General features: G+C 48.1%; 3 protein-coding genes and 1 long non-coding RNA gene across 4 annotated transcripts; 3 read left to right on the forward strand and 1 right to left on the reverse strand.

Annotated features, from left to right (window-relative positions):
* Positions 1-10,515: 10,515 nt before the first annotated feature.
* LOC142250358 (lymphocyte antigen 6E-like) lies at positions 10,516-19,501 on the forward strand. The gene is made up of 3 exons (XM_075322512.1): positions 10,516-10,588; positions 16,504-16,608; positions 19,235-19,501. The coding sequence occupies exons 1-3, from the start codon at positions 10,537-10,539 to the stop codon at positions 19,435-19,437; spliced, it is 360 nt and encodes a 119-aa protein (XP_075178627.1). The 5' UTR covers positions 10,516-10,536; the 3' UTR covers positions 19,438-19,501.
* A 27,414-nt stretch (positions 19,502-46,915) lies between these two features.
* Positions 46,916-52,484, forward strand: LOC142250359 (uncharacterized). The gene is made up of 3 exons (XR_012725177.1): positions 46,916-47,075; positions 49,658-49,765; positions 52,096-52,484. It is a non-coding gene; the product is annotated as an uncharacterized LOC142250359 (long non-coding RNA).
* Positions 52,485-71,642: 19,158 nt separating this feature from the next.
* Positions 71,643-95,734, forward strand: LOC142250994 (uncharacterized). The gene is made up of 3 exons (XM_075323462.1): positions 71,643-71,768; positions 74,171-74,278; positions 86,899-95,734. The coding sequence occupies exon 3, from the start codon at positions 90,912-90,914 to the stop codon at positions 92,490-92,492; it is 1,581 nt and encodes a 526-aa protein (XP_075179577.1). The 5' UTR covers positions 71,643-71,768; positions 74,171-74,278; positions 86,899-90,911; the 3' UTR covers positions 92,493-95,734.
* Positions 95,735-113,676: 17,942 nt separating this feature from the next.
* Positions 113,677-121,564, reverse strand: LY6G6C (lymphocyte antigen 6 family member G6C). Its single transcript, XM_075323463.1, has 4 exons — positions 121,459-121,564; positions 121,100-121,173; positions 115,822-115,944; positions 113,677-114,295 (listed from the first exon to the last, which is right to left on the reverse strand). Exons 2-4 carry the CDS (start codon positions 121,146-121,148, stop codon positions 114,099-114,101), a joined length of 369 nt encoding a protein of 122 aa, XP_075179578.1. The 5' UTR covers positions 121,149-121,173; positions 121,459-121,564; the 3' UTR covers positions 113,677-114,098.
* Between the last annotated feature and the right edge of the window lie 10,598 nt (positions 121,565-132,162).

Genomic DNA, 132,162 nt, shown 5'->3' on the forward strand with positions numbered 1-132,162 from the left:
TAAAGCTATAGTTGGCATAGGGAGACAGGCTCCTCCATCTTAAAAAGACAGGGAGTGACTGTGATAGGTCTCCCACAATTTGTGATCCAAGAGGTCACCAGTAGGCTAGCAGAAGTTAACTCCTGCAAACCCGATCACTAATGAGAACCCAGCTGGTCGACCCTCGAGCCTGTCTGTGTAACTAAGAAACACCAAAGGAGGCATAGTGAGGAGTGTCATTCCGCAGTGTGATTAGCGCCAGATACCACCATGACACTCGGCGAGTTTAGAGCCAAACACCATGTGACACAAATACACCTTAACTTATATGACTTATGGCTGTTCCCGTAAGAAGGCTAGTTTACTGGATTTCAATCTTAACCTCCACAGTTTCCAAACTTGTAAATGAATTTTGAATACGTGAACTGTTCAACAAATATAGGTTTTATTACTATGTGTAAAGTAAAAAAGCCAATTTAAAAAATAAAACTAAAAACCCCATTTATATATATATGTCACGTAGACCAATCGACGGGCACCACAGTTATAACCATAAACCATTTTGTATGTTTTATGGTTACAAGAAACAATACATCACCATATATGATTATATAGAACAAAGGCTCAAAGAAGGCCGCTCCGAGGTGATGGGGAATATGCAGCTTCGCACTCCAATGCACTGCAGGGACATTAAAGCGGTGGTTCACCCCTTTTCATTACTGGCCACATCGATATTATGTTGAGAAACAAGGTTTCTCTCAAATACCTTGTGTTGCCAAGAGTGCCTGTGAGTGGCGCTCACCCCCTTCCCATGACCCCCGGCTCCGTGACCTCTGATGTCCAGTTACCTCTGGTGACCTCTAATCTCTAATAGTTATGCAGTTTGCACAAACTATGCTGACTGTCATGGTGGCGTCAGACTCTGTTCGCATTGCAGATTCTGACACTCCGCCTGATGGTTTCTCTAGTGTCTAGGATCAATGTAGGCAGACTCTGGCATTAATCTGCTGTGTGCTGAATCATAGGCAGGCTAGCAAGAGTTAATCTCTGCTGCTCTGCTTGTTCCTTTGATCACATGTGCTCCCCTCCTATTTATGCTGGTTGAATCCTTCCACTAATGCCAGCTATAGTTTATTCTATGTTGGTCTGTGAGGTGTGGTGTCCCAGACTCTCTGGTGAAAGTTGTGCCTATTGCTTAGTGCGGTTGTGGCGTTTACCCCTGTTGTTTGTACCTTCCTTCCTGCTCTTGATTTTCCTCCTGAATTTCTTATTGTCTTAACCTTTTGTGTGCGCATGCGGTGTGACAGAGTTTTGGTTTTCTCTTGTCTTATCTGTGGGTTTCATCTCACTTCTGTCCCATCCCTCCCTGAGAGAGGGGGAGAGGAATCAGATCAGAACTGGTCCGGAGCAGGGCCAGGAAGGAGACTCGAGCCTCACCACCATCAGGAATATTCCTGAGGTTCGATAGCATAGGGCCTCCTAGGTTGAAGGACAGGGGGTGGTGGTAGTTTACGATGGCGCTGCAGCGCTGGGTAACGGAGCCGGTAAAGGAGAAACAGAGACAGGGGCTGCGGGTCCATGTCTTGTACTTACTGGTAGTTCAGGCGCTGCCCCTGAGTACTGTCCTCCGCCACGATGGGCTCCAGCCGATCCCGAATAGTTGGCGGTCACCGCCGGTGCCCGTGAAAATCTTTCTAGTGGAGTGTCCCCTGTTTGCTATCTGGAACCCGGGCCGGGCCTCCAGCTCCAAGCCACGGGTCCCACGACGAAAGAGAAACACTCGACTCCTGCTGTCCATCTCAGATGTTATTCCAAGCTGTGCTCAGGAAGGTCTGCTCTAGTGAGATGAGTCAGTTGATGACGCTGGCTGAAAAGAGAGCATGTCTGTGTTTTTTGTCTTATATACATTGATATGTATTGGCACTGATATACAGCTAATACGGCACCGTCTCTGGATATCCCAAATGAAGACTCCATTAGCAGTCTTCAACCCAAATTCCTCCCTTGACATGCCTACTTCTACCCCATGTGGTGCCGCCCCCAGTGGTTGTCTTAGCGACTGGGGAAATCCCATGCTTCGTGATGGCTCACTACCCTGTCTGCGTAGTCCACCCCCCGTGGGAAAGTACCTTATTGTTGTGTGTGACTGTGGTTTTGTGAAGGCACCGGCAGTTAACCCCCCTCCTGACCCGGGATGGATATTACCCCTCAAAAGTGGTGTAATACCCTGTGGCACCTGAAGCCTCAGGGGCGCCACAGTACAATCCAATAAAGGTTGTGTCCTGATTCAGTCACTTTGGGTGGTTGGAAAAGCTGAATTTCCATTCACACTATATGGTTTTCTAAATGTAAATCCCGGCTATTTAACACTCTATGGTCTTGGTTTGGAATACCAGTTTAGTGGAATATTCTAAACATTTGACACAAGCTTCCAATTTGCCATTTTGTCTTTGACCTTCAGAGAGCGGGGCTGCACCGCCCCCGTGCCAGCAGCCGAGCCGCTCGGATCCGGAGCCGCGGTGGCTCGAGGGGTCTCCGGACCCGGGGGTTCGCGAGGACACTCAAATTCAAAAAGAGAGGGGGAGATATGTACAAGGGATGTATAAGTTCGTGACGCCACCCACGGTGCGTGGTAATGTGGCAGACCAGCGCTGCTGTTGAGGAGCCCGGTGGCGATGGTGAAGCAGCAGGAGGTTTAACCCCTCCGTGGTTTGTGCCGCGGGGCCCGTTGGATTGTTGGTGCTTGGGGGTGCCGTTGGGGATATGAAAAGGGGCTTTTCAGTGTACTCACTCAGTCCAGGAATAACAACACCGACAGCTTGTAAACCAGAATTCTGAGCACCACTGCAGCTTGGAGGAAGCACGCTTAGGTCCGTGCCCTTGGTGTTGCTGTTAGCCTGTGGCCCTTTCCTTGGCACCTGTTTTCCTCTAGTTGGACCCTCAAGCATAAAACTTTTTGGGTCCTGCTCACCCGTAGGCTAACGGAGTGAGCTTGCTCTCAGGTTTCACGAGTAGGATTTCTTTGGACTGTATTGGGAAAGTCCTATCCCATTGGTGCGCTAGTACCCTGATTTTTGGAGCGGGCTGGGGATGAATCTTGAAGTCTTCACCCCCGTCGGGTAAATTACCGGGACGCGTGAAGCTACTTCCCGGCCTAGGGTCCACGTACCCTGTCGTGCCTTGGCCCCTGGCCGATGATGGCTCAAGGCTGCCCTCCTTGGCAGTCCGTGCCCCTTGACACGATCCCCTGCGACTGGGGTTCCAGCTCCTACCAGGCCCAGACCAACGTCTGCCACCTAGTACTACAGGAGCCCTGCTCCAGGCCGGTGACCTCTCCCTCTCAGAGAGTCACCTTCACCTCTTTTTCCTTCCACTCCTTTTTCACTTCTCACTGTGTGTCACTTTTCCTACCAACCCCCCATGTGGGCGGCCCTATTCCCTTCAGGCCCCCCAATGGTGTGTCTGGTGGGTATGTTGCAAAGTTTTCCAAGGATTTTTATTGGCTAAGCTGTTAGCCACACCAAAGAACCAGGATCCGTAACCAAGGAGGAGTGGATACTGTGAAGAAGGGCTGATTGTACAATATCCTGTGATGACCTGATAGGCCAGGGCGTCACAGGGCATCGTACAAACTTGCACTTATAGTAACACGTTGATTGAGCAAGGCCAACCAAAAAGCGAGCTCATAGGTCAGTTGCTGAAACAGTGGCGAAGGGCGCCATGCTCAGACATGTGCCAAATGTTAAAGGAATATGCAAGAGGCTGTGAAAAAGTTACCAACCACCTTAATGTGATCCCAATGAAAAGAAGGAACATTCTGGTCAAAAGATAAACCCTGTGGTATTACACCATAAAGGGACCTGGAACAATTGACTGCACCAGCCGGCATGACCTGTGATGGGAGAACATCATCTGAGACATTGAGTGATTGTGGCCTATGGCGGGAGATGAGTCCAAAAACAAGAATTACTCCGGATCAATGAGAAAGTGCGTGGTGAGCTCAGATATTGGTTCAGATTGAGATTTCTGAGTTCTACCTGCTCCTCCTATAATGCTTTTTTTCATTTTGCCATAAAAGATATACATTGACAATAAAACTGTTTGCTCAACTTTTTGCATTTGTAAACTAACCTAAACAGCGTCCTGGTGTTATTTTTATTTCCTTATTGTATCTTTTCCCCAAAGTCACGTGTGCACATCCAAACCGTGTGCAATGACCCTGTGTGGTGGCGTGTGGAGTCTTTGCTGATACTTATTAGAGAGCTTGTGCTTCTAAGGTATAAAGCGTCTGCCATATGGAATGTGATCATTCAAACAGGAAAAGAGAAGGGGTTAATGCCACGCATCAGCCAAATGAAGATGTAGAGTTGTTGATGAATTAATATCTTTTTTATTTCATAAGTCTACACGTTTCGAGGTTGAAACCTCTTCCTCAGGACCAGAACATCAACAAAGTTTAGAAAAAGAAGCCATCACAATTTCTAAACTTTACTTGTTAATAAATGGAGATTTTTGGCAAAAAATTGCACTCTTTTGAGCTACCCCGCCACGTCACAGCAAATCTCATGGGGCAGTCCTACTCTGAAATATTTTATTCTATATGAAGGGTGCCACGCGGCCTCACACATTCAAGAGCAGAACTGTCTATCCACAAGAAACCTATCTTGGTTGTTCTGTCTGATTTTTGGCAAGTGGTGACTGTTCACACTCAGCCATCATTCCTATCCACAGGCTATTTTAATTCAAACAGCACTTGCCTGGGCCTGTCCCGCCCACAGCCATGACTAAAGGGGGCTTTACACGCAGTGAGGGGACCCACCAAACAAAGACAGGTGCAGGGAAAAGAAGCCACCAGGTCACTAAACCGGCAATGGGACTAAGGGGACCTGCGGGTAAGACCAGCCGACCTCGGGTGACCAGTTTCCAGCTTACTGTGAGTAAAGGAACCAGTTACACTTCAACCCCTTGTGTGGCCTACCTTCTTTCAACACCCATCTACATCACCTATGCTCTGGGGCCTGGCTCTGCTTGTGGAGGGCCCAACATCCAGGCTGCCACTAACACCAGCCCCAGTAGCAAGAACTGTGCAGTGGTGGCTCCAGCCACATAGCCGCAAACCGCAAGTGGCATCACATATACAGTGCCTACAAGTAGTATTCAACCCCCTGCAGATTTAGCAGGTTTGATAAGATGCAAATAAGTTAGAGCCTGCAAACTTCAAACAAGAGCAGGATTTATTAACAGATGCATAAATCTTACAAAACAACAAGTTATGTTGCTCAGTTAATTTTTAATAAATTTTCAACATAAAAGTGTGGGTCAATTATTATTCAACCCCTAGGTTTAATATTTTGTGGAATAACCCTTGTTTGCAATTACAGCTAATAATTGTCTTTTATAAGACCTGATCATGCCGGCACAGGTCTCTGGAGTTATCTTGGCCCACTCCTCCATGCAGATCTTCTCCAAGTTATCTAGGTTCTTTGGGTGTCTCATGTGGACTTTAATCTTGAGCTCCTTCCACAAGTTTTCAATTGGGTTAAGGTCAGGAGACTGACTAGGCCACTGAAACACCTTGATTTTTTCCCTCTTCAACCAGGCCTTGGTTTTCTTGGCTGTGTGCTTTGGGTCGTTGTCTTGTTGGAAGATGAAATGACGACCCATCTTAAGATCCTTGATGGAGGAGCGGAGGTTCTTGGCCAAAATCTCCAGGTAGGCCGTGCTATCCATCTTCCCATGGATGCGGACCAGATGGCCAGGCCCCTTGGCTGAGAAACAGCCCCACAGCATGATGCTGCCACCACCATGCTTGACTGTAGGGATGGTATTCTTGGGGTTGTATGCAGTGCCATCCAGTCTCCAAACGTCATGTGTGTGGTTGGCACCAAAGATCTCGATCTTGGTCTCATCAGACCAGAGAACCTTGAACCAGTCTGTCTCAGAGTCCTCCAAGTGATCATGAGCAAACTGTAGACGAGCCTTGACATGACGCTTTGAAAGTAAAGGTACCTTACGGGCTCGTCTGGAACGGAGACCATTGCGGTGGAGTACGTTACTTATGGTATTGACTGAAACCAATGTCCCCACTGCCATGAGATCTTCCCGGAGCTCCTTCCTTGTTGTCCTTGGGTTAGCCTTGACTCTTTGGACAAGCCTGGCCTCGGCACGGGAGGAAACTTTCAAAGGCTGTCCAGGCCGTGGAAGGCTAACAGTAGTTCCATAAGCCTTCCACTTCCGGATGATGCTCCCAACAGTGGAGACAGGTAGGCCCAACTCCTTGGAAAGGGTTTTGTACCCCTTGCCAGCCTTGTGACCCTCCACAATCTTGTCTCTGATGGCCTTGGAATGCTCCTTTGTCTTTCCCATGTTGACCATGTATGAGTGCTGTTCACAAGTTTGGGGAGGGTCTTAATTAGTCAGAAAAGGCTGGAAAAAGAGATAATTAATCCAAACATGTGAAGCTCATTGTTCTTTGTGCCTTAAATACTTCTTAATACTTTAGGGGAACCAAACAGAATTCTGGTGGTTTGAGGGGTTGAATAATAAATGACCCTCTGAATAAACTTTTCTCAATTTAAAAAAAATAAATAAAAAAGAAATAACATTCTTTTTTGCTGCATTTCACACTTCCAGGCTGATCTACAGTCCAAATGTCACAATGCCAAGTTACTTCCGAATGTGTAAACCTGCTAAATCTGCAGGGGGTTGAATACTACTTGTAGGCAGTGTAAACTTTTATTTAAACTCCCATGTAAATATAACCCCTTTTAAAAAGCACCCAGGGCACGGAACCAGGCAATGGCCACCAAAGTGACATTCTAAAGTTATACACTGCCCGGAACCGAGTACCCCATAACCCTGGGTGAAACACTGTCATGCAACAAGCGTGACAGTGTGAAAACACACCTCAATAACACCACAGACAAGGGGGACACCGGGGAAACAATAATAATGGTGGGCCCTGACACTAGTGAGAGGGTAGATAGAAACCACCTATCCTCACCTGTAGATGTTCCTACTCTCCTAGCCACTCCCTATACAGTCTCTGCAACTGTTACTGAGCAGCACCCTAAGACCCTCGGAAACCTTATAGATGCCCTGACTAGGGAGAGGTGGGTGAGGTTCACTAGACCCACTGCTGCACTAAGACAAGAGGGTAGGAGAGACAAACAGGGGATACACAACCAAAATGGAGAGGATATGACTTCAGGAGAAATCACAGCAGCTCCTTCCACCAAGGCAGCTAGTATACATCAGTATCTTCAGCAAAGCTTGTTGGCAAACATAGCCATTTAAATACAAGGGTGTGTGGCTACAGAGCTGGTGCAGCTGACCTTAGCAGCTCTCAAAGTGACCTGTCGGCGGCTCAAGTGTTTCATGGAGATCACTATTCAGTGAACCGCTATGGGAATCTCGTTCTGGCCTCGTTCTAGCTCTCATAGGGATGCACTGAGCGCAGGTGACGTAACTTCTGACTTCCGGCCAGTCAGAAGCTTCCGCAAGATGGTGCAGCGGGATCGGAGTGGGCTGGTAAAGTACGAAAACACAGGAAGATGAGTATAAGACAGGGGGTCTTACATTTAAAGCATCACTACATCAGTGAAAAAACAAAATGCTGTAGTGGTGCTTTAAACTTTTTGGAATCTGGACGTAGTGAGCTCCTCCAGTGGTTCCAGGTTACCAAAATTTTATCCTCACGGCCTTAATCAGACGTCTTTGATTTTTCCCAAAAATTTAGACACCGACCATTGTTTATTGGTGTTTTGGATCTGAGTTTCATCAGGTTTTAGTTAGAGGGTCAATTTTTACCATCAGTGTTTCCCCAGTGATTTTTTGGAAAAAAACCCTGCAAAGCTCCTCCTAAACATTACAATGTAATCTTTTAGATTACATGGACTGCACATCAGGTATCTAGGTGCTGTCAGTGATTTTCATTGACCCATGCTAGCAGCATTCAGGCTATGTGATGGCTCATACTGTATATAGGTGGCTATGTGGGGGCTCATACTGTATATAGGTGCTAATTGGGGGCTCACACTGTATATAGGGACTATGTGGGGGCTCATACTGTATATAGGGGGCTCACACTTTATCTAGGGGCTCTTTGGAGCTCATATTGTATATAGGGGCTATGTGAGGGCTCATAATGAATATAGAGGGCTATATGGGAGCTCATACTTTCTATAGGGGCTATGTGGGTGCTCATACTGTATATAGGAGACTGTGTGGGGCTTTTACTGTATATAGGGTGACTGTGTGGGGGCTCATACTGTATATAGGTGGACTGTGTGGGGGCTATACTATATATAGGGGGACTGTGTGGGGGCTCATACTGTATATAGAGGGACTGTGTGGGGGATCATACTGTATTTAGGGGTTCTTCAACTGTAGGGGAACTGTGCAGGCTCATACTGTAAATTGAGGGACTGTATGTGGGCTCATACTGAATATAGGGGGACTGTGTGTGGACTCATACTGAATATAGGGGGACTATGCAGGTTCATACTGTAAATAGGGGGACTGTGTGGGCTCATACTGTATATAATGGTTCTCATACTGTAGGGGGACTCTGGGGGCTCATACTGTATATAGGGGGACTGTGTGGTGGCTCATACTGTATATAGGGAGACTGTGTGGGGGCTCATACTGTATATAATGGTTCTCATACTGTAGGGGGACTCTGGGGGCTCATACTGTATATAGGGGGACTGTGTGGAGGCTCATACTGTATATAGGGGGACTATGCAGGTTCCTACTGTAAATAGGGGGACTGTGTGGGCTCATGCTGTATATAGGGGGACTGTATGGGGGCTCATACTGTACATAGGGGGACTGTGTGGGGGCTCATACTGTATATAATGGTTCTCATACTGTAGGGGGACTCTGGGGGCTCATACTGTATATAGGGGGACTGTGTGGGGGCTCATACTGTATATAGGGGGACTGTGTGGGGGCTCATACTGTATATAATGTATATAATGGTTCTCATACTGTAGGGGGACTCTGGGGGCTCATACTGTATATAGGGGGACTGTGTGTGGACTCATACTGAATATAGGGGGACTATGCAGGTTCATACTGTAAATAGGGGGACTGTGTGGGCTCATACTGTATATAATGGTTCTCATACTGTAGGGGGACTCTGGGGGCTCATACTGTATATAGGGGGACTGTGTGGTGGCTCATACTGTATATAGGGAGACTGTGTGGGGGCTCATACTGTATATAATGGTTCTCATACTGTAGGGGGACTCTGGGGGCTCATACTGTATATAGGGGGACTGTGTGGAGGCTCATACTGTATATAGGGGGACTATGCAGGTTACTACTGTAAATAGGGGGACTGTGTGGGCTCATGCTGTATATAGGGGGACTGTATGGGGGCTCATACTGTACATAGGGGGACTGTGTGGGGGCTCATACTGTATATAATGGTTCTCATACTGTAGGGGGACTCTGGGGGCTCATACTGTATATAGGGGGACTGTGTGGGGGCTCATACTGTATATAGGGGGACTGTGTGGGGGCTCATACTGTATATAATGTATATAATGGTTCTCATACTGTAGGGGGACTCTGGGGGCTCATACTGTATATAGGGGGACTGTGTGGGGGCTCATACTGTATATAGGGGGACTGTGTGGGGGCTCATACTGTATATAATGTATATAATGGTTCTCATACTGTAGGGGGACTCTGGGGGCTCATACTGTATATAGGGGGACTGTGTGGGGGCTCATACTGTATATAGGGGGACTGTGTGGGGGCTCATACTGTATATAGGGGGACTGTGTGGGGGCTCATACTGTATATAATGGTTCTCATACTGTAGGGGCACTGTGGGTGCTCATACTGCATGTAGGGGCCTTTGTAGGGGCTCAGTTTATATAGGGGGATGTCAGCATACTTAATACTGCTCAATATTATGAAATAATATAATATGTTAATATTAATATTGAGCAGAATTCATTTCAGCCTACTGGTTCCGGCCTCAAACAGTCACAGTCTCATGTGGCCCCTCTGAAAAATGTATTGCCCACCCCTGCTCTATCCTGTTACATCCCGATAGACCTCCTGGTGTCAGCCTTCATTTCTGTTCCGGAGCCTACAGCTCTATCAGCCCTGCCGGCTGTCATCTCTGATTATTCTGGGGTCTGTGACCAGGTAACGCACTCACATCTTTTTATGGTTTAAGGGAAAATTTTAGACCTTTTCTACAACCCAATCTATCCAGCGGAAAAAGGACTGCAGCTCAGGGTATCCCCATTCTGGTACGTGACCGTCTATGTTCGCACGTTGCGTACAGTTCACTGCAGAACACCGGTCAATGGGTTTATATTTCCTCTTAGCTTATAGATGAATGAAGCCTACAATAGTCTACACCTTCCTTAATTTTACCATAGATTTTTTTAAATTCCGCATACTTCAGATTTTTCTTAGGAGTAAGATAATTAAAATGTCAATAAACTTACATTTTATAGAGTAACTGTCTGCCTTATATAAAGACACAAGAGGTGATAACATAATTTAGGAATAGAAGAGAAAGCAAAGGAGGCGATGAATACGGTCATATCACTCGTGCTTACCCTTCTTTTGGGTAGCCAGCTGGGTAAGTCATAACTTAGTGGTAGTGTGAGGAGGAGGTGACACTGCTGTGTGCACTGTGCTGTGTATACAGGTCATGGTGTAGTAGTGTGAGGAGGAGATGACACTGCTGTGTGCACTGTGCTGTGTATACAGGTCATGGTGTAGTAGTGTGAGGAGATGACACTGCTGTGTGCACTGTGCTGCGTATACAGGTCATGGTGTAGTAGTGTGAGGAGGAGGTGACACTGCTATGGGCACTGTGCTGTGTATACAGGTCATGGTGTAGTGTAAGGAGGAGGTGACACTGCTGTGTGCACTGTGCTGTGTATACATGTCATGGTGTAATAGTGTGAGGAGGAGATAACACTGCTGTGTGCACTGTGCTGCGTATACATGTCATGGTGTAGTGTGAGGAGGAGATGACACTGCTGTGTGCACTGTGCTGTGTATACATGTCATGGTGTAATAGTGTGAGGAGGAGATAACACTGCTGTGTGCACTGTGCTGCGTATACATGTCATGGTGTAGTAGTGTGAGGAGGAGGTGACACTGCTGTGTGCACTGTGCTGTGTATACAGGTCATGGTGTAGTAGTGTGAGGAGGAGATAACACTGCTGTGTGCACTGTGCTGTGTATACAGGTCATGGTGTAGTAGTGTGAGGAGGAGATGACACTGCTGTGTGCACTGTGCTGTGTATACAGGTCATGGTGTAATAGTGTGAGGAGGAGGTGACACTGCTGTGTGCACTGTGCTGTGTATACAGGTCATGGTGTAGTAGTGTGAGGAGGAGATGACACTGCTGTGTGCACTGTGCTGTGTATACAAGTCATGGTGTAGTAGTGTGAGGAGGAGGTGACACTGCTGTGTGCACTGTGCTGTGTATACAGGTCATGGTGTAGTAGTGTGAGGAGGAGATGACACTGCTGTGTGCACTGTGCTGTGTATACAAGTCATGGTGTAGTAGTGTGAGGAGGAGATGACACTGCTGTGTGCACTGTGCTGTGTATACAGGTCATGGTGTAGTAGTGTGAGGAGGAGATGACACTGCTGTGTGCACTGTGCTGTGTATACAGGTCATGGTGTAGTAGTGTGAGGAGGAGATGACACTGCTGTGTGCACTGTGCTGTGTATACAGGTCATGGTGTAATAGTGTGAGGAGGAGATGACACTGCTGTGTGCACTGTGCTGTGTATACAAGTCATGGTGTAGTAGTGTGAGGAGGAGGTGACACTGCTGTGTGCACTGTGCTGTGTATACAGGTCATGGTGTAGTAGTGTGAGGAGGAGATAACACTGCTGTGTGCACTGTGCTGTGTATACAGGTCATGGTGTAGTAGTGTGAGGAGGAGATGACACTGCTGTGTGCACTGTGCTGTGTATACAAGTCATGGTGTAGTAGTGTGAGGAGGAGGTGACACTGCTGTGTGCACTGTGCTGTGTATACAGGTCATGGTGTAGTAGTGTGAGGAGGAGATGACACTGCTGTGTGCACTGTGCTGTGTATACAAGTCATGGTGTAGTAGTGTGAGGAGGAGATGACACTGCTGTGTGCACTGTGCTGTGTATACAGGTCATGGTGTAGTAGTGTGAGGAGGAGATGACACTGCTGTGTGCACTGTGCTGTGTATACAGGTCATGGTGTAGTAGTGTGAGGAGGAGATGACACTGCTGTGTGCACTGTGCTGTGTATACAAGTCATGGTGTAGTAGTGTGAGGAGGAGGTGACACTGCTGTGTGCACTGTGCTGTGTATACAAGTCATGGTGTAGTAGTGTAGTAGAGAACCGAGTATAATGGAAGCCTATGGTAAATAAAGATTTTTTTCAGCAGACTCCCCTGAGGGGGGGAGGCTGGCAAATTGCTGAAATTGATGGAAACAGCGTTTACGGTAAATGGAATGTGAACAACATGGGGAAGACGCCTGCACACACCTCTGACTCCCAGGTCGCTGTTGAGAATGAAAAAAATTAAGTACTTTTAAAAAGCATGAGGTCCCCTATTGTCGATAACCAGCGAAGGCAGAGCAGACCTGTCTGGATATCAAAAATTGTGACCGCAGGCTGGTTTTGTTTTTAATTATTAATTTACATATGTGCCACAGCCTAAACTGATGGATAAGAGCCTGGTACTGAGGGAACTCGTCACCTCAGCGTCCCCTCACACCCCTGTACCGGCCACACATCTAATGTCAATTTTTCTAGTCATTTGGTTTCTATGACAACATAATTAATGTTCTCGGCAGCACATTGTCCGGCGTGTTCAGGTGATGTGCTGCTGATAACCTCAGCCTGTATGGGGACAGAAGAATCATATGAGCAGTAACTCTGTCACCACCATTTGTCAGCTTGTGTAAATTTCTTTTATTCCTCTTTCATGTCCCTGTCACCAGTCCTTGTGGTGTCTGTGTTCATACATACGGAGAAAGAATCACACACATACTCATAAAAATAACTTCATGTGTGTCTATGTGTGTATGTACCCACAACCCTATCTATCTATCCCTCTATCTATCTATCTATCCCTCTATCTATCCCTCTATCTATCTATCTATCCCTCTATCTATCTATCTATCCCTCTATCTATCTATCTATCTATCCCTCTATCTATCTATCCCTCTATCTATCTATCTATCCCTCTATCTATCTATCTATCTATCTATCCCTCTATCTATCTATCCCTCTATCTATCCCTCTATCTATCTATCTATCCCTCTATCTATCTATCCCTCTATCTATCTATCTATCTATCTATCTATCCCTCTATCTACCTACCTACCTATCTATCTATCCCTCTATCTACCTACCTATCTATCTATCCCTCTATCTATCTATCTATCCCTCTATCTATCTATCCATCCCTCTACCTATCTATCTATCCCTCTATCTATCTATCTATCTATCTATCCCTCTATCTATCTATCCCTCTATCTATCTATCCCTCTATCTATCTATCCCTCTATCTATCCCTCTATCTATCTATCCCTCTATCTATCTATCTATCCCTCTATCTATCTATCTATCCCTCTATCTATCCCTCTATCTATCCCTCTACCTATCTATCTATCCCTCTATCTATCTATCTATCCCTCTATCTATCTATCCCTCTATCTATCTATCCCTCTATCTATCTATCTTTCCAATTTCCCTCTATTTATCTATCTATCCCTCTATCTATCTATCTATCCCTCTATCTATCCATCCATCTATCCATTCCTCTATCTATCTATCTATCTATCTATCTATCTATCTATCCCTCTATCTATCTATCTATTTATCTATCTATCTATCCATTCCTCTATCTATCTATCTATTATCTATCTATCTATCTCTCTATATTCTATCTTTCATTCTATCTATCCATCCTTTTATCTATCTTTGCGCATCTTTTACATATAATAAACCATTCATTTCAGTATCATGCCTTTTATTCCAGGACGTGTCATACAGAAGGACAAAACGGACCATGTGAAATATGTGTTTTTTCAAGGGACACGTGAAGGGGTTTTACACAGATGCTTGTTGCAGGCCTGGAATCAGCCATTACTCTATTAAGCATGATGAAGTGTGACAACATGGAGATGATACCTGCCATCTTGTTACCCCAACATTACAAATAATGTTGTAATGTCACCTGTAGCCTCTTGTTAGGTTCCCTGGATAGTTTTTTTTTTTGTACTCAGTCACTGTGAAATACATACAGCTGCACTCTAGAATGCTAAAAATGAATAAGTGAACTCTGGTATTGCATTAGTGCTGTACGAATATTCGAAAAAAGAGATATTTAGCTTAGGTATTGGCCAATGCATGTGAGTCCGATAACCAATGACAAGGTGATCTGAATATATCGGGAGTCGAGACGCAAACTTAAATGCTTCTATTTGGGTTAAAAACTTCCATGTCTGGGCACAAAGGATCCAGCTCTATAAAGGAGGATGGACACTGCCTGGTTATAGCGCGAAGTGCTCAGTGAGACAAAAATGCTCTACAAATATATCTGTCTTGCTCCAATCTTCTTCTGGACGGCTTGCCAGATATTTAGCTTTGCCGACTCAAACCATCCAGGTAGAGTGCTGCTTTCCCAGCCCAAGCCAATGAGGCTCAGAACAAGGTTCCATAGACTTACACTGGAAAAAATGACAGCTTACATAAAAATGTACCTGGGAGGATATACTACTGGTACCTTGTGTCAAATATATATCCTGCCTATACATACACTATATGGAGAAAAGTATGTGCCCCTCCAGGAGTTTCTCTGACCCCATCCTACACCCATATACATTAATATGGAGTCGACCCCTCTACAGATATAACAGACTCCGCTCTTCTGGGAAGGATTTCTATAAGATTTTGGAAGCGTCTGTGGAAAATGTTACCCCTTCTACCAGAAGAGCATTTGTGAGGTGACACTGATGTTGTGGGGAAGACCAAGCTCACAGTCTCCATTATTGGTGTTGAATGGCGCTGAGGTCCGGGCTCAGAATCTCCATTATTGGTGTTGAATGGCGCTGAGGTCCGGGCTCAGAATCTCCATTATTGGTGTTGGATGGCGCTGAGGTCCGGGCTCAGAATCTCCATTATTGGTGTTGACTAGCGCTGAGGTCCGGGCTCAGAATCTCCATTATTGGTGTTGAATAGCGCTGAGGTCCGGGCTCAGAATCTCCATTATTGGTGTTGGATGGCGCTGAGGTCCGGGCTCAGAATCTCCATTATTGGTGTTGGACGGCGCTGAGGTCTGGGCTCAGAATCTCCATTATTGGTGTTGGATGGCGCTGAGGTCCGGGCTCAGAATCTCCATTATTGGTGTTGGACGGCGCTGAGGTCCGGGCTCAGAATCTCCATTATTGGTGTTGGATGGCGCTGAGGTCCGGGCTCAGAATCTCCATTATTGGTGTTGGATGGTGCTGAGGTCCAGGCTCTGTGCGGCCGGTCATGTTCTTCCACCAATTCCCCCTCCATATCTGTATGGACCTTGTGCACTGGGCGCAGTCATGGGGAACAGAAAAGGGTCTTCCCCAAACTGTTCCCACAAACATGGAAGCTACAACACAACTGTCCACAATGTCTTGTGCTGAAGAATTAAGATTGCTGAGACCCCAACAAACCCATAACTGATTGTCCCATGTAATGAAGAATCAGACGCAGGTATATAAATCAGAACTCTCTTTATTTGGAGACTTAAAAACAAATCTCATGTTTTAGTGGATGGTGGTCGGTCACAGCCCAAAATTACCAAACTAAAAACCACTGAAATAAATCACAGTAAACCAGTACAAAGCGTTGTGTCGCAGCCGGACTCCCGGCGTGGGTAGCTTTTGTACTAAAAAACCACCAACGTTGTTGAATTGACCGCTGCTGTGACTTAATGCAATATTATGAAAAGCAAAACCAGTAAAACTCATTGTGTTGCAGCCGGACTCCCGGCGCAGGAAAGCCGAAGCAGTTAAGATCATTGTCTCAAAGCCGGACTCCCGGCACATGTAGCATCAACAGTACAAATCATTGTCTCATAGCCGGACTCCCGGCACAGGTAAGCTTTCACACCAAAACCATAAACGCTGAAAAAAGGGAGGGAGGGTGGGACAGCTGCCTCCGGGTCCCACAAAGTGGGGAGAGACCGGAAGAGACAGGGAATGGGATTAAATAGGGGCAGCCAGGAGGAGGAGAGCAGAATCATTGGCTGCATCAAACAGGGAGGAGACAGAAAAAATTACATGGGACGACCGGATTAACCCCTTATTACGGGGCACAGCAGTCAAGGGGCACCCAGTCAAATACTGGAATGCCCAACAGATTTGTTTTCATTAGAACAATGGGGCTGAGGACGACCCCCGATAATGGCCCAGAGCATCCTCCTCCTCCTCCACCAAACTGAGCCTCGGTTTTGCTCATGATAAATTTTATGAATTTGATATTTCATATAGACTATTTTCTCTTTGCAGCTACTTCCCTGAGGTGCTTTCAATGTTCGGATCCTACATGTAGCGAGCTGTGTACAAAGACCTGTTCTGACGGAAATGTCTGCATGTCATTGTCTTATACGGTCGGTGAGTGCATGTAACACGAGCCCCATATCATATTTCACACCACACATGTAAAGGGATGAACCTGTCTATGTGCCCCTTATGAAATCATATGAGGGGTCTCCTTCTCTAGATCCCCAATCTCTATGAGCCATCGCAGATGTAGGTAAAGGGAACCAGTCACTACATTTTTACATAAGGCAGAAGTAGTATGTTTTTGTAGATGATTGTCCCCCAATGAAAAAGGACATTTTTCTCTAGAGCCCCCATGTGCCAGTCACGAGAAATTAGTGTAGAAGCCATGTGTAAAAAAGGCTGAAAATGCACTGGGTCATCTCAGTGCTCTTGGACGGCTTCTTCCTAGTGCACTGACAACCTCCCAAGTGCACTTCCAGCCCGATTTACATATGGCTTTCACATGACTGGTCCATCTGAGCTCTAGAGAAAAAGTCCTTTTTATTGGGGGACAATCATCAACACAGACATGTCACTACTTTAGGGCCCGGTTGCCTTTTATTTCATTATGGTGGACTCCAAGAAAGATGGAATTTCGGGCACTTCAATTTTTTTTTCTTTGTATTTACAGTTTGGGTGAAATACTTTTATATTTGACTAGATTGAACTTTATATCCCCTGCAAACACTGAACATGGATATAAATTTTCATCTTGATATTTTTGTTTTGGGAAGAAAGGGTGAGCTTAAATTTTTTTAAACGTTTTAATTATTTTTCATGGGTTTTTTTGGTTTTAGTTCTCCTGGGAGACTTGAACCTGTGATACATTGATCACCTGTATTATATACATCAATACTTTGTTATTTCACTATATAGAGCAATACTAATCTAATATGTTGGGATTCATAGGAGCAGCAAGATGGCGGTGGCAGGGTCCTTCAGTAAGGGGTACTTTACACTTTGCGACATCGCTATTGAAATATCGTCAGGGTCATGGTTGTTGTGACGCATATCTGGCTCCAGTAGCGACATTGCAATGTGTAACTCCTAGGAGCAACGATAAACGAGCGTGAAACAGTTAAAAATCGTTGATCTGTGTCACGTCGTTCATTTCCATAATGTCGCTCCTGTTGCTGATTCGATGTTGTTTCTCGCTCCTGCGGTGCCACACATCGCTGTGTGTGAAGCCGCAGGACCGACAAACGTCTCCTTACCTGCGTCCCGCCGCCAATGCGGAAGGAAGGAGGTGGGCGGGATGTTATGTCCCGCTCATCTCCGCCCCTCCGCTTCTATTGGCCGGCCGCTTGGTGATGTCGCGGTGACGCCGAACGCACCCCCCCTTGAAATAGGGATTGTTCGTCAGTCACCGCGACGTTGCCGAATAGGTAAGTGCGTGTGAAGCTGCCGTAGCGATAGTGTTCGCTACGGCAGCAATCACCACATATCGCATGTGCGACGAGGGCGGGTGCTATCGCGCCGCACATCGCTAGCATCGGCTAGCGATGTCGCAGCGTGCAAAGTACCCCTTAGTCCCCAGCTGCCATGTTAACCCAATGGTATTTGACGGCTGCTCTAATGAACACCCACACTAGCTGACAGAGGTGTCTAAATGATTAAAGGGAACCGGTCACCAGATTTGGGGCCTATAATCTGCGGCCACCACCAGTGGGCTCTTATATACAGCGTTCTAACATGCTGTATATAAGAGCGCAGGCCGCTCTGTAGAACGTAAAAAACACTTTTATAACACTCACCTAGGGGGGCGGTCCGGTCCGATGGGTGTCACTGCTCTTTGGTCTGGTGCCTCCTCTCTGCTGCGATCTCCGTCCTTCTTCTACCCAGTGTGGATGGCGCTTCTACATCATCCACACAAGCCAACATTGCAGTCCTGCGCAGGCGCACTTCTCTCTGCCCTGCTGAGGACAGATCAAAGTATTGTAATGCTCAGGCACAAGGAAATGTTAAAGATCATCTGCGCAGGCGCACTACAATACTTTGATTTGCCCTGAGCAAAACAGATCAAAATGTGCCTGCGCAGGACCTCAATGCCAGCCTGTGTGCATGATGTAGGATGCGTAATCCACACAGGCCTCAGAAGAAGGAAGACGGGGATCACCGCAGAGAGGAGGCACCGGACTGGAGAGAGGAGGCGCCGGACCAGACCACCCCCGTAGGTGAGTATTATAAAGCTGTTTTTTACATTATACAGAGTGGCCTGGGCTTTTATATACAGTATTCTGGAATGCTGTATATAAGAACCCACTGGTGGTGGCCTCAGCTTATAGACGCCAAATCTGGTGACAGGTTCCCTTTAAACAGCAGCAATCAGAGCAACTTGGCTTGTCTCATCCTTGCTGATTATTGGGGGTCTGAACACAGGGTCCACCATAAGTCTCGAGAACGGGGCTCTGAAATATTGTGTTAAACTGGCGCAGAGGCGGGGCAGACAGGTCAGCACTCCATTCATCGTCTATGGGAGCCACATTTCAGGATCAGTGGTGGTCCCAGTGGATGGCCCCCAACAATGAGCAACAGAGTTGGGAGTCGCACAACCTCTTTACTTTTGCATCTCTGCAGGAGATTTGTAGCTCTGTATCAGAAAAACATGGCACAACCACGATGCTGATAGAACAGGATGAAACATCTCCTATAAATCCCGTAATCAGCGTCCTACAATGTCTGTTCTCTCTTGCAGGTAAATTTGAATCTGTAGAGAAAGGTTGTATTCGTTCAAAAGATTGCGATGCGCAACCTTCTAAAGTACCGGATGGCGTTTCATATGAGTTAAGCTGCTGTGATTGGGAAATGTGCAATTCTGCCATTACCAACAAGATGTCCCTCATCACTGCCGGCCTCCTGGTGCTGCTGTCTCTCTACGCTTCCAGTCGGATGACCTGACCTACCATCTTGTATAAAGCACAATGCCTTCTGAGGGCACATTTGCCATTTATATTTGTATCACCTATGCTTATCCAATAAAGCAAATTCTCTTTGGTATTTTTGTCTTATTGCTTATGTAGCGATGACTGAGGGACCACCGCGGTGCAGAGTAAGGGGTACTTTGCACGTTGCGACATCGCTATTGCGATATCGTTGGGGTCAAATCGAAAGTGACGCACATCCGGCGCCGGTAACGACGTTGCAACGTGTAAAACCTAGATGCGCCGATAAACGATCGCAAAAGCGTCGTAAATCGGTGATCTGTGTAGCGTCGGACATTTTCATAATGTCGCACCAATAGGAGATACGCTGTTGTTCCTCGCTCCTGCAGCAGAACACATCGCTGTGTATGAAGCCGCAGGAGCGAGGAACATCTCCTTACCTGCGTCCACCGGCTATGCAGAAGGAAGGAGGTGGGCGGGATGTTTACGTCCCGCTCATCTCCGCCCCTCCGCTTCTATTGGCCACCTGCCGTGTGACGTCGCTGTGACGCCGCACGACCCGCCCCCTTAGGAAGGAGGCGGGTTGCCGGCCAGAGCGACGTCGCAGGACAGGTAAGTGCGTGTGAAGCTGCCGTAGCGATAATGTTCACTACAGCAGCTATCACAAGATATCGCAGCTGCGATGGGGGCGGGGACTATCGCGCTCGGCATCACTACAATCGGCTAGCGATGTCGCAGCGTGCAAAGTACCCCTACGTTTCGGTACCAGACGAGTTCACAGACCAAACAGATTATTTTATTACAGGGAGATGACACATAAAAGCTGTGCGGCAACAGGGAGAGGAGTATTTTAGAACAGCAGAAAATACGCAATTTGAGCTATTTAGCTGGAGCGAACTACAAATGAATAACAGTACAAATAACTGCAGATAATATATACTTATACTTCGCTACTCTGTATTGTAACCTAATTGGCCCCCACTAATGGGACCATACGGACACTGCACTAACTATGGAAGCCTGCACTAAACCTTAGCCAGAGCGCACAACTCACGGTACCATTCGGGGAACCGGTCCTCTCTCGGAGTACGAAGTCCGTTGGTGCGCACTTCTCTGGGACCAAACGAAAGCAGCTTTCCTTTTCTTGGATCACAGGGCAGCTGGGCTCATCCGGGTGATGTCTTCTCCTGGGTCGGGAACCAACTGAGCAATACTCTGACTTTTCTTCTCAGGCAATGTCCCTCTTTTCTCCCCACAGCTGTGGCACAAGCACTACTCTCACTCCTTCCTGTCAACCCCTGCCTCTCAGTCCTGTTTTTCCTCCACACTTTCCTCTGCAGGGCTAAACCACCACAATCACAGAAGAGGAGACGTCGGCCAGTTATTATAAGTTTGGACACACCTTCTCATTCAAAGAGTTTTCTTTATTTTCATGACTCTAAAAATTGTAGATTCACATTGAAGGCATCAAAACTATGAATGAAAACATGTGGAATGAAATACTTAAAAAAGTGTGAAACAACTGAAAATATGTCTTATATTCTAGATTCTTCACAGTAGCCACCTTTTGCCTTCATTACTACTTTGCACACTCTTGGCATTTTCTTGATGAGCTTCAAGAGGTAGTCACCGGAAATGGTTTTCCAATAGTCTTGCAGGAGTTCCCAGAGATGCTTAGCACTTGTTGGCCCTTTTGCCTTCACTCTGCGGTCCAGCTCACCCCAAACCATCTCGATTGGGTTCAGGTCTGGTGACTGTGGAGGCCAGGTCATCTGGCGTAGCACCCCATCACTCTCCTTCTTAGTCACATAGCCCTTACACAGCCTGGAGGTGTGTTTGGGGTCATTGTCCTGTTGAAAAATAAATGATGGTCCAACTAAGCGCAAACCAGATGGAATAGCACACCGCTGCAAGATGCTGTGGTAGCCATGCTGGTTCTGTATGCCTTCAATTTTGAATAAATCCCCAACAGTGTCCCCAGCAAAGCCCCCCCCCACACCATCACACCTCCTCCTCCATGCTTCACGGTGGGAACCAGCCATGTAGAGTCCATCCGTTCACCTTTTCTACAAAGACACGGTGGTTGGATCCAAAGATCTCAAATTTGGACTCATCAGACCAAAGCACAGATTTCCACTGGTCTAATGTCCATTCTTTGTGTTCTTTAGCCCAAACAAGTCTCTTCTGCTTGTTCCAGTCCTTAGCAGGGGTTTCCTAGCAGCTATTTTACCATGAAGGCTGCTGCACAAAGTCTCCTCTTAACAGCTGTTCTAGAGATGAGAAGGTGTGTCCAAACATTTGGTCTGTACTGTACATAGTTCCAAAATCTTCTGACAGCACATTCATTTAATCATTATCAAGAGCTGTGAGGCTCACATAGAGTTGCAGGTCATTTATTTTTGCCCGTTTCTTCCAGTAAGCCATAGTGCTGGTGACCCCTGCCAATGTCCGACTCCTCTCAGCTCGGCAGATACAATCTGGGAAGTCATCAATGTCCAGGCCCTTAGTGAGATGACAAAAAAAATGCTCCCATTATAACAGCTGACAACATAGGGGCAGGGGGGCGAAAAATTAAAACAAAGATCATTTAAAAATTCACAAGTAGTTGAAGGAAAAAGAAAGCACAATGGAAATTGAATACAGGACTAGATCGTCCATATCTTAATCAATGGAATATTGAATAATCACAGTTCTCTCTTTTGGCCACTAGATGTCAGCACAATGGAATATTAAATCATTGCAGTTCTCTCTTTTGGCCACTAGATGTCAGCACAATGGAATATTGAATTCTTGCAGTTCTCTCTTTTGTCCACTAGATGTCAGCACATATTACACAAAAACATAAGGCAGTGATTTCAAATTTTCTATAGAAAGTAGAGGGCCGGAGAGGATTAGAAAACATGAAACTTAATAGAGCAAATAAAGTTTTGGAATTTTCTTTATGTTATATGTCTATTTTCTGTTGATTTCAAAACTCAAGCACCGAGAAATGCATGTGAATTGGAGATTAAAAGTCCTAAAAATGCATTTTTTTGGGGGGGGGAATGTTGCTGTAAATGAACAGTAGCTGCAGGACCTCATGCATTTACATTTGTTTAGTCTTTTTTTTATTGATTTGTGGAAGGGATTAAGCATTCTGCGCCATCAGTGCACTAATTGCTATATCTGTATGCCTCAGATGTGCTGCAGAGTACAGTACCAGTATCCTGGATGAGATTGTATAGAGGTTGGGTGGGTGCTATATTAGATTTTTCTTTTTTATAAACTAAATCAGTGATTAATGTAATATCAATTGCTACCACTAGATGGCACCAAAGCTCACACAACAGATATGTTACATTAATGGTAACTGAAGCCAGAGCTCCTCCTAAATATACAAGGACTTGATATCACTTTCTTCCCTCTGAATTGCTGGGTCTAAGTATCAAGATCAAACTGGAAAATAGCCCAAAAGTATCTCAATGTAGGTGTGCCGCCCCCGTGTCAGCAGCCGGGCTGCTCGGATCCGGACCCGCGGTGGCTTGAGGAGCGTCCGGACCCGGGGGTCGTTCGGCCACTCAAATGAAGGGGGTATTTACAGGGGGTTGTGTTTAGAGTTCGTGACGCCACCCGTGGTGTGTGGTAATGTGGAGTACCACCGCTGCAGTTGGGAGTACCCGGGGGCGATGGAGTGGGCAGCCAGGTGTTAGAGCCCTCCACGGGTAGGGGGGATGCCCCGGGACTCGGTGATGGTGTTCGGGGAATGCCGTTGGGGGCGAAGGGGGTCACTTTCGCACTCACTCATTCCAAAAAACTGACACCGACAACTAGATAAACCAAAGTTCTGGATACCGCTGCCGCTGAGAGGAGCTAGCTCGTGTCCCGTCCGCCATGGCGCTGCCTGGTGATCCGTGACCTTCCTCCTGGCACTAAGTTTACTTCTCTGTTAGTATGCAACTAGTCGGGTCCTGCTCCCGAGTGTGGCTAACTGTGGGAGCTTGCTCTCAGGGTTCACACTTGGGATTTTCTGGACCGTTTTTGTGGAAAGTCCTATCCCCCTCGTTGCGCTAGTACCCCGATTTTGGAGCGGGTGGAGAGCGGATCTTGAAGGCTCCGTCCTCGTCGGGTAAATTGTCAGGTTGCCTGAAGCTACGTGTTCTGGCACCCTCACTCTGTGCTTTAGAAGAACGAGTTGACAGACAGGTAAACTCTTTCCCATCGATGCATTGACTCGGACGCTGGGGGTCCTTTACAACTTTTATTAATGAGATCAGTGTAAAACTACAAGAAATAAATGAAAATACTAAGTACAACATACAACATATCTGAGTTACATAGCATTCCATTTGATATAAGACATGGTGTAATGCACTACATTGCTAATACACAATATCTATAATGACAGGATTAATACTTGCAGAACAGAGCAACTACATTATAATTTGGTGAGCCCTAGACAGGGGATCATAACTCACCGATTGTGCTATAAGGAGGCAAACAAAAGGAGCAGAGATCTGGAGAGATGATCAGCATGCAGAATGTCTGTGTCCATGTAACTATAATGGCTGCAGAAGAACAAGAAGAAATGGCAGAGCCAATGCAAGGTCTGATGGGAAACTACATAAGCCTTGGTGGGACAATTTTCATTGCACAGTAACCAGTGAAACATTAGATAAACAAGCTGCAGTAAGAAAACATTGTCAACAGATGGCGCTGTTGGTTATCACTTGACAGTATCAATGTCAATTACACTAAACTTTATCTTATTACATGGCATAATAAAAATAATTATATGCATTTCTATGAAGGCATGACACTACTCCCTGACCCAAGGTCCATGTACCCCGTCATGCCCTGGTCCCAGACCGGTGATGGTACAAGGCTGCCGGCTGTCCTCCTCGACAGTTCCGTGCCCCTTGTCACGATCCCCTGTGACCGGGGCCCAGCTCCTCTAGCCCCACACCACCATCTGCTACCTAGATAACTTCCTAGGAGCCCGACTCCTGACCTCCTCTCTCCTTCACTTCCTACACTTCACTGACCTACTCCTGACACTCCTGACCTCGCCTTAACCAACCCCCCAAGTGGGCGACCCTATTCCACTAAGGCCGTCACCAGATACACTCTGGTGGGTGTGGTGCAGAGTGTTCCTAGGATTTTATTAGCTGTTGTAGACAACACCATATAATTGGGGACCCACAACCAAGGAGGAGGTGGATATTGCACTGGAGGGCAGAGTGTACAATACCCTGTGACCACCTGATAGTCCAGGGGCGTCACATAAGCAAGCACCTAATAAACTATAGATAGGTAAAAGTACCATTGTTTGTACTCCACACTTTAATAGTGCTTTAATAGTCCCTTTAGGCCCCTCAGTGGCACAGCGCCTTTTCTGCTCCCCACAGCCAGGGGGTCACAGATAGGCCCCTGCATTACACCTTTCCCCTAAAAAGGTACAATCAGTCACCCAAAAACCCCGAGTCACCCCCATCTGTACCAGACGTCCACACCCGGGGGCGGAGTCAGGCGGTTGGCCACGCCCACTGAGGAGGATTGATGGTCAGGGGCGGGGAAAACCAGACAACAGTAGTAAAGTAGTACAGTAGTAGAGCAGTAGTGAAGTAGGAGTTGAGTAGAGAACAGTGAGAGAAGAGTAGTGAAGTGAGGAGTAGAGGAGAGCAGAAGTCTGTCAGGGCCTAGGTTGGAGCCTAGGGACCCTGTGGCCAGGAGTCAGGCGGTGGTGGCCGTCTGCAGGAGGCCGGGAGTAGAACCAGTGGAACCGTCATGGTACCGGGGCAGGGTAGTGGCCCGCCGGTACCGAATCGAGGAGTCAAACCGAAACCGGAGCACCAGGAAAGGGTACTCAGACCCCGTACAAGGCCCAGAAGCGACTGGACCAAGTCGAATTAACTGATTGTGGTCTGGACTCTAGGTCCATTCCCACCCAAAGTCCCGAAAGAAGGCAACAGCCCACGAGGTTGATAGGAAGCCACCGCCCAGGCACGGGCCAGCGCCTGCTGGCAAAGGGGCTCCTCCGGCATCTGCAAGTTGGAGAGCGGACTACCGTTGCTCAGGCATAGTAGTCACACAGCTTACAGAGGTGCAGGAGAAAGACGGACACCATCAACCCGAAAAGGGGGAACAACGCAGCCGGCTGCGGGCACCGACCACCATCCAGTTTTTGGTTTACCAGTGACTCCAGTGTGTTTCCTCATAATGAGTACACCAGTGCCCTCAGGCACCGCGTCGCGCTACGCCCCCTGCCCTGCACCCATCGGGCAACACCTCAGCTGCCCCCAGTGGGCCCCGGGACCCACGCGCCCCTACCCACGGAGGGAGCCAACACCTAGCTGCACCACGACACCTCACCCTGGAGCCCCCACCATCACCAGCAGCGGTGGTGCCAATAATCACCATGACCCGTGGGTGGCGTCACAAACAATCTCCATAGCGGCCCCGGCCGCGCACCCACCCGATCACCAAAACAACCACCCCTTTTCAGAGCGACGTGACCCCCGGTCCGGAGGCGCTCGAGCCACCGACATACACCCGAGCCCGGATCCGAGCCCCTCAGCAGCAGCAGCCGAGCGCGGGGCGGTACAATTGTTTTCTTGCCTGCAAATTCTACACAGATTTATAAAAACATGGCTGCCTTCCTGCAAAAAAAAAAAACAGTGCCTCATCCTTTGCATACCAAGAAACAGATAGAAAAAAAACAAAAACAACCCTAATCCTGGACAACAGCTTTAAAGAGAACCTGTCATGTAAATGTAGCACCCCTGAGCCACTCAGAGCACAAGGAACTGCATCCTCTTGGGGATGCAGGACCTACCCCCTGGGACCTGGAGCACCAGTGCCGATACCACCAAAGCACAACCAAAATCCTAGTTCTCCACTCCACACCGGGACTAAAGGGTTAATCAAATAAGGGGATGGTTGCCTAGAGATAGGAACGAGTCCTGGGATTAGCCAGCCTGGTGGGAGGGGACAAAAGTGAACAGTGGCACACACCGAGGTGTGCGGATGTGCTCGAGCTGGGTCCGTGCAACGGTGACCTCGGGGGCACAGGAGAGAGGTCGCCAGGTTGAGTACCGGAGATACCGCTGGGACAGGAGCACGCACGGGGCACAGGGCCCTAGATCAGGCGCCAGTAATACACGGCTTAATAATCACCTGCCCGGTGAGGACACCTTCATGGACTTCACTGAACCAAATAATCCGGGGGCATCAGCAGTAAACTACGATCGGGGTTCGGACACTTACTTCCCCACAGAGTCCGCACTGCCTGCCGTACGGAGGAGACTGGTACCCCAAAAGGGACAGTTGGGACCCAAACACTCCACGCTACGGGGACCCAACCAACAGAGAGTGTCGGGGACAAAGCAACCTGGGTCACTACATTGGCACTGATACTCCTGGGACCTGAACCAGTAATCCACGGTTCGGAGTGAGCAGAGACTGTTCATTACAACCCGGTGTGGTCTCCGTTATTACCCCGTTACATCTCCCGGGCACAGCCCTACCTGCGGAGGGCCTAACACCATTGCTGCAACCACCACCAGCTCTGGGAGTACCAACATTCAGCAGCGGCGGTTCTACACCCTTAACTGCAACCCGCAGGCGTCGTCACGTACACTAACTTTCATCCCTACTGTAAATAATACCCCTTTTACAAGAGAAGGCCCAGGGCACGGGACCGGGCAACGGCCACCAGAGTGACATTCCCATATGCAATTGCCTGGGACCAAGTACCCCCTTCTCTGGACGAGACATAAGAATATGCCATTAACCTGAAAGTATGGGGTTAATCTGCAGGTTAATAGCATTCTGGGAGCCCCGCTGCCGGGAGGAAATTAACTTTATTCCTCCCAGCAGCATTCTGCTTCCAATCTTAGGGCCGGCGCCAGGGCAGCTTCAGTCACCTTGGTGTAAAGTAAGCGGTGGCTGTAACCGTGTTATACGGGCAAACGGCGGCCATTGTAGTCGCAGCAGAGGCTTCTTGGCCGCAGCGCAGCCCGATATTAACACCTCGCGCCCCGGTCACCTATCCAGTGAAATAAAACAACAAGAGTCCATTTACTTGCTGACACGTTAATTTGGACACTTGCAGGTTTCTTTTTGTCACCGGAACTTTACTTTTCAGCATCAAACATATATCTTCAACACACAGTATGCGGGCACAGCTTTGAGCCTCGAAGGGGTTTCCAATAGTAATGGTTACTATATGCAATTTGCATGACAACCGTTTCCCTGGTACTTGAGCTTCCTTGAATGCCTCTAAGCCCCTCATCTCCTCTAAGGACGCCATAGTTCACTGGCAGATTCAAAAAGTCCTTTCAGCCCACTTTGTCCCACCCAAAGGGACTTTTACAACAGCACTCGTCTGCCCGGGTTTCTGATCAGGACCTACGCTTCTCCTTTAAGAGCCCATTGACCTTCTGAGGAGATTGTTCGGGTATATTTTAAGGGAAACGGATGCTACTCCGACCGCACGGACTTCACCCACTCGTAGGTTAGGACCCTGCGTAACCGGAGTCAAGAGCTGGCCCGAAGGTCCAACATAATTATGGTTAATGGGCTCCTAGCCGCTGCGTCTCTTGCTGCAGCAGCTACTCATTCCTTTCTCATCATTGGGGACTCTCCTAACCACTTCCTAGTTACTTGCCTTTTTATTAACTACACTCCTCCCTGCAATTAACCCCTTTCTACCCAAAAGGTACCAGGGACGTGATCACTACATCATGGCCCTCTAGTGGCCATACAAAACATCACACAGTTCTTTGTTAAACATAACACAGTACTTTTCTTTGGGAGTGGCTGAGCCATAGACCCCTCTTACAACCTCATTCCTGGTATTGACTGACATCCGCTTCTCACATGCCAAGAGAGTGGGCCACTGAGTAGAAGGAATTATGTTTTAAAGGGTTTTTTCCCCACAGACAAAGCACATTTTAATCAATAGATCTTGGAATTATAATAAGTTTCACAAATGGATGTGATTAAAAAAATATCCCTGTGCTGAGATAATATGTTACCGCTATGTGCTGTGTAACAGTTGAATGTTTAAGTGATGGATGTGTAACAGGGTGAAAATGTACATAAGATAAAGTTGCATGTTTGTTAATGTATTATATATATTTATGCTATAACTTAAATGGCCACTAGGTGTCTCTAGAGGGTAGGCACACTGTTAGACAGTAAGGGGTTACATTAGGTTTCCCTGGTATCGTAGACTGACAGAGACGGTTGAAAATTTCAGTCAAGTTCTGAGGGACTGCGCAAGAGAAAGACGGCTGTTGTTTTCCCGTGTTTGGATTCATAGGATTGCCTGTTTTGTTGTTTTTTTTTCCTTTTGTGGACTGCTTACTCGTTTGTTTTTTTCCTTGGAGCTCCAACTGCCCCTGACGAGGGGAATTCATCTGAGTGAATTTTTCTCCAGAAACTGTTTAGATAAAATCAACTGAGAGTGAATCAGAAGCAGTCTGAGGGGAGGGACGCCATCTTGGGTGAAAGACTTCAGTGAGTAACAATTGACCTGAGACCAAACGGTGTATAATAGTCAGTCAGGGACAGATAGATAGGATAAAGAAAAAGGAAGATTATTCTTCGACACATTATTCACTGAGAATGAGCTGTTTCTTGTTTATCCTGAGGTGTTTGCTCTGAACTGGAAGTTATTAGAGGTTAAGCTGTGTTGTGCTGATAATAACAGACTATTCTGCCTTTGCTTCATCACACTGTCTGGGGGCAGTGAGGTAAAGAATATTAAATAGAGGTACATGTAGAGGTAGAGGTACAAAGGTACATGTACATATATTTGCTTGTTGCTGACTGTATATGGGAAGGTGGCCGGGTACCCTGATTGAATTGTAAACATAAGGGGAGATGGTTGTAAGATTATATCCTTGGAGGGATCATGTGCCATTATCTGTAGTAGTGTACCCGGGTAAGCCCCATCAATAGATAAGGGAGGGAGCGGTATAGTGGGGGAAATATAGTCCAGTTCATCCCTACAGACCGACACTTGAAGTCCTCCGAGTTGCTTAAAATGTTATTATTTATTCCGGGCTGTTGTGGCCCATAAGTTGTAAGAGAACTGTTTTTTTTTTTATAAAGAAAAAAAACTGTTATTCACCATCTTTGTGTCCCTGGGTTTTCCATAGTGCCATCGTATCTTAATAATCATCTACAAATTACGGGTTCTCACTGCGATCCAGAGGGTAGATATGTGATTCTGGAGGGCCAACTGGGGGGATCCCCGCACATACTGGCCAACATTTATGCACCTAATGAAGGGCAGATACGCTTTCTTAAGAAAATACTCGATCTGATAGGCGGACTGGCACCGGCCTCTACGGTGTTGGGGGGAGACTTTAACATCCCTTTTTCGGAGGTGGCCGACAGACTCTCTGTGGGTGGACACCCTCCATCGGGTGCTTTGAAAAATTTGTCCCGGGACTTTCGTAGGCTCATTAGATCAGGGGCTTTATACGACGCTTGGAGGGTGGACCACCCGGGAGAGAAGGCCTTTTCCTTCTACTCGCATCCGCATCAGACGCACACCAGAATAGACTATTTTTTCATTGACTCACAGCTGCTGGGGCGTCTTGAGAGGGTGGAAATGGGATCCATTACGTGGTCAGACCATTCCCCACTCATAATGGACTTCAAGAAAGATGGTCCTCGACCTAGGCCTCAGCATTGGCGCCTTAATGAATCTCTGATCAAAAATCCCGACACTAGGGCCTTTTTAAATAAGCAACTGGTCGAATTCTTTCAGTTGAACACGGGCACGGTCACGTCGCCGGCAACACTCTGGGAAGCTCACAAGGCAGTGATGAGGGGACTATGCATTAGAGAGGGCGCCAGGGCTAAAATGAATGCCACAAGCCAGCGGGACTCTATAACGGCCCATCTTAAGCTACAGGAGGGGAGACTGGCGGCTGCCCCATCACTGACTATTCTTAGGAGAGTCATCAGCCTTAGGGAAAAGTTGAGAGACTTGGCAATTGGCAGAGCAGAAAAATTGCTAACCTTTTCCAAACAAAGATACTATGAAAGGAGTAATAAGGCTCATACCTTACTCGCCAGGCAGCTTAAGGAGCGCGCTACATCCTCATGCCCTCAGGCTCTGCGCGACGAAAAGGGCACTATCCACTATCACCCCGCTTCAATAGCTGACATTTTTTTCAATTACTACAACAAGCTTTATAACCTTCCGGTTCCCCCGGGCATGGCTTCGCGCGGGGCTGGGGCACTTGGGGACTATTTTTCGGCCCTTGAGCTCCCTTCACTGCCTTGCGGAGCAGCCGCGGCTTTGAATGAAGAGATTACTACAGAGGAACTGGAGCAAGTTCTGGAAGCCCTGCCTGGCGGGAAGTCACCGGGCCCGGACGGCTTTACTTATTTTTATTACAAGGTGTTTGCGGCGGAGCTCCTCCCACACATGGCCGCCTTGTTTAACTCTTTCCTTCAGGGTGACCCTATCCCTCCATCCATGCTACACTCCCTTTTAATCCTCCTGCCCAAGCCACCCAGGGACCCATTGGACTGTGCTAATTATAGACCAATAGCCCTTTTGAACTCCGATTTGAAGATGTTCACCAAGCTCTTGGCGGCCAGGCTTAATCGATGGTTGCCCCAACTCGTGCATAAAGACCAGGTGGGTTTTGTCCCTTGCCGTCAGGGGGGGGGACAACACCAGGAAGGTCATAGACCTGGTGGATGTGGCAAATCGGACGAAGCAACAGGCGTTGGTGTTGAGTCTAGATGCAGAGAAGGCTTTTGACCGCCTTGCGTGGCCTTTTCTCTTCAAGACAATGGAGGTCTTTGGGATCTCGGGTGGCTTTATGCGGGCCTTGAAGTCCCTGTATAGCGCTCCTACGGCCTCTATCAAACTCCCCCTCCACATCTCTAAGCCTTTTCTCATCTCCAATGGCACCAGGCAGGGGTGCCCCCTGTCCCCCCTCCTTTTTGCGCTATGCATAGAGCCCCTCGCGGCCTCGGTCAGGAGCAACCCAGACATCTCGGGGGTCCTGGTCAGGAATAAACCGTTTAAAATCTCACTTTTTGCCGACGATGTGCTCATTACACTTACTAACATCCATGTGTCTCTTCCAATTTTAATGTGCACCTTGGGTAGGTACGGGAGCCTTTCGGGGTATAAGATCAACTCTAGCAAAACGGAGGCAATGCCCTTGAATCTCGACCCGGTGGCCCTGGATTACCTGCGTTTGAATTTTAAGTTTCGTTGGAAGACAGATGCGGTCAAGTACCTGGGGGTTAACCTCACATCTACTTATGATTCCCTCTATAACCTTAACTTCCCCCCCCTTTTCCGAGAGCTGAGAACTCTTTTGAGCAAGTGGTTGCCCCTCCCTCTTTCGTGGATGGGGCGCATTGCGGCGGTTAAAATGAGCTTGCTCCCAAAATTATTATATTTCTTTGAAACCCTCCCAGTTAAGGTACCAATAAAGGAGCTGAAGTCCCTTCAGGCGGCTATCCTTAGATTTATTTGGTGTAACAAACGTCATAGGGTGGCCAGGGAGGTGTTGATGGCTCGGAGAAACAGGGGGGGGGCTTTCTGTCCCGGACATCCTAAAATACTATTGGGCGGCCCATCTTAGGAGGATCCTCTGTTGGGTGTCCCTTTGGGCATACAACAGGTGGACTGAGATTGAAAAACTTTGGCTGGCGCCTATACATCCAAACGCGCTCCTGTGGCCCCCGGCCCGGTGTGATTCGCCCCCCCCTCTTCTTGGACCGATGCAGTTCACTAGGGACCTCTGGGCATTTTGCATTAGAAGATTTCCTTTGGCATCCCCCTGCTCCCCTCTGGTGTCCTTCATATACCAACCCTTGCTCCCAAGCAGTCTGGAGTCGGACATGGTGCACCCCTGGCTCAAGGCAGGTCTATTCAGATTTGCAGACATTATAGATGGAAGTACAATGCAGATCCATTCCTTTGAGTACCTTAGAGATAAATTCTCTCTCTCTAATCGAGAGTTTTTCCAATATCTGCAGATCAGAGACTTGGCTGGCTCCTTGTTTGGCAGGGCAGGGGCCTCGATTCCCACAGATTTTGAGAAAATTTGCAGAAGGGGCACTGATACTAAGGGGCTGATTTCGGAAATTTACATTTTGCTTTCTGATTCACGGGAGGGGCCCGAGGGGTCTTTTCCATACATGCGGAAATGGGAGTCTCTATTGGGAAGGCGGATACTTCCTCAGGAATGGGCAGCAATCTGGGGAAACGCCGCCAAGACGTCAATATGCACACTATATAAGGAAAATATCTATAAAATTTTGCTATTTTGGTACCACACTCCAGATTTCCTTCATGGCATAGACCCCTCCATACCGGCTTGTTGCTGGAGATGCGGGGGAGGCAGGGGCACCATTCTGCACATATTCTGGTCCTGTCCAGGGATAGTCCCCTTCTGGGAGCGGGTTAGAGGGTTGATCCATAAAGTACTATATATAGAGGTTGATCTTGATCCCCTGATCTATGTTCTGGGTCTTGGGAATGGGGGATTGGGAAAAACGGCCTCTAAGCTTTTGTCCCACATCCTTACGGCGGCCAGATGCTTAATTGCAAAGAATTGGAGGCAGCCAGGGACACCCTCACTCCAGAGCCTCAAGTATAGATTACTGGACGTTAGACGCATGGAACATCTCACGGCACTATTGCATGACACAGTTGACCGCTTCCAGGCCGTGTGGGCACCATGGGACTACTTTGCGGGACAGGAGGATCTGTGAGACTGAGGCCTATGGGTCCTATGGAAAGAGCATGGACTCTTGAAACCCTTCCCTCTTCCCTCCTATTTCTCCTCTCCCCTCCTAACCCTCCTCACCTGTCCTGTCATTGTTTGTCTAGGTTCGATAAGAATTGTGAATTTTATGTTTTATTTTATGTATGAAAAACGTAAATTGAAAATCTCAATAAAAATTCAAAGTTTAAAAAAAAAAAAAAAAATAATCATAGCGACCGGCATTCAGTCGTTACAGATGCATAAAGAGTTAACACACTGAGCTGCTGTGTGAAATGCTGAGTCCTGGGGAGTGTGGAGTTAGCGATGGGTTCCAACATTCCTGGGATGTGAATGATTGAGCTCATTTGTGCTGTAAAAGCTGAAAAGGATTTGCAGACAGACAGTCCACAAGCAGAAGCAAAGAAGATGCCCAGATAAAAAGCTAAGAAGGGGTGTAAATTTAACAGTTTCTTGGGATCCCCCCAATCGGCATATCCTTCAGAGTATTTTCCAGCTCAGCATTGCTCCCATTCACTTCACTGGAGATCTGATGCTATAATTGTTGCTGTGCAGATAAGCAGATGTAATGTTACAGGGACCTGGCCCAGCAGGAGAGTCCTGGAGGTCGGATCCAGATCTATGTTCATGTTAAAGCCTTTTTTCCGCAATGCTCCGCACCATACAGCACCGGGAATCCCCCTGTATTCTCTACTCGGAGATCTTTTCCTTCTTCCTGATCCTATATGTCATCTTATAATACAAGCGATAATATAGATTCACATCAATGCTTTTGCAGAAAAAAAAAGTCAGGTGTTGATAACCGTCATATTATCTTACCTTTCTATAAAACTAGAAAACATTGAAACAATTTACATTTCCTTATAGACAATCGCCAAAGTCGCGAACAAAAAAATATCACTGTATATGGTCATACAATGTAATATAACGCTATATATATATATATATGATTATACCTGAAGTTCTGTCCAAGGAGGAAAGACGAGGGCTGCACCGTGAGGAGGAACAGATTTCAGGGTTAACTCATGGAAATACGGCTTTGGAGACTTTGGATGATGTGAAGGTTCGGGTCGGACCCTCTTGTGTTGAGGTGGATCTGAATTTCCCCAGCTATCGGTAAAAAGGTGCAGCAAAGGGGACTTCACCAGACTCCATAAATGTCCTAGAGCTGTATCTGGCCCCTTTTGACGATAACCTTTTACTGGCTTTTTTAATTTCCTCCTCCAATTGACATTGTTCCACTGATTCTGGAGCAGTTTTTCTCATTCTTTTATGCCTCTCCGTTCCAATGTTATGCCCCATGTAGTGCCAAAATTCCCTTCAACCATGTGGGTTTGTACCACAGAACTTCTCCCTTTTTTGGGGAGTAGCAACCAGTTTGGTGCTTGTAAAGTGAAGAACACATGCTTTCTTTTAGTTGTCAAAAAATTATCCCTTTTTTGAGATCAGCAATAGCTTTAGTTTTGGGGAAGGGAAGTAGCAATGGCTGCTGGGTGCAGGTCTGTGTGTTATATTAACCCTGTGTAGGATAGAGCTCCCATCAGCAGTAGTACAGTATGGACCATGATAAAGAGGCAGTAGATGTCCAGCTGTGTAGTGGTATTGGCAGCAGCAGTGCAGTATTGAACACAATAGACAGGCTGGAGGCGTCTGGCTGTGTAGTGGTAGTGGCAGCAGTGCAGTATTGAACACAATGGACAGGCTGGAGGTATCTGGCTGTGTAGTGGTATTGGCAGCAGCAGTGCAGTATTGAACACAATGAACAGGCAGGAGGCGTCTGGCTGTGTAGTGGTAGTAGCAGCAGCAGTGCAGTATTGAACACAATGAACAGGTAGGAGGTGTCTGGCTGTGTAGAGGTAGAGGCAGCAGCAGTGTAGTATTGAACACAATGGACAGGCTGGAGGCATCTGGCTGTGTAGAGGTAGAGGCAGCAGCAGTGCAGTATTGAACACAATGGACAGGCTGGAGGTATCTGGCTGTGTAGTGGTATTGGCAGTGTGATGCCCTGGGCAAGCCAGGGGTCACAGGTAACTACATCACCACACCCTACACCCCGGTTAGGTACACCAAAGCTAGACCAGAAACCCTTGTTGCCTTCCTCCAGGGGCTGATGTTCACACCAGGGGGTGGAGCCAGGCGGTTGGTCTCCACCCACCGAGGAGTTCACAGCCCTGGAGGCGGGAAAAGAGTTTAGTTTAGAGGAGAGTTGAGAGTTGAGTAGGAGAGTGAAGGAGTGAAGTGGTAGGAGAGCAAGCAAAAACTGACTGAGAGCGTCCTGGTGTGTGCCCCGGACGGAGACAGCAAGGTTAGCAGGGAGCGGTACCGGAGCGGTACACAAAGTGAGGCCAGCACCATTGGCAGGGGCCTTTCGGATCCCGGCAAGGCTTGGAGTCGCCGTAATTTGCCAAATCCGTCAGTGAAGGGGACCTCCGGGTCTCCAAACAACCAAGTCCCGATTGAAGGCAAAAGTCCAACCGTGTGGGAGAGACACCGCCATCGCCAAGGCACCAGTTTCTCAGGGCCAGCGCCTGCGGGCAAAGACAGGCTCCTCCGGCCCATATCCAAGCCGGGGAGCGGGATACCGGTGGGAACCCATCGCTACCAACCGAAGTACTAGGTGCAGGGAAAGAGACAGTCACCGTTAACTACCGGGGAAAAGCAACAGCAGCCGTCCATGGGAACCGTCTTTCCAGCCGTGTGTTTTACCGTGAACTGTGTCAACGTCTCAGGCTGAGTGAGTACCACAGTGCCGTACGGCACAGCGCTGCCCCCGCGTCCCTGCACCTCATCGGGCCCCATAACCCGCCTGCCATCCTGTCCAACCCCATCACCGGGCCCCGGGACCATCAACCCCCTACCCACGGAGGGGAGGACTAACAACCTAGCTGCTCCAGTCACCGCTCCCGGGATCCCCGTTCAGAGCAGCGGTGGTGTCACTAAAATCACCACAACCGTGGGTGGCGTCACGGACAATCACCAAATTCTCCACCACCAAAACAACCAACCCCTCTTTTCACTCACGGGCGAGGAGCGCCGCTCGAGTCCCCGGGATCCGGCCCATCGCTCGAGCCACCGAGCAGCAGCCGCAGAGCAGCGGCGGCCGGACCCGAGCAGTGGGAGAGCGCAGCGTTGCCATCCTCCTCCCCACCCGCGACAGCAGCAGCAGTGCAGTATTGAACACAATGGACAGGCAGGAGGCGTCTGGCTGTGTAGTGGTAGTAGCAGCAGCAGTGCAGTATTGAACACAATGGACAGGCTGGAGGCATCTGGCTGTGTAGAGGTAGAGGTAGCAGCAGTGCAGTATTGAACACAATGGACAGGCTGGAGGCATCTGGCTGTGTAGTGGTAGTAGCAGCAGCAGTGCAGTATTGAACACAATGGACAGGCTGGAGGCATCTGGCTGTGTAGTGGTAGTAGCAGCAGCAGTGCAGTATTGAACACAATGGACAGGCTGGAGGCATCTGGCTGTGTAGAGGTAGAGGTAGCAGCAGTGCAGTATTGAACACAATGGACACGCAGGAGGCGTCTGGCTGTGTAGTGGTAGTAGCAGCAGCAGCAGTGCAGTATTGAACACAATGGACAGGCTGGAGGCATCTGGCTGTGTAGAGGTAGAGGTAGCAGCAGTGTAGTATTGAACACAATGGACAGGCTGGATGCGTCTGGCTGTGTAGAGGTAGAGGTAGCAGCAGTGCAGTATTGAACACAATGGACAGGCTGGAAGCATCTGGCTGTGTAGTGGTAGAGGCAGCAGCAGTGCAGTATTGAACACAATGAACAGGTAGGAGGCATCTGGCTGTGTAGTGGTAGAGGTAGCAGCAGTGCAGTATTGAACACAATGGACAGGCTGGAGGCATTTCGCTGTGTAGTGGTAGAGGCAGCAGCAGTGCAGTATTGAATACAGTGGACAGGCCAGAGGTGTGTAGAGGCCGCAGCACTGACAGCAATAGTAAAGTATAGAACAAGAAGGAAACACGGTGACCCAGAGGAAGCCATGAGGAGCCTCCCAGTAACACACCTGCGGCTCATGAATAATCTCAGTTTATGGTGTTTTTTCAGAACGATCTGCATATTATTGCCACAATAAAAATATGTTAACAATAAAAACATTTGGATTTACCATACATTTGGGCATCGTGGCTGTAGACTGGGTGTATAAAACATTTCTTTAAATATCCGAGCAAGTGAATGTAGAAAGCCGCTTCTCCACTTACAGTGGCCATGAGACGGTTTCCTTCTTGAGAGGTGTTGGACAAACACCTGAGTGTCTGGGGGCAGCGAGCTTTTGAGCTTTTCCTGTTGGTGACAGCAGGCAACCAAAATTAAATCACTTAACTCCGAAAGTAAAGGGGGCTTTACACGCAATGACATATCTAACGAGATGTCTTCGGGGTCACGGAATTCGTGACGCACATCCAGCGTCGTTAGCGACATTGTTGCATGTAACAGCTACGAGCGAGTGTTAACGATCAAAAATACTCACCTAATCGTTGATCGTTGACACGTCGTTCATTTTCAAAATATCGTTGCTCGTTCTGGACGCAGGTTGTTCGTCGTTCCTGAGGCAGCACATATCGCTATGTGTGACACCCTGGGAACAACGAACAACAGCGAACCTGCGTCCTCCGGCAACGAGGTCGGCGGGTCGTTAATGCGGCTGGTCTCTGCCCCTCCGCTTCTATTGGTCGGCCGCTGTGTGACGTTGCTGTGATGGCGCACGATTCTCCCACTTAACAACGAGGTTGTTCGCCACCCACAGCGACGTCACTAGGAAGGTAAGTATGTGTGACGGGTGTTAGCGATATTGCGCGCCATTGGGCAGCGATTTGCCCATGATACAAAAAAACGACGGGGGCGGGTACGCTCACTAGCGATATCATAGCGTGTAAAGCCCCCTTAAGATTCATGATGCGTATAATATCTCTGTTCCGCCCCCACTTCTTCCCCTAAAAAAGTCAAACTTTGCTAGGCTTGTGTATGATCAGAAAAACATGGCTGCTTAAAGAGCGCCACCTCCGTCCACAGGTTGTTTGCGATATTGCAGCTCATCCTCATTTAGGTTAATGGTACTAAGCTGGAATGTCAAGCACGGCCTGCTGACGGGTGCAGTACTGTCCACCTTAAAAAGTACCAGTTTAGCTAATTAATCAAGGAGCATGTGTTACAGTATGTGCAGGCTCTAAAGCTCCCTGGATCGCTGAATCCAACTATTTTCTGTTTTCCTACGCTTTTCCCATGTTGCAGAGGCAAAGTTGCCTGAACTAGCAGCCAAGGGAAAAGCAATGCAAGTATGCCACTGCTCTGAGCCTTCAGGAGCGCACCGCTGCCAGCAAGCAGGAAGCCAGGAGGAAGGGAAGCGGTGCACTACGGAAGATACAACTTGAGAAAACCCAATTAATAGCTGATAGATGGCAATTCCAAACCTTAGGGCAGCGTTACACGAGGCGATTTATCGTGCGATTGCATGAGCGATCGCACCCGCCCACGTCGTTTGTGCGTCATGGGCAATTTGTTGCCCATGTCACACAAAGTCGTTAAACCCCCATCACACGTACTTACCTCCTGAACGATGTCGCTGTGGGCGGCGAACATCCTCTTCCTGAAAGGGGAGCGACGTTCGGCGTCACAGCGACGTCACACAGCGGCCGGCCAATAGGAGCGGAGGGGCGGAGATGAGCGGGACGTAACATCCCGCCCACCTCCTTCCTTGTGTCGCGGGCGGAGGAGGGGACGCTGCGGTCTCCCACTGCTCGGGTCCGGCTGCTGCTGCTGCTGCTCGGTGGCTCGAGCGATGGGCCGGATCCCGGGGACTCCAGCGGCGCTCCTCGACCGTGAGTGAAAAGGGGTGGTTTTGGTTTTGGGGATATTGTCCGTGACGCCACCCACGGTTGTGGTGATTGTGTGGACATCACTGCTGCTCTGGACGGGGATCCCGGGAGCGGTGACAGGGAGCAGCTTTGGTTGTTAATCCTCCCCTCCGTGGGTAGGGGGTTGGTTGTCCCGGGGCCCGGTGATGGCGTAGGGATGGATGACAGGTGGGTTGTGGGGCCTGATGAGGTGCAGGGTCGCGGGGGCAGCGCTGTGTCGCACGGCAGGGAGGTACTCACTCAGCCCAATGATGATGACACAGTTCACGGTAAAACAAGCGGCTGGATGGACGGGTCCCTCGGACGGCTGCGGTGTTGTTGCTCCCGGCAGGTTAGCGGTGACTGTCTTTTCCCTGCACCTAGTCTGTCTGTACGGTTTCGATGGGTTCCCACCGGTAACCCGCTCCCCGGCTTGGATATGGGCCGGAGGAGCCCCTTTTGCCCGCAGGCGCTGGCCCTGAGAAACGGTTGCCTTGGCGGTGGCGGTGTCTCTCCCACTAGGTTGGACTGTTGCCTTCTGTCGGGACTTGACTGTTTGGAAACCCAGGAGGTCCCCTTCACTAATGGATTCGGCAAATTCACGGCGACTCTTAGCCTTGCCGGGTTCCGAAAGGCCCCTGCCACTGGTGCTGGCTTCTCTTTGTGTACCGGTCCGGTACCGCCGGGCCACCACCCGTCCACGGTCCTTACGGTAGACTCCAATCGGCCACTCCTGCAGACGGTCACCACCGTCTGCCAACCTTGCTGATCCGTCTGGGCCACACACCCGGACCAACTTCAGGCTGTTTTGCTGTCACTGTTCTCTTTCCTTTCCAAACTCTATCTCTCTACTTCACCTCCTTCCACTTCCTCCTCCAAAACTAGACTGACTGTTTTCCCTCCTCCAGGACTGTGAACTCCTTGGTGGGCGGAGACCAACCGCCTGGCTCCACCCCCTGGTGTGGACATCAGCCCCTGGAGGAAGGCAACAAGGGTTTTGTGTTCTGGCTTTGATGTGCCTGCTGGGAGTGTGGGGTGTTGTGGTGTTGTGCTCTGTGGCCCCTGGCTTGTCCAGGGCGACACACTTGCGCATTGCCAGCGGGATGCAGGTAGGCTGTGTTCGTCGTTCCTGAAGTGTCACACGGAGAGATGTGTGGTGCCTCGAGAATGACGAACAACCGGCGTGCAGAAGGGGGAACGACTTAATGAAAATGAACGAGCAACGATAAGGTGAGTATTTTTGCTCGTTCACAGTTGTTCGTAGCTGTCACACGCTATGATATATCAAACGATGCTGGATGTGCGTCACGGAATCCGTGACCCTGACGACATATCACCCGATATATAGTAGCGTGTGGCGCCGGCCTTACACTGAAAATTTGCATATATCCACTTTGTTAAGAGTAAAAAAAAACATTATCCGTAATAAAACTTCAGCAATATGTAAGATTGTAAGTGTCTGTGTTATATAAGAGACTCAGGAAATAAAGAGTGAGAACAAGACAACACAACCATGAACATCATCATGCCACTGCTCATCATTCTGCTCAGCAGCCAGATAGGTAAGTGTGGTAATGTTCTGTGTATACAGGTCATGGTGTAGTAGTGTGAGGAGGAGATGACACTGCTGTGTGCACTGTGCTGTGTATACAGGTCATGGTGTAGTAGTGTGAGGAGGAGGTGACACTGCTGTGTGCACTGTGCTGTGTATACAGGTCATGGTGTAGTAGTGTGAGGAGGAGATGACACTGCTGTGTGCACTGTGCTGTGTATACAGGTCATGGTGTAGTAATGTGAGGAGGAGATGACACTGCTGTGTGCACTGTACTGTGTATACAGGTCATGGTGTAGTAGTGTGAGGAGGAGATGACACTGCTGTGTACACTGTGCTGTGTATATGTGGCGCCCTGGCCTAGCCAGGTCGTCACAGATAACATACAAACACCACCCACCCCCATTAGACAGGGACACCAGCCAAACAAAAATCCTTGTTGCCTCCCTCCAGTGTCTGATGTCCACACCAGGTGGGGCGGAGTCAAGCGGTTGGCCCCACCCACCGAGGAGTTCACAGGCCTGGAGACGGGAAAAGTGACAGAAGTTGAGTGGAGGAGTTTGAAGTGAGAGGAGCAAACACTTGGGTGTCTGGGTTTGTGGCCCAGGCACTGACAGCAAGGTTGTCAGACGGTGGTGGAGCAACGCGGAACCGTAGGACCGGGGACGGGCGACAGCCCGCCGGTACCGACCAGGGAGCGAAGTGAAGCCAGCACACACAGGCAGGGCCATCGGACCCCGACCAGGCTTGGAGCCGCCGACAATAGTCAGATCCGAATGTGACTGGAACCCCAGGGGTTTCACAACAGCAAAAGTCCCGATTGAAGGCAACAGCCCACACCGTGAGGGTATACAGCTTAAGGCTAGAGACCCAAGGGCCAGCGTCTGCGGCCCTGCTCCTATTTTACCTGATGAAAGCAATTCTGCTGAAACGCGTTGTAATAATAGGAGTGCCTAATTAATAAAGTTTAAATAACTATCACCAGCAAATATCCTTATTGCGCTATATATAGACCGAAAGAATTATCCATATACCCCCTCCCTATTGGGAATCGGTAATAGCTGCAAAGGACCTGCTGACATATCAAAAAAACCAGCTGGTAAGCTGGAGGATTGAGGAACAAAAACCTGAATTCCATGGTGCCGGTGGAAATCAGTAGCCGACATTGATACCCTAAATCTGGATTCCTGAAGCCTGGACACAGGATCTGTTCGGAGGAACTCCAGTCTGATAAGCTGACACTGAAGTTGTGCGGGGGCGCACAACCAACAAAGGTGAGCAATTCTAATATTATAAACGTTAAAAAGGATTCCACGGGTGCTTCGCATAGTGCGCTTGTTTTATTATCTATTTACATACAGACACACACACAGCTCTGCTGCCTACAGACAGACACACACAGCTCTGCTGCCTACAGACAGACACACACAGCTCTGCTGCCTACAGACAGACACACACAGCTCTGCTGCCTACAGACAGACACACACAGCTCTGCTGCATGCAGACAGACACACACAGCTCTGCTGCATACAGACACACACACACAGCTCTGCTGCATACAGACACACACACACAGCTCTGCTGCATACATACAGACAGAGACACAGCTCTGCTGCATACAGACACACACAGCTCTGCTGCATACAGACAGACACACACAGCTCTGCTGCATACAGACAGACACACACAGCTCTGCTGCATACAGACACACACAGCTCTGCTGCATACAGACACACACAGCTCTGCTGCATACAGACAGATACACACACAGCTCTGCTGCACATGCGGCTCCTGGGGGGGGGAGCCCATACAGCTCATTGGGGCCCAGAAACCGGGTGGCTGGGAGGGAGTATACAGGTCGAGGGGGGTAGCACTTACCACCCGGTCACGGAGGAGAGGGGGCCCACACAGCGCCAGAGGTCGCTGGCTGGCACTGCGCCTCCTTCATCTGTGGGACTGAGCAGGCCGCGCGGTAGCTCCGCCCACAGATGAAGCTCAAACTAGGAGGACGCTGTGGTCTGCGCGCCTTAATGGGACGGCAGCCGCAGTTTCCTGCCGAGGACTGCGGTCCCCGGAACTCGGCCCCGAGGGCAGGAGAACTGAAGGCGATTGCCCAAAATGCCGCCCGCCTGACACGTGCCGCCCGGGGTGGACCGCCCCCTCCGCCCCCCCTTTGCTACGCCACTGCCCTCTTGTAACTATTTATGAGATAAATTCTTAATAAAGATTTTTGCACTTTTTTCACCAAGAGGATGTCTTTGTACTATCTTAATTACATCATCTGGGTCATTATTCTCCTTTTTTCTCCTATCTTTATACTTTATGTTGTACAGACTTGAATAGTGAGACTGGACTGTGTGGAAGACAGGGTGGTGCTGGGAAACATAGTGGAAGCATTATCGATCATCTAGTACACCACTTGTTCACACTGTTCTGGCTTCAAGAATGGCATCCTGCGCCCCCCATCAAAGTGGGACAGGAAGCAAGGTATTGCACATGAGCCTGTTTGTTGTGCTCCCGCAGAAGGCACAGTTTCACCTGGAACACTGCCTTTTCCTCTGCGTGAACCATCAGCAGCACGTCCATTTTCCATTCCCCTACCGCACACCCTGTGCATTTTAAATGAGGTAGTTGCGATAAATGCCTGGAAACCTTCTGGTATTAACCATTGTAAGCGATTGCCTGCCCACGTGATGGGGGACACTCACTTGGCTGCCTTTCCGAGGTAACACAGGAACACAGTCTTAAAAATCCAAACGGTTTATTAAAAAAAACACCATAAACCGCTTCTCCAAACAAAATCACAAATACAGACGGATTTCAAATCCGTTAAACTCACGGTACTCCCGCTCAGTTCAGATGCCCTTGATCTGAGTGGAGCTCTCTCAGCATCCACTCACTCACGTGTGAAGCCAACCCTCTGCTCCTTCAGACGGGTTCCTGCCAGAGGATTCAGACCTCTCTGAGGTAAACAGCCTCTCTTCCCTCAGAAGCTGTTCCTCATGCAGTGCTTCTCATACACTGCTCCACACACTCTCACTCCATGTGCCAAACAAGCTAATTAACACCTGTCAGACACACCCATAGGCAGGGGTATGTGGATGGCGAGTCCCACCCATCCATAATCCTGGCCCATTTAAAACTATAGAAAATGCCTGTGGCACTACAAGTACCAGCATGGAGTTCCAGAATCACACCACTTCTGTGGTACATACCGACCATTCACAATCAGGCCGGTCACCTTGTCACACCATGAAAATAATATATGTAACCCTGAAAAGGACTTTTGGTTTTAAGTTGCACTAGTAGTATAAATATAGAACTGTTTTACAGTAAACCCTGCCTATATGCCTGCTCTAATCGCAAACTATCCCTCCTAAAGCAGCTATCCCTACAGTGACTGCAGGTAACAGCGGTGTTACTACAAGAGAGAACAGTATTTAGTCCTGAAAGTGACTTTTAGTTTTAGGTTTCAGCAGCTGTATAAGTATAGAAGGACTTATTTGCCCTGCCTATATGCCTGCTCTAATCCCACACTGTCCCTCCTTCAGCACAGCTATATCTACCTACTGTGATAGCAGGTAACAGCCGTGTTACTACGAGAAAGAACAGTATTTAGCGCTGAAAAGGACGTTTTGTTTTAGTTTTCCACAGCAGAATAAGTATAGAAGGACTCTACTCTATGCTCTCCCTCCTGGATCAACTCTTCCTGAAGTGAAGTATGCCGAGCATCATGCCCCCAGGTTTTATATAAGACTCAATGATGAAGTGCGGTCGGCCAATCACAGAAATGCTAGTAGCGAACATGGCTACAGCATTACGGTGTCTGGCAACCAGTCCCCGCATGCTAATTGGCAGTCTAACAGCTGTGAAACATGTGGGGCGGGTAGTCGAGAATGGCGCTTGAATATCAGCGATCTTTGATGAAGCACCAAACATGCCCGATAACCTTAATACTCGACTGAGTATCGAGCTGTGGTGAGCACGCTCGTACATCACTAATCGTAATCACTGGGTCTCACATAATGTCATGATGCTGAGGCTCCTTATCGGCTTAAGATGGCGTTGAAGAGACCATAATGGTGACTGGACAGAAGAAGGTGACCATACAGTAAAGAGGCTGATAGACAATATTGGTAACCGGATAGATGATGACCAGACAGTAGTGAAGCTGAAGGACAATATTGGTGACTAGATAGAAGAAGGTGACCATACAGTAGTGAGGCTGAAGGACAATATTGGTAACTGGAAAGAAGGTGACAATACAGTAGCATGGCTGAAGGACAATATTGGTAACTGGACAGAAGAAGGTGAACATACAGTAGTGAGGCTGAAGGACAATATTGGTGACCGGACAGAAGGTGACCATACAGTAGCATGGCTGCAGGACAATATTGGTGACCAGACAGAAGAAGGTGACCATACAGACGTGAGGCTGAAGGACAATATTGGTAACTGGAAAGAAGAAGGTGACAATACAGTAGCGAGGCTAAAGGATAATATTGGAGACCGGCGCAAAGAAGGTGACCATACAGTAGCGAAGCTGAAGGACAATATTAGTGACCAGACTGAAGAAGGTGACCATACAGTAGTGAGCCTGAAGGGCAATATTGGTGACCGGAAAGAAGAAGGTGACCATACAGTAGGAAGGTTGAAGGACAAGTGACGGCCTTGTGAGTATAATTTATTTTTCATTTTGTTTAACCTGCATTTACGTCTGGAGAAAACTCATATAGAGTATAAGAAGGCACATTTGGTTTTTAAAGGATGCAACCGGCAATGTGGCAGATGGCCGGTATGTGTCACAGAGGTGGAAATCCTCTGCGATCTGAACCTGGAATGTTTCTCTGGAACTTGTAGTTCCATGAGGATTGTTGTACACATTCAGGGCTGGATTCATGGGATGGTCAGAAGTGATGGGCGGGACAACCATCCACATACCTCCCATACGTAGGTGTGTCTCAGGGGATTTAATGGAGTTGTCGTTTGTCACATGATCTCCGTGTGCTGGTGGGAGCCATCTTGGTTGGAGCACATGAGCAGGAGATCCTGTGCATACAGAGCTAGTGAGGGCTCTGAAATGTCAGGGAGCTGCAGAATCCACTGAGGCTTTGAGGAATTGGAACATGTACAAGGGCCGGGATGGTGAGCCCAGTGTGAGAGTCTCCCTGGACTGGATGGAGGCAGATTGGCAGCCTGGAAACCTACTGGCAGGTAACACCCCAGAAAGGGGGGACTTTACTGGCTGATGCCAGAGAATGAACTGTATGAACAATCGGCAGTTTAAACAGACCGTGAGACGTTGTCCTGCGGGAGAGTGGCTGTGGCCCATTACACTGCGTGGTTTATGAGGATGTGAATAAATCACCGAGATTGTTTAAGTGACAAAGTGCTCGTGTGTGGCTTGATCCCGCTGCCAGACGTGTGCCCCAAGACGTTCAGGGCCCAGGTCGTCAAAGTTTACATTGAATAAATTTAATTTTTGTTGCCTAGATTCTTATACTTAACTGTCTCTGGTGCTGCTGTCACACTTGCTTTCGAGTCCACAGTCAGTGCAGTGAATATTCATGAGTATAATGAGCAGGCCCGGAAGCACCAGCAGAGGCAGAGACAGCAGCACCAGAGACAGGTAAGTATAAAAATACATTTATTTCTCAGTGACCTGTGTTTCCTCCAGTACATGTCACACGGATCACATCAGTGTGCGGTCTGTGTGACGCCTGTGCTGCTGGCAGAAAACGGACATGTAGACGTCTGGAACCATGTGTCCGTGCTCCACATAGATACATAATCCGTATCAAAACACACATGTGTGTGCAAGCCCATTGATTTTAATGGTTTCACGTGTGTCCGTGTCTCTAGAATGAGTGAAAACGAACGTCACATGTACCGGAGACATGTATGTGCGAAGGAGGCCTTACAGCCATTACCAAAGAGCAGCTCACACTATGATATAGCTGTCAAATGTCTCCTATGTTGTTCTTTTCCCTTCATGCTGCTGTATTGTAACAGTGGTAACCTGCAGCTTCATCCCCCTCCTCCCCCTCCAGTCTAAAACAACTCTCCACATCTGAGGATTCTGATATCATTAGATAGTAAATTAAAATATAATAATATGTAAGGATTACCTAAAGATTATCACTGTGAAATGGAGAAGTGGTTTACGAAACTGCCACTGTGGAGAAACAGTGACGCCTAATAAAATATTGACTCCAGATCTTTCCCTCAGTTTCACAGTTAATTTTAATGAAGAAGTGCACATTAATTATTACACTGAGCAGATTAATTACTACATCTATTATTGAGCAATAACCAGCGCAGCTTGTGGATCCTGATCATTGTCATAGATCTAGATGGTCACTCCCCAGAATCTATGAACCCATGGAGTGAGGTGACTGCAATCTATACAAGAAGATCACACCAAGGAGATCGAAGGAGAAAAGGGAGAAAAATATGAATACAAGATACACGGCCATTATTTTATGTATTTACCTAAGCATTCATATAGGTAAGAAATCTATGTATACAGGTCATGGTGTAGTAGTGTGAGGAGGAGGTGACACTGCTGTGTGCACTGTGCTGTGTATACAGGTCATGGTGTAGTAGTGTGAGGAGGAGGTGACACTGCTGTGTGCACTGTGCTGTGTATACAGGTCATGGTGTAGTAGTGTGAGGAGGAGGTGACACTGCTGTGTGCACTGTGCTGTGTATACAGGTCATGGTGTAGTAGTATGAGGAGGAGATGACACTGCTGTGTGCACTGTGCTGTGTATACAGGTCATGGTGTAGTAGTGTGAGGAGGAGATGACACTGCTGTGTGCACTGTGCTGTGTATACATGTCATGGTGTAGTAGTATGAGGAGGAGATGACACTGCTATGTGCATTGTGCTGTGTATACAGGTCATGGTGTAGTAATGTGAGGAGGAGATGACACTGCTGTGTGCACTGTGCTGTGTATACAGGTCATGGTGTAGTAGTGTGAGGAGGAGATGACACTGCTGTGTGCACTGTACTGTGTATACAGGTCATGGTATAGTAGTGTGAGGAGGAGGTGACACTGCTGTGTGCACTGTGCTGTGTATACAGGTCATGGTGTAGTAGTATGAGGAGGAGATGACACTGCTATGTGCATTGTGCTGTGTATACAGGTCATGGAGTAGTAGCATGAGGAGGAGATGACACTGCTGTGTGCACTGTGCTGTGTATACAGGTCATGGTGTAGTAGTGTGAGGAGGAGGTGACACTGCTGTGTGCACTGTGCTGTGTATACAGGTCATGGTGTAGTAGTATGAGGAGGAGATGACACTGCTGTGTGCACTGTGCTGTGTGTACAGGTCATGGAGTAGTAGTATGAGGAGGAGATGACACTGCTGTGTGCACTGTGCTGTGTATACAGGTCATGGTATAGTAGTGTGAGGAGGAGATGACACTGCTATGTGCATTGTGCTGTGTATACAGGTAATGGAGTAGTAGTGTGAGGAGGAGGTGACACTGCTGTGTGCACTGTGCTGTGTATACATGTCATGGTGTAGTAGTGTGAGGAGGAGATGACACTGCTGTGTGCACTGTGCTGTGTATACAGGTCATGGTGTAGTAGTGTGAGGAGGAGATGACACTGCTGTGTGTACTGTGCTGTGTATACAGGTCATGGTGTAGTAGTGTGAGGAGGAGATGACACTGCTGTGTGCACTGTGCTGTGTATACAGGTCCTGGTGTAGTAGTGTGAGGAGGAGATGACACTGCTGTGTGTACTGTGCTGTGTATACAGGTCATGGTGTAGTAGTGTGAGGAGGAGGTGACACTGCTGTGTGCACTGTGCTGTGTATACAGGTCATGGTGTAGTAGTGTGAGGAGGAGATGACACTGCTGTGTGCACTGTGCTGTGTATACAGGTCATGATGTAGTAGTGTGAGGAGGAGATGACACTGCTGTGTGCACTGTGCTGTGTATACAGGTCATGATGTAGTAGTGTGAGGAGGAGATGACACTGCTGTGTGCACTGTGCTGCGTATACATGTCATGGTGTAGTATTGTGAGGAGGAGGTGACAATACTGTGTGCACTGTGCTGCGTATACATGTCATGGTGTAGTAGTGTGAGGAGGAGGTGACACTGCTGTGTGCACTGTGCTGCGTATACATGTCATGGTGTAGTATTGTGAGGAGGAGGTGACACTGCTGTGTGCACTGTGCTGTGTATACAGGTCATGGTGTAGTAGTGTGAGGAGGAGATGACACTGCTGTGTGCACTGTGCTGTGTATACAGGTCATGGTGTAGTAGTGTGAGGAGATGACACTGCTGTGTGCACTGTGCTGCGTATACAGGTCATGGTGTAGTAGTGTGAGGAGGAGATGACACTGCTGTGTGCACTGTGCTGTGTATACAGGTCATGGTGTAGTATTGTGAGGATGAGGTGACACTGCTGTGTGCACTGTGCTGTGTATACATGTCATGGTGTAGTAGTGTGAGGAGGAGGTGACACTGCTGTGTGTACTGTGCTGTGTATACAGGTCATGGTGTAGTGTGAGGAGGAGATGACACTGCTGTGTGCACTGTGCTGTGTATACAGGTCATGGTATAGTAGTGTGAGGAGGAGGTGACACTGCTGTGTGCACTGTGCTGTGTATACAGGTCATGGTGTAGTAGTGTGAGGAGGAGATGACACTGCTGTGTGCACTGTGCTGTGTATACAGGTCATGGTGTAGTAGTGTGAGGAGGAGATGACACTGCTGTGTGCACTGTGCTGTGTATACAGGTCATGGTGTAGTAGTGTGAGGAGGAGGTGACACTGCTGTGTGCACTGTGCTGTGTATACAGGTCATGGTGTAGTAGTATGAGGAGGAGGTGACACTGCTGTGTGCACTGTGCTGTGTATACAGGTCATGGTGTAGTAGTATGAGGAGGAGATGACACTGCTGTGTGCACTGTGCTGTGTATACAGGTCATGGTGTAGTAGTGTGAGGAGGAGATGACACTGCTGTGTGCACTGTGCTGTGTATACAGGTCCTGGTGTAGTAGTGTGAGGAGGAGATGACACTGCTGTGTACACGCCATGTTGTCCTGTAGTAATGATGATGGTATCTTTTGTAGGTGACACTCTGATTTGTGCTCAATGTACCCCGGAGACCTGTGAGAAGTGGCAGCCGTTCACATGCCCCAGCCCCTATGACATGTGTCAGATGTGGAAGGCCGCTCATAGTAAGTATACTGTATATTGTAGATAATGTAGATGCAGCTACATCCAGAGGACCTGCCCCTTCCCGCCATGTGAGGCCTCCACAGATGGATGTTTGCTGTATTATACAGCAGGCTCCTATCTATTATTACCACAGTCCAGGATAGCTTTCATGGCGACACAATGGTCAACAGCAACTGCTGTGTGTATGTGGCCATGATGTGACGGCAGGTGCTGATGGGCTGTCATGGTGTCTTACTGAAGATCCTATGAAGTCTGAGTTCTACCTATCACATAGGAGATGCAGAAAATCAGCCATAGCCACTTAGGGCACTCTAACCAGAAGCATTTATCACATACCCATGGGACCTTTGTCCTCCATTGTTTATAGCTATAAGACCATTAGCAGGAAGAGCTCGAATGGTGCTGCTATTGAATTCACTTGCCATGTTACATTGCGCTGCTGCTTTTACAGTGAAGAATCCTCCATAGTGTCACTGCTTTTACAGTAAAGAATCTGATTCCCTGTTGATATATCAACCTTATTTCTTCCCTACGGACAGTGACATGAATATTAACCCTAGAACGCGCAACCATAGAAATCTACCCTAGAAAACAAGTAACCTAGCAGGCCTGCGAGGCCCCAGATATGTGTTCTAGGGTTAAAACTGTTCCTAGTTGACTCTTATGGCTGGGAGAAACAAGGGATGATGACCATTGGTATGGAGTCCTTTAGCAGTCCTGCTTCTAGATAGGCGATAAGTGCTTCTGGCTAGAGGATCGCTCTACGCGCTCAGTGGTTTGTTTTTCTTTTTTAAATACTTGTATAATACTGATTTTAGCTGAGCCTTTCAGGAGACCAGCTAAAGGATGAAGGAGCTCAGGAGTCCAAGTGTACTCAGTCCTTGCCCACCCGAACTGATTGACTGCTGCAGGTTGTACTGAGTAAAGTGAGATCTCAGCAGCTGTTGTGAGGAGGGACACTGAGGAGCTGTCAATCAGGTGAAGTGAAATTTCATCAGTAACAGGGAGGAGGTACACTGAGCAGCTGTCTATCAGGCTAGGTGAAGTTTCATCAATAACAGGGAGGAGGTACACTGAGGAGCTGTCAATCAGGCTAGGTGACGTTTCAGCAGTAACAAGGAGGAGGGACACTGAGGAGCTGTCAATCAGGCTAGGTGAAGTTCAGCAGTAGCAGAGAGCAGAGACAGTGTGGAGCTGTTTGTTAGGCTACATCTAAATTAAATAGCAGGGAGGAGGAACACTGAGGATCTGTTAGGCTATTTTGAGATTCAGCAACGGGATGGAGTAGAGAGAACTATGGAGCTGTAAATCTCACTAGGTATAGATTCAGCATCAGGGAGGAGGAACAGTGAGAGATATCAATCAGGCTAGGTGGAGATTCAGCAACAGCGAGGAGGGACACTGAGGGGCTCTCAATCCCACTAGGTATAGCTTTAGCAGCAGGGAGGAGGGACACTGAGGAGCTCTCAATCTGACTAGGTATAGCTTTAGCAGCAGGAAGAAGGGACAGTGAGAGATATCAATCAGGCAAGCAGAGATTCAACAGCAGGGAGGAAGGACACTGAGGATTTGTTAATCTCACTAGGTGGAGATTCAGCATCAGGGAGGAGTGACACTGAGAATCTGTCAAATAGGATAAGTGGAGATTTAGCAGACAGGGTAAGAAACACTGAGGAGCTGTCATACAGTAGATAGTCTAGAGTAGCAGGGAGGAAAGACTCACAGGAGCTTACAATAAGGCAAGGTGGAGGTTCAGCACATGGAAGGAGGGACACTGAGGAGCTGACAATCAGTCTAGATAGCGAGAGCAGTAGCAGGGAGGAAAGACACAAAGGAGCTTACAATAAGAGAAGGCGGAGATTTAGCGGTAGGGAAGAGGGACACTGAGGAGCTGTCATTCAGTCTAGATAGAGAGCGCAGTAGCAGGGAGGAAAGACTCACAGGAGCTTACAATAAGGGAAGGTGGAGGTTCAGCAGTAGGGAGGAGGGACACTGAGGAGCTGTCAATCAGGCTTCATGTAGATTCAGCAGCAGAGAGGAGGGAATTGAGCAGCTGTGATCACGCTCGGTAGGTGGAGATTCAGCAGCAGGAGGGAAGGCAATGAGAAACGTTCAATCAGGCTAGGTGGGCACAGAATGAGGTTAAACTTTCAAAAAGCATTATACGGCCATTCTTACATGAATTTTCACAATACGTACTCCAGTCTAATCAGGTCTAAGAGATCTATTTACTAATGTAAGACGTTTGTGGTGACAGATCTGCTTTATGCTCTAACAAACATCTTGTTCCTTTGATCCATCACTGACGTACCTGAAATCTCTGTTGCAGAATATTACCGGCGGTGCGGACCCAGTTATCAGTGCAACTCCAACGGTTTTAATTGCTGCAAAACCGATCTCTGCAACTCGGCAACTAGTCCCAGGATGTCCATGATTGTTGGGGTAACGGTCCCGGTGGTCCTGTGGATGGCGAAGGTCTACTGATCAAAATGTATACAGAGCGAAGCGTCGGGGTGTGATGTATTGTTATATTCCTATGTCACTTTCTACAGAAGGACTAGACATCTGTTCTCTGTACATTTCTATAAGTGCTGGTGTCCGTCACTCAGGAAAACCTGGAAATTTGGAGTTTAATTCTGTTTGTAATGTTATTAAGTTGCAAATACAAAGTGTGAAATGCGGCCAATGAAAACTATAACGTCTGCTGCAGATGGAAAATAGCCAGACTGTTCTCTTATTTCATGCAGCACTAATGCCTTAAACTCAACCTAGGATTATTAACGAGCTGCTCGGAGTTTGTTATTCCGGTAGCCTTCTCACATTTTCTATGGACTCTCTCCTAGTTTCCAAAACTAGCTACTCATACTTACTTTAACCACTAATATCCTTATTTACTCTAAACAATTACCCCCATAAAAAACTAACTATATTTACCGTGTCAGATGAATTCAGGATGGAGGGCTTACTTACTCACCAGTCCTGGACTGGCCTGTGCAAGTAGCGGCTTCCATCCTGATCCACTGGAGGGATGTTGACTTCCGGCTCGAAGGACCAAAATGTTAGAAAAATAAACTCTCAGTGATTTGGAGTCATCTGAAACGGCTTTATTTAAGCTTCAAAGGTGACAATATGAAATTGTTTGACATACAATGGAGACCGGAAAATTTATAGACGGTTGTTATCTGATGACATTTATGCGGGCTTTACACGAGATGACCGATCGTGCGATGCATCGTTGGGGTCACGGTACACGATGTCGTCTTGTGTGACACCTCCTAGCGACGCAGTATAGCTCACAAATCGTGAGTCGTGTACTCGTCGCTAGGTTTCATAAAATTGTTTATTAAACATGGCCCCGCTGGTTCATCGTTTCCGTGGCAGCACACGTTGCTCCGTGTGACACTACGGGAACGATGAACACAGCTTACTTGCTTCCCGCGGCACCCGCTGGCTATGTGAAAGCAAGGAAGTGGGCGGGATGTTTACGTCCCGCTCATCTCCGCCCCTCCGCTTCTATTGGCCGGCGGCTGTGTGACGTCGCCGTAACGCTGAACGTCCCTCCCACTGCAGGAAGTGGATGTTCACCGCCCACAGCGAGGTCGCTCAGCAGGTAAGTACGTGTGACGGCGCTTTAACGTCTTTGTGCGACATGGGCAGCGATGTGCCCGTGACGCACAAACGACGGGGACGGGTGCGATCGATCGTGAAATCGCACGATCGGTCGTCTTGTGTAAAGCCCGCATTACATATACATTACTTGGAAACTCCCTTGGTGTCACACAGACGTCATTTAACCTTGCCATTATCTTGCTTTTTCCTAGACTTGCAGTTATCAACCGAAATTAGTCTGTAAAAAACACTTTCTGCTGATTATAAGGCTATGTTCACACATGGCATCTTTTGTTATGTACGTTTTGAGTGCATCTTGAGAGTGCATCTCATTTTCTGAAAACGCACCTGCGGCAAAAATGTTTTTGATGCATTTTTACCGCGTTTTGCACAATGCGTTTTGTAAGTGAAATCTATTGACTGTGTCAAGGGAGAAATTTAGGTAAGACTGCTAATGGAGTCTTTGTTCAGGGTAAATCCAAAGGACGGGCCCAAATTAGCTATCTGCGCAGATATATTAAATAACTCAGACAATGATCACAACGAGACATGTTCACTGTTTTGTGCCAGTACAGGTGACTGACTCGTGTATTTCAAAAGACTCGTAATTATACCATACAACATTCGACTTCAACCTTGAAGCAAGAACAGGGAGTGATCATCCCACACATAACATCCCTTATTTCAGCTGTGAGAAAATCATAATGATCAAATTCTCTCAGTATATTATGAAATACCTCTCTGTTCATTATTTATTCTGGCTTGATTATCTAGTTAGAACATTCTTTCTTTGTGTGAAATCACTGATAAGACTTTCACTAAGGAGGGCTTCACCATTCATTATTTATACATCTGTTCACTCGTCCTTGGTTAACCCTTTCTTGAACATACAGCTTAGAATCATATTATGGCGTCTGTGCAATTGTCATATAGACACACAGATAATTATGCAATGACATCTATATTTTGATTATTTACATACACAGATAATCTTATTACATTTGAAAAAACAATTTATAGCCCAGGCTACCTTCACAACTGGAGGGCTCAAAAACGCGGTAAAAACGCAAAAAGAATTGACATGTTGCATCTTCATAAACACAGCCAAGATGCACCGTGTGGACAGCAGAATCGAAATCTCATAGACTTTGCTGGGAGAAGGAAATGCATGCATTTTAGTGCATCTTTGTGACCTCAAAAACGGAGCAGAAGATGCCCTGTGTGAGACACACGGCATGAAAATCAGAGCGAGTGGAATGTGATAAAACATCGCATTCCACTCAGACCAATATTAAGGGTGCTTTACACACTACGACATCGCTAGCGATCTCATTAGCGATGTAAGACGCGAGATCGCACTTGCAATCTGCTGAAATCGCACATAGGTCATGCTTTAAAATCAAGATCGCACTTGCTATCTCAGCAGATCGCAAGTGCGATCTCACGTCTTACATCGCTAATGGGATCGCTAGCGATGTCGTAGTGTGTAAAGCACCCTTTAGTCTATGTGTCAGCACCCATGAGCGATTGTTTAATCAACCCTAATCGGACCGAGAAAACTGTTGCAGTATGCTGCGGGTGCAATGTGATCCTAGTTTCTCTCGCAGCCATTCAAGTCTATGGGGCGAGAGAAAAATCGCACTGCACTCGAATTACACCGGTGTCCTGCGAGTGTAGAGCGAGATTGGCAATAGCCTGCAACGGAGGAGAGAAGAGATAAATCCCTCCCCTCCTCAGCGCCGATCCTCCCCTCCTCAGCGCCGATCCTCCCCTCCTCAGCGCCGATCCTCTCCTCCTCAGTGCTGGCCCTCCCCTCCTCAGTGCCGGCCCGCCCCCCCACAGCTGTGGTCCGATCGCATGATCAGACCTCAGTCACAGTGACACTCGCATGACACTCGGATCCTGCTGTGCTGCCAGTGTGAGCCGAGTGCCATTTGAGGATCACAGTAGTCCCCCGTGTGGCCCCGGCCTAAATTCGTGACTACGTATATAAGTTGAATCACTCTCACACTAATAGAAATAAAGCATGATTAAACATATGAATATTAAGCTTATAAAGGAAATTATCCTGACACAATCAGTCTGACACAATGACACTAATACGAGAGTGACCGACTAAAATATAGATGATATTACCACTCAGTGGGGAAGTAAACTGCAGTCAGGAACCCCCTAATGAGGACAACAAATGATCCAACAACATTCCTCACAATGCAAATAACTAAAGCCCGCTTTACACGCTTCAATATATCTCACAATCCGTCGTCGGGGTCAAGTTGTAAGTGACGCACATCCGGCATCGTTCGTGACGTATTTGCGTGTGAAACCTACGTGCGATCAAGATTGAACGAAAATACGGTGATCGCATACACGTCGTTTATTCCTCATACATTGGGCGTTTTGTTGTATGAACCTAGTCAATTGAAACGTGTGACATCCCTCATACGATTTTGGTGTCTGATGCTATGTGCGCAGGTGTGCGCTCTGCACCGCAGCTTAAAAAAGGTCCGCTTCAGAGCGCAGCTGAAAAGCTGCGTTCTGAAGCGCCTCACAATGTCTGTCATTCACTAATCTCTGTCAGTCGGTCACTATCTCTGTCCCTCTCTCTCTGTCCATGTCAGTCTATCCCTCTTACCCCCTCTCTCATACTCACCGATCACCGGCGCGGCGCTGCACGGCATTCACACTGCTCCGGCGGCTTTTACTATTTTGAAAAAGCCGGCCGCTCATTAAACAATCTCGTATTCCCTGCTTTCCCCGCCCACCGGCGCCTATGATTGGATGCAGTGAGACACGCCCCCACGCTGAGTGACAGGTGTCTCACTGCACCCAATCACAGCAGCCGGTGGGCGTGTCTATACTGTGCAGTGACATAAATAATTAAATAATTTAAAAAAACGGTGTGCGGTCCCCCCCAATTTTAGAACCAGCCAGATAAAGCCATACGGCTGAAGGCTGGTATTGTGATTGTATATGTTTGTGTTTTTTATTTCTAATAAAGGATTTTTTCGGGTGTGCGTGTTTATTTACTGTCACTTACAGATTAATCATGGAAGGTATCTCGGGGAGACGCCTGACATGATTAATCTAGGAGTTATTGGCAGCTATGGGCTGCCAATAACTCCTTATTACCCCGATTGCCAACGCACCAGGGCAAATCGGAAAGAGCCGGGTACAGTCCCAGAACTGTCGCATCTAATGTATGCGGCAATTCTGGGCGGCTGCTGGCTGATATTGTTAGGATGGGGGGCTCCCCATAACGTGGAGCTCCCCATCCTGAGAATACCAGCCTTCAGCCGTATGGCTTTAGCTGGCTGGTTTTAAAATTGGGGGGGACCGCACGCCGTTTTTTTTTAATTATTTATTTCACTGCACAGTATAGACACGCCCACCGGCTGCTGTGATTGGGTGCAGTGAGACACCTGTCACTCAGCGTGGGGGCGTGTCTCACTGCAACCAATCATAGGCGCCAGTGGGCGGGGAAAGCAGGGAATACGAGATTGTTTAATGAGCGTCCGGCTTTTTCAAAATAGTAAAAGCCGCCGGAGCAGTGTGAATGCCGTGCAGCGCCGCGCCGGAGATCGGGAATCGGTGAGTATAAGAGAGGGCTGCTCAATTCATTTACTCAGGAGTTTAGCGGTCACCGGTGAGCCCTTCACTGGTGACCGTTAATCAGGAAGCGACACAGACAGAGCCGCAGCATGACAATGAAGTCGGGTGAAGTTAACCCGAGTTCATTCTGATCGTGCAGCTCTGTCTGTGTCTGCTGTCATCTGCCATTCACCGCTGCTACATGGCTGTCTGTGTCTGCTGTCAGCGGCCATGTAGCAGAGCTGAATGGCAGATGACATAGTAAAAACGCATCCCTACACATTACACACGCTTGGCAAGTCAATAAATAAAAAAAAAAAAAGGTGCCCAATGCATACGTCACAGAACACATGATCTAAAGGATCGCACACAAAATTGATCAATTTAACATAGACTACTAACGCTCGTGTGACAGCAAATGAACGACCTACGTGCGATCTCATTAGATCACATATGCAACCTGGGCGTGTCACATCACAAACGTGATTGCACAACAAATTGCAACGTGTAAAGCTGGCTTTAGGTAGACAAATATGGTGCAGCATTGCAACAGTTAATAACCCTCCACAGGATGATAGATTAGAGCAGGGCCGGCTCCAGGTTTTTGTGGGCCCTGGGCGAAAGAGTCTCAGTGGGCCCCATCCTCACATAGACATGCACAGATACATACACATACAAACATATGTACGCATACTTATTTAAAGAGAAATTCACAAAAACACATAAATAGACATAAATCTAGACACAGTCATATACACTGACATACATACACACACACACACATTATTTTTATATATTTATCCTGTATATATATTTCTAATATTGGGAAGCCGGCAACAGCCTCACTCACCTCCCGGCTTGTCTAACAGACATGGCCACACATAGAGCACAGTAACACTACTGTATATACATCACAAGAGAGGCTGGGGACAAACACATTACTGGGGGAATATATATTACTGAGGAAAGGGGTATACAGCAATGGGGGGCATACAGCTCTAGAGGAGGGCAGTGACTGAGGTGGGGGGGGACAAACAGCTCTGAGGTGGGGGGTGACATGCAGCTCTGGGGGTATACAGCTCTGGGGTGGGGGGGACATACAGCTCTGAGGGGATATACAGCACCTGGGTGGAGGGGACATACAACTCTGAGGGGGTATACAGCACCTGGGTGGAGGGGACATACAACTCTGGGGGTATAGTAGTTTGCAGCCCCCATATTGTGTTATGAAGCCCCCATTGTCCTCCATATAGTATTATGTAGCTCCCATATGCACTATGCAGCCCCCATATAACATTAACCAGCCCCCATATAGCACAATGCAGACACATATAGCATTAGGCACCTTCATGTAGTATACAGCCCACTTATAGCACAATGCAGACCCAGTTAGCAATAGGCACCCTCATGTAGTATACAGCCCACATATAGCACAATGCAGACACATATAGCATTAGGCACCATCATGTAGTATACAGCCCCTAAATACCACAGTGCAGAGCCAGATAGCATTAGGCACCCTCATGTAGTATATAGCCCCTATATACCACAGTGCAGAGCCAGATAGCATTAAGCACCCTCATGTAGTGCAGAGCCCCTATATAGTACATTGCAGAGTCAGATAGCATTAGGCACCCTCATGTAGTATACAGCCCCTAAATACCACAGTGCAGAGCCAGATAGCATTAGGCACCCTCATGTAGTATACAGCCCCTATATACCACAGTGCAGAGCCAGATAGCAATAGGCACCCTCATGTAGCATACAGCTTGTATATAGGCTATATACAAGCTGTATGCTACATGAGGGTGCCTTTTGCTATCTGGCTCTGCACTGTGCTATATACAGGCTGTGCTATATAACATAGCACAGCCTGTATACAGCACAGTGCAGAGCCAGATAGCAGTAGGCACCCTCGTGTAGAATACAGTGATTAATACTCAGTGGCGTAACTAGAGTTTGATGGCCCTGGTGCAAAATTTGGCCCAGGGCCCCCCTCCACGTACACCGACACTTAGGGTACGGAATAATGACACTGACACTTGGGGTACAGGATAATGACGCTGACACTTGGCTCTTACCCTCAGCACCCAGGTTTCCCATGATCTGAAATCCCTCTATCAGTACCCTGCTTTCCCATGTTCTGATATCCATCTTGTCCTCGGCACCCAGCTTCCCCATGCTCTGCTATACATCTTTCCTTCAGCACCCAGCTTTCCCATATCAGAGCATGGGAAAGCTGGGTGCTGAGAGATGTACAGCAGAGCATGGGAAAGCTGGGTGCTGAGGGAAAGAGCCTTTTTCCCTCAGGACAAAACATTTCCATCCCATACTTGTATCTTTGTCCCCCCTTGTATAAAGATCTCCAAATACTATAATGGCCCCCACATAGCCTTCCATATAATATAAAGGGTCCCACATAACCCTTCATATATTAGAATGCACCCCCATAGTTCTCCATGCATTACAATGCATTTCCCCAAAGTTCTCCATGTATTATAATTCACCCCATAGTTCTCCATATATTATACTGCACCACATAGGCCTCCAGTTTTATAACGCACACCCATAGTCCATGTATAAGGTAGCCTCCATATTCCTCCATATATTATAATGTAGCCCCCATAGTCCTATATGTATTATAATGTAGCGCCATAAAACTTCATATTGTATTATGCAGCCCCATACTCCTCCATGTATAATGCACCCCTATATTCCATGTATAAGGTGTCCTTCATTTTGTATTATGCAGCCCCATACTCCTCCATGTATAATGCACCCCTAGTCCATGTATAAGGTGTCCTTCATGTTTATTATGCAGTCCCATAGACCTCCATGTATCATGCAGCCAGGCCCCTCCAGGCCTCCACGTGTCATGCAGCCAGCAAAATAAAAAAACAAGTACCTCTCTTCTCCTTCCGACCCCTGCGACCGCGGTAGTTACTCCCCTGCCCCCATATCTCACACACCCTGCTCCCCATACAGCCTGCACCCCCATATCACACACACTACACCCCCATATCTCACACACCCTGCTCCCCATACAGCCTGCACCCCCCAGATCACACACACTACACCCCCATATCTCACACACCCTGCTCCCCATACAGCCTGCAACCCCATATCATACACACTACACCCCTACATCTCACACAGCCTGCACCCCCCAGATCACACACACTACACCCCCATATCTCACACACCCTGCCCACATGTCTCACCCTGCCTGTACCCCAACTTACCCCTCTCAAACACTCTGCACCCTTCACATGCTTCTGTCACAGTCTGCAGCCCTCATATGCCACTCACCCTGCAGCCCCCTTCCCCCTCATGTCCCCTCTTTTCTTATTACCAGTCATGTGTCCAAATCTCCTTCAGGATTCAGTATCTTTGCTTTCTGCCGGCCTCCTGTGTCTCCTCCCACACAGTCACATGGGCGTGACATCATCGCAGGTCCTGCAGGATGGCTTATTCCGTCTTCTGTGCAGGTCAGGAGTCCTCCTGCAGCTCAGAAACGGCTGGTGGCCTCTCCAGGTCAGGGGCCCCTCTACTGACACTGGGCTCCCCTGACTCACAGGCCGGCCCCCTGACGGTCGCATTGTCGGCCACTACACAGCGGCACTACACATAGGGGCCCGGCAGCCGGCTCTGCAGAGCGGCTGCCGGGCCCCTATGTGTACTAGTGCCGCTGTGCAGTGGCCGGCCTGTGAGTCAGGGGAGCCCAGTGTCAGTAGAGGGGCGGCTCACTTCTCCTCGTTCCCCCGCTGATCCGGTCTCCTCGGCGCGTCGTCCATTGCTGTCGCTCGCTCTGACCTCTCAGCAGGCGCGCAGTGATGACGTCACCGCGGTCCTCTGCAGAGCTGTCAGAACGCCGACAGTCACAGCGGGGAGAATGATAAGAGAGAGCGCGCCGCTCACTCTCTCATCATTGCTCTCAATTGTATCGGCACCTGTGATGCCGATGCAATTGAAAGCGCGATCCTCGGCGGGGGGTGGTGACAGCGCGGCCACCGGGCCCCCCTGAGTAGCGGTGCGCCACTCCTGCCACCGCGAGTGGGCCCCCTGCCAGCTCAGGGCCCCGGCATTTGACCGGGTTTGCCGGGTGCTGGCGCCAGCCCTGGATTAGAGGCACTGCCATGAAGGATAGCTGAACCCTTTCTTTGTCCCCTTTGGCCTCCTGATGATCCATGTCTGGGCAGGGAAATGTTGTGTGGTGGTGGACCATGTGCACCACCACATTATGGTCGTCCGGTCCGAGCATTCCTACATCAACAGTGTCCTGGAAAGTGGATTGGTCATCGTAGGCCAGTTGAATGGCCACCAAGGTCTCCCGATCTGACTCCTTTAGACTTTTATCGTTGGGGTGATCTGAAGGCAATTGTCTATGCTGCGAAGATACAAGATGTGCAGCATATGAAAGAACGGATACCGGAAGCCTGTGCTAGCATTTCTTCTGCGGTTTTGCTATCAGTGTGTCAAGAGAGGGAAAAGAGGGTTGCATTGATAATACAACACAAAGGGCAGCCCTTTGAACACATTTTATAAGTGGTCATAAAATTGTAAATAACTAATGAACGAATAAAGTTACGGTAAAACCAAGAACACCATTGTTTGTCTTGTGAAGTTCTCAGTAAGTTTGATGTTTTACATGACTCTCTTCCTATTGGAAAAAATAGAGTTGGATCCAAAATGAACGATTTCAAAATGGCCGCCATGGTCACCACGCATCTTGAAAAGTTTCCCCCCTCCCATATACTAACGAGCCACAAACAGGAAGTTGATATCACCAACCATTCCCATTTTATTTCACTGTATCCATATAAATGGCCCACCCTGTATAATGTATCTATCTATCTATCTATCTATCTATCCCTCTATCTATCATGTATCTATCTATCTCTCTATCTATCCCTCTATCTATCTATCTCTCTGTGACGCCCTGGACTAGCCAGGTAGTCACAGGTAGGCCCTTGCATAACACCTGTCCCCTAAAAAGGTGTCACCAGCCAACCTTAAAACCCTAGTCACCTCCCTCCGGGTTTGATGGACACCCCAGGGGGCGTGCCCAGGCGGTTGGACACGCCCATCAAGGAGTTCACAGGCCCTGAGGCAGGACAAACCAGTTAGTTATATAGTCTTGGAGTGGTGTGGAGTGAAGGTCAACTGCAGAGGCAGACCTGTGCCCAGGTATGCCGCAGTCTAACAACAGGTGTCTGGTCGGAGCCCAGCCACCTCTGGCTAGGAGGCAGACGGTGGCCTGAGCCTGCAGGAGCCGGGAAGACGGCTCGGTGAAACCGTAAGGGACCGGGACAGGGTAGTGGCCCGCCGGTACCGAACCGAGGAACCGATTGGAAACCGGAGCACAAAAGGGGGGTACTCAGACCCTGAAACGAGGTCCCGAAACTACTGGACCACGTTAATTAACTGATTGAGGTCTGGACTTTAGGTCCTTTCCCACCCAAATCCCGACTGAAGACAATAGCCCACCGAGGGGGATAGAAAGCCACCGCATAGGCAGAGAGATCCCACGGGCCAGCGTCTGCGGGCAAACGGGCTCTCCCGACATACACAACGCCAGGGAGCGGGCTACCATTGCTGAAGCACAGGCAGTCCAGAGCTACAATACAAGGTGCAGGAGAAAGGCGGAGACCCCCAACCCGAGCAGGGGACCGGACGCAGCCGGCACCGACCACCATCATCTTGGTTTACCAGAGACTCTTGTGCATCAATCATAGTGAGTACAACTGTGCCCTCGGGCCGCACACCACCCTGCACCGCCAAGCACCGACATATTATCCCAAACGGGTCCCGGGGCCATCACCCCTGCCCACGGAGGGGTTAACACCTTTGCTGCGCAACATCTCCCCCGGGTGCCTAGTAAACAGCAGCGGTGGTGTCCACATTCACCACAACCTGTGGGTGGCGTCACGAACTTAACCAAAACCATGGCTCCGGCCGTAAACCTAACCCCTTCAAAGCGCCAGCCCCTTTCAGAGCGAAGTGACCCCGGGTCCGGAGGCGCTCGAGCCACCCACCGATGAGCCCGGATCCGAGCGGCTCGGCTGCAGCCGAGCGCGGGGAGGTACACATCGACTCTTCTGGCGTCACGAACAGGATACTTACCTAATCACCTACCTGGTGAAGTGCGCCTTGAAGTTGAAGTCAGCGGTAACCCGTTGAAAAACTTCAGAATCCGCCATTTTGCCGCCATCTTTTGGCGCGAAGATTCCCGCCAAAGCCTTCTTCCCCGCGAAAAGAGCGCGAGAGTTGAAGCCCCGCCCCCTGGGAACTCAACCGTGCCGAAAAGCGAGCAGTCGAAAAACGAAACTAATAAGGAGAAGAAGCGAGTGCTGCGAAAAGACCAAGGGGGGGGGCGGGTGAAGACCCCGTATCATGTGACCAAGAAGATAAAGGGCAGGGACTCCAGGAGTGCACCATGTCCGCCCCGTCCGACAAGCCCGCAACCCCGGAGCCCGCGCCTGGGACAGCGGTGTGGGTGGAAGCCTGGACGATGCTAATGTGCAGTCGCTTGCAAGTCCAGGTGTGGTTTCTGATGGAACGATGGGTAGCCGAGATGGTGGAGATAGCAGCACCCGTGCGAGTGCGTGATGTGGAGGCAAATTTTGGAGAGCGGGCAAGTGACCCACGCTCCTATGTTCCCGAGGGACCGGCCGACGCGGCGGAGGGACCCGGTCTGCCCCTGCTCTCCATGTTGCTTCCCTCACCACCCGTACCGGTTGCCGCTGCTCCCCGCTCGGTCCGCTGCCCCCAACACCGGCAGCGGAGCCCGTCACATCCTCCTGTGAGGACCCACCTGGGGAGACAGCCCGCGGACGGCCGTTCGTTCGGCCCACACCAATCCCACTCCCGTGGAAGATCAGTCCTCGGAAGATGCCTGTTCCCGAGGTGGACCTGCCGGTCCCGGAGGTGACCGCGCCCCAGCTACCTAAGGCCCCGGCAGTCCGCCCGGCCAAGATGGAAGTACCCGGTGACCGGAAGGAGGTCCAGCGGGCAAAGCTGGCCGCTCCCACAAACCAGGCCTCGGCTGAGGCGTCGCAGGGTTGCTGCTGCAAAGCAGCACAGCAGGCCATTTCACAGCGGAGTTCCCCAGTGCAGAAGGTGCCGGTCGTAGCCGACACGGGGGAGCTCCGGCTGGGCCAGACCCCGGCGCAAAGGGAGCAGGTAGACGCTCCGTATTGGGAGCGGCAGCAGCGCCAGCTGGGCTGGGAGATCGCGGCATGTGAAAGGCAGAAGGCGGAGGTGCTGGCCCAGACCATCAGGGAAAAAGAGAACCACCGCAGCGCCACCTTTTGGGTGCGGGGCCCGACCCACAAAGGCCAAGTCCGGCAGTTTGACCCCCGGCGTGGATGGGGGTTCATCTATGAACCCGGCCTAAAGGCAGAAGTGTTTGTGTCCCGCAGGGACGTGTACCCGCACCTGCCCGTTGGTCACCCGGACCATGCCCTGGAGCCCGGAGACCTGGTGAGCTACACCCGGCATTGCAGGGAGAGGGGCTGGTTCGCCCCTGATGTAAGGAGGAGGGTGAGCCACAGTACCCAGTCCCCTCCCCCGGCTTACAGCTCCATGGAAGAAGAAGAAAATTAAAAAGGTAGCGGTTCCCGGCTACCATGTTCCGTCCCTGTTGGGACTCTGTTTGATCCCGCTGTTTACCCCGTTTAAACTATAGAGACAAGGCCGAGAACTTTCAGGCCACCCAATAACTTTTGGGCTTTGTAAATAGCCCCTTGGACCACCCTTTCACACCTACAGTCTCCGGAGAGGCTGGTTGGAGGAAGGGCCGGCGGTAGAGTCGGCCCAGGCCCCGTCACTATAGAAACTGGTGACATCCCTCCGGGGCCAGGGGTCCCCTGGACGTGGGGCCCCTGAGAGACTGCCGGGTAAGGAACTTTTTACCCGGCCCATTGTGGAGAATACCCAGACTTGAACCCGTTTCCTGGACTAGGGAAAAGGGGTGCTGACCTGGTTTTAGAGGCAGCATCAAGGCTAGGTTTGCTTGGGTGGGCAAATGGAAGCACCCGGTCCCGTTCCCCTTAATAAAAATGTTTTACCCGTTTGCAACGTTAAAGCAAAATGCCTCCCGCAAGGGATGTTTCTTAAGTCTGCTTAAAATGTAAAAAGTTAATATAATTGTATATGTTTTTCCTGTTTTATCTTTTCCAGTTTCAAAAATAAACCGGTGGTGGTCGGACAGCCCGCCGACGGTCTGTATTAAACCAAGGGGGAATGTGACGCCCTTGACTAGCCAGGTATTCACAGGTAGGCCCTTGCATAACACCCGTCCCCTAAAAAGGTGTCACCAGCCAACCTTAAAACCCTAGTCACCTCCCTCCGGGTTTGATGGACACACCAGGGGGCGTGCCCAGGCGGTTGGACACGCCCATCAAGGAGTTCACAGGCCCTGAGGCAGGAAAAACCAGTTAGTTAAATAGTCTTGGAGTGGTGTGGAGTGAAGGTCAACTGCAGAGGCAGACCTGTGCCAGGTCTGCCCCAGTCTAACAACAGGTGTCTGGGTCGGAGCCCAGTCACCTCTGGCTAGGAGGCAGATGGTGGCCTCAGCCTGCAGGAGCCGGGAAGACGGCTCGGTGGAAACGTAAGGGACTGGGACAGGGTAGTGGCCCGCCGGTACCGAACCTGGGAACCGACTGGAAACTGGAGCACAAAAGGGGGGTACTCAGACCCTGAAACGAGGTCCCGAAACTACCGGACCACGTTAATTAACTGATTGAGGTCTGGACTTTAGGTCCTTTCCCACCCAAGTCCCGACTGAAGACAACAGCCCACCGAAGGGGATAGAAAGCCACCGCATAGGCAGAGAGATCCCACGGGCCATCTGCGGGCAAACGGGCTCTCCCGACATACACAACGCCGGGGAGCGGGCTCCCGTTGCTGAAGCACAGGCAGTCCAGAGCTACAATACAAGGTGCAGGAGAAAGGCGGAGACCACCAACCCGAGTAGGGGACCGGACGCAGCCGGCTGCGGGCACTGACCACCATCATTTTGGTTTACCAGAGACTCTTGTGCATCAATCATAGTGAGTGCAACTGTGCCCTCGGGCCGTGCACCTCCCTGCACCGACATATCATCCCAATCGGGTCCCGGGGCCATCACCCCTGCCCACGGATAGGTTAACAACTTTGCTGCGCAACATCTCCCCCGGGTGCCTAGTAAACAGCAGCGGTGGTGTCCACATTCACCACAACCCGTGGGTGGCGTCACAAACTTAACCAAAACTACGTCTCCGGCCATAAACCTAACCCCCTTTCAAAGCACCAGCCCCTTTCAGAGCAAAGTGACCCCAGGTCCGGAGGCACTCGAGCCACCCACCGACGAGCCCGGATCCGAGCATCTCTATCTATCATGTATGTATCTATCTCTCTATCTATCCCTCTAGCTATCTCTCTATCTATCTATCCATCTATCTATCTCTCTATCTATCCCTTTATCTATCATGTATCTATCTATCCATCTATCTATCCCTCTATCTCTCTGTCTATCTATCTAACTATCTATTATTTAGCTATCATGTATCAATCAATCCATCTATCTATCTCTCATGTATCCAGGCCCGGCGTCAGCACCCGGCAAACCCGGTCAAATGCCAGGGCCCTGGGCTGCCGGGGGGGGCCCACTCGCAGTGGCAGGGGGGCCTGGTGCAAGCTCTGTTACCGCCCACCACCCACCCCCCCGCCGAGGATCGCACTTTCAATTGTATCGGAATCGCAGGTGCCGATACAATTGAAAGTAATGATGAGAGACGGAGCGGCGTGCTCCCTCTCTTATTATTCTCCCCGCCGTGACTGTCGGCGCTTTGACAGCTCTGCAGCGGAGCGCGGTGACGTCACCACTGCGCGCCTGCAGTGAGGTCAGAGCGACAGCAATGGACGTGCCGAGGACACCGGAGCAGCGGCGGAACGAGGAGAAGTGGGTATATATTAATCACTGTGGCCAGACGACCATGGGGGTGCATTAAATGATACGGGGGCTGTATACTACATGAGGGTGCCTAATGCTATCTGGGTCTGCATTGTACTATATACATACTATATACTGGTTATGATTAAGGAAGTCTAACTTCTGAAACGCGTCAACCGCGTGTTTATAACTTGCTGCACTATGATTTTTAATTCTTTTTCAATAAAATGGAATTTTAAAAAAAATATTTTCCCTATGAAGACGTTGCTGCTGGATATTTTTTTCTTTTTTTTTTCTTTTTGCTGCAATTTTTATATACAGGCTGTATACTACATGAGGGTGCCTGATGCTATCTGGGTCTGTATTGTACTATATACAGGCTGTGAACTACATGAGGATGCCTAATGCTATCTGGGTCTGCATTGTACGATATACAGGCTGTACACTACATGACGGTACCTAATGCTATCTGAGTCTGCACTGCTATATGGCGGCAGTGTCGCGGGTGGCGAGGCGCTGTGCTCGCTAACGCTCGGGTCCGGCGCTGCTGCTGCTGCTCGGGGACTCGAGCGGCGCTCCTCGCCCGTGAGTGAAAGGGGTGGTTTGAGTTTGGGGATGTAGTCCGTGACGCCACCCACGGGTTGTGGTGAGGTTGGGCACACCGCTGCTGGTGACGGGGATCCCGGGAGCGATGGTAGGGAGCAGCTGGGAGGTTGTGTTCCCCCTCCGTGGGTAGGGGTTGGTGGTCCCAGGGCCCGGTGAGGTAACGGGGAGGCAGGGTTGGCAAGGTGCAGGGTCGCAGGGACTGCGCAGCGCGGTGCCGGATGGCACGGTTGTACTCACTCAGCCACAAATGTACGCAAAGTCTCTGGTAAACCAAACGGCTGGATGGACGGGTCCCACAGCCGGCTGCTGTGGCTTCTCCCGGACGGTTGGTGATGGCTGCCTTTTCCTGCACCTTAGCGTTTGTTCAGCTCCGGTGGCTTCCCACCGGTATCCCGCTCCCCAGCGTATATATGTGCCGGAGGAGCCCTTTTGCCCGCAGGCTCTGGCCCTTGGAATCCTAGCTTTGGCGGTAGCTGTATTTCCTTTGTACTGGTCGGACGGTTGCCTTCTATCGGGTCTTGGCTGCTAGGAAACCCCTGGGGTTCCGGTCACTAACGGATTTGACCTTTTCGGCGGCTCCAAGCCTGGTCGGGGTCCGCAGGCCCTGCCTGTGTGTGCTGGCTTCACTTTGCTCCCCGGTTCGGTACCGGCGGGCCACCGCCCGACCCCGGTCCTACGGTTCTGCGTTGATTCGCCTCTTCTGCAGACGGCCACCACCATCTGCCAACCTTGCTGTCAGTGCCTGGGCTCCAACCCAGACACTAGCAGTAGCTCCTCTCACTTTCGCTTCCTGAACTTCACTAACTACTGTTCCTGCCTCCAGGCCTGTGAACTCCTCAGTGGGTGGGGCCAACTGCCTGGCTCCACCCCACCTGGTGTGGACAACAGCCCCTGGAGGGAGGCAACAAGGGTTTTATGTCTGGCTGATGTGCCTGTCTCGGGGTGGGGGTTGTGTGTGCTGTAGTACCTGTGACGACCTGGCTAGTCCAGGGCGCCACAGCTGTATACTACAAGAGGGTGCATAATGGTATCTGGGTCTGCACTGCTATATGGCGGCTGTATACTACATGAAGGTGCCTAATGCTATCTGGGTCTGCACTGCTATATGGCGGCTGTATACTACATGAAGGTGCCTAATGCTATCTGGGTCTGCACTGTGCTATATGGCGGCTGTATACTACATGAGGGTCATGCACCCCGACACACCACATTCCCACTCCACTGCATCCTCCTCTACTCTTTCCTAGCTCCTTCATAGTCTACCTGTCACCTCCACACCACCCACTCCACTATGCTTCATCCGACCCTGCAGGTCCTTTCTCTTGTCACTATCTCTCCATCTTCCTATTTGGCTAAAATTAGGAAATGTCTTTCTATATCCTTTCACTGTGGGCCGGGCCTATTAAGCTAACCCTTTCAGTACTGTCAGTATACCTTCTATCTGAGCCTCCCTTCCCTGCTAAGGAGCCCAGTGCCATCTGGTGGTAGCTGACAGTACTGCGACATAACCCACATGACAAAGCATTTCCACATTCCTGAACACTATAGCTAAAAACACACAGGTCAATAACATTTCCCTTAATCACACATATAAAGGCAAGACGTCTTCAGGGGCGGCAGGGCACTGGACACCCTCTTATAAGTATATATCTCTGTCCGTGTGTGTGTTCCATGTGCTGTTGTTGGGCTATTTGTGTCACATCCGGATAGCACACGGACAGCACAAACCAGTATACTTTACTGTGCTGTCACACTTGCTTCCAGGTCCACAGTCAGTGCAGTGAATATTCATGAGCATAATGAGCGGGTTAGGAAGTAACAGCAGCGCAGGCGACAGTGAAGTATATAAATATATTTATTTCTCAGTGATCTGTGTTTCCTCTGGTACATGTTACACGGATCACATCAGTGTGCGGTCCAAGTGACACCCGTTTTACTGGCAGAAAACAGACATGTTGACGTGTGGAACCATGTGTCCATGGTCCACACGGATCAACACACACAGACGTGTGTGCAAGCCCACTAATGTCAATAGGTTGACGTGTGTCCGTGTCTCTGGTGCAAGTGAAAATGGACGTCACACGTACTGGAGACACGGATGTGTGAAGGAGGCCTTACAGCCATTACCAAAGAGCAGCTCACACTATGATATAGCTGTAAATCAGTCAAATATCTCCAATGTTATACTTTTCCCTTCATGCTCCTACATTGTAACAGTGGTAACCTGCAGCTTCATCCCCCTCCTCCCCGTCCAGTCTAGTATTTGAGGTCACACTAAAATAAGTCTCCACATCTCCGGATCCTGGTACTATTAGATGGTAAATTGAAAGATAATAATATCTAAAGGGCCCGTTACACGTGTCGATTTATCGGGAGATATGTCGTCGGGGTCACGGATTCTGTGACGCACATCCGGCATCGTTTGCAACGTCATTGCGTGTGACACCTACGAGCGACTCTGAACAATCGCAAATAGGATGAAAATTGTGGATCGTTGACACATCGTTCATATTTAAAAAATTGTTCGTTTTGGGGAAGCAGCCGACATATTGCTCCGTTTGACACCCTGCCAACGACGAACAACATTCAAACGACCGCCTGGGTCCAACAATATATCGTTGATCGCTGATGCGTCCATTTTGAGATCGTTACGTGTGACAGCAAATAAACGACCTATAAGCGATACCGGCAAATCGTAAATACGATCTGGGCGTGTCACGTCGCAAATGCGATCGCACGATAAATCGTTGTTTGTAAAGCGGCCTTTAGGATTACCAAATTATTATCCCTGTGACATGGAGAAGTGTTCGTGTAGCACCCAGGGATATGGGGTACTCTGTTCCGGACAGTGTATGTCCTGTGGATGTCACGATGGTGGCCGTTACCCGGTTCTATGCCCTGGGCCCTTTTTGTAATGGGGTGTACTTACAGGGGATTGGTCAATAAAGTTTATACGTGACGCCACTTGTGGGGTTGCGGCTATATGTAGGGAGCCGCCGCTGCAAAATGTCTCTACTGGGGAGCTGATGGTATTAGCAGCTAGTATGGTAGTCTCTCCGCAAGTAGGGTATTGCCCCAGCAGGTGTATGGTGCGGTGGATGTCGGAAGAAGGAGTCCAGACAGGTATTCAGTGCAACTGGTTTACTCACTACTGAGATGTTAACTGGTTGCCTGAGGCCGGCTGATTTCACCTCCAGGTTCCCTTCGTCCCAGTGCCAGTCTGGTTCTCTGGTACCTTCTTCCCCTGAACCTGTCTCTGGTAAGTGGGTCCCCGTGGTATGGAACACTGGGGGTTCCCGGTCTGTGGTTTGTCCACTTCTGTCCGCCTGACGGTAGCGTGAACCCTGTGGAGTTGGAATCTCTGGTCCTGTCCCCTGTTCTCTCTTTGCTACTGAGTCTTCGGATTCTTTAGGGTCAGCGAGGTCCTTGATGGTCCCCTTTGCTGTGTCGGTGTTCACAGGTCGGCTTGAAGTGCTTTCCTGTCCTAGGGTCCTGTACCCCGTCGGTGCGTAGAGTCGGGAGTACTCCACCGGCAACTACCTCTCCTGGGTACCAGGTCACTGTTAACCCGAGTCAGGGTGTCACTTCACTTCCAGCTTCACACCTCTACAGTCACTGCTGTCCTAACTTAGACTTGACTCAGACTTGACTGTGTTGTCTCTGTCCACAGTCCGCCCCTCCCACCTGGTCAACTAGTGGACTGTAGTGGCTCCACCTCTAGGCAGCCATCCATTGGTCCCACCCTAGCTGGGTACCATTGTATGGGGGATTTATTGGGGAAAACTGGGATTTCCTGGGTTTTTGGTGTTACCCGCACTGGGGTTCTGAGTCCCTAAGGGGGTAGGCCCTGAATCCTGGTGGGGATCCAGTACCTTGTAGCACCTTGATGGGTTCAGGGGCGCTACATTAGGGTTTACAAAACTTCCACTGTGGAGAAATAATGAAGCCTAATAAAGTATTTGCCCACGATCTTTCCCTCAGTTTCACAGTTAATTTTAATGGGAAAGTTCACAACCATTATTATGCTAAGTAGATTAATTACTACATCTATTATTGAGCAATAACCAGCGCAGCTTGTGGATCCTGATCATTGTCATAGATCTAGATGGTCACTCCCCATAATCTATGAACCCATGGAGTGAGGTGACTGCAATCTATACAAGAAGATCACACCAAGGAGATCGAAGGAGAAAAAGGAGAGAAAAATATGAATGCAAGATACACGGCCATTATTTTATGTATTTACCTAAGCATTCCTATAGGTAAGGAATCTATGTATACAGGTCATGGTGTAGTAGTGTGAGGAGGAGATGACACGGCTGTGTGCACTGTGCTGTGTATACAGGTCATGGTGTAGTAGTGTGAGGAGGACATGACACTGCTGTGTGCACTGTGCTGTGTATACAGGTCATGGTGTAGTAGTGTGAGGAGGAGATGACACTGCTGTGTGCACTGTGCTGTGTATACAGGTCATGGTGTAGTAGTGTGAGGAGGAGATGACACTGCTGTGTGCACTGTGCTGTGTATACAGGTCATGGTGTAGTAGTGTGAGGAGGAGATGACACTGCTGTGTGCACTGTGCTGTGTATACATGTCATGGTGTAGTAGTGTGAGGAGGAGATGACACTGCTGTGTGCACTGTGCTGTGTATACAGGTCATGGTGTAGTAGTGTGAGGAGGAGATGACACTGCTGTGTGCACTGTGCTGTGTATACAGGTCATGGTGTAGTAGTGTGAGGAGGAGGTGACACTGCTGTGTGCACTGTGCTGTGTATACAGGTCATGGTGTAGTAGTGTGAGGAGGAGATGACACTGCTGTGTGCACTGTGCTGTGTATACAGGTCATGGTGTAGTAGTGTGAGGAGGAGGTGACACTGCTGTGTGCACTGTGCTGTGTATACAGGTCATGGTGTAGTAGTGTGAGGAGGAGATGACACTGCTGTGTGCACTGTGCTTTGTATACAGGTCATGGTGTAGTAGTGTGAGGAGGAGATGACACTGCTGTGTGCACTGTGCTGTGTATACAGGTCATGGTGTAGTAGTGTGAGGAGGAGATGACACTGCTGTGTGCACTGTGCTGTATATATAGGTCATGGTGTAGTAATGTGAGGAGATAGATGACACTGCTGTGTGCACTGTGCTGTGTATACAGGTCATGGTGTAGTAGTGTGAGGAGGAGATGACACTGTTGTGTGCACTGTGCTGTGTATACAGGTCATGGTGTAGTAGTGTGAGGAGGAGATGACACTGCTGTGTGCACTGTGCTGTGTATACAGGTCATGGTGTAGTAGTGTGAGGAGGAGATGACACTGCTGTGTGCACTGTGCTGTGTATACAGGTCATGGTGTAGTAGTGTGAGGAGGAGGTGACACTGCTGTGTGCACTGTGCTGTGTATACAGGTCCTGGTGTAGTAGTGTGAGGAGGAGATGACACTGCTGTGTGCACTGTGCTGTGTATACAGGTCATGGTGTAGTAGTGTGAGGAGGAGGTGACACTGCTGTGTGCACTGTACTGTGTATACAGGTCATGGTGTAGTAGTGTAAGGAGGAGGTGACACTGCTGTGTGCACTGTGCTGTGTATACAGGTCATGGTGTAGTAGTGTGAGGAGGAGGTGACACTGCTGTGTGCACTGTGCTGTGTATACAGGTCATGGTGTAGTAGTGTGAGGAGGAGATGACACTGCTGTGTGCACCGTGCTGTGTATACATGTCATGGTGTAGTAGTGTGAGGAGGAGATGACACTGCTGTGTGCACTGTGCTGTGTATACAGGTCATGGTGTAGTAGTGTGAGGAGGAGATGACACTGCTGTGTGCACTGTGCTGTGTATACAGGTCATGGTGTAGTAGTGTGAGGAGGAGATGACACTGCTGTGTGCACTGTGCTGTGTATACAGGTCATGGTGTATTAGTGTGAGGAGGAGATGACACTGCTGTGTGCACTGTGCTGTGTATACAGGTCATGGTGTAGTAGTGTGAGGAGGAGGTGACACTGCTGTGTGCACTGTGCTGTGTATACAGGTCATGGTGTAGTAATGTGAGGAGGAGATGACACTGCTGTGTGCACTGTGCTGTGTATACAGGTCATGGTGTAGTAGTGTGAGGAGGAGATGACACTGCTGTGTGCACTGTGCTGTGTATACAGGTCATGGTGTAGTAATGTGAGGAGGAGATGACACTGCTGTGTGCACTGTGCTGTGTATACAGGTCATGGTGTAGTAGTGTGAGGAGGAGGTGACACTGCTGTGTGCACTGTGCTGCGTATACAGGTCATGGTGTAGTAGTGTGAGGAGGAGGTGACACTGCTGTGTGCACTGTGCTGTGTATACAGGTCATGGTGTAGTAGTGTGAGGAGGAGATGACACTGCTGTGTGCACTGTGCTGTGTATACAGGTCATGGTGTAGTAGTGTGAGGAGGAGATGACACTGCTGTGTGCACTGTGCTGTGTATACAGGTCATGGTGTAATAGTGTGAGGAGGAGATGACACTGCTGTGTGCACTGTGCTGTGTATGCAGGTCATGGTGTAGTAATGTGAGGAGGAGGTGACACTGCTGTGTGCACTGTGCTGTGTATACAGGTCATGGTGTAGTAGTGTGAGGAGGAGGTGACACTGCTGTCTGCATGTCATGTTGTCCTGTAGTAATGATGACGTTATTTTTGTAGGCGACACTCTGAATTGTTATGAATGTACCAAGGACACCTGTGACAAGTGGCAGGAGGTGACCTGCACCCCCCCGTATGACATTTGTCAGATGTGGAAGTCATGTAAAAGTAAGTATACTGTATATTGTAGAGCAGGGGTTTCAAATTCAGCTGGGTATATGGGCCGCATATAGAAAAAAAAATTGAGGGGGGCCGCATTCTTTGCAGTACAAAGTGACATTTTTAATGATTCCATGTTTTTTTTTCTATACATCTTTGGAACACTTTTTTAAACATTTTTTGCTTATTATAACAAACCTGCACTTATTTGTTAAGTTTAGATAGATATATATATATATATATATATATATATATATATAAAAAATCATTTTTAATGGAAAAAATAAAATAAAAGTCATGCTTTATTTTGAATTTTCTCACTTTCTTATAATATTGTTTTAAAATTAGCAGCATCATATAGTAATCTTATCCAACATCTTGTACTAATGTCCCCATCTGTGTGCCCTGTAGTATTGTGCTCATCCTTGTAGCATTGTGCCCAGTAGTATTGTGCCCATCCTTGTGGTATTGTGTCCTGCAGTATTGTGCCCAGTAGTATTGAGTCCATGCTTGTAGTATTGTGCCCAGGGCCGGTCTTAGCCTGAATGGTGCCCTGTGCAAAACTGCCCTTCGGTGCCCCCCCCCCCACCCCTACTGATATTTTACCCAGTTTCCCAGGAAACAAACGAGGACAGGAGGCCATTTTTTTATATCCTAATAAAAATTTATCTTTTCAAATGTACAATAAACTCCAAATTTGTGCTGGAGAATCTGCACCTCAAACCCACCACGTTTGATCTCGTTCTTTTAGAGGTCTTCCGATTTCAACCATTTATGCTGTATCCCTGGATATTACATCATGGATGGTACATGCGGATCTCACCTATGGGGTGCACATGTATCTGGAGAATGAGGCGTTGCTGCTCTTCGTAGAGAGGTGATATAAATTCCTATACACTTAGAGCAGCATAGGTCGTGGCCCCATTGGTGGGATCAGCATCTACTATACAAATCCTGAGGATAAACGTACAGGATGATGGCAGTTAATGCACGATAGAGCCGGCGGCCAATGCTGCGTGTACTCTGGACTAAAAAGTCCAAAATACAAATGTTAAAGGGGAATGCGCAAAATTAGAAAAAAATCTCTGCTTTCTATGTAATAAAGAGTCCTCAGGTTGTATGTGTCACTGCCTCTCAGCTCCAATGACCTAAACAGACTGAGGTGCAGTACCAAATACACACCATGAGGATGGGGGGTGCTGTGTATGTGTCACTGCCTCTCAGCTCCACTGACCTGAACAGACTAAGCTGCAAAACCACATACACACCATGAGGGAGGGGCCCTATGTATGAACTATGGCCTATATACTGTAATCCCTTTATTAACCCTAGAATGCGCAACCATATCAATCTACCATAGAAAACAAGTGATCTAGCAGGCCTGCGAGGCCCCAGGTATGCGTTCTAGGGTTAATCAGTCTGGGCTCACACCAGCTGGCAATGCTGCAAATAATTTTGTTGGAAAATTTGTAAGATAAATCCACGCCAAATCATGTGATATTCTGCAGAATTTCACAATACACACCTCAGTTGCTGCAGAACCTCATCATACACATTTCAGCTGTTGCAGAATCTCATAATACACATCTGAGCTGCTGCAGAACCGCATAATACACCTCAGCTGCTGCAGAACCCCATAATACACGTCAGCTGCTGCAGAACCCCATCATACACATCTCAGCTACTGCAGAACCCCATAATACTCATCTCAGCTGCTGCAGATCCTTATAATACACCTCAGCTGCTGGCGATGCATTACATTGATAGAATGGTCTTCATACCTACACTAAACCATTAGATGTGATGTGCAGACGGCAGTGACGCCATGTCACATATGAGACTCCAATGATAAGTTCTCTGAAAGCTGATTCCTCCTGCACGACCCCCGGGTGGAAGGAATCAGACACTGACTCCATTATTGCAGTCGTGCATATTTTACTCTGATGCTGCCACGTTTCAGATAAAACACATTTAATATCTGGCCGGGGACGATGCCACCAGGATGACGAGCCCAGGAGGCCGGTCCCCGACTGCGTCTCCCTGCTTTGCTGCCCTGAACTGACCAGTGTCTCCCCTGTGTGACATTCTTCACATTAGCCGCATCCCCAAAGTATATAATATATGGCTAGGATTTCACTTGCCAGTCTGAGTGGTCATGTGATCGCTCACCAGTGATTTGCAGACTCGGGGTCATCTGCACAATGACGTCTCCTCCTGCTTCTCTCATTGTTATAATTTTCAATTTGAGAGAAACAGGAGGAGACATCATTGTGCAGATGACCACACATTGTAAATCGCATGTGAGCGAACAGAGGATGACCACTCGAATCAGCAAGTGAAATCCTAACAGAGCACATATTACACACTTTTAGGATATGGCAGGTCAATATTCAGAATTACATTACATTACAAGTGACAGGTACAGGGCATATGTAGGGTGAATAATAATATATATGTGTATTACCCCCTACACATGCTCTGCACCCACTCTGACCGCAGCTGCGGGGCCCACTGGCATCACGTCACACACTCCTCCTGATGTCATTACACCTATCCAGGGCCCACAGCTGCAGAGCAAGGGCGATACAGGGAGCCAGTGGCCATCCGCTCCTCAATGGTGTTCAACCATGCATCCGAGGAAATGGCAATGGCCGCCATCACCCACAGGCCCAGTCATTTTGCCACTGCATAAATTACACCATATACATGACACACATACAGTAGATAATATATAAAAGATAGATGGATGCAGGGTCGGACTGGGGTGTCTGTGGTCCACAGGAGTTATTTCTAAAAGCCACACTACAACTATATGCAAATACCTGCAGGAGCCCCCACACATCCTCCTATGTGCAGCAGGAGCCCCCACACAGCCTCCTACGCGCAGCAGGAGCCCCCACACAGCCTCCTATGCGTAGCAGGAGCCCCCACACAGCCTCCTACGTGCAGCAGGAGCCCCCATACAGCCTCCTACACACAGCAGCAGCCCCCACACAGCCTCCTATACACAGCAGGAGCCCCCATACAGCCTCCTACGTGCAGCAGAAGCCCCCACACAGCCTCCTACATACAGCAGGAGCCCCCACACAGCAGTAAAAACAGTAAAAACGCAGTACTGGGATTGGAGGAGACAGGAAATTTACAACTTTTTACCTCTCTGCGGCACCCCCCCCCCGAAGCATGGCCGACGGCGCCCTCTGCGACCGCACAAGCCGCACATGCCTAAAGTCGGCCATGATTGTGCCCGGTTGCGTTTTTCCTGCATAGACTTTAATTAGTGCCGCATGGGCTCGCGCTCCGTCCGGTTTTTGCCGCATGCGGCAGATTTAGCCTATGCGGCGGCCGGATGGAACGTTCCCTGGCACGTTTTTTGCTCCGGCAAAAAAACCCGCATCGCGCCGCATCCGGCCGTTGCGGCGCTTTTTCCAATGCATCCCTATGGATGCCGGATACGGTGTGAGGCGGCAAAAACCGCATCCAGCTGCCGCATGCGGTTTTTGCCACTGCGCGTGCTCAGTAGCATGCCGCGAGCGGCAAAAACCGGATGGGCTGCATTTAAAAAACTTATGCAAAGGATGCGGTGTTTTCACCGCATCCTTTGCATAGGTTGCACAGCCGGATTGAGCCGCACCGCTCAAACCGGATGTGTGAAAGCAGCCTTACTGTATGTATTTCACAGCAGGCTCCTATCTATTATTACCACAGCTCAGGATAGCTTTCATAGCTGCTGTTAAACCCCTTAGACACAATGGTCAACAGAAACTGCTGTGTGTATGTGGCCATGATGTGACGGCAGGTGCTGATGGGCTGTCATGGCAGACGGAGTCTTACTGAAGCTCCTATGAAGTCTGAGTTGTATCTATCACATAGAAGATGCAGTAATTCAGCCTTAGCCACTTGGGGCGCTCTAATGTGGTATCCCGGTACCCGTTCTACTGCTGCTGAGTTACACAGTTGTTGTGTGGCAGTAGATCTGCTCCAGTGTGCCAGGATTACTTTGTGCGCTATGAGTCAGGCAGTGTGTAATGCATTGTGTTATGGTCGTCCACTGAGGATTGTTACATGTACTTTGCTGCCATCTAATGGTCAATGTAAGCGTATGAAAGGCAGGCGTCCATTCTCCTCACAAGCTGCCATGGCAACAGCTGGGAGGAGTCTCCACCTCAGAGCTGACACTCCAGAAAACTAGGCCACACAGGTCTAGTGTCAGGGGACAGAGAAGAAGCTCCAGAATCTCTATCCCAGTCCATGCTGAGAGGACATCTTTTTCTTCATATAATCACCTCCACATAGGAGTGAAGCTTCCTACAGCCAGGAGAAATGAGGCTGAACACGTGCTCTCCTCCATACTGGTTTTCTATGCGCTTCCAGCCAGAACCAGTGTAACGTGACTTCTATGCCACAAACTCTGTCTGCCCTACCCCCTGTGCCAAAACCACGAGTAGCTTGATACCATTATTGTGTTACCACGGGGAGCCGACCTATGAAGGTCCCTCCATCAGCGAAGCATTACCTGGACTGTGCATAATATTACCTTACAGAAAGTGAGGAGAACTGTACTCCAGCTGCCATGAGAGGCCCCACGCTGAGGAGAACTGTACTTCAGCTGCCATGAGAGGCCCACACTGAGGAGAACTGTACTCCAGCTGCCCTGAGAGGCCCCACACTGAGGAGAACTGTACTCCAGCTGCCCTGAGAGGCCCCACACTGAGGAGAACTGCACTCCAGCTGCCCCGAGAGGCCCCACACTGAGGAGAACTGCACTCCAGCTGCCCTGAGAGGCCCCACACTGAGGAGAACTGTACTCCAGCTGCCCTGAGAGGCCCCACACTGAGGAGAACTGTACTCCAGCTGCCCTGAGAGGCCCCACACTGAGGAGAACTGTGCTCCAGCTGCCCCGAGAGGCCCCACACTGAGGAGAACTGTACTCCAGCTGCCCTGAGAGGCCCCACACTGAGGAGAACTGTACTCCAGCTGCCCCGAGAGGCCCCACACTGAGGAGAACTGCACTCCAGCTGCCCTGAGAGGCCCCACACTGAGGAGAACTGTACTCCAGCTGCCCTGAGAGGCCCCACACTGAGGAGAACTGTACTCCAGCTGCCCTGAGAGGCCCCACACTGAGGAGAACTGTGCTCCAGCTGCCCCGAGAGGCCCCACACTGAGGAGAACTGTACTCCAGCCGCCCTGAGAGGCCCCACACTGAGGAGAACTGTACTCCAGCTGCCCTGAGAGGCCCCACACTGAGGAGAACTGTACTCCAGCCGCCCCGAGAGGCCCCACACTGAGGAGAACTGTACTCCAGCCGCCCTGAGAGGCCCCACACTGAGTAGAACTGTACTCCAGCCGCCCTGAGAGGCCCCACACTGAGAAGAACTGCACTCCAGCCGCCCTGAGAGGCCCCACACTGAGGAGAACTGTACTCCAGCCGCCCTGAGAGGCCCCACACTGAGGAGAACTGTACTCCAGACGTCCTGAGAGGCCCCACACTGAGGAGAACTGCACTCCAGCCGCCCTGAGAGGCCCCACACTGAGGAGAACTGTACTCCAGCCGCCCTGAGAGGCTCTACACTGAGGAGAACTGTACTCCAGCCGCCCTGAGAGGCCCCACACTGAGGAGAACTGTGCTCCAGCTGCCCCAAGAGGCCCCACACTGAGGTGAACTGTACTCCAGCCGCCCTGAGAGGCCCCACACTGAGGAGAACTGTACTCCAGCTGCCCTGAGAGGCCCCACACTAAGGAGAACTGTACTCCAGCTGCCCTGAGAGGCCCCACACTGAGGAGAACTGTACTCCAGCTGCCCCGAGAGGCCCCACACTGAGGAGAACTGTACTCCAGCTGCCCTGAGAGGCCCCACACTGAGGAGAACTGTACTCCAGCTGCCCTGAGAGGCCCCACACTGAGGAGAACTGTACTCCAGCTGCCCCGAGAGGCCCCACACTGAGGTGAACTGTACTCCAGCTGCCCTGAGAGGCCCCACACTGAGGAGAACTGTACTCCAGCTGCCCTGAGAGGCCCCACACTGAGGAGAACTGTACTCCAGCTGCCCCGAGAGGCCCCACACTGAGGAGAACTGTACTCCAGCTGCCCTGAGAGGCCCCACACTGAGGTAAACTGTACTCCAGCCACCCTGAGAGGCCCCACACTGAGGAGAACTGTACTCCAGCCGACCTGAGAGGCCCCACACTGAGGAGAACTGTACTCCAGCCGCCCTGAGAGGCCCCACACTGAGGAGAACTGTACTCCAGCCGCCCTGAGAGGCCCTACACTGAGAACTGTACTCCAGTCCCCCTGAGAGGCCCCACACTGAGGAGAACTGCACTCCAGCCGCCCTGAGAGGCCCCAAACTGAGGAAAACTGTACTCCAGCCGCCCTGAGATGCCCCAAACTGAGGTGAACTGTACTCCAGCCGCCCTGAGAGGCCCCACACTGAGGAGAACTGTACTCCAGCCGCCCTGAGAGGCCCCACACTGAGGAGAACTGTACTCCAGCCGCCCTGAGAGGCCCCACACTGAGAAGAACTGTACTCCAGCTGCCCTGAGAGGCCCCACACTGAGGAAAACTGCACTCCAGCCGCCCTGAGAGGCCCCAAACTGAGGAAAACTGTACTCCAGCCGCCCGGAGAGGCCCCACACTGAGGAGAACTGTACTCCAGCTGCCCCGAGAGGCCCCACACTGAGGAGAACTGTACTCCAGCCGCCCTGAGAGGCCCCACACTGAGGAGAACTGTACTCCAGCCGCCCTGAGAGGCCCCACACTGAGGAGAACTGTACTCCGGCCGCCCTGAGAGGCCCCACACTGAGGAGAACTGTACTCCAGCCGCCCTGAGAGGCCCCACACTGAGGAGAACTATACTCCAGCCGCCCTGAGAGGCCCTACACTGAGAACTGTACTCCAGCCGCCCTGAGAGGCCCCACACTGAGGAGAACTGCACTCCAGCCGCCCTGAGAGGCCCCAAACTGAGGAAAACTGTACTCCAGCCGCCCTGAGAGGCCCCAAACTGAGGAAAACTGTACTCCAGCCGCCCTGAGAGGCCCCACACTGAGGAGAACTGTACTCCAGCCGCCCTGAGAGGCCCCACACTGAGGAGAACTGCACTCCAGCCGCCCTGAGAGGCCCCAAACTGAGGAAAACTGTACTACATCCGCCCTGAGATGCCCCAAACTGAGGAGAACTGTACTCCAGCCGCCCTGAGAGGCCCTACACTGAGAACTGTACTCCAGTCCCCCTGAGAGGCCCCACACTGAGGAGAACTGCACTCCAGCCGCCCTGAGAGGCCCCAAACTGAGGAAAACTGTACTCCAGCCACCCTGAGATGCCCCAAACTGAGGTGAACTGTACTCCAGCCGCCCTGAGAGGCCCCACACTGAGGAGAACTGTACTCCAGCTGCCCCGAGAGGCCCCACACTGAGGAGAACTGTACTCCAGCCGCCCTGAGAGGCCCCACACTGAGGAGAACTGTACTCCAGCCGCCCTGAGAGGCCCCACACTGAGGAGAACTGTACTCCGGCCGCCCTGAGAGGCCCCACACTGAGGAGAACTGTACTCCAGCCGCCCTGAGAGGCCCCACACTGAGGAGAACTATACTCCAGCCGCCCTGAGAGGCCCTACACTGAGAACTGTACTCCAGCCGCCCTGAGAGGCCCCACACTGAGGAGAACTGCACTCCAGCCGCCCTGAGAGGCCCCAAACTGAGGAAAACTGTACTCCAGCCGCCCTGAGAGGCCCCAAACTGAGGAAAACTGTACTCCAGCCGCCCTGAGAGGCCCCACACTGAGGAGAACTGTACTCCAGCCGCCCTGAGAGGCCCCACACTGAGGAGAACTGCACTCCAGCCGCCCTGAGAGGCCCCAAACTGAGGAAAACTGTACTACATCCGCCCTGAGATGCCCCAAACTGAGGAGAACTGTACTCCAGCCGCCCTGAGAGGCCCTACACTGAGAACTGTACTCCAGTCCCCCTGAGAGGCCCCACACTGAGGAGAACTGCACTCCAGCCGCCCTGAGAGGCCCCAAACTGAGGAAAACTGTACTCCAGCCACCCTGAGATGCCCCAAACTGAGGTGAACTGTACTCCAGCCGCCCTGAGAGGCCCCACACTGAGGAGAACTGTACTCCAGCCGCCCTGAGAGGCCCCACACTGAGAAGAACTGTACTCCAGCTGCCCTGAGAGGCCCCACACTGAGGAGAACTGCACTCCAGCCGCCCTGAGAGGCCCCAAACTGAGGAAAACTGTACTCCAGCCGCCCGGAGAGGCCCCACACTGAGGAGAACTGTACTCCAGCTGCCCCGAGAGGCCCCACACTGAGGAGAACTGTACTCCAGCCGCCCTGAGAGGCCCCACACTGAGGAGAACTGTACTCCAGCCGCCCTGAGAGGCCCCACACTGAGGAGAACTGTACTCCGGCCGCCCTGAGAGGCCCCACACTGAGGGGAACTGTACTCCAGCCGCCCTGAGAGGCCCCACACTGAGGAGAACTATACTCCAGCCGCCCTGAGAGGCCCTACACTGAGAACTGTACTCCAGCCGCCCTGAGAGGCCCCACACTGAGGAGAACTGCACTCCAGCCGCCCTGAGAGGCCCCAAACTGAGGAAAACTGTACTCCAGCCGCCCTGAGAGGCCCCAAACTGAGGAAAACTGTACTCCAGCCGCCCTGAGAGGCCCCACACTGAGGAGAACTGTACTCCAGCCGCCCTGAGAGGCCCCACACTGAGGAGAACTGCACTCCAGCCGCCCTGAGAGGCCCCAAACTGAGGAAAACTGTACTACATCCGCCCTGAGATGCCCCAAACTGAGGTGAACTGTACTCCAGCCGCCCTGAGAGGCCCCACACTGAGGAGAACTGTACTCCAGCCGCCCTGAGAGGCCCCACACTGAGGAGAACTGTACTCCAGCCGCCCTGAGAGGCCCCACACTGAGGAGAACTGTACTCCAGCTGCCCTGAGAGGCCCCACACTGAGGAGAACTGTACTCCAGCTGCCCCGAGAGGCCCCACACTGAGGAGAACTGTACTCCAGCCGCCCTGAGAGGCCCCAAACTGAGGAAAACTGTACTCCAGCCGCCCTGAGAGGCCCCACACTGAGGAGAACTGTACTCCAGCCGCCCTGAGAGGCCCCACACTGAGGAGAACTGTACTCCAGCCGCCCTGAGAGGCCACACACTGAGGAAAACTGTACTACATCCGCCCTGAGATGCCCCAAACTGAGGTGAACTGTACTCCAGCCGCCCTGAGAGGCCCAAACTGAGAACTTTACTCCAGCCGCCCTGAGAGGCCCCAAACTGAGGAAAACTGTACTACATCTGCCCTGAGATGCCCCAAACTGAGGTGAACTGTAGTCCAGCCGCCCTGAGAACCCACACACTGAGGAGAACTTTACTCCAGCCGCCCTGAAAGGCCACACACTGAGTAGAACTGCACTCCAGCCACCCTGAGAGGCCCAAACTGAGAACTGTACTCCAGCCACCCTGAAAAGCCCAAACTGAGGAGAATTGTACTCCAGCCACCCCGAGAGGCCCAAACTGAGAAGAACTGTACTCCAGCCGCCCTGAGAGGTCCCACACTGAGGAGAACTGCACTCCAGCTGCCCTGAGAGGCCCCACACTGAGGAGAACTGTACTCCACCTGCCACGAGAGGCCCTACACTGAGGAGAACTGTACTCCAGCCACCCTGAGAGGCCCCACACTGAGGAGAACTGTACTCCAGCCGCCGTGAGAGGCCACACACTGAGGAGAACTGTACTCCAGCCGCCCCGAGAGGCCCCACACTGAGGAGAACTGTACTCCAGCCGCCCTGAGAGGCCCCACACTGAGGAGAACTGTACTCCAGCCGCCCTGAGAGGCCCCACACTGAGGAGAACTGCACTCCAGCCGCCCTGAGAGGCCCCACACTGAGGAGAACTGTACTCCAGCCGCCCTGAGAGGCCCCACACTGAGGAGAACTGTACTCCAGCCGCCCTGAGAGACATAAGCTTGTTTGTTTCATGAGGAGAAGACACCTTTTATCATTGGCAAAATACTAAATGTACTCTACACAGTGAACTGCTGCATCTTTGCCTTTAAAAAAGAGAGAGACTGTACCCTGTTTCCTTCAGTAAATTGTTAATGCAGTTCACCCTTGTGTCTGGCTGCTTGTAACTGCACAAACATCACAGGCGCTCCAACACCTGCACCCAGATATCACCTCCATAGGAGCATCCTATACCATCTCCATAAGTGCCACCTCTCGTTATTGACAATTCTTGTGGACACGAGGGAAGTGTTTAAGGGTCCAGCGACCCACTTCAGCTACCGTGATAGTACCATCTGCTGCCAGTGGAACTACATATCCCAGCTGGCCCCTCTGCAACTTCTGGCGCCTCCCCAGTGGGTCACCGCAATTTTTTGCGTCACAAACAGGATCTGACAGTCATTTCCAAGCCTCTGAAAGTTTTTTCTTCTTTATAAAATATTTGGTCTTTCACCTGTTCTCTACTGATCAGTATCTTCAGGTGGCTGTTCACTCTCCTTGACTTCTTTGTAATTGAGTGAATACTGAGCTTGGACAGTTTGTTTTTCATAGATTCTTCTTCATCTACCTTCTGGTATTTCAACACTGCATAAGCTGGCGTGTACATGACTGAGTGTACCTGACTTTCATATGCATACATTGACCATTAGATGGCAGCAAAGTACATTTAACAATCTTCAGTGTACGCACTGCATAACACAATGCATCACATACTGCCTGACTCACAGTGCACAAAGTAATTCTGGCACACTAGAAGAGATTTACTGCCACACGACAACTGTGTAACTCAGCCGCAGTAGAACGGGTACCGGGATAGCACACTAACCAGAAGCATTTATCACGTACCCATGGGACCTTTGTTCTCCATTGTCTGTACCTATAAGACCATTAGTAGGAAGTGCTCGAATGGTACTGCTATTGAATTCGCATTTTGCCATGTTACTTTGCGCTGCTGCTTTTACAGTGAAGAATCCTCCATAGTGTCACTGCTTTTACAGTAAAGAATCTGATTCCATGCTGACATATGAACCTTGTTTCTTCTCGATGGACAGTGACATGAATATGAAAACTCTTCCTAGATTGACTGTTATGGCTGGGAGAAATAAGGGATGATGTCCATTGGTATGGAGTCCTTTGGCGGTCCTGCTTATAGATAGGTGATAATTTCCTCTGCCTAGAGGATCCCTCTACGCGCTCAGTGGTTTGTTTTTCTTTTTAAATAGTTGTATAATACTGATTTTAGCTGAGCCTTTCAGGAGACCAGCTAAAGGGTGAAGTAGCTCAGGAGTCCAAGTGTACTCAGTCCTTGCCCACCCAGACTGATTGGCTGCAGGTTGTACTGAGTAAAGTGAGATCTCAGCAGCTGTTGGAAGGAGGGACACTGAGGAGCGGTCAATCAGGCTAAGTGAATTTTCAGCAGTGGCAGAGAGGAGGGACATGGAGCAGCTGTCATTCAGGCTAGATGAAGTTTCAGCAGTAGCAGGGAGGAAAGACACTGAGGAGTTGTCAATCAGGGTAGGTGAAGTTTCAGCAGTAACAGTGAGAAGGGACCCTGAGGACTGGAGCTGTCAATCAGGCTAGGTGAAGATTCAGCAGTAGCATGAAGGAGGGACACTGAGGACCTGTCAATCAGGGTAGGTGAAGTTTCAGCAGTAACGGAGCAGCGACAGTGAGGAGCTGTTCATTAGGGTTCATCTAGATTCAATAGCAGTAAGGAGGAACACTGAGGATCTGGCTATTTAGAGATTCAGCAATGGGAGGGAGTAGGGACACCATAGAGCTGTCAATCTCACTAGGTATAAATTCAGCAGCAGGGAGGAGGGACACTGAGGAGCTCTCAATCTTACTAGGTATAGATTCAGCAGCAGGGAAGTGGAATACTCAGGAGCTCTTAATCTGACTAGGTATAGATTCAGCAGCTTGGAGAAGGGACAGTGAGAGCTATCAATCAGGCTGCCTGAGATTCAGCAGCAGGGAGGAAGGACACTGAGGAGCTGTTAATCTCACTAGGTGGAGATTCAGCATCAGGGAGGAGGAACAATGAAAGATATCAATCAGGCTAGGTGGACATTCAGCAACAGGGAGGAGTGACACTGACAATCTGTCAATTAGGATAAGTGGAGATTTAGCAGACGGGGTGAAGAACACTGAGGAGCTGTTTATCAGGCAAGGTGGAGGTTCAGCACAAGGGAGGAGTGACACTGAGGAGCTGTCATTCAGTCTAGATAGCAAGAGCAGTAGCGGGGAGGAAAGACACACAGGAGCTTACAATAAGGGAAGGTGGAGGTTTAGCAGTAGGGAAGAGGGACACTAAGGAGCTGTCAGTCCGGCTTGATGTAGATTCAGCAGCAGAGAGGAGGGAATTGAGGAGATGTGATCGCGCTTGGTAGGTGGAGAGTTAGCAGCAGGAGGGAAGGCAATCAGGCTAGGTGGGCATAGAATGAGGTTAAACTTTCAAAATGTATTATACGGCCATTTTTACATGAATTTTCACAATAAATACTCCAGTCTAATCAAGTCTAAGATCTATTTACTAATGTAAGGCGTTTGTGGTGACAGATCTGCTCTTACAAACATCTTGTTGCTTTGATTCATCACTGACGTACCTGTAATTTCTGTTGCAGAATGGTACCGACGGTGCGGACCCAGTTATCAGTGCAACTCGAAAGGTTTTAGTTGCTGTGATGATGATCTCTGCAACTCGGCAACTAGCCCCAGGATGTCCATGATTCTTGGGGTAACGGTCCCGGTGGTCCTGTGGATGGCGAAGGTCTACTGATCAAAATGTATACAGAGAGAAGCGTCGGGGTGTCTACAGAAGGACTAGACATCTGTTTTCTATATGTGCATTTCTATAAGTGCTGGTGTCCATCACTCGGGAAATCCTGGAAATTTGGGGTTTAATTCTGTTTGTAATGTTATTGACTTGTAAATACAAAGTGTGTGGGAAATGCGGCCAATCAAAACTACAACGTCTGCTGCAAATGCAAAATGGCCATACGGTTCTATCTGCTGCAGATGCAAAATGGCCATACGGTTCTATGGTTTCAAACAGCATTAATTCCCTAAAGGGAACCTGTCACCAGATTTGGGCCTTCTGAACTAAAACTAGAGCCTTAAGCAGCGCCTGTACTGCATTCCATGAAGGTGCACGTTACCCCTTGACCGCCCCGTAGTTCCCAGAAATCCCTTTATAAAATCTCTCGCGCAATATGTAAATTATCTGATCCGATGGGTATGCTAATCTGTGCCTTAATATGTGCAGGCGGACATATGTTTTCGGCTCTGCCCTCAACATTGCGAGTGAAATGCGCCTGCGCGAGCCGGGAATATGGAGATTTTGCCTGTCTTCATGGATGGTGTCCAAGGCGTCATCCATATCAATCAGCACAGGAGGACGGCAAAACTCTTTTCTTTATCATTCCTATGGGAGACCCAGACATTGGGTGTATAGCTTGTGCCTTCGGAGGACACACAAAGTACTACACTCAAAAGTGTAGCTCCTCCCTCTGAGCTTATACACCCCCTGGAGATCCAGATCTAACCAGTTTATCGCTTTGTGTTCAGGAGGTCACATCCACACATGCATTCTCATCTGATTTTTCATTTTTTGGAAAGAGTTTGAAGAAAAGCGGGTCAAAGCCTGGACCCCCGGCATGTCCCTTCTCACCCCACTGTGTCGGCGGTGCTGTTAAGGTTGATTCCCAGGCTGGAGCCTTACATGCCATGCTCCTTCACCATCCCTCCGGGGCTCTGGCTTGAAGTGGGAGCCAGCACGGTTCTCCATGCTTGGCATGAGACCGGTCTCCATCCGCAGCCCTTCAGGACCCTGCTGGACCGGAGCACTCTTGCCCCAGGGACATGGCCCTGCGTCTCAACAAGCTAAGTACCTGAGACGTTGTTGTATGGGGGTCCTTTGTACTTTATTGTTGGGGAGAGTGTGCTGAGTGATTTTTTAGGACATTTCCGGCAGGTTCTCTGGCTGTCGCCTGAGAACCGTGCCGATGGTGCCTGCGCGCCGGCCGCACCGATCAAATTTAGGCCCCGGCTTCGCCGGAGGCCTACTTTCGGTTTCACTGCTCTCGCATGTCATTCATGCAGAGGGACAGCGTGGCTCCGCCCAGCGGCCGTTCTACACAGGGGGAGACACTCCTCACTGAGTACATGTCTCCTCCCCTGTGAATACCATTGGCCCTCCAGATCCCGCTCTCAGAGTGAGTTCCGCCCCCTCTCTTCTCTCCGGTGGCCATTTTCTCAGCGTTTTCCCCTGTGATCTCCACTGGTCTGCAGCATCTCTGCTGAGGTGCTTGGGAGTTCGGGATCTGGAGGGCACACAAACCGCTCCGGCGGTCTGGTAAGCCACAACCCTTGGTTGTGGACCTTCTTTTATACTCTCTGGGGGTCTTTCTGGCAAGAGCCCCCACTCCAGCAGCATGTCTCACACGAGGAGCAAGGCTCAAAAGCTGTATGCAGTATGCACTGCCTGTAAGCTCCTACTGCATGAACAGAGCACCAATCCCCATTGTGCTGCCTGCTCTAACCTGACGATGCCTCAGCCTGGAATCGTACCCCCAGGGGTCTCTCCGGCTGCTCCGGCTCCTGTGGCTGAACCCCCGGCTTGGGTAGAATCCTTATCTAGGTCTATCTCCCAGTCTTTTGCTGACTCCATGGGACAGCTGTCCAGGACTCTGCTAAGCATACATCAGTCCCCTTCACAGGGTGCCTCTGCTGCTAGGGCTCTCTCAGCGGAGCTCACAGAGGATTCATCTTCTGGTCCCAGACCCCGTCCTCCCAAGAGGAGAAGCAGGATTCCCTCTCCTTCCTCGTCCCGTGGCTCTGATTCAGGAGCTGACTCGCGGGATGAGGAGGATGCCTTTACAGGGGGCTCGGAGGCTAATTCCATGTGCCCCATTGATCTGTCCGAAACCGACTCAGATGTCAGTGATTTGATTGCGTCCATTAATTCTGTACTGGATCTCAATCCGCCAGTTTCAGAGGAGCAACCCTCTCTGGCAGAAAAACATCAGTTTATCTCGCCTAAGAGATCAAAGAGTGTGTTCTTTAACCACTCCAGTTTTCAGGCCGCTGTGACCAAGCCCAGAGCTTGTCCTAACAAACGCTTTCCAAAGCGCGGTTCTGATAACCGTTTTCCTTTTCCACCTGAGGTGGTCAAGGAGTGGGCTCATTCACCAAAGGTGGACCCCCCGGTGTCTAGACTCTCAGCCCGGACTGTTGTATCAGTGGCTGATGGCACCTCTCTTAAGGATTCCACTGACCGCCAGGTTGACCTTCTGGCCAAATCTGTATATGAGGCGGCAGGGTCCTCGTTCTCCCCAACCTTTGCAGCAGTGTGGGCTCTCAAAGCCATCTCTGCTTCTCTGGAGGAGATGCACTCCCTCACCAGGGATTCTATGCCCGAAATGGTTGCCTTAACTTCCCAAGCTTCAGCTTTTTCATCCTATGCCATGTCTGCCATGCTGGAGGCTTCTCACCGCACTGCGGTGGCTTCAGCTAATTCCCTCGCTATCCGCAGGATCCTGTAGCTTCGAGAGTGGAAGGCAGATGCTTCCTCAAAGAAGTTCCTTGCTGGACTTCCTTTTGCTGGGTCCAGGCTGTTCGGTGAACAGCTGGATGAAATTATTAAGGAAGCTACTGGCGGGAAGAGTACTTCCATGCCACAAACCAAAACCAGGAAACCTGCCCAGGGTAGGAATCAGTCGAGGTTTTGTTCCTTTCGTTCCTCCAACTGGTCGTCCTCTAAGCCCTTGGCCTCGTCCAGTAACACGGCCAAGGACCAAAAATCCAGCTGGCGCACAAAAGCGCATCCTCAGAAGACCGCAGGAGCTGCTGCCACTAAGGCAGCCTCCTCGTGACTATCTGTCCGCGCCAGCAACGTCCTTAGTCGGTGGCAGGCTCTCCCACTTTGGAGACGTGTGGTTTCAACACGTCTCCGATCAGTGGGTGCGGGATATTATCTCCCACGGCTACAGGATAGAATTCTCTTCCAGCCCGCCAAACAGATTTTTTTCTGTCAACTCCCCCCTGCTCCAAGGCCGCCGCCTTCTCACAGGCCGTGGCATCCCTGCAGGCCAACGGAGTAATTGTACCGGTTCCCGCCCGGGAACGGTTCAGAGGTTTCTACTCAAATCTTCCTAGTCCCCAAAAAGGACGGTTCCTTCCGGCCCATCCTGGATCTCAAGCTTCTCAACAAGCATGTTCAGGTGCGGCATTTTCGCATGGAGTCCCTGCGGTCAGTCATTGCCTCAATGACCCAAGGGGATTTCCTGGCATCCATCGACATCAGAGATGCCTATCTGCATGTGCCAATTGCAGTTTCACACCAGCGTTGGCTACGTTTTGCAATCGGAGGGGAACATTTCCAATTCGTGGCTCTTCCCTTCGGGCTGGCCACGGCCCCTCGAGTATTCACCAAGGTCATGGCAGCAGTGGTTGCGGTTCTGCACCTACAGGGGTTGGCAGTGATTCCTTACCTGGACGACCTTCTAGTCAAGGCTTCATCCAGCGCAGACTGTCAGCGGAGTGTCTCGCTCACTCTTGCCACTCTACCCAATTCGGGTGGATTGTCAATCTTCCCAAATCCACTCTGACTCCGACTCAGTGTCTCACGTACCTAGGGATGCAGTTCGAGACTTTGCCGGCACTTGTGAAGTTGCCCTTAGTCAAACAGCAGTCCCTCCAACTGGTGGTGCGCTCTCTGCTGAGGCCCCGCCGTTATTCCATCAGGCGCCTGATGCAGGTCCTGGGTCAGATGGTGGCGTCAATGGAGGCTGTTCCCTTTGCCCAGTTCCATCTGCGGTCACTGCAGCTGGACATTTTTGACTCCGTCCTGGGTGATTCTCACCACGGATGCCAGTCTTTCTGGCTGGGGAGCGGTATGTCTCCACCACCGAGCGCAGGGCACTTGGACTCCGTCCGAGTCAGCCCTCTCGATCAATGTGCTGGAAACCAGAGCTGTGCTTCTAGCTCTCCTAGCCTCTCACCACTTGTTGGCGGGCAAGCACATCCGAGTCCAGTCAGACAACGCGACAGCAGTTGCCTACATCAATCACCAAGGCGGGACACGCAGCCGCCTGGCAATGCTGGAGGTACAACGCATTCTTCAATGGATGGAGGACTCCAAGTCCACCATATCCGCAGTCCACATCCCAGGCGTGGAAAACTGGGAAGCGGATTATCTCAGCCGTCAAACTGTGGACAGTGGCGAGTCCCTGCATCCGGCAGTGTTTCAGTCAATCAGCCGCAAGTGGGGCACTCTGGACGTGGACCTAATGGCATCCCGTCACAACAACAAGGTTTCGGTTTACGTGGCTCGCTCCCACGATCCTCAGGCCTTCGCCGCGGACGCTCTGGTTCAAGACTGGTCCCAGTTTCGTCTGTCCTACGTGTTTCCCCCTCTAGCTCTCTTGCCCAGAGTTCTGCGCAAGATCAAAATGGAGGGCCGTCGAGTCATTCTCATTGCCCCGGACTGGCCCAGGCGAGCTTGGTATCCAGACCTGCTCCATCTGTCCGTAGAGGTGCCGTGGCATCTTCCGGACCGTCCAGACCTTCTCTCACAAGGTCCGTTTTTCCGCCAGAATTCTGCGGCTCTCAGATTGACGGCGTGGCTCTTGAGTCCTGGATCTTGACGGCTTCTGGTATCCCTCCTGAAGTCATCTCCACTATGACTCGGGCCCGTAAGTCTTCCTCTGCCAAGATCTATCACAGGACTTGGAAGATTTTCCTGTCCTGGTGTCGCTCTTCCGGCCATTCTCCTTGGCCTTTTTCCCTGCCGACCCTTCTGTCTTTTCTACAGTCCGGTCTGCAGCTGGGATTGTCCCTTAACTATCTCAAGGGACAAGTCTCGGCTCTGTCAGTGTTGTTCCAGCGAGGTCTCGCCCGGCTGGCTCAGGTCAGCACCTTCATGCAAGGTGCGTCTCACATCATTCCGCCTTACCGGCGGCCCTTGGACCCCTGGGACCTCAATTTGGTTCTCACGGCTTTGCAGAAGCCCCCCTTTGAACCTCTTAGGGAGGTTTCTTTGTTTCGTCTTTCACAGAAAGTGGTCTTTCTAGTGGCCATAACTTCCCTCAGGAGAGTCTCTGATTTAGCTGCGCTCTCTTCGGAGTCACCTTTTTTGGTTTTTCATCAAGACAAGGTGGTTCTTCGTCCGACTCCGGACTTTCTCCCTAAGGTGGTTTCTCCTTTCCACCTTAACTAGGACATTACCCTACTTTCCTTTTGTCCGGCTCCTGTTCATCGCTTTAAAAAAGCGTTGCATACTCTGGATCTGGTGCGGGCGCTCCGGATCTATGTGTCTCGCACCGCTGCTCTTAGGCGGTGCACCTCTCTTTTTGTGCTAACCACAGGTCGCCGTAAGGGCCTCTCTGCTTCTAAGCCGACCTTAGCCCGTTGGATCAGGTCCACCATCTCGGAGGCCTACCTGTGTTCTCAGGTGCCGCCCCCGCCGGGGATCAACGCACACTCGACCAGAGCTGTTGGTGCCTCTTGGGCTTTCAGGCACCAGGCTACGGCTCAGCAAGTCTGTCAGGCTGCCACTTGGACTAGCGTGCATACCTTTTCGAAGCACTACCAAGTACATGCTCATGCTTCGGCAGATGTGAGTTTGGGCAGACGCATCCTTCAGGCGGCTGTCGCCCATTTGTGAAGTTAGGCTCCGCCTACTTCTCAGTTGTTCTGTTTATTCCCACCCATGGACTGCTTTGAGACGTCCCAATGTCTGGGTCTCCCATAGGAACGATAAAGAAAAAGAGAATTTTGTTTACTTACCGTAAATTCTTTTTCTTATAGTTCCGTATTGGGAGACCCAGCACCCTCCCTGTTGCCTGTTGGCACTTTCTTGTTCCGCGTGTTATCACCGGCTGTTTTTGTTGACAGAGTCTCCGGTTGTTCCGGTTCTTGCTCTGTTTTTACTTGTGGGTGGCTGTTCTCCTTCAGCTTTTGCACTAAACTGGTTAGATCTGGCTCTCCAGGGGGTGTATAAGCTCAGAGGGAGGAGCTACACTTTTGAGTGTAGTACTTTGTGTGTCCTCCGGAGGCAGAAGCTATACACCCAATGTCTGGGTCTCCCAATACGGAACTATAAGAAAAAGAATTTACGGTAAGTAAACAAAATTCTCTTTTTTGCCGTCCTCCTGTGCCCGCAATAGGGCAGAGCAAAGTGCGCCTGCACGAGGCGAGAATATGCTTGTACATGCGAAAGATTTTTCCCGCCTACGTGGATGGCGTCATTCATGTCAATCAGAACATGAGCATGGCGAAAGGAGGGACAAGAGGCGCACATTAGGACGCCCATCAGACCGGACTGGACAATTTACATAAAGGGCTGGAGATTTTATTAAGGTACAGGGGGGGGGATTAGGGGGTAACATGCACCTATATATAATGCAGCAGAGGAGCTGCTTATGGTGCTAGTTTTAGTTTCAAAGGCCAAAATCTGGTGATAGTTTTCCCTTAAGGGAAATCTGACATTAGTTTTACCATACTAAACTGCTGCCACCCCTTTATACAAATTTCTAAATGTGCTCACATATCCCCACTGCTGCCTGTCATACCATTAAGACCAGTTGCTTTATACATGTCCCGTGTTATGTGAAAATGATCGGAGAATCCTCCAATGAGGTATCAGATCATCTTCACTACCTTCTGCAAACCTGATACTAAAGAAGGTATATAGATGATTTGCTCCACTACCTGAACCAGCGAATAGTTTATATTTAGATTTGGATGATATTGGTAACATCATCCACCAATTACAACTAAAGGAGCTGAGCTAAAGGGCAGTCTGGAAGCGCCAAAACACAGCCGGGGTCTCCGTTTCAGTAGGTTCAGCATTTATACATGTCCCGCACCATATGAAAATAAAGCCACTGTATGTTGTAGGTAAACTGGCAAGCTAGAAAGCCAGTTAGTGACTTGGCACTGTGGTGGCAAAAGATTTGTATGGGAAAACCAAATGTGATGTTCCTTTTAATTATATAAACGTGCTCACTGTACTACTTTATGGTGACCTTGACAAAACTATATGTCACCCAGAAATGGTGCTGCCTTATGCCCCCAAGAAACAGGACAACCTCATGCCGCAAGAGAGTATAGTTTGCCATGATACCAAGAAGCAACAGAGTTCTCTGCGTCCTCCCCAAAACACACATCCCAAGCCAAGCTCTCCAGAAATGGCACAGTCTCATCCTCCCAAGTTCAGCTAAGTCACTGCCAAGATATGACACAACCCTATTGCCCAATAAAGCATCTCAGTCATGGAATTCTCAGAATTGGCACAGTCTCCCAAGAAACGTCTCTTCCTACCAAGTAGCCGACACCTTACTATGGACAGACCATCACTAACGAAAATGTGGCATCATCGACCCATCCGGATCACCGCAGTTCAGCCAAGACCAGCGAGACGGGAAGAATAATAAGAAATCTGGTTATGTCTGATCTCTTCTGCGTCCTCCATCCCATGAAAATGTATGGACAAAGCACTAATATGATATATATTGTGGAGATTTATTATCCTGCCTTAGAACAATCATTTGTTTTCATTTTCCGAAAAATCAAGGGAAAATAGATACAAAACAATACAATTCCATATACTCTGTGTGTTCTGTTATTTTAAGGAGCTCACGTGAAAATATCACTGAACTTTAAGTAATTCACCCTAATTTAAGTTCTCAATTGTAATCATATAAAAATGCTCCTGTCTGTAGTTATTAGTGTTATGTACTGTTTATGGCACATCGTAGTCAGGACAGCCATCTAATGTGTCCGGTGCAGGTGATCGCGCATGCTCAGTAACTCAGCCCCACCACTTGGATCTGGTTGCACCGTGATGGTACAGTAATTCCTTTTATTATACACTCCAGCCAATATGAATGGGTGTAGTGTCTTCTCATGGGTCATAGATAATGAATGATGAGTGGACTCAGAGATAACCAGGACCGGCAAATCCCGATGTTCCAGTTTTTTAAATCTAGATCAGGGCCGTATCTAATGGATACAACAATTCCGGGGTGGCTGCGGGCTGCTATTCTTAGGCTGGGGGGTCCTAATAACCATTACTCAAGACATTTTTCTCACAGGCCATAGACATTTGAGGTGTGGGTCCATGTTATTCTCAGCTGATGTAAAAAAAAATTGTGACTAGCAAGCATATGTGTTCACTGATCTCTCTTGTATGTGTGTAATCTATCTTATTGCAATATTAATTGTCACCACCAGATGACTGTTGAAGCAGAGACCTAAAGGAGGTTTTATACAGTGCCTTGAATATTCATGCCCCGTGAACTTTTACAAATTTTGTCACATTACACCCACAAACTTAAATGTATTTTATTGATATTTTATGTGATGTACCAACCCAAAGTACCAAGTATTTGTGAAGTGTAAAGCAGATAACAAATCGTTATCCAAATAGTTTAAAAATTAAAAAATCTTTTGCAGCCTCTAACAGGTTTCCTCCAGGATTGCCCTGTATTTAGTTCCATTCATCTTCTCATCACTTCTGTCCAGCATCCTTGCCCCTGCTGGCGAAAAGCCTCCCCACAGCAGGATGCTGCTCCCACCATGTATGACGGTGGGGATGGTGTTTTCTGGATGATGTGATCAGTGCTGTTTTTATGTCGGTGTGAGAATAATTGTGGCACATATCTTCATAGTGGGCAGTCTGGCAGATGGCTGGTGTTTTGTGGAGTGTTGGACAGTGTGAGATCTTCAGTCACGTGAGACTGCGTCTAGTGTGAGAACCTTCAGTCCTGGAGAGAATTAGGTCAGTGAGACTCTGCGGCCAGTGTAAGACCTCAGCCCTGAGGGGAGATGAAGCTGGGTCAGAGAACACTGTGTGAGACTTTAGCTTTGAAGGATATCGTGACCAGGAAATACACACAGGTTTGTTGCTCTTGTCAATTCCAGACCTATGAAGTCACAGAACAATTTTATTTTCAGTGTCCTTTGCAAGTTAAAACTTGGACGGCGACTGTTTGATCACATGGTCGACTGAGAAATGATAAGGTGCACGTCTGGATGTTAACTCAGCAAATATCTTCTCGGCAGGCCAGGTTGAAGAAAGTGTATAATATTCTCAAGGACTCACTGTCATGCTAGGTACGGGGAAGTACCAAGCAACGGCGAAAGGGAAGGGAAACCCTGTGTCTAGGGAAAGGGAAGATGGTGGCCCCTGACCAAGCCTACCCCGCTGGTCCTTGGGGTCTCTCACCACCCTAGATATGTTCCACACCTATGCGCTGAGCAGGATACCTGACCCTAGGTATTACTAGTGCTGGGCCCTAAATAGGGAACGGGAGGATGAGCTCTTCGTCAACCCCACACTAGATACTATAGATGATACCAGGGGAACACACAGGGGAAAGTGCATGAACTACTTATCCACAGATGACACAGGTAGAAGTTCAGCAAAGTTTCAGCAATGATACAACATAGGAGTACAAGCCACCTGCTTGCAACCATGGCCTGAATGAACTAAAAATATCACCAGCACCAGTCCAGGGACGGAAGGGGTATTTACCCACCAAGAGAGTACTGATGATCAGCAGCTGGGTGGAAGGTGAGCTCCTGCTGGGTCCAAAAGGGGAAGAGATGAAAATACAGCAGGAAAGCTAGCTATACCAATAAATACTGACAGCAGGAACAATGGAAAGTCAGGGAGCATTCTGCACACACCTATGACACTCACACTGTAGAATGGGCAAACGCTGGTAAGTAGTCCTGAAACAACCCAACTTTTTGCAACCGTCAAGCTTACCGTGCCACTGTGTGCGTTTGCAAACACACGTTGTGCCATGCCTACAAGATTGCGCAATAGCTATGAAATGTGAATGGACTAAGAGGAAGAAATGTGTTAAAATAATAAAATAAGAATTACTCACCTATTCTGTCCTTGACCGCTCCAGTATGTCGGTCTGGAAGTTTACATTGGTCCTGTAATTACTGCAGCGTCTGCAGTGATGTTTGCATTGCATTGAGGCTGGTCATGTTGTCGTTTCTGTGAAAGACCGTATTTTCACTACAGGTCAAGTGGTGACAACAAAAGAATCAGCACGTCACAACGCCGACTAGGGACGGTTCGGAGTGAGCCAAAACACACAACAACAGGGGTTACACCACAACAAACACGGGATACACCGGGGACACTTTAACAATGGAGGGCCATAGGACTAGTGAGAGGGAAGATGGACACCTCCTCCACTTACCTGCCAATGTACCCTGAGCTCCTAACCAGTCCCTAAACAGGTTCCTCATCTGTCACCGAGCAGCAAACTGAAGCCCTGAAAAGACCCTACAATAGTCCCTGGCTAGGGAGTGGGCAGGTGAGGGATGCTAGTCCCGCCATATCACTAGAACAACACACCAGGAAAGGAAGACAGATAGGGGGGAACACAACAACAGACTGCTGCAGTCAGCACCACGACTGCAGCTACCATAGCTCCTTCCACCTCCAGGACCAGCTATGGTTGAGTAGAGCACAGCCACCTCTCCATTCCAAAAAGGCATTTCATAACTCCATTCTCTGGCTTATCGGGGGCCCAGCAATCAGACCACCAGGGATAACCCTATCTGATGGATCACCCCTTTAACATATTGCATGTCCAAAGCCTGATTTATATGGTCACAGATAAACTCATCAGAGTGTTTGAAACTTTGAAGAATTTGTGAAAAGGGAAAGTAAAGCAATTATGCAAAACTACAACTCCCAGCAGGGGCAAGCTATGCTGTCAGTTGTAGTTCTGCAACGACTTGATAGCAAAAGCTTGGAGACCACTGCACTGGAATAAAGGAGCACATGCTGCTGCCCATCTTCTATAAAACTATTAGAATACATGAATAATTACTTACTATGTTAGTTTTGTACCATTTTTGATTTATTGCAGTTCTCAATGTTGGCCAGCAGGTGTCAGTACAGGCAAATTCTGAGAAACCTGGGACTGCAGCGCAAGCGTCATATTGAATTTAATGGAGAAAACTGCAAGAGAATTGGTGATTTCATTTTCCACTGGAGACGTCTGTGACTTTATGTCATCCTTCGCTTCCTGCATCCCCGCGTGTCAGTGTTACTGGGGCTGTTTCTTTAGGGTGAATCCATAGGGGAAAAATTGAGTAAAAAACAATCAGCTGTGCATTTTGCACCTAATCAGTAGAGAAATCAGCACTGATTCCATGCGCAGATTTCCTGCAGATTTCTCCCTGTGATTTTCAAAGTGTGACGTTTGCAATGAAAATTTGAAGCATAAATTGACAAACCATGGACTTAGCACCGTCCCGTTGAAGCCTTTTTTTTACTTTTTTTTCCAATAACTTTTTTATCTCTCTGTCAACATAGCCGGCCATGTCTTTTGCAGAGCAAGCTGTGATTTCTATTGGTACCATAGGAATTTGGGGGGTCGTGAAGTGACCAAAAAACAGCAATTCTAACTTATTTTTAGAGATCTTCAACTTATAGGACTTTTTTTTTTTTTTTTTAACTTTTACATACAGTGGGGTAACAAGTTTCTAATCAGCCAACAATTGTGCAAGTTCTCCCACTTAAAAAGAGAGAGAAGCCTGTAATTGACATCATAGGTGACCACAACTATGAGAGACAAAATGAGAAAACAAATCCAGAAAATCACCGCGTCTGATTCGGCAAGATTTGTTTTGCAAATGATGGTGGAAAATAAGTGTTTAGTCACCTAAAAACATGCAAGATTCCTGGCTCTCACAGACCTGTAACTTCTTCTTTAAGAAACTCCTCTGTCCTCCACTCATTACCTGTAGTAATGGCATCTGTTTAAACTTATCAGTATAAAAGACACGTGTCCACAACCTCAAACAGTCACACTCCAAACTTCACTATGGTGAAGACCAAGGAGCTGTCAAAGGACACCAGAAACAAAATGGTAGCCCTGCACCAGGCTGGGAAGACTGAATCTGCAATAGGCAAGCAGCTTGGTGTGATGAAATCAACTGTGGGAGCAATAAAAAGAAAATGGAAAACATACAAAACTACTGATAATCCCCCTTGATCTGTGGCTCCATGCAAGATCTCACCCCGTGGGGTCAAAATGATCACAAGAGCAGTGAGCAAAAACCCCAGAACCTCACGGGGGACCTAGTGAATGACCTGCATATAGCTGTGACCACCGTAACAAAGACTACCATCAGTAACACACTACACCGCCAGGGACTCAGATTCTGCAGTGCCAGACATGTTCCCCTGCTGTCCGGGCCCATCTGAAGTTAGCTAAAGAGCATTTGGAATATCTAGAAGAGATTGGAAGAATGTCATATGGTCTGATGAAACCAAAGTAGAACTGTTTGGTAGAAACATAACTTGTCGTGTTTAGAGGAGAGAGGGGAGCCAGCACGATCTGAAAATGGCATGCATCATATAAAAAGTGCAAATTCACAGATTTATTCCAACTGTACTGTAATATAAATGAGATTTTTAGCAAATAATTGATCAATTCTTTGAGCCACCCCTGCCAACGTCACGGCAAATCTCAATAGGGGGGTCCTACTCTATATTCTGTATTTCATGTGCCATGCGGCCTCCTAGATAAAGTTAAAAGCAGAACCATAATGGAGCACACATACCTGTAACCTGTATATAGCCGCTTCTATGTTGCAAAAGAGGCAATTGTGGATAGAGACCAGCCCAGGTCCCAGCGTGTGGAGCAAGCTCTACACATACCAGGACTATATCAGAACTGACCCTCCCAGTGCCAGACAGCAACCATTGATAAAGGCGGACCAGATCCAAGAATGGTGCTTAATTAGCAATGCCTGTGGAAAGGGTGAGGCAACTGAATGTGTACAGCTACCAACAGGAAAAATCTCATTTTTTTTTTTTTTTTTATTATAGTACAGTTGGAATAAATCTGTGAATTTGCACTTTTTATATGATGCATGCCAATTTCAGATCGTGCTGGCTCCTTTTTCTCTGTTATGACTGTAGTTATGCTACAATTTCTGGTGACTGACCATCACCATACCATGCACGCCTGATTTTGGTTTGCTATGTATTCCTCCTGTTGGTAGCTGTTCAGATTCAGTTACCTCACCCTTTCCACAGGCAATGCTAATTAAGCACCATTCTTGGATCTGGTCCGCCTTTATCAATGGTTGCTGTCTGGCACTGGGAGGGTCAGTTCTGATATAGTCCTGGTATGTGTAGAGCTTGCTCCACATGCTGGGACCTGGGCTGGTCTCTATCCACAATTGCCTTTTTTGCAACATGGAAGCGGCTATATACAGGTTACAGGTATGTGTGCTCCATTATGGTTCTGCTTTTAACTTTATCTAGGAGGCCGCATGGCACATGAAATACAGAATATAGAGTAGGACCCCCCTATTGAGATTTGCCGTGACGTTGGCAGGGGTGGCTCAAAAAATTGATCAATTATTTGCTAAAAATCTCATTTTTTTTTTTATTATAGTACAGTTGGAATAAATCTGTGAATTTTCACTTTTTATATGATGCATGCCAATTTCAGATCGTGCTGGCTCCTTTTTTTCTGTGTTTAGAGGAGACAGAATGCTGAGTTGCATCCAAAGAACACCATACCTACTGTGAAGCATGGGGGTGGCAACATCATGCTTTGGAGCTGTTTCTCTGCAAAAGGGACCAGGACGACTGATCTGTGTACATGAAAAAATTAATGGGGCCATGTATCTTGAGATTTTGAGTGCAATCCTCCTTCCATCAGCAAGGGCATTGAAAATGAAACGTGGCTGGTTCTTTCAGCATGATAATGATCCCAAGCACACTGCGAGGGCAACGAAGGAGTGGCTTTGTAAGAAGCATATGAAGGTCTTGGAGTGGCCTAGCCAGTCTCCAGATCTCAACCCCATAGAAAACCTTTGTTGCCGAGCAACAGGCCCTAAACATCACTGCTCTAGAGAAGATCTGCATGGAGAAATGGTCCAACATACCACCAACAGTGTGTGCCAATCTTGTGAAGACTTACGGAAAATGTTTGACCTTTGTCGTTGCCAACAAAGGATATAGAACAAAATATTGAGATGATCTTTTGTTATTGACCAAATACTTATTTTCCACCATAATTTGCAAATAAAATCTTCCCAAATCAGACGCGGTGATTTTCTGGATTTGTTTGCTCATTTTGTCTCTCATAGTTGGGGTCACCTATGATGTCAATTCAGGCCGACCTCATCTTTATAAGGGAGAGAACGCGCACAATTGGTGGCTGACTAAATGCTTTTTTCCCCTCTGTAAGCGGTGTTACCAAATATGATTACTATTTTGTAGCTTTTATTTTCCAGAATAGTAAAAGCTGGGAGATCTGAACCTTGATGCTTTTCATCTCTTTTTACTATCCCCAAAAGGCTTCAGTCACATGTCTGTGAACAAGTGACATTTGGCACTACAGTGTTGAAAATGCGTTTGGTCATCCGTCGGCTGTGATTTTGGCACACGTATGTTCTTCATGAGCTATCTGTGATAGCACACGGAGAGTAGGAACATTTTACACACCTGTCCCAGATGCTGATGTCCCTGGTGCTGCTGCTTCTAGGTCCATGGTGCAGTGAAAATTCATGAGCATAATGAGCAGGCCCGGAAGCAAGTGACAGAAGCGCCCAAGACAGCAGCGCTGGAGACAGATAAGTATAGGAAAGCATTTTATTTAAAAAAACACAAGTTTTCTCCAGTGCGTGTCACACTGTTGTCACACAAATCACATCAGTGTGCAATCCATGTGACATCAGTGCTGCCGGAGAAAAAACGGACTTGTCTCCATGCGGAACACACGGACATGCAGTGCACCACACGAACACACGGTCCCTGACAAAACATGGATGTGTGCGCAGACCCATTGATTGTAATGGGTCTGCGTATGTCCGTGTCTCTGGTACTTATGAAAATGGACGTCATACATACCGGAATCATGGACATGTGAAGGAGGCCTAAGGGACTTAGACCTGCCGACAGTTATATAATACATGGAAAGACTTAGCACTGCAGTATATTGTAAATTTAATGATCACCAACATTCATTAGGCCTCCAGCTATCATAACTACACCTGCAGGCCATGATCAAATGGTGTACCATGGAGCAGGGAGCCGATGAATCCTTCCTCCACAGATCTATCTATGCAAAGACTAAAGATCCTGCCAGTTTCTTTGAGTCATGTGACAGAGTTGATTGTGTGTGTATATGTAGCAGAGCTGTGTGTGTATATATAGCAGAGCTGAGTGTGTGTGTGTGTGTGTCTGTGTGTGTATGTATATGTAGCAGAGCTGAGTGTGTGTATGTATGTAGCAGAGCTGTGTGTGTGTATGTGTGTATATATATAGCAGAGCTGTGTGTGTGTGTATATATAGCAGAGCTGAGTGTGTGTGTGTATGTATATAGCAGAGCTGAGTGTGTGTGTATATATAGCAGAGCTGATCGTGTGTGTGTGTGTGTGTGTGTGTATACAGCAGAGATGTGTGTGTGTGTATATATAGCAGAGCTGATCGTGCGTGTGTATATAGCAGAGGTGTGTGTCTATGTATATAGCAGAGATGTGTGTGTATATATAGCAGAGCTGAGTGTGGGTGTTTTGATGTAACAGAGCAGTGTGTTTTGATGTAGTAGAGCTGTGTGCGTTGATGTAGCAGAGCTGTGTGTATATGTGTGTGTGTACCCTCTGGGGGACATAATTCTGTGAGGTGGGGGTCCTCATACTGAATACGGAGCACTGTGGGAGCCATGTTGGGGTATCACATCGTGTACGAACACTGATTGCTTCCCTAAGAAAATATTTCTGCATGGATTCATACAAAGGACAGCGAAATTAGGGAAGTGGTAAAATGAAAAATAACAATGGCTGCAGCGTTTGTTTACCTCTTTCGTATCTTTTAGTTTGGAGGTATAGTAAAACCCCAGGGGAATTTTATCAAAACCAGAACAACTGAGCAGTTTCCATAGCGACCCATTAGACTCTCGTGTCTAAAGGGTGCTTTACACGCTGCGACATCGCTAGCGATTGCTAGCTATGTTGCGAGCGAAAACACCCGCCCCTGTTGTTGGTGCGATATGTGGTGATCGCTGCTGTAGGGCCGGGGCCACACGGGGCACTAGTGCGATGCTCGCATGACACTCGGCTCGTGCTGGCAGCACAGCAGGAGGCGAGTGTCATGCTAGTGTCCTTGCGTCTGAGGTCCGACTGTGCGAGCGGACCTCAGCTGCGGGGGGCGGGCTGGCACTAAGGAGGGGAGGGAGGGATTTCTATCGGTTATTGCGACTCTCGCTCTGCATGCATGGTACACCGGTGTACCATGAGTGCAGTGCGATTTTTCTCTCGCCCCATAGACTTAAATGGGTGCGAGAGAAAAGAGTCTCGCATTACAGTCGCAGCATGCTGCGATTGTTTTCTCGGTCCGATTAGGGCTGAGAAAATAATCGTTCATGTGCGCTGACACACAGGCTAAAATTGGTCTGAGAGGAATGCGATGTTTTATCGCCCTCCACTCGCACTGATTTTCTCGCCGTGTGGCTTAGGCCTAGCGAATATTATCGCTACGGCAGCGTCACACGCACATACTTGTTCAGCAATGTCGCTCTGGCCGGCAATCCACCTCCTTTCTAAGGGGGCGGTTCGTGCGGCGTCACAGCGACGTCACACGGCAGCCGTCCAATAGAAGCGGAGGGGCGGAGATGAGCGGGACGTAACACTCCGCCCACCTCCTTCCTTCCTCATTGCCGGTGGACGCAGGTAAGGAGATGTTCTTCGTTCCTGCGGTGTCACACATAGCAATGTGTGCTGCCGCAGGAACGACGAACAACATCGTACCTGCAGCAGCAACGATATTAAGGAAAGGAGCGACGTGTCAACGAGCAACGATTTTTCACATTTTTGTGCTCGTTGATCGTCGCTCCTTGGTGTCACACGCTGCGATGTCGGTAACGACGCCGGATGTGCGTCACTAACGACGTGACCCCGACGATATATCGTTACTGATATCGCAGCGTGTAAAGCACCCTTAAGAGCGTCTGTTACCATTGAGCGCCGGGATCTGATAGGTTGCTATGGTAACTGCTCCACTTTTCCTTTGTTTTGTTAAATTTCTTAATTTTTTTAATTGTGAAAATGTTGGAAATTGTGGAGATTTCTTTTAAAGATCGCCATGGAGTACACCAAAGATGCTTCATGAAGTTTTAATCTGAAGGTCCCACTTATAATACCGGTGTTTTCTTATGTGTCAATGGGGCCTTCGGGCCTCCTTAGCCTCTTTGTTATTCAGGTATAGTTGCCTATAATCCCATAAATTTGCCAGGACTTTTTCGGATACAATCATGGCATATTTGGGGTTCTCGTGAGCTGGGAAGGTTTATGGAGGATGGGCAGATCTACTCGTTTTGGGGACATTCCTGGGTAGAGTCAGGGACAATCCCGGATGGGACATAAACATCCCTCTTCTGCCAGCAGCCATAGTGGTATGTCCAAGTGTCACCCCCTACCTGGACCTCATTATAGGATCTCAGCCATGACCCGTCCTTCATCATTTTACCCTCAGCTTGACAAAATCAGGGTCACATGAGCCAAATATACAATTCCCTGGATATACGGTGGACCTCCTTGGTAGTGAACAACTGCCCAGTTTGCCCACCCTTAATCATCAGCTTCGAGCAAAGATCTATCTGGGCAATGTCCTCCGGTATTTGCTTTAGATAGGATCATGCCATACACTAATGTAACCGATCTCCTTCGCTATCATGAGAATAATGTAGGAAATGCTAGGTGATACTGTGGACGGTTTACCATGATGATAAGGTGTTATTGTGCCCAAACTTGTAAGAGTATCACTGCAAGAGAGACATTAATACCGGGTATTGTCTACAAGAATGTTGTGGTTGGTATGATCGTCTATGTGATATGATGTCCTCCCTACATGGACAGATATTGTCAGGATGCCAGGCACTGACGTTACTAGAGTCTAGAGCGCCAGGGAGAAGTGCCCCAGGTCCTTTGTCTGTTACCCTGAGTTTTATAAGGATGCACGTTAAATCAAGCAAGGAAATGCATGGATGTCGTGTACAAAAGCCACAAGTTATGTTACTTTTTACTGCCCTAGAAAAGATCCTGATAATAGTTCCTCAAAAATCCAGGAAGGAACGACGTTCCCCATTGTAGAAAGCTGCAAACACAACTCTCTGCCCTAGAAAACCTAGTAGCCAAAATTCATGCTTTCCTGGACCGTGAATGTCTCTCCAGCTCTTTCTGCCCTTCAGTAGACAAACAAACCACTCTTACTGAAGGACATTTCGGCTATGTGTATGTAAAGCGGGCTTTACACGCTACGATGTATCTAACGAGATGTCGGCGGGGTCCCGTCGTAACTTGTGACGCACATCCGGCCTCGTTAGTGATATCGTAGCGTGTGACAGCTATGAACGAGCAGAAATACTCACCTTCTCGTTCATCGTTGACACGTCGCTCATTTTCTAAAAATCGCACGTCCTGTTGTTCATCGTACCCGGGGCCACACACATCATTCCGTGTGACACCCCGGGAACGATGAACTGCAGCTTACCTGCGGCCGCCGGCAATGCTGAAGGAAGGAGGTGGGCGGGATGTTACGTCCGCTCATCTCCGCCCCTCCGCTTCTTTTGGCCGGCCGCTGTGTGACGTCGCTGTGATGCCAAACGTCCCACCCCCTTCAGGAAGTGGCTGTTCGACGCCCACTGCAAGGTCGTTTGGAAGGTAAGTACGTGTGACGGGGCGTTACAGCATTGTTCAACACGGGCAACAAATTGCCCGTGCCGCACAAACGATGGGGGCGGGTGCGATCGCAAATGCGATCGCACGAGAAATCGAAACGTGTAAAGCAGTCTTAAGGAGGTGGATTGTAGTCACATTCCTCCCTGGAGACACCAATTATTATGTTGTCATGTGAATTGTGTCCTGCGTCTTTGTAAAAAATGCTGTATGTGAATTGCGATGTAATGTAATGGGTGATAATGTTTTCATGAAAAATGTATAGCACTTTTATGTGTGGTTTGCAGGACTGTAGGGCAAGCAATAGCTAAGTGATGAGCCTAGCCCATAATGGGAGGAGTTAGCATCTAGGGAGAGTGATCAATTCCTGTGGTGCTTCAGATAGGAACCAGGGTATGACTAGGGACCACCTATAGCCTGAGAGGTCATCAAGGCCACATGCAGAGGGTGACATGTAGCAACAATAAGAGAGAGGAGACCAAATGAGATAGTGTGATCCTGAAGTGTTGACCGAGACACAGAAAGCAAGACAACCGGGAGGCTAGAGACCAACACTCTAACAAACAGGTAGAAGGGTCTGGAGGATGGGACTTTAGCCCAACCATAAAAACTAATGCTCAGGATGGACTGGTCCTTAAATAAAGTCGATCAGAGTCTCCCCAAGTGTTGCAAGCACAATGCTCTTTGCTGAGACTACTGACAAACCACCTTTTTGCCGCAAAAAACGCACAAAAACGCAGCGTCAAAAAAACGCAGTGTGTGAACTTACCCTAAGTCACCACAAACTGCGTGCTTTTCCTTCCCCAGCAAAGTCTATGAGATTTCAGATTTGCTGTGCGCACCTTGGTTTTTTTTGGGCTGCATTTTTGTGGTGACCATAAAGATGCCGCATGTCAATTCTGTTTTTCAACCATTGGTGATATAAGTGCATCAGAAATGCACTAAAAACGCATCAATAAAGCACCAAAATGCAAAAGGTTTTTTTATGCTTTTTTTGGCCACAAGATGCATTTTTTTGGCCACAGGGTGAATTTTTGTGGCTACCACAAAAATGCAGCGTGTGGACATAGCCTAATCTGGGCTGAGTTGTGCTGGGACTCGCAGGACCAGTAAGATCAGCAACAACCCAGAGGGAACTGGAACTGTGTCTGAGAATGCTCTGTGAAGTTGAAGCATGCTGGAAGTTACTGTATGTGCCCAGTATCTCTGTTAGAAAGTTGTTACTGAAGGACTATTAAACAGTCCTTCACTCAGTCCTTCAACAGTCCTAAACATCAGTTCAAATGAACCGGGGGTCTCCTAGTCAGTCTGAATCATCATCTGATCCTGGCCATGCGGCCTGCACAGGCGTTAAGCCCACACGACACACAAGTCCACACACCCAGCCATGACCAGGACTGTAGCGTATCGGGGCATCAAGAGTCAATCCCTCGCCCATGACTACTGCCCCGTACCATTCTAGATGTATGTAGGAGAGATGAGTAAATCTTTGGTAAATTCACGAAGTTCACAGATTTTGAATAAAATTGCGGAAAATCACAAGTAACTCTAAGCCCCCAATTGCCCTGATGAGATGTGTATACCACCATGAGGTCTGCCAGGCTGTATCCAACTCATTTCAAACTCTTATACATAAGAACAGCCTTAGCAATGCCCAGGTGACCACAGCATATTTGGCTATGGGTAAATAGATGGTAACCAATCTTCACTCCTGTCCTGTCACACAATATCTGTACTATCTCTCCCTATCTCTTTGGCTAAGCTGTGAGCTGTGACGTCTTCTCACTATCCAGACTCATTACAAAATGGCTCCTGCATTCCCTGCCTCAGCTTTTATACAGGCTATCAGAGTAACTCCTGGTTGGCTTTAGTATACCATGTGAAGCAGTATCTGCAAAGCATTATGGGTCATGTGGTCATGATGTGGACCTTCTCTGGTTTCTGCAATCTTCTGTAATGGGTAAAATGGTGGAAGACATTTTAGGCAATCTACAGAAATTGAATCGCAAATTGTTCTAATTCACTGGGTTCAGCAAATTCCTAAAAGTAGGCTATAAATTTGATCAATTACCCTATTTCTACTATGTAGGAGTAGAGGAGTAACTGTGCCACACAGCCTCTCCACCGACAGAAAGTATATTCCCATAGGGCTGAGTCTCACGAGACTTTGTCATGGACCCAGGACAGAAAGAATGTTTGGGCATACTTTTCTCCGGGAGGTTTTTGTTGTGTCCACCGTACTTGACATTTTTTCCCAGAGTACAAGAGGTCTCCTATTTTTCCAAATGTCCTTTGTTCATTTTAAGAGAGTTGGCAGATATGTTGTAGTTACTCCCGTATTACCTAATACCATCCTCTTTATTTAGTCTTGTATAGTCACACACAATAGATTAAATTGTATTTGCTGATCATGATCGTATGATCATCAGTGTGCAGGGGACTCATGTATCTACACAAGACTTGGTTCCACCTTCGAAAACAATTGTTCTGAAATCTTGACATCCATGAGAATTATTTGGGATCATAAAACCTTAGGTAAAGGTCACTATAGGCTCATACCTTACAAGGCAAGCTTCTATGTGACAAGGAACCTAACTGGTAAAATAAAGACCTTCATTCAGATACCTGCCAGAAATCCGTAAGAGTCAAAAGGCCATGATCATGATATGGAAGCTGGTTTTTCTGCAAGTTATTTTGGAGCCCATTTCCTTTTGTTAGGACTACAAAGACACGTTTGATACTGTAGGACGCAGAGGTCGGCTTTATAACATTCAATGGTAAAATAATAGGAGAACTGTGGTAGGCACCATTACATGACACCAAATCTGGAGGTGACTATTCAAGAGTGACAGGAAGTTTGTGTAGTGTACCTGTTCGAAAAAGGTGTCGAGAGCTACTCCCCATACTGTGTCCCCATACATTCCTTTTCACTCTTCATACTGTGTCTGCATACATTTCCCATTCACTCCCCAAACTGTGTCCGCATACATTCCCCCTCTCTCCTCATACTGTGTCCCTATACATTCCCCCTTTCTCCTCATACTGTGTCCCCATACATTCCCCCTCACTCCTCTTACTGTGTCTGCATACTTTGCCCCTCATTCCCCATACAGACACTCCTCATTCGTACTGTGTCCGCATACATTCCATCCTCACTCCCCATACAGTATGAGCTGTGAGGGGCAATGTATGTGGACACAGTATGGGGAGTGAGGGAGTTAATGTATGTGGATACAGTATGAGGGAATTTATGTGGACACAGTATGGGGAGTGAGGGGTGGTATGTGTCGGTTTACATACAGCTCCCTCACTCTCTGTACTGTGTTTGTATCCATTCTTCCCCTCCCCATACTGTGTTCACATACATTCCCCCTCACTCCTCATACTGTGTCCCCATACATTCCCCCTCACTCCTCATACTGTGTCCGCTTACAGTCCCTCCTCACTCCCCATACTGTGCTCACATACATTCCCTCTTCACTCCCCATACCATGTCCACATACATGATCCTCCTCACTCCCCATACTGTGTCTTTATACAATCCTTACTCACTCCACATACTGTGTCCACATACATCCCCCCTCACTCTCCATACTGTGTCCGCACCCATCCTGCCCATGCTGTGCCTGTATACATTCCCCCCGTCTCTCCCCTATGTGTTTCTCAAATGTATTACCTCCTTTCCCTAATTACAGTAAACCTTTGGTGTCTTCAGCTCCATTGGAGCACTTACCACCAACGATGTCTGCAGCCTCTGCGGTGCCGGTGAGTGACGTCAACAGCGTGATCAGCAAATCTGATCACGCTCCTGATGTTGCCCTTACCCGGACGTGTCAGTGGTCAGAGCTTCAATTCTGCTTGCTCTGAAAGACATGAGCACAATTAATTACTGGGACCCAACGGGCTGCACCTTCTCTGAGCCAGCTGTCAGCTTGATATCTGGCTTAGAGAGCAGCCAATTCCCACTATGGGACCATGGGATCAGCAAAATACATCTGCCAGGGAGACACCTCTGACCGCAGCATCAGATGACCTGATGGCGTCCCCCTGCTGGATCATATATCCCGCTCGCCCGCCTAAGGGACTACTGCACAATCCTACAATGGGAATTGCTCCATAATAGACTTTAACATACATTCGTATATATATATATATATATATACATACACAGTATATATATAAATTCTCCTTCAGAGTCCTACAGTATTAGTGTGATGCATCACTGTCCATTAAATACACTGTATTATATATATATATACAGTGCCTACAAGTAGTATTCAACCCCCTGCAGATTTAGCAGGTTTGATAAGATGCAAATAAGTTAGAGCCTGCAAACTTCAAACAAGAGCAGGATTTATTAACAGATGCATAAATCTTACAAACCAACAAGTTATGTTGCTCAGTTAAATTTTAATAAATTTTCAACATAAAAGTGTGGGTCAATTATTATTTAACCCCTAGGTTTAATATTTTGTGGAATAACCCTTGTTTGCAATTACAGCTAATAATCGTCTTTTATAAGACCTGATCAGGCCGGCACAGGTCTCTGGAGTTATCTTGGCCCACTCCTCCATGCAGATCTTCTCCAAGTTATCTAGGTTCTTTGGGTGTCTCATGTGGACTTTAATCTTGAGCTCCTTCCACAAGTTTTCAATTGGGTTAAGGTCAGGAGACTGACTAGGCCACTGCTACACCTTGATTTGTTCTCTCTTGAACCAGGCCTTGGTTTTCTTGGCTGTGTGCTTTGGGTCGTTGTCTTGTTGGAAGATGAAATGACGACCCATCTTAAGATCCTTGATGTAGGAGCGGAGGTTCTTGGCCAAAATCTCCAGGTAGGCCGTGCTATCCATCTTCCCATGGATGCGGACCAGATGGCCAGGCCCCTTGGCTGAGAAACAGCCCCACAGCATGATGCTGCCACCACCATGCTTGACTGTAGGGATGGTATTCTTGGGGTTGTATGCAGTGCCATCCAGTCTCCAAACGTCACGTGTGTGGTTGGCACCAAAGATCTCGATCTTGGTCTCATCAGACCAGAGAACCTTGAACCAGTCTGTCTCAGAGTCCTCCAAGTGATCAAGAGCAAACTGTAGACGAGCCTTGATATGACGCTTTGAAAGTAAAGGTACCTTACGGGCTCGTCTGGAACGGAGACCATTGCGGTGGAGTACATTACTTATGGTATTGACTGAAACCAATGTCCCCACTGCCATGAGATCTTACCGGAGCTCCTTCCTTGTTGTCCTTGGGTTAGCCTTGACTCTTCGGACAAGCCTGGCCTCGGCACGGGTGGAAACTTTCAAAGGCTGTCCAGGCCGTGGAAGGCTAACAGTAGTTCCATAAGCCTTCCACTTCCGGATGATGCTCCCAACAGTGGAGACAGGTAGGCCCAACTCCTTGGAAAGGGTTTTGTACCCCTTGCCAGCCTTGTGACCCTCCACGATCTTGTCTCTGATGGCCTTGGAATGCTCCTTTGTCTTTCCCATGTTGACCAAGTATGAGTGCTGTTCACAAGTTTGGGGAGGGTCTTAATTAGTCAGAAAAGGCTGGAAAAAGAGATAATTAATCCAAACATGTGAAGCTCATTGTTCTTTGTGCCTGAAATACTTCTTAATACTTTAGGGGAACCAAACAGAATTCTGGTGGTTTGAGGGGTTGAATAATAAATGACCCTCTGAATAAACTTTTCACAATTTAAAAAAAAAAAAAAAAAAAAAGAAATAACATTCTTTTTTGCTGCAGTGCATTTCACACTTCCAGGCTAATCTACAGTCCAAATGTCACAATGCCAAGTTAACTCCGAATGTGTAAACCTGCTAAATCTGCAGGGGGTTGAATACTACTTGTAGGCACTGTATATTATTTGCATATTTATATTGTATGAGAGTATATTTATTATGTTACCCATAAAACTTTTAGGATAAAATACAGATAAGTGGCTTTTTGTCCTTTTATTAATTACATCCAGTCTCTGGCTGGACTCTCTGGAGTGATGTAGCTTGTTCATCACTTGGCAGCAATCCTAGATGTTACTTACCTGTCCCGGCTCGGGGCCTTGATTCCTTCTTTTATAGTTGGCGCCCGCCATACTAGTTGACGCCGAGTTACTATGGTAACACAGCAAACAGCTCTGACAATACCACCCAAGGTCTTTTAAGGTCGGCTCATGAGCTGAGTGTTTAACAAGCGTAGCTTTCAGCTACCACGTCATTCACATGAGTTTATCCACTTCACTCGGCTTCAGCCAGGTGTGTATCATGAGCTTAGCAAACTCCCACAACTACCTCTCAGATCAATCTTTGAATCCTAGTGTTACTGGACTCTCAATTCTGCTACAGGTACCTGATATCAAATGCTTCTCTACTAATATTGATGCTTCTCACACTATTGTCTCTGTAAGCAAGTTACTAGTTTACTAATACCTCATTGCTATCCTGCAATTAAGGGAATATCTTTGCTATAAATTTTTGACTGCATTCATTTCTGCTATTAACCACTTGCCTGCTGCAAGTTCCAGATTGTCTACAGATCTACTGTTCCTGTGTGTAACCGCATCTTAGTAGCTATATATCAAATAGCCTATACATTTATTGTTCATTGTATAATCACACTTCTGCAAGCAAGTTACCAAATTCCCTATATATATATATATATATATATATATATATATATATCTACTGTTCCTGTTCGTATCCATACCCCTGGCTCTGCTTTTTCAGCACTCCCTGCTCAGCTTGTCTGGTTGACATCCTACAAAGTCTACTGTCCTGATCCTCACTGACCCATGTGCTATCTGGAGCCCGCTCCACATCACCACTGCTTCTAGTATCTGCTACTCACCCTGACCTATGCCTTCAGAATCCACCTCACTAGGCAAGTCCTTAACACTAGAGGTCACCTCAGTGACAATTACTCACCGACACCTATCCTAAAATAGACTAACATTCCAAACTTGGAGGGGACCATTACCCAATTGCAGCTATATTGGTTGTTGACTTTATTTTAAGGAAAGCTCTTGACACATGTTTCCCTCCCCAAAGTATCTCCTTTCTGAGTAATTGGTCTCAATCGTCAGAGACACCAACATAGACATCAGGAAGTGGGGTGGCCCTTTATCGCTCCACCGTTAGTGAAGGGCGATTCTTGGTTGCTCTACAGGAAGCAAGGGTGGGTCTTAATCTCTCTACAGGAAGTGGAGGGTGGGTCTCTATTTCTCTACAGGAAGCAAGGGTGGGTCTTAATCTCTCTACAGGAAGTGGAGGGTGGGTCTCTATCTCTCTACAGGAAGCAAGGGTGGGTCTTAATCTCTCTACAGGAAGTGGAAGGTGGGTATTTGTAGTTTTGCATTAAGTAGAGGGGGGGGGGAATCGTTGCTTTTTGGCTGCCGTTTCCTTATCGGTCAAAATGCATACAGGAGTACCAGAACAGTGGGATTTCAGATCAAAGCTGGCAAGCCATTGGATAATGGGCGGAACAATGCATGCTGGAAAGTGAGGGAAGAGGAAATTCCAGATCCTATGGTGCTGGTACAATCCTGATGAAGAGTAACCAACCACTCAAAAAAAATGAATGGCAAGTTACATAGCATAAGAATTGGATAATTTTTGGACATATTAGACTGATATGTGCATTGGGGACATATAGTCATGAACAAACACCAATAAGACAAATTTATCACAAATAAGATTTAATATTTTATATTTAGTTACCTATACAATACATTTTAGTACTGAGTCTACAAATCAAAAATACATCTCATTAAGTAGGGAAACCTGATTAAAGGAAGACCAGCAGAAGCCCAATGACGTGAATCCGTCCAACCGGAAGACTTCATATTCACAGGTGGGGAATTGCTCTAGAGTATGATCCATAAATGGTGAAGAATAGGGGGAAGAAAGAAGGAAAGCCATAAACGGCAGGTTAATCTTGTAGGGCTAAGTCATAGGTTGCCTGACTGTGTGACTCATATACCAAGTAACAGAACCCACTGGTCCAGCTTTGTTGTCACATATGGCATCTGCATATGCTCATTCAGCCTTGCTTAGAGGCAGTCCTGTAGTGTTATGTCTGCAGTGCCCGTGGTTGTAAAGGCTCATACGACATTCAGAAGCCAAAGAAGCCCCATGCCCAGCCCAACGAAGACGGACATCTTTGCAGAGGTTCCACTGTTACACAGGTTTGTGTTACAACATGTCGTGTCATACTGAAAACCAAAGGTACTGTCGGTCTTGTTTTTTCCTTCTACGCAAGGATTATCACAACTCTGTTTGTCGAACAAGTTGAAGGATCCTAGAAAAAAAAAAAAGAAAATGTAAAAACTTTTAGTAGTTGATAGAAATGTTAATGTTGACCTACGCACCAAGGACTAAGGGGTACTTTGCACACTACGATATCGCAGGTGCGATGTCGGTGGGGTCAAATCGAAAGTGACACACATCCGGCGTTGCTGTCGATATCGTAGTGTGCAAATCCTTTTACATACGATAACGAGCGCAAAAGCGTCGTTATTGTATGATCGGTGTAGGGTCCGACATTTCCATAATTTCGCAGCAACGACGGTACGATGTTCTTCCTCGTTCCTGCGGCAGCACACATCGCTGTGTGTGAAGCCGTAGGAGCGAGGAACATCTCCTTACCTGCGTTCCGGCTGCAATGTGGAAGGAAGAAGGTGGGCAGGATATTTACTTCCCGCTCATCTCCGCCCCTCCGCTCCTATTGGCAAACTGCCGTGTGACGTCGCTGTGACGCCGCACGGCCCGCCCCCCTTAGGAAGGAGGCGGGTCGCCGGCCAGAACGACGTCGCAGGGCAGGTGAGTGCATGTGAAGCTGCTGTAGCAATAATATTCGCTACGACAGCAATCACAAGATATCGCAGCTGCAACGGGGGTGGGCACTATCGCACTCGGCATCACAAGCATCGGCTTGCGATGTCGTAGTGTGCAAAGTACCCCTAAAGGCCGCTTTACACGCTGCGATATCGGTACCAATATCGCTAGCGTGCGTTACCGCCCCCCATCGGTTGTGCAACACGGGCAAATCGCTGCCCGTGCCGCACAACATCGCCCAGACCCGTCACACTACTTACCTGCCTAGCGACATCGCTGTGACTGGCGAACCGCCTCCTTTCTAAGGGGGCGGTCCGTGCGGCGTCACAGCAACGTCACTGAGCGGCCACCCAATAGAAGTGAAGGGGCGGAGATAAGCGGGACGTAACATCCCGCCCACCTCCTTCCTTCCGCTTTGCGGCAGGTAGGGAGAGGTTCCTTGTTCCTGCGGCGTCACACATAGCAATGTGTGCTGCCGCAGCAACGAGGAGCTACATCGCTAGCTGCAGCAGCGATTTTCGAGAATAGGGGGGCATGTCACCGATGAGCGATTTTGAACGTTTTTGCAACGATTCAAAATCGCTCATAAGTGTCACACGCTGCGATAACGTTAATGCCGCCGGATGTGCGTCACTAACGACGTGACTCCGAGGATAAAACATTAACGATATCGTAGCGTGTAAAGCCCCCTTTAGTGTCCCTACAACATGTATTGCGATCTAGAACCCCTCACCATCTCAACCTAGATTCTGTGCCACAACGTCACATTGTCAAACTGTACTTTCATTCAGAACCCAATATGCAGTGTCCCTACAACTTATCCTTTTTTTTACTTTTGATGCCAGAGACAGGACCCACCCAAGATACGGTTCCAGATACAGCGTCCCAACAGCTATAATGTCAATATATCTTAAAGCTATGAACAAAAAACAAGCTAACAAACAAGAAAAAAAATCAACTAACACAAACTTTGCTTTTTCTGATACTTACCCAAGTACACTTTAGTAGAGGAGCAGTTTCCACCAGAGGGGCAGTCGACTTCTGAAGATGAAGATTTGAGGATGCAGAAGGATAGTGCTCGGAATCTGCAGCTCTTACACGTTAGGGCAGAGGCTGTAGGTAGAGAACAGGTAAACAGAATAGTTACGCAGTCTAGAATACATAATAAAACATTTACATTGGACCTTAAACAAACAAGATGGATTTCCTTGTCATAAATAGGCAGAGGATTGAGTTACTCTTTATTTTTCCCCTTCTGGAGGCTCATACGGAAACAGACAGTATCTCGGGCGTCAATTACGTCTTCTACACCCCATGTCTTGGTAGTTCACTTGAAGCCCCATGGCCTCATTACAAAGTCTATTATAGGGCCCCAATCCACATTTATAATAATGGCTTCTTGTATGGCAAGACTCTTCAGGGCTTAACTGACTATCTCTACTCGGATGTTAGAAGACACAGTCAATAAAGATTGCTTATAACAACAAATTTGTACCGCCCCGCGCTCGGCTGCAAATGAGCCATTCGGATCCGGGCTCGTCGGTGGGTGGCTCGAGCGCCTCCGGACCCGGGGTCACTTCGCTCTGAAAGGGGCTGGCGCTTTGAAGGGGTTAGGTTTACAGCCGGAGCCGTCGTTTTAGTTAAGTTCGTGACGCCACCCATGGGTTCTGGTGAATGTGGGCACCGTCGCTGCTGTTTACTAGGCACCCGGGGAAGATGTTGCACAGCAAAGGTGTTAGCCCCTCCGTGGGTAGGGGGAATGGCCCCGGGACCCGATTAGGATGATATGTCGGTGCTTGGCGATGTAGGGCGGTGCGCGGCCCGAGGGCACAGTTGTACTCACTATGATTGATGCGCAAGAGTCTCTGGTAAACCAAGATGATGGTGGTTGGTGCCCGCAGCCGGCTGCGTCTGGTCCCCCACTCGGGTTGGTGGTCTCCGCCTTTCTCCTGCACCTTGTATTGTAGCTCTGGACTGCCTGTGCTTCAGCAATGGGAGCCCGCTCCCCGGCGTTGTGTATGTCGGGAGAGCCCGTTTGCCCGCAGACGCAGGCCCATGGGATCTCTCTGCCTATGCGGTGGCTTTCTATCCCTCTCGGTGGGCTGTTTTCTTCAGTCGGGACTTGGGTGGGAAAGGACCTAAAGTCCAGACCTCAAGCAATTAATTAACTTGGTCCACTGGTTTCTGGACCTCGTTTCAGGGTCTGAGTACCCCCCCTTTGTGCTCCGGTTTCCAGTCGGTTCCCCGGTTCGGTACCGGCGGCGGCCACTACCCTGTCCCGGTCCCTTACGGTTCCACCGAGCCATCTTCCCGGCTCCTGCAGGCTGACGCCACCGTCTGCCTCCTAGCCAAAGGTACCAGGGCTCCTACCCTGGCACCTGTCAGTGAGTTGCAGACCTGACACACAGGCCTGCCTCTAGACTTCAACCTCCAAACTCGACCACTCAACTAGACTCTCAGTGTTTTTCCTGCCTCAGAACCTGTGTACTCCTCGGTTGGCGTGGCCAACTGCCTGGCTCCGCCCCCTGGTGTCAACATCAAACCCTGAGGGAGGTGACTAGGGTTTTAAGGTTGGCTGGTGACACCTTTTTAGGGGACGGGTGTTGTGCAAGGGCCTACCTGTGACTACCTGCCTAGTCCAGGGTGTCACAAATTCATCAGACTGCTGGTGTGGTTCATATATATCTCTTATGCAGTCAAAAGAATAATGTCTACAAGATGTGCCAGCTCAAAAGTAGGTCAAGGCCAGGGTGAAAAACCATTAATATAGCCTCAAGATCTGCATCTTGCATGGTTCTACTGAACCTAGCTTAGATGATCACCATGATTATCCAAGTTTGGTCCATTATAGAAAATCGTGTATGGCCTCATTAATGAAACACACAGCACAATGGGTGAAGTATATTGTCCTGGGGATACATTTTTTTTAATGTGCAGCACTATTTAAGTCAGAATAAGTTTTTTCTTTTCGGGGTGGGGTTGGAGAATCATTCCATTTCAGATATGATGGTTGCCCAAGTATTAGGACATCAATAGGAAGTGGAAAGTTGAAGGATCAACTTTTATGTGGGCGAAACCAACTATCTTCTTGTAGTTTTTTTACAACCACAACATATGGAAACTGCTACATCAACTTCTATAAAGCTTTGATGAATCACCTCTTACAGTATACATTGGAATAATAACTTCTAAGTAAACCTTAAAAGTTGGAAACCTCAGAGATGAAATCTAAAAGAATGGAACTTGAGTCCAAACACAAGTGTTTGCGCTCATTTTAAGGTCATGGTTGACTTTCATGAGAATCACTCATCTGTAGGCTCTCCGTTGTATAATGTAAGGGTGTAACCTTGCGTTGTATGTATTCTGGTATTAACATTGGCTATTGCCATCTATAGGGAAGAGTGGATGAAATTAAGGTAACCATCGAGAGAGTGTTAATTCCCAGGTTTCACTACGCAGCACTCTTATCGTTAACAATGTGTAATTGTTCCCCTTTCTCAGCGCAGTGCCCCACCTGTTTGGCATCCTGTGGACTCTTTAGTACGAGACCTCTCACATCCCAATTCCTTTGTTCCTTTTTAATCCCTCCCTTTTGACATTTCGTTGGCGCAACTGCTAATATTGTCTTAAAGAGAGAATTTCCAATGTTGACATATCAAATATTTATCTAATGAGGTCAAGGAAGAAGTAGACGCTAAAAAAATGTCCCTTTTTTGACAAGGTGAAAGGGATGAAACAAGAAGACCACCCCTAACATCTTAAAACTCTTTGGTATAAGAAGTCATATGAATACCTTCTGGAATGACACTTTACAAACATCATACTAATACAATACCCAAAACTGAGACCAACCTACACATAAAAAAATTTACGAAGACTTATTCTTTCCATCCTATAGCTTGGCTTTTTCACGTTCTTCTCCTCAAACCCTCCAACCTTAAAAGAAGACCATCATAGGAATATCTATCTCTAGTGGATCAACTTCAACACCCCTAGTTCCTAACTAGTCAAACAACTATATCACATTATGATTACCACCAGAAGACCCGAAAATGTCTGGATTTTGACCTTTTTGGCCAACTAAAAGGTGACATTTTCATGAGCATTACTATGTCAGACAAATTTGTTATTCTGTTGCTTTTTCATGGTGTACAACTAGCCACGAAAACAGGCAATGTTGGCCAAAATGTCTTAAGAGTCAACTATGAACTTTAAAGGGCTGATATCTTGTTTTGGCTGTAGGCTCAACCATCCGTCACCGTAACGGGCTGTCATGCAGGAAGTTGCTGTTAATATTTAAGGCTGGATCTCTAAAACTACGCTCATCGACCTCACCCCACCCTGAAGCATTGAGTAATGCTGATCTTAAAATATGTTCTCCACATTGCATAGGATTCTCCTCACTCCATATGTTAGAATATTAATTGTATCCTCAACATATGGAAAGAAGGGATCATTGAAAGAAAAACTTCAGCAAAATTTTCTACAATGTAATTGTTCAAAAAGTTTCTTTAAATCATTATTTTGGGCTAAGAAAAAATTCTTCATATTATCCATTTGTGGCTAACGGAACCCATGATGTGTTTCCAAGTGGATGTACACAACCAAGTTATATGTAAAATTCCAACTCCAATGTTTTATCTATTACCCAAAAATAGTACAAATTAACCAAAAATTACATAATACTTTCTTGTTTTTTTACACTGACAGCCCTGTGCTGTCTTGTCACACTTTCTCCGTTACAATAACTACAGCCCTGTATGACATTCCAATCATGTACAGACATTTCCACTCATGGAAAAAATTGCTTCACGGATCTAGCACTGAGTCTGTGGTGTCATCTAAAAAAAATAAAAAATAAAAGAATCTGGACAGACTCAATGTTCAGAAACCAGTCGAAATGTATTGGTCTACGCCCTGTTTCATGTACTTTTAGTTCTCATCTATGAGTGGCCTGAGGACAAGGTGGGGAACTAGAACATCAAATACTTCAATGCCCGCGAGAAATATCCAAATATCAGCAAAAAATGAAGTCAGAGATACCTGGACTTGGAATCTTCAAGATCTCAAAGATATCAAGTAAACCAAGAATAGGCAACAAAATTGGGTTTACCTAAAAGCCTTTTCTATGTATTGTGTTGGCACACCCTTCTTCAGGTTTTTATCTAGACATTTCATGCCTGAGGTATAGATGGTGCTACATAATAACCAAGAATGTTAATTATTTGCTCCTACGAGTTGAAATTTTTCTAAACTAACATACTTTCTGACAGATGTCGTCACTGTTGGGGCCAGAAGGCATGAAAAAGGACATGTGTTAGGTAGGACACAAAAATCCGAGTAGAACTTTCTAACAGATGTCCTCTCTGTTGGGGCCAGAAGACTAGAAATAGAGCATGTGTTAGGTAGGACACAAAAATCCAAATAGAACTTTCTGACAGATATCCTCTCTGTTGGAGCCAGAAGAACATGTGTTAGGTAGGACACAAAAATCCAAGTAGAACTTTCTGACAGATGTCCTCTCTGTTGGGGCCAGAAGACATTAAAAAGGGCATGTGCTAGGTAGGACACAAAAATCCGTATAGACCTTTCTGACAGATGTCCTCTCTGTTGGGGCCAGAAGACATGAAAAAAGACGTGTGTTAGGTAGGACACAAAAATTTGTGTAGAACGTTATGACAGATGTCCTCTATCTTGGGGCCAGAAGAACATGTGTTAGGTAGGACACAAAAATCAGAGTAGAACTTTATAACAGATGTCTTCTGTATTGGGGCCAGAAGACATGAAAAAGGACATGTGTTAGGTAGGATACAAAAATCTGAGAGCTTTCTGACAGATGTCCTCTCTGTTGTGACTAGAAGACATGAAAAAGGATGTGTTAGGTAGGACACAAAAATCTGAGTAGAACTTTCTGACAGATGTCCTCTGTTGGGGCCAGAAGAACATGTGTTAGGTAGGACACAAATATCAGAGAAGGATTTTCTGACAGCTGTCCTCTCTGTTGGGACCAGAAGACATGAAAAAAGACATGTTAGGTAGGACACAAAAATCAGAGTAGAACTTTCTGACAGATGTCCTTTGTGTTGGGGCCAGAAGACATTAAAAAAGGACATGTGCTAGTGTAGCGACCACCAGGGAACAAAAAAAGGTTATGGAGCTACAGTATTACATCCCCTAAGCTCGTTTGACTCTAGACAATCTTTTTGGATTTTTTTGTCCAATTTTTTGATAACAAAACAATCCTATTAATAGAAACCATGACACTTACCGATAGCAATCAGCCCAAGAGCCAAACTCATAAAAAGAAGAGACTTCATGGTCCTCACTTCCAAAAAAATAGCTCTGAGAGGAGAAGAAAAACAGACTTCAGATTACCTACAGATCCTGGAGGCATGGGAAAACTTTCAGCAGCTCCAAGAGTTTATAGAGCAGGGGAGGAAAATGAGAAGAAATAGTGAGAGAGGCAGAGCTGGGAAAACTGATGATTACAAGGTAGAGGTTCCAAGCCAAACAGCTTTAGTTCCGAAAGTTTAGGACATTTTTGCGATTGAGCGGAGAAGAATTTTTTTTTTTTAGAGAAGTTTAGAAATAAATATATCCAAAAAGAATGAAGCTCGGTGGCATTACCAGCTGGTCTGTGTGACTTTCTTCTCGTGTTGTCCTTTTCTCTGTGAAGAGCTTTAGGATACATAAAACCCCTTTATACCTCGTCCTGTTAGAAGGAGGAGTTGGATCATGTTACTGGATAACTCGAGCGGCCACACCTGTTTAGCTGTGTTTGGTGCAAGTGATGTGATCACAGATAACGACATAAAATCTGGGGTTTTCAGCTGCTTTGAAGCTCCACAATCCCCAAATCACCTCTACAAATAGCTGAGTAGATTCCGAGACGAGAGGTCCACATGCCAGGAATTGCATTTTAGCATATGGTCTTTTTTTTTGGAATTTTTTTTAACTTTACATCAGTTTTTTAACCAGTCTGGTTTGGCTTTCAGGACCTTAAAATAAAAATACACAGCCTAAATTGGCATAACATGCCTGGCACCGATCTGCATGATGACTGCAGGGCAGGATAGACAGCTGAAAGTGAGGAGCACACAACACAGCTGGGGCCAGGGAGGTGTCATACAAAATATTAACCCTACACTACCCTGGACCACAGGGAAATAGGCAATAACCCTTCTTCTGCACTAGACCCCCAGACAGTGGTGTAACTAGAGTTCAATGGGCCCAGGTACAAAATTTGGACCTGTCCCCCGCCCGCCTCCCCCCCCCAGCTCCTCTCACCTCCTCCCAGTTCGGAGTACAGGATAATTATGCTGACACTCAGATCTTTCCCTCAGCACCCTGCCCTCCCATGGTCTTCTATACATAGTTTCCTCAGCACCCAGTTTTCCCATGCTCTCATATCCCTCTTTCCCTCAGCACCCTGCCCTCCCATGGTCTTCTATACATAGTTTCCTCAGCACCCAGTTTTCCCATGCTCTCATATCCCTCTTTCCCTCAGCACCCTGCCCTCCCATGGTCTTCTATACATAGTTTCCTCAGCACCCAGTTTTCCCATGCTCTGATATCCCTCTTTCCCTCAGCACCCTGCCCTCCCATGGTCTTCTATACATATTTTCCTCAGCACCCAGTTTTCCCATGCTCTGATATCCCTCTTTTCCTCAGCACCCTGCCCTCCCATGATCTTCTATACATATTTTCCTCAGCACCCAGTTTTCCCATGCTCTGATATCCCTCTTTTCCTCAGCACCCAGTTTTCCCATGCTCTGATATCACTCTTTCCCTCAGCACCCTGCCCTCCCATGGTCTTCTAGACATATTTTACTCAGCACCCAGTTTTCCCATGCTCTGATATCCCTCTTTCCCTCAGCACCCTGTCCTCCCATGGTCTTCTATACATATTTTCCTCAGCACCCAGTTTTCCCATGCTCTCATATCCCTCTCTCCCTCAGCACCCAGTTTTCCCATGCTCTCATATCCCTCTCTCCCTCAGCACCCTGCCCTCCCATGGTCTTCTATACATATTTTCCTCAGCACCCAGTTTTCCCATGCTCTCATATCCCTCTCTCCCTCAGCACCCTGCCCTCCCATGGTCTTCTATACATATTTTCCTCAGCACCCAGTTTTCCCATGCTCTGATATCCCTCTTTCCCTCAGCACCCTGCCCTCCCATGGTCTTCTATACATATTTTGCTCAGCACCCAGTTTTCCCATGCTCTGATATCCCTCTTTCCCTCAGCACCCTGCCCTCCCATGGTCTTCTATACATATTTTGCTCAGCACCCAGTTTTCCCATGCTCTGATATCCCTCTTTTCCTCAGCACCCTGCCCTCCCAAGGTCTTCTATACATATTTTCCTCAGTACCCATTTTTCCTATGCTCTGATATCCCTCTTTCCTTCAGCACCCAGCTTTCCGATGCTCAGCTGTACATCTTTACCTCAGCACCCAGCTTTCAGATGTTCTGCTGTACATCTTTACCTCAGCTCTCAGCTTTCCAATGTTCTGCTATGCATCTTTACCTCAGCACCCAGCTTTCAGATGTTCTGCTGTACATCTTTACCTCAGCACTCAGCTTTCCGATGCTCAGCTGTACATCTTTACCTCAGCACTCAGCTTTCCAATGTTCTGCTATACATCTTTACCTCAGCACCCAGCTTTCCGATGCTCAGTTGTACATCTTTACCTCAGCACTCAGCTTTCCAATGTTCTGCTATGCATCTTTACCTCAGCACCCAGCTTTCCCTTGACATCAGAGCATGGGAAAGCTGGGTACTGAAGGAAAGATGTATAGCAGAGCATTGGAAAGCTGCATGCTGAGGGAAAGATGTGTTATAGAACATTGGAAAGCTGGGTGTTGAGGGAAAGATGTTTAGTAGAGCATGGGAAAGTGGGGTTCAGGGACAAATGTATAGTAAAGCATGCAGAAGCTGGGTCCTTATAACCTCAGCATCCAGTTTTCCCATCCCATGCTTGTATCTTTGTCCCCCATCCTCGTCTATGTTCCCGTCCTTGTATATTGCCCCAGTCACCTTTTTTTCTGTAGATATTTGTGCTAAAAATAACATTATAGATTTATTAATTTTGCATATAAAATGGTAGTTGATTTTTTAATGGTGCACGAGTTTTCCCATTTTTAAACGGGTTTTTTTGGTGTTTTTAGTATTATTTATGCTTTTTAATGTCTGAATTTTATCATTAAGATGTCACATGTACACAGTCACTTATTCACACAAATGCAGACATACACACTATATTTGTTATATATTTATATCATATACTGTATATGTCTGCATTTTTAAACACACTTAACAAAAAAAAAAACTTCTGGCACATTTTAATGTAATGTGAGTGCAGCCCTGCAGTCAAATGAAAGCTAGGGGCTCACAACCTACTCCATCAACCAATTAGAACACAAAACGAAATACAAATATAAAAGGCTTTATTGGTATGAAATAGTTAAAACAAGTTTCATTCTTACAATACATAAATAAACAATCTGCATAGATGGTGACACAATAAGACCTGAGATATAAAAGACAACAATGAGAGGTACAGTGGGTAAGCTTGGATCTGCGCTAAAGATACACCGCCTCCACACCGTTTAAACTCTACCCTCCCTAGAATCAGACCAGCCACAATGGCTAAATTGTAAGTCCCAGCGGGAGAGGGGGAAAACGGTGAGGCAACACCAGTCAAGGTGTCAGTGCAGGAACAAGCAGGCGGTTGGAAGAAGCTCTCGTGGAAACCCGACGTACATTTCGCAGTACTATGCTGGCTTAATCATGGGTGATTGAATAGTATCCCGGCAGGACCTTTTTATGGGCGTGTATGCGGTCACGTGACCGCCGTTGCGACCTATGTATTGTATTTAATGCGGCGCATGCGCGGTTGCGTCGCTTGTTGCACACACCCACCGCTGGCGTCAGAGCCCACGTGGGCGTCCGGTAACCTGTTGAGCGTCCTGGTTACCTTGGTTACCGGACGCCCACATGGGCTCTGACGCAGCAGTGGGTGTGTGCGACAAAGAAATAAGAAAGTTGGATGTCTGGCAGCAAACCATGAAGATGGGGAGAGCCGTCCACCATCATAGGAATAGATCCTTCTGTGTGTAATGACTCTATATAATATATAATCATAATAATAATTTTATTCACTTATATAGCGCTATTAATTCCGCAGCACTTTACATACATTGGCAATACTGTCCCCATTGGGGCTCACAATCTAGAGTCCCTATCTGTATGTCTTTGGAGTGTGGGAGGAAACCGGAGTACCCGGAAGAAACCCACGCAAACACGGGGAGAACATACAAACTCCTTGCAAATAGTGTCCTTGGTGGGATTTGAACCCAGGACCCCAGCGCTGCAAGACTGCAGTGCTAACCACTGAGCCACCGTGCCGCCCTATATATAGGAATAGATCCCTCTGTGTGTAATGACTCTATATAATATATAGGAATAGATCCCTCTGCGTGTTATGACGCTATATAATATATAGGAATAGATCCCTCTATGTGTAATGACTCTATATAATATATAGGAATAGATCCCTCTGCGTGTAATGACTCTATATAATATATAGGAATAGATCCCTCTGTGTGTAATGACTCTATATAATATATAGGAATAGATCCCTCTGTGTGTAATGACTCTATATAATATATAGGAATAGATCCTTCTGTGTGTAATGACTCCATATAATATATAGGAATAGATCCCTCTGTGTGTAATGACTCTATATAATATATAGGAATAGATCCCTCTATGTGTAATGACTCTATATAATATATAGGAATAGATCCCTCTGTGTGTAATGACTCTATATAATATATAGGAATAGATCCTTCTGTGTGTAATGACTCTATATAATATATAGGAATAGATCCCTCTGTGTGTAATGACTATATAATATATAGAAATAGATCTCTCTGTGTGTAATGACTCTACATAATATATAGGAATAGATCCCTCTGTGTGTAATGATTATATAATATATAGGAATAGATCCTTCTGTGTGTAATGACTCTATATAATATATAGGAATAGATCCCTCTGTGTGTAATGACTCTATATAATATATAGAAATAGATCCCTCTGTGTGTAATGACTATATAATATATAGAAATAGATCTCTCTGTGTGTAATGACTCTATATAATATATAGGAATATATCTCTCTGTGTGTAATGACTCTATATAATATATACGAATAGATCCCTCTGTGTGTAATGACTCTATATAATATATAGGAATAGATCCCTCTGTGTGTAATGACTCTATATAATATATAGGAATAGATCCCTCTGTGTGTAATGACTCTATATAATATATAGGAATAGATCCCTCTGTGTGTAATGACTCTATATAATATATAGGAATAGATCCCTCTGTGTGTAATGACTCTATATAATATATGCGTTTCCCTTTTTGAATTGAATTATTGAAATAAATTAACTTTTTGAGGATATTCTAATTTATTGAGATGCACTTGTATATAGTGCTTTGTAAAAGTATTCATACCCCATGAACTTTCCATATTTTTTTCATCTTACACCCACAAACTTAAATGTATTTATTTTATGGGGATTATATGTCATATAACATGGTTTACTAAATGTTTTAAAAATATAAAACTGAAAATTGTGATGTGCATTTGTATTCAGCCGCCTGTAGTGTAATAACCTAAAATAATATCCTGAGTGACCATATGCCTCCATAAGCCATCTAATTAGTAAATTGAATCCACTTGTGGGTAATTTATTGTCAGTATAACTAAAACTGTGAAGGCCTCAGAGGTTTGTGTAAGAACATTAGGGATCAAACAACTTCATGAAAACTGAGGAACACACCGGACAGGTCAGAGATAAAGTTGTGCAAAAGAGTAAAGCAGGGTTAGGTTATAAAAGAAATAGCCAAAGTTCTGTTCATCTCACAGAGCACTGTACAATCCATCATCCAAAAATGAAAGACGTATGGCACTACTGCAAACTTACCAAGACATGGCCGTCCACCTAAACTCACATCCCAACAAGGAGTGATCTGTTCAGGAAAGAACGGGGGTCATCGCCGCGCTAATCATCAATGCCAGTAAGGGATTATTGATCCAGGTCCTTTATTGCATGAACATATACAAGTCTATGCGTTTCCAGGGGTCTCAGCCCCCTTCCTCAGGACAGTATATAACAGACAGGGACAATATACCTATCCCATAGAGCAAATTCCAAAAAATAATCCCAATCGCTTAGAAAAAAAAAAAGGTATATTGTTCCTGTCTGTTATATACTGTCCTGAGGAAGGGGGCTGAGACCCCTGAAACGCGTAGACTTGTATATGTTCATGCAATAAAGGACCTGGATCAATAATCCCTTACTGGCATTGGGGATTAAGGCGGCGATGACCCCTGTTCTTTCCTGAAAAGATCATCCCGATTCCTGAAGGGCTGCAGCTTTCACCTTCTGTGACTTAGCAATTTGAGTGCTGTGACCTCTCACAACACTTTTAGGTGAGTGCAAATTTATTTTTTTTTTTCCTGTTTTTAATCTGGTAAGACCCTATTGCGCCCTTCTCTCCACAGTTCCTGATAATCCCAAAAAGGAGAGCGCTAATTAGAGAAGAAGCCAAGAGGTCTATGGTCACTGGAGGAGCTGCAGATATCACAGTTCAAGTTATTGAATCTGTCCACACGATGACTATTGTATACTCCACAAATCTGTCCTTTACCAAAGATTGGCAAGAAGAAAGACATTTTTGAAAGCCACAATAAGTCCCGGTTTCAGTTTGCAAAAAGCCATGTAGGGAACACAGCAAGCTGTGGAAGCATGGGCTCTGGTCAGAAGAGATTAATGTAGAACATTTTGGGCTAAATACAAAATGCTATGTGTGGTAAAAAACTAAATCTGCCCATTACCCTGAAAACACCATCCCCACCATCACACATGGTGGAGGCAGCATCCTGCTGTGGGGAGGCTTCTCTTCAGCAGAGGCAGAGAAGCTGTTCAGAGCTGATGAAGAAGGAAGATGGATAGAGCTAAATACAGGACAATTCTGGAGGAAAACATGTTAGAGACCACAAAGGACTTGAGACTGCGGCGTAGCTTCACCTTCCAGCAATGACCCTAAACATCCTGCCAGAGCTACAATGGAGGGCTTAGATCAGAGCATATTCCCGTGGGTAAACAGCCGAGTCACAGTCCAGACCTAAATCACAGTGAGAATCTGTGACAATTACTGATGACAGACGTCTCCATCCAATCTCACTGAGCAAGAGCGAGTGTGCAAAGAAGAAGAAGGGGCAAAACTGTCATCTCTGGTTGAGCAAAGCTGGAGAGACATCACCCAAAAGACCTGCAGCAGTAATTGCTGCAAAATGTATAGCCTCAGAGGGCTGAATACAAATGCAAATCACAATTTTCAGATTTATATTTTTAAAATATGTAGAAAATCCTGTATCATTTCCTTTACACCTCACAAATACTTGTACTTTGTGTTGGTATCTAATATATAAAGCTGAGTGTATATGTGTGTGTGTGTGTGTGTGTGAGTGTGTGTGTATGTCCGCTAAAGGAATCCGCACCATCGCATTTACAATCACAAAATTTTGCACAGGCGCCTCATGTGACCCAGGGAACGTCATAGACTATGTTTTGATGGGAAAATGTAACCCTGCACTTTAAGGTTACTCTCCAAAAAACCTGCCTCCATTAAAGTCAATGGAGCTGTGAGCTATAGGTTATTAATAGGAGCTGTGATTGGTTGCTATAGGAACAAAATAAATATAGTATAAGAAGTTTATGTATGAGGTAATAAGATGTCGGTGGGGAGACAGGTAGAGAGAAACAGAAAGAGACAGACAGACATAGGCACAGAGTAAGAGGCAGACAGAGAAAGAGGCAGACAGAGACAGACAGGGAAAGAGACAGAGAAAGACAGACAGAGACAGACAGGGAAAGAGAGACAGTCAAAGAGACAGACAACAGAGGCAGACAGACAGGGAAAGAGACAGACAGACAGGGAAAGAGACAGACAGTCAAAGAGACAGAGGTAGACAGACCCAGACAGGGAAAGAGACAGGCAGGCAGGGAAAGAGACAGACAAGGAAAGAGACAGACAGACAGACAGACAGGGAAAGAGACAGGGAAAGAGACAGAGACAGGGAAAGAGATAAAAACAAGAAAAGAGACAGAGACAAGGAAAAAGACAAGGAAAGAGACAGAGACAAGGAAAGAGACAGGGAAAGAGACAGGGAAAGAGATAGAGAAAGAGACAGAGACAGGGAAATAAACAGAGACAGGGAAAGACAAAAACAAGAAAAGAGACAAAGACAAGGAAAGAGACAGGGAAAGAGACAGAGACAAGCAAAGACAGGGAAAGAGACAGAGACAGACAGGGAAAGAGACAGACGGGGAAAAAGACAGACGGGGAATGAGACAGACGGGGAATGAGACAGACAGGGAATGAGACAAACACAGAAAGAGATAGCCAGAGAGACAGACACACAGAGAGACAGGGAAAGAGACAGAGAGACAGATAGGTAAAGAGACAGAGAGACAGACACACAGAGACAGACAGAAAGAGAATGACAGAGACAGACAGACAGAGACAAACAGACAGAGAGACTGGGAGAGAGACATAGAGACAGTTACTATCCCGGGCAATGCCGGGTACTACAGCTAGTTTCATATAAAACCCAAATAAAATGCATTGAAGTTTGTGGGTGTAACGTGAAAAAAAAAGTGAAAATGTTTATGGGGTATGAATAGTTTTTCAATTCACTGTACCTATGCACATCTACATGCATAAACACATACACACCTACAGTTGTTGAATACATTTACGTAGGAGGGGAGGTTCGTCTGTGGACGTCGCTGAGAATTTTCCACCCTCTTGACCAGTGGCTTGTTTTCACTTGTCTGCATAGCTTTGCAGTGAGTGTGAGGGGCGCAGCACAACCACAACCAGAGACTGGGAATCCACCAGCAGATAGATTCAGGTGTGGAGCCGGTTTGCCGTCGTTTTAGGGCATGTTCTTCTCCACAGTCACATAAGTGCACAGTATGAGTAAACCTCCAGCTATAATTTGTACATAATCTGCTTATTATGGGATATCTCAGGCATTCTCATAGCCAGGGGCTGCAGAGGCAGAGCCCGGTGAGATTATCTGCCTGTCTTTCCTGTCCCACGCTCCCTGGTGTCACATTCTCTCCATCCCCTCCATGACAGATGTAGTTTTCTGTCCTATTGTGTTATGGAGATTACTCATCACAGGGTGGGGACACTGAGGGTGTGAGAGGGGACACTGTGCGTGACGAGGTGGAGGAAATTCTCAGATAGCGACAATAATAAAAACAATTAAAAAAAAGAGAAAAAGCGGTCCAACAAGACTAGAACCTAGAGGTAAAAAAAAAAGGATGTGGTGTTAAAGTGGGGGGAGTGCTGGGGCAGGTTGTGTAATGGCCAGAAGGCAGTGGCAGAAAGTAGCCTCTGAGAGTCCAACGGAAAGATGAAGGATAATCCAGCTTCACGAGTAAAAGGAAAGTCCAGGAAGGATATCATGACTAAAGAGGATGTCCACTGCTTTTACATTGATGGCCTATCCTTAGGATAGATCATCAATGTCTGATCGGCCAGGGTCTGATCAGACGGCAAGAAATGCTCAGTTCTGGAGCTTCTCTGTCTTATGATAGTGGTTTCGGCTGGGTACTGCACATCCGCCTTCTATTGAGTAGAATGGGAGGCGGATATACAGTACCCGGCCGCGGCTGCTATCAGAACACGGAGCTTTTCCAGCTGCCTTCCACTGCCGGGACCAAAAACAGCTGATCGGTGGGGGTGCCAAGTGTCAGACTCCCGACGATCAGACATTGATGATCTATCCTAAGGATAAGCCATCAATGTAAAAGTAGTGGACTACCCCTTTAAGAGTGTTCACACACCAGAAAGATATTGTGAGTGCCATGGATATTGACTGATTTTAATGTTATCCTTCCTGGACTCTTATTATGTCTACAATAACAAAATTGTTTTATTCGTCAAGTTCCTCTTTCCATTGAAGTCTCATGTCGTAGTAAAGACGATTCCATGCTTCGAGTATCATGGGTAAGGATTATGGTGACCTGGACTTTTTTTACTATCAAAGCCTCTGAGAAACCAATGAAGGACTCTTGGACGGTTTACTACACTATCGCAACTTGACTTGATGGGTCCTTCAGTGGAAAACGTGGTCCTTGGCCCAATTTACTGACTGGACAGAAAAGAACTTCCATTGGTAGCTTTCTACAAAGTTTAGGGAGTATGGCAACCTAAGAATACACCAGTATTATTAGTAAATGGTATAGAGAGTACATGTTAGCGATTTTGCGGTAGGGCTTAGGTGCAGCAAAGTAATGCCAGATCCAAATGTTGTATAATGACTGAGATAAAGGGTTTGGCTCGCACTCTACTGTAGAGAGTGTATTGTGGATGATGGTTTTCCACTTCTTCATATCCCCTTAGTCGGTAACGCTTCCTAATGGAAGCCTAATCTGGTGAAGGGTCTCGTTTATGGATTTTTACTAAATTAAACCATAGAAGACCCATCTATATTTTAAAGGAGCCAGAGTACCAAAGGTTCATGGTCATGCTCCTCTTACAGGGTCTATCAGAGCTACTTTGAGCATATTGGTGAAAGGTTATACTTGGTATCTACAATGTTTAGGAGGATGGTGGCAATGTAACTTTGACATCAATGTCCAGACCCCATGATCCTCGACAGAACATCCCATGCCCTCTGCCAGCTTGTCTTTTCCAATACCACCATCTCTTCCCCAGATTAGTGATGCATATGCACATTTTAGGATGAAAAAGAAAATGGGATTCACACGACCAGGTCAACATACTCCATTGTACCCATGTATGTCCCATTGTAGGTTCTTTTGCAGGTTGAGGGTGGGTCACCGTTGGTGTCCTGACCGTTTTGCTGGTACACAATCCCATAAGCAAGACGTGATGAGCCCTTGACATCAATGATCCCATCACTAATTATCCTTGTGTGGATCACTTTTGGTAGGTACTTACCAGTAGAAATTGGGAAACCTTCACAAAACCTGCCGTTTTGGAGCCGTAGTAACTTAGTCATCTAGACATAGTCATCTCAGACCCTTACGATTGCCCATTTTTCATGCTTTCAACACCTAAACGTCAGGAACTGATTGATCAGTCCCTGACAGGTGATATCATCAGATAGTAAATTTCATTGACTTCACAGAACAGTTGTTTGAATGCTACGGCTGAGCTGTAGAGAAGTCTATGATTACGGAGATAACCATTCATGAACATGTACGTAGAACG

This window comes from Anomaloglossus baeobatrachus, chromosome 9 (assembly GCF_048569485.1).
Source record: "Anomaloglossus baeobatrachus isolate aAnoBae1 chromosome 9, aAnoBae1.hap1, whole genome shotgun sequence".
NCBI classification, from domain to species: Eukaryota; Metazoa; Chordata; class Amphibia; order Anura; family Aromobatidae; genus Anomaloglossus; species Anomaloglossus baeobatrachus.

What these genes read in the sequence shown, in the direction of transcription:
- LOC142250358 (XM_075322512.1), top strand. Translation starts at nt 10,537, where the DNA reads ATGAATACGGTCATATCACTCGTGCTTACCCTTCTTTTGGGTAGCCAG. An exon ending in TCTTTTGGGTAGCCAGCTGG is followed by an intron (nt 10,589 to 16,503) that starts GTAAGTCATAAC and finishes TTCTCTTTGCAG; the next exon opens with CTACTTCCCTGAGGTGCTTT. An exon ending in GTCATTGTCTTATACGGTCG is followed by an intron (nt 16,609 to 19,234) that starts GTGAGTGCATGT and finishes TCTCTCTTGCAG; the next exon opens with GTAAATTTGAATCTGTAGAG.
- LOC142250994 (XM_075323462.1), top strand. Translation starts at nt 90,912, where the DNA reads ATGCAGTTCGAGACTTTGCCGGCACTTGTGAAGTTGCCCTTAGTCAAA.
- LY6G6C (XM_075323463.1), bottom strand. Translation starts at nt 121,148, where the DNA reads ATGAAGTCTCTTCTTTTTATGAGTTTGGCTCTTGGGCTGATTGCTATC. An exon ending in TCTTGGGCTGATTGCTATCG is followed by an intron (nt 115,945 to 121,099) that starts GTAAGTGTCATG and finishes CTCTACCTACAG; the next exon opens with CCTCTGCCCTAACGTGTAAG. An exon ending in CTCTACTAAAGTGTACTTGG is followed by an intron (nt 114,296 to 115,821) that starts GTAAGTATCAGA and finishes TTTTTTTTCTAG; the next exon opens with GATCCTTCAACTTGTTCGAC.